The sequence below is a fragment of the Thalassophryne amazonica genome, chromosome 7 (genome assembly GCF_902500255.1).
Source record: "Thalassophryne amazonica chromosome 7, fThaAma1.1, whole genome shotgun sequence".
Lineage (NCBI taxonomy): Eukaryota > Metazoa > Chordata > Actinopteri > Batrachoidiformes > Batrachoididae > Thalassophryne > Thalassophryne amazonica.
In genome coordinates, this window is record NC_047109.1 from 44,587,589 (window position 1) to 44,731,767 (window position 144,179).

Genomic DNA, 144,179 nt, shown 5'->3' on the forward strand with positions numbered 1-144,179 from the left:
AGCTGAGCTGCTGATTTATCGCAACTGGAACAGATCAGATCTGTGTAACTTTCAACACTAATATTTCAGAATGTCTGGGTGTCAGAGTAAGTTTAATACTTTCCGTACATAATTTAAGGTAAATTAATTTTACTGGCTTGATATCCAGGTCTGAATGGTATTTTAACATGTATTTTGTGAGCTTTTTTTCCATGTGTGTTCATTCGCGTATCCACATTGAAATTGCATATGACACATTTAACATCCAGGCACTTTGTCAATATTTTGACCAGTTAGGAGGTGTCATGTTGCTGTTCATGACGGGACATTCACGTTTAGTGGGCAGCATTGGGAGTGTGGACTCTAGTACTTACAGTAGTGTTCAGAATAATAGTAGTGCCATGTGACTAAAAGATTAATCCAGGTTTTGAGTATATTTCTTCTTGTTACATGGGAAACAAGGTACCAGTAGATTCAGTACATTCTCACAAATCCAACAAGACCAAGCATTCATGATATGCACACTCTTAAGGCTATGAAATTGGGCTATTAGAAAAAAAAGTAGAAAAGGGGGTATTCACAATAATAGTAGCATCTGCTATTGACGCTACAAACTCAAAACTATTATGTTCAAACTGCTTTTTTTTTTTTTAGCAATCCTATGAATCACTAAACTAGTATTTAGTTGTATAACCACAGTTTTTCATGATTTCTTCACATGTGCGAGGCATTAATTTTGTTGGTTTGGAACCAAGATTTTGCTCGTTTACTAGTGTGCTTAGGTCGTTTTGTTGAAACACCCATTTCAAGGGCATGTCCTCTTCAGCATAAGGCAACATGACCTCTTCAAGTATTTTGACATATCCAAACTGATCCATGATACCTGGTATGTGATCTATAGGCCCAACACCATAGTAGGAGAAACATGCCCATATCAAGATGCTTGCACCACCATGCTTCACTGTCTTCACTGTGAACCGTGACTTGAATTCAGAGTTTGGGGGTCGTCTCACAAACTGTCTGCAACCCTTGGACCCAAAAAGAACAATTTTACTTTCATCAGTCCACAAAATATTCCTCCATTTCTCTTTAGGCCAGTTGATGTGTTCTTTGGCAAATTGTAACCTCTTCTGCACGTCTTTTATTTAACAGAGGGACTTTGCGGGAGTTTCTTGCACATAAATTAGCTTCACACAGGTGTCTTCTAACTGTCACATCACTTACAGGTAACTCCAGACTGTCTTTGATCATCCTGGAGCTGATCAATAGGTGAGCCTTTGCCATTCTGGTTATTCTTCTATCCATTTTGATGGTAGTTTTCCATTTTCTTCCACGCATCTCTGTTTTTTTGTAAATTTTAAAGCACTGGAGATCATTGTAGATGAACAGACTATAATTTTTTGCACCTGCTTATAAGTTTTCCCCTCTCCAATCAACTTTTTAATCAAACTACGCTGTTCTTTTGAACAATGTCTTGAACGTCCCATTTTCCTCAGGCTTTCAAAGAGAAAAGCATGTTCAACAGGTGCTGGCTTCATCCTTAAATAGGGGACACCTGATTCACATCTGGTTGTTCCACAAAAGTGACGAACTCACTGACTGAATGCCACACTACTATTATTGTGAACACCCCCTTTTCTACTTTTTTTTTTACTAATAGCCCAATTTCATAGCCTTAAGAGTGTGCATATCATGAATGCTTGGTCTTGCTGGATTTGTGGGAATCTACTGAGTCTACTGGTACCTTGTTTCTCATGTAACAATAAGAAATATACTCAAAACCTGGATTAATCTTTTTAGTCACATAGCACTAATATTATTCTGAACACTACTGTATATAGCGCTCTGTGGGGTCCACTGTCCAACGCAATGGAGAGTGTGATAAAGAGGTGAAGAATAGAGTACAGGGTGGAATGGGTGGAGAAAGGTGTCAGGAGCCATTTGTTACAAAAGAATATCTGCAAGAGTGAAGTGGAAAGTTTACAAGACAGTATTGAGACCAGTTATGGTGTACGGCTTAGAGACGGTGGCACTAACAAAAAGGTAGGAGGCAGAGCTGGAGGTGGCGGAGCTGAAGATGTTGTGATTCAGTTTGGGAGTGACGAGAATGGACTGGAATAGGAATGAACATAGAGAGACAGCTCAGGTGGGACAGTTTGGAGACAAAGTCAGAGAGGTGAGCCTGAGATGGTTTGGATGTATGCAGAGGAGGGACCCAGGATATATAGGGAGAAAGATACTGAGGATGGAGCCATCAGCAACAAGAAGAGGAAGGCCAAAGAGGAGGTTTATGGATGTTCTGAGGGAGGACATGCAGGTGGTTGGTGTGACAGAGGAAGTTAAAAAGGACAGGGTGAGATGAACGCCAAAGGTCAGCTCTCCCCAGTTTGTCCGTGATCGAAGTTACACGCATGCATGCAGAGCCTTTGTCTTTTTTGCATTCTGTCACAAGCAGGTGAGACGGTGGCAGAGATGGTGGCGGAAGACCTCAAAAGCAGTCCAATTTTCACTCATGGTAATGGCAACATGACACTTAACTCAGTCATGTAATGGTAACATGACATGTAACTAAAATGACTAAACCAATTGAACTACAAAAACATAAATCAATAACACTAGCAACATTGTTAAACTAAAAGCTAATGTTAGCTTATATAACCAGCTGTAGTATTGTTTATCATAGCTAACAATATAGTTGGTTCTTTTCTGTTTGGAAAGCTAAAGTTAATACATACGTGTGCTTACATTGTTTTTACATGTATATATTTATATGTAGCCATTATTGTAGGGTTAAACTATGCTATTGTACTTTATACGCTAGTTACCGGCTTTGTTTATCCCTTTTGGCTAGCAATTTGGCTTATTAACTGCTAATTTAACTCATCTTAACTCATCTAGCTATAATTTGCTTATTTTTGTTATTTACATTTTTATTTTATATGATGTAGATTTTTAATGATTCTTCAGTTTATGGGTTCTGTATATAGATATCAACATTTTGTATGTAAGTTAAGGGTTTCCATTAGATAGCATATAGAATATGTATTTTGTCTTTCTATAGTATACTAGCAGGGTGAACTTTAGATAGATACAGTGGGGAAAATAAGTATTTGACCCACTGTCAGTTTTGCAGGTTTTCACACCTACAAGGAATGGAGAGGTCTGTAATTTTTATTGTAGGTACACTTCAACTGTGAGAGACAGAATCTAAAACAAATCCAGAAAATCACATTGTATGATTTTTAAATAATTAATTTGCATTTTATTGCATAAAATAAGTATTTGATTCCCTACCAACCAGCAAGAATTCTGGCTCTCAAAGACCTGTTAATTTTTCTTTAAGAAGCCCTCTTATTCTGTACTCTTTACCTGTATTAATTGCACCTGTTTGAACTTGTTACCTGTATAAAAGACACCTGTTCACACACTCCAACCTGTCCACCATAGCCAAGACCAAAGAGCTGTCTAAAGACACCAGGGACAAAACTGTCGACCTGCACAAGGCTGGGATGGACTACAGGACAACAGGCAAGCAGCTTTTAAGAAGATAACAACTGTTATGATTATTTATTAGAAAGTGGAAGAAACACAAGATGACTGTCAATCTCCCTCGGTCTGGGATTCCATGCAAGATCTCACTTTGTGGGGTAAGGATGATTCTGAGAAAGCCCAGAACTACACAGGAGGACCTGGTCAATGACCTGAAGAGAGCTGGGACCACAGTCACAAAGATTACATTAGTAACACATGATGCTGTCATGGTTTAAAATCCTGCAGGGCAGCAAGGTCCACCTGCTCCAGACAGCCCGTTTGAAGTTCACCAGTGACCATCTTGACGATCCAGAGAAGGCATGGGAGAAGGTCATGTGGTCAGATGAGACCAAAATAGAGCTTTTTGGAATCAACTCCACTTACCATGTTTAGAGGATGAGAACAACCCCAAGAAAACCATCCCAACCATGAAGCATGGGGGTGGAAACATTGTACTCTGGGGGTGCTCTTCTGCAAAGGGAACAGGACAACTGCACCGTATTGAAGGGAGGATGAATGGGGTCATGTATTGTGAGATTTTGGCAAACAACCTCCTTCCCTCAGAAGGGAGAGCATTGAAGATGGGTCATGGCTGGGTCTTCCAGCATGACAATGACACCAAACACACAGCCTGGGCAACTAAGGAGGGGCTCCGTAAGAAGCAGTTCAATGTCCTGGAGTGGCCTGGCCAGTCTCCAGACCTGAACTCAATAGAAAATCTTTGGAGGGAGCGGAAACTCCAAACCTGAAACTTCTAGAGAAGATCTGTATGGAGGAGTGGACCAAAATCCCTGTTGCAGTGTGTGAAAACTTGGTCAAGAACTACAGGAAACGTCTGACCTCTGTAATGGCAGACAGATGTTTCTGTACCAATTGTTACGGTCTGTTTTTCTAGGGGGTCAAATACTTATTTTATGCAATAAAATGCATATTAGTTATTTAAAAATCACACTGTGATTTTCTGGATTTTTTATTTTTTTTTTAGATTCTGTCTCTCACAGTTGAAGTGTACCTACGATAAAAATTACAGACCTCTCCATTCTTTGTAGGTGGGAAAACCTGCAAAACTGACAGGGGGTCAAATACTTATTTTCCCCACTGTACCTAAAACATATTACATCATATCTTCTTTTTCTATAATAAAATAACCATATTTATAGCTTAGCCCACTAGCTATAATTTAATTTTACTACTAGTCTACAGACTAGGTATATGTATACTACAATCTTCTGTATTAATATTTAGGTTTTAATAGCTTACTCCTATAATATGTAGTAACTATTTTTCTTGTATGTTTGTTTATTGCCCTTATTGTGTAAATATCACATATACATAATGTCCATATTCTTGAGCCGCTTAGGTGGGTAGGGAGAGTTCCCATGGAGTAAAAAAGCTTTTCAACCTATCATCCCTGGTTCTCAAGACCAGGCACCGTGGCTCTACTCTACTATTCTTTTTTAGATAACTCAATATACCTTAGCATACACTAGCAGCGTTCTACCTTAGAATTGGAATGTATTATAGAAGACATACCTTAATGAATTTTCATGAACCACAATAACATTTAAAACCCCAAAATCCCATGTTGCATTGCAGCACCATATCCATATCCACTGTTGTTAGCTAATATCGCTAATTTCTCCAAAAATATTAGTCCTATCAACTTTCTGTTTTTGCAGCATTCATCCTTGACTCAAAATGCATAAGCATACAAAAGGGCAAAGGTCAGCTCTTCCCAGTTTCTCCATGATCGAAGCCATACACACATACATACACAGGCCACTTGGCTATAATAATATAGATTGCGTGATTGTCTAAATATTTATGAACCTGACGGTGTATGGAGTGACATATACACCTGCAAACGCAAAACTACATATACCTTAACTAAAACAAAAACCATTCACACATTCCATTCAGATCAGATCAACCTTGTTATTATTGTAGCCAAATTTAATGTGCACACCAGCCATTTTTTAATCAAAAACCCAGATTTGTTGTTTTTATGTCTTATTGTAAATCTTATTTGGAGATCTTAAAACATTGCATGAACAAAAAAGCTGTAAAAACCAAAACATTAAGAGAATTTCACTTCTGTTTTTATGTATCCCTTTTATGTAAACTCTTTAATGCCTTCGTTATGTATGCACACTTTGAGCCATTGTTCCATTTAATCTACATTGTTCATGTTCGAGTAAGTAAATAAATAAATAAACTTCCGGTGCACTTCCTGTGGCTCGTGATTATTGTAAAATTCACATTATAGATGTGTCATTATTGATCTTGTGACTGTAACGGGTGTGCAGTCACAAGATGACAATTCATAAAACCAAACAGCTTGCTATATGTATATCAAAAAGGTCCTGAAGCGATAAACGTACATCTTGGCAGCTAAACAGCACAGCCTGCAGGCTGTAAGAGGGTACTACAGCACAGACCAGATTCGCAGTAACAGGGTTTTCTTCTTTTTGAGGGGAGCTTGGTTATTTTAGTTAGTACCATCCTGTAATTCCTTATGGGCACTGTCAGTCCCACATATTAGCTGTTTTGTGATTGTCCTTCTGCGTCTTGTTGCTTGAGGAAAAGTACCTGGCATTAAACATGTGCAACATCAGCATACGGCACCACATCGAATGCATTGTAGCGGCAATTAGTCAGGACAAACGCACTGTAAAGTAAATCTTCAGCGTAGACTGGACTCCCTTATGCCTGATTTAAAGCTACATTGTGTATGATTTAGGAGTGTTTATTTGCAGAAATGCAGTGTAGCAATAATAACCTTTTGTTCATTACGTGCAACAACAATCTGGGCCCACATCCGCGAAGCAACTCAAAGTCCTCTCAAAGAGCTCCTAACTCAGCCTAAAATTTCCTGGCAAGGACTCTTAACCTAAGCGTGAACCAGCAGGTGTCAGAGCAACTCTGAGCAAGGAGGGGACAGAAACTCCTATCTTTGTGAGGAGGCGGGGTTGACCCCGCTGCTAGATACGACAAAGTCAGGTAAGAGCTGTGATTGGTTGTCATGGAAAGGGGAGGAGAAATTAAAAAAACAAATGTGCTCCGCCCTCCTAGACGTGAGTAGACAGTGAAATCAACTGATCATATAAACTGAACTGCATTAAGATGTGTAATTGTGAGGATAACAATGTCATGATGATGAAACACAGCAAAATTGAATGAATTGTTACACAGCTTGAAACACTACCTCATTCACATGCAGAATGTGTATATATTACTAATAATAATAATAATAAAATAATATTAGTATGTATGTGATAAGAGCCTAAACAATTTATAAATACATTAAGACAATAAATTAACATAAAATAATTACATCGATCAAGCGGGTAGTGTGTTACTCACTGTCATCCTACATATGGAGAATGTCTCTGCTTCTTCTGTCTTTTCTGCCATCTTCTTTGCTTCAGACACTTTTAGGCTTCTTAAAAGTCCTCATTCCTCCTTTCCACCAGTTTGGCACCTTAGGAGCTCTCTTAAGGCCTAAGGTGCTTTGCAGACAACTTTCATCTTACCAATGGAAAATTCTCAGAAATGTCTAAGAATTCGAGGAATTTTAAGCTTTTTCTTAGAATAATGTCCCTGGGAGCTATTTTTAGCCTTAGACTGCTTTGTGGATACAGGCCCTGATGTTTTCCTGAGCTTAGAATGAACCCTTCTTTTGGCTGCTACCTGTGCACAGGAGCAGGCCCCCTCATGGAGGCCACCATATTGATACAGTAATTCAAAATAGATGTAATTACTCCATCTTTTGCTTTTTGCAGCAGACCAGATCACTGAAGAAAAAAGAATCAGTGGTTGCTCCACTATACACAGTCCACTGGTTGCTAGTGCAGGTTTGTGAATCTTAATTTTTTCTGAGATGGGCCATATGTATTGCTTATCACAAGAGAAAGCAAGAAAGCATAAATCCTCATTGCCCCCCCACCCCCCAAAAAACGTGAAGAAAAGCAACTAGGTGGCATAATGCGGTCTCTAGTCACCACTAGCTGAGATTAAATCTTGTAGCTTTAAAATTCATCCAGAAAGTATTCACAGCGCTACACCTTTTTCCACATGTTACAGCATTATTCCAAAATGGATGAAACTAATTTTTTCCTCAAAATTCTACACACAACACTCCATAATGATAATGTGAAAAAGGCTTTTTTTTTTTTTTTTTTGCAAATTGTATTAAAAATACTAATAAAAAACCCTCCAAGAATTAAAATGTGCATAAGTATTCACAGCCTTTGGTAGGTGCGCCAAGTTTGTGGCATCATATTCAGGAAGACTTGAGGCTATAATTGTTGTCAAAAATACATCAACAAAGTATTGAGCAAAGAGTCTGAATACTTATTTATGTCATTTCTTAGGTTATTTTTAATAAATTTGCAAAAATTTCAAAACCTACAAAATAAAGTCATCATTATGGGGTGTTGTGAGTAGAATTTTGAAGTTAAAAAAAATGTGGAGAAAGTGAAGCGTTGTGAACTTTCTGGATGCACTGTGTGTGTGTGTGTGTGCGTGCGTGCAAGAATTATCCAAATCTTTAGTAATTTGTAACAAAATTATACATAAATGTGTATTTGTAATTTATTATATTTTTGTATTATATCTACAAAAGCTTTCAATTTATACTCCTATTAAACTTTCCTCTATAATTCACCATCTGTCAAGGGATGAAAAAAAGACTTTTTGAACCCTGAAACAAGATTGAATATTATGATGGAGAACCTGAGAGTAAAAGACCTGATTTTGGATTAGAGTATACATTTAACACAGTACATTATATTCACCGTTTTATATCAGAATACTACATGAAGAGAATGCATCAACTGAAAATCAACCACATATGTCTATTTTCAAGTACCAAGTTTTTAATGAGTTCATGACATATCCGAACTGTTTCAGTTGAGTGCTGTGTGTGCACCGATCTTCAGTCCAACCAATATTCAGCGCTGACCTCTCACCAATTTGGTCAATTAAACCTGTAGTAGCCTCATTTTTTTGTTCAAGAATGTTGTAGATATTAATATGCGCTCCAAAATGGTTGAGCTGAACATTAAAGGATTTAATCATTTTAATTCATTTCATTAAGTCTTGCAGCATTGGGTTGGTCTGAATTACTGAACACACCTCTCTGTGGCACATGATGTAACTGTTAAAATTAATTTAAAATTAAACATCATTAATTCAAAGACCCAACAATCTAAAAATTCTGACAATCTTAGATAATCACATTGCAGAGCTTATACCAAATTGTACGAGTGTTTCAAATACTATTGTGATATTGTGATTCCTTGAAAACATCCATGGAAGGAATTCTGACATAAAGCGGGAGCGTGGAATTTAGTGTCATCTCTCTACAAACCCCTCCCAACTGTAAACGGCTGAATGAATACACAAAGTCAGTCTGATACATTAAAATTAGTATTTATTTGAATGTTTTAAAGGGGTCCCAACAAACATTTTCAGTAACTTAATAAAGGTTGCATATGGTGCTGTTTCACAGCTGCTGCAAAGCAGTGCACAGCACCATACAAACGCCATCGCTGTCATGTCCTCGTCATTTTCACACTCATTTATCTGTGTACTTGTTCCATTTTACATGAAAATTCAGTTGGTATATCTTATATATTACATTCCAATTCTAAGGTGGAATTATGCTAGTATACTAAGGTATATATAAATACCTTAAAAAGGAAGAGTAAAATAGAAGAGTAGAAAAGAGTCGAGTAGAGCCACTTAGGTGCCTGGTCTTGAGAACCAGGGATGGTAGGTTACATGCATAGTAGTGTTCATCCTCATCATACTCAAAATGAAAACAGAACTGGAAAAAAAAAATATGAAAAATAACAGCAAATATCACTGCATGCTCTGACAATTCTGAATTTTGCTGTCAGTGGTTAGTATTCACACTTCAGACGGTCACCCCACTAAGTCTGGTCTGCTTGACATTTCTTCCTATAATCACAGAAAGGTTTTCCTTTCCACTGTTGTCATTGTGCTTGCTCACAGGCTGAGAAAGGCTTAAACTTTACTCTTGTGCAGTATCTTGGGGTGACTTATGTTATGATTTGAAGCTGCGTTGTGTATATCTCTGAAATTTAGGGGTGGAGAATGGGGTGACCGCATGAAGGCACAGGAGCCATGGGCTGCGAATACCTGATGGGACACGGAGACCAGCTGGATGGAGACGGAAGAGGTACAACCCCTGGCAAAAATTATGGAATCACCGGCCTCGGAGGATGTTCATTCAGTTGTTTAATTTTGTAGAAAAAAAGCAGATCACAGACATGACACAAAACTAAAGTAATTTCAAATGGCAACTTTCTGGCTTTAAGAAACACTATAAGAAATCAAGAAAAAAAGATTGTGGTAGTCAGTAACGGTTACTTTTTTAGACCAAGCAGAGGAAAAAAATATGGACTCACTCAATTCTGAGGAATAAATTATGGAATAACCCTGTAAATTTTCATCCCCAAAATTAACACCTGCATGCCTTTTCATGGTCATACCTTTAGGAAATCTGAATAAACAGTCCACCACTTGCCCACCTGCAAAATGTTATCACTCACAACTGCTGTTCTTGAAATTACTTTCACACTTTAGACATACAAACATCCATGCTCTGTCTTTTATTTGAGAACCATTTCTTCTTCTTTATGAGTTGGTCTTGAGGTTTCCAGCCCTGGCCTTAGTTCTGAAATGTCAAAGTCTTGGTCTGGATTTGAGAGTTTGAGCCTCGACTACAACACAGTCATTTTTTTTTGTTAATCGAATGGTTACCTGCGGAGTCAGTTGACCACATTTCACCTGGCTGTGGCTGATAAGATGGTTACTTTGGAGAGGTGGAGAAAGGACCGGTTGTCTTCCTGAGTGGTTGCCATCTAGGAGCCACACAAGATTGTGTGGTGGATGTGATGATGTGCAGCACCTGATCTGACCTTTCTTGTGAGCACATTATTTTAAGGATGCACAAGTTTTATTTTAAAAGAAGACATCCTTATTATCTGACTTGTCAAACCCCTGAGTAATCGTAAAATAAAAACTAGTTTTATGGAGCCAACCACACAAAAACTAGCAGACCTGTAGCTTGTATCTGTAACAAAATATACATTCGTTTTTCAACAAGGTTGCTAAATATGTTTCCATAAAAATGTTCACCAGTGCCTGGCTGCAGGACCAGCCTGTCCATAAACGCCTGATGTCCAACATGTTTGCATGTCCATACATTAGAGTGGAGTGTCCTCATTGTCTTCAGTGTGGGTGCTGAGCTGGGCCTTCCTGTGAGCGCGGATGGCTGCCCAGATTCGACACAACATTCCACCTCTGCGAAATAGCCACAGACAAAAAATTTTAACATAGTCCAGGGCTGTGGTCACATTTTGGCCATGAAAGTTACACATGAATTGCTTTCAAGGGACAAATTTGAATCCCAACCCAGGCACAAGCTGTGCTGATACTGCTGCCCTGCGAGACAGTGCTGGTAGACTGGACACACACACACACACACACACACACACACACACACACACACACACACACACACACACACCAAGAAAGTATGTATTTACAGCACTTAAATTTTTCCATATTTTGTTACAGCTTTATTCCAAAACAGGTGAAATTATTTTTTTTCACCTCAAAATTCTACTCACAGCACCCCATAATGACGTGAAAAGTTTTTTTTTGTTAGATTTTTACAAATTTATTAAGAATAAAAAAAAACAAAGAAATTCAGCCACACTTGGTGGATAAAGTCAGTGGAACTCCCTCTCGCAACATAGCTAAGATGAAGCAACATTGGTCATGTCAAGGTCATAGGTCTAAGGTTAAGGTCAAATCAGGGGTCATTATCTTAATCACATTATGACCAAATCTCAGTAAGTACTATAGAGATACTGAAAGACAATTTTCTGCATAGATATCTGCTGACAAATGTATCAGACCTCTGACATGATTGAAGTCATGTCAGAGTTATGTGATACAATCAAGTGAAATCAAAATATTAGTTATATGGCTGTGATTCTGGGTGAGACTTTTCTTGCAGCATCATCTAGAAACGGAGACAAAAGGCTGCACAGGCAGGCAGCTGTTTCTGCTCACAGTAAGCTTTCCATTGAGCATATTGTACTTTTATGATTTTACAAAATCCTGGAAAATTGAGATTTGGAGTTCATTTTTTATAAGCATGGTAGGGCAGCCCTATGATGGTCTTGTGCCCTGTCCAGGGTGTACCCTGACTCATGCCGAATGACCGCTGGGATAAGCTCCAGCCTCCCAGTGACCCTCAATTGGAACAAGCGGGTAGAGAAAATGGATGGATGGTGGGGCAGCAGTTAGAACTCTTGTCTCACAGCTCAAACACATCCATACCCATTGTCCTTGTTGATCTGTATTTGCACCAGGAAAATAATGTGGTGTAACACTTGTGCCAAAACTAGATATGGATCTCGACTTGAGCACAAGGTAGCAGCCAAACGAAGGCAAGCTAGTTGAGTTTTAAGCATCGACTGGATGGAAAACATGGCAAACCATGCTTAGAGGCACTGTACACAATGGGAGCAGCCAGCATTTAAATTAGCCTTGCTACCTAATACACTCATCTGCAACCGCTTACTCCAATTAAAGGTCACAGGGTGCTACCTAATGCTGCATTTACACATAGGCAGGACGTGCTACAAATGTCATATTTGCATCATTCTTGGCACATTCCTGACAAATATGACTTAACGCATCTGAATAGGTTTCTTAATAGTGTGTGTTGGTGTGTGATATTCGTGATTTTTGTGGAGCATGTTTTTGGCTGTCAAAAAAAATCTTCCACGAATGTCACGTGCGGCCCTCATTTTGCCTCATGTCATTGAGGTCGCAGCTGAACGTCTTGATCCATCTTGATTAGTGGTGATCCTTAATAGAGTGTGACAGTGTTTTTCTCAGATATGCGCACAATTAAATCCTGCTGCACCACATTCAGTTGCAGTATGCTGAAGAAGGACAGTGATGCCAAGTTGGCTAAAAGTCTCGTTCCAATGCACATCAGCGTGCTCTTGCAGGTGTTCCACCTGCTGCTGTACTTGATGTTTGAGAAAATGAGCGCAATGACAACCACACATCTGACTCTCTCTGTCTCCTCCTCTTCTCTGTGCCACTCTATGGCACAGAGCCCAATTAAGCATGCGATCACAAAGTTCTTTTGCTGTGGATTTTGAGGAGCAAACTGGAGCGATCTGAATTGTTCAGCAGCTGATGGATGAATATGGGTGTGTGTGTGTGTGTGTGTGTGTGTGTGTGTGGAGACAATTCGCCTCATTCACAACGTGACAGAACGTAACAATGCGTTGTTATGCGCAATACTGCGGAACATTATTCTTGACAGTGCGTAATGGTTCCTGATAATTTGCCACCAACACATGCCACGCGTTATGATTAATGGGTCATGGTCACGTGGGCAACAAGGTCAATGTCAAGGTCAAAGTAAAGGTCAAAAGGTCATCATATTTCAACTTTCTCCTACATCAAATCCAAGGCCAGAATTGGATGCCTTGGACAATTTCCAGTCTAGCGACACCATTTTTTTGTTGATAGCCCCACTGGTTGGTGAAATATGGGGGCTCAAATATCAGGCGCTACCCCGATTTTGGGTGAGTTTTGCCAAATTGGGTGGGTCATAACTTGAGAACCGTTGGTCCGATTGGGCTAATATTTGGAAATTCGTCTTTGCCAGCCTAATCTACCCTAGAAACCAAATTTTAGCCAAATCCGAGATGGTAGGGTGAAACATCTTATTTATTTTGGGTGATTTGACATGGAACAACCCGGTAACAGGTTGCAGCAGTTCCTGAGGACACCTGACGCCTCTGCCTCAAATCATCACATATGTGATCAGCGGCCAAGAATGTATACTTCGTGGCATTCGTGACTTTTTGTCGTTATGTGTAAACGTGGCATAATACAATTTTATTAAATTCTGACCTGCAAACATAAATATTTCTAAAAGCAGAGTGAGTTTGCAGTTTCCTGTAAAATGAAACTAGATGCTTAGGCAGGATTGGTATGCTGATACTGTATGTGTTCATCTGCTAAAAAGCTATACCCATAATAGAAAACCTACTCAATAATTTACCATAACTTTGCAATTGCAATGCAGTTATGGCATTTAATATTTTACAAAAGGTAAAAAACTGGATCCAAACTGACTCAGACCACCACACTATAACTAGGACATGAGCGCTAACACAAACAATAATGGATAAGCTAATAAACTGCATCTTTCTCCACTCAGAGCTCTGAGGATAAGGTAGGTCACCCCGCGTGGATAGACTGTATGACATGATGCATGGTGGCAGCTCACCTTAGTCCACAGTACATCAAGTCATCCCTGCAAGCCATGTGGAGGAGACAGTTCAAGGTGAACCGATGACAGAGTAGCTAGAAAATAGGACACGACAGACATGAATCAATAATGAATAGATGAATGCTGCCAACCAATCTCTGGGGTGAAAACAAAAACCTCTCTTTACCTTATCAACAGTGTCTTGATCTACAGGTACGGCTTTGAGCCAGCCCACCAACGTCTTTGCCTCAGGATCAGAGCTCCTCTGCGAATTCATGTCACCATCTACAATATATAGAGATGACAAAGGGTTTCAGCACGTTATATATACTGCAGGCCTATATCATTGGATTAATGTCACAACAACTTAACAGTTATCGTGTTTCCACAGCCAGAATTGATCACTCAAGTATCTACACAAGACGTTGGCAACTGAGACAAAACGGACTGCTAGAACTCTGAACCCAAGAGAAACGTGCAGAATTTAAATTCTAAAAATAGAGACCCATTCCAAAAGTAACATGAGGTGTTACTTTCTGAAATAGACCAAAACAGAGTTAAAACGCGGTGGATCAGAACAGAATAAGAATGATGGAGAGCACGCACACAGTGATGCTTCATGTGCCACTTATTAATTAGTGGCAGGTGTTCAAAAGCAGCAACAGACTGTGTGATGCAACGACGGATCCTTGGCTTGACGTTTGTGATATTGTTAAACATATAAAATATTTGCCCAAAATGGGCAAACTGAAATATAACTATATTTGCAAGAACATATTCCACCAGTGAACCACATCTGATATCCATTTATTACCATTTCATTATGAGGTTGTGATTAGAAAATGCTCCAAAGACTATGCAGGGATGTGAGTGGCTCTTGGAAAAAAAAGAAAATCTTTAATGGTGTTGGGACTGCAGCACCTACTAGGGGGGTTGTGAGGCCTCCCCCAGAAAATTTGAAATATTTCATTCAATTTGATGTAATGTGGTGCTATTAATAATCTAAATGAGAGACAGTTCTCAGTTTCATTTTATTCATAAAAAGCATATTTTCCCATATTAGCGATGACAGAACTATAATATACAGTCCAATGCAAATATGTGGTTTTATCAAATAGTAATAACAGTATTCTCCTCTGTGTCACAGACTGTTACTGTTCTCTCTCTACATTTATCTAAACATTTGACTTCAGCAATTTGTGCTTTTATAACAACTGACAGTGTCTGAACATGAACAAAAATAAAATGTGACACATGTAAAGCTGCACCTCCTGTTCCTTTTAGTTCTCGGGAACACTGATTTTGGTTTAAATTGGATTTTGATTCACTTATATAAATAATTTTCCAGCTAGTGCTGATGTCAGCACTTCTGCGATACCAACGATTCATATATCGTGCAAAAAGACAAATGTTTTTCACATCAATATTTGACTTCTGCGAGTGTATTAAATGTTTATCATATTTTTCGCCACGCAAATATTTCACGCCCATGTAACAGAAGAAACCATAAAATGGAGATTTAGCAGGCTAGAGTTTGCATGGAGACAGTTTGAAGAAAATTCACTCCTAAGACAGATTATGATTTGTGCAAAATAACTAACCTTTTTGATTAATTTTGATTTGTGCAACTGACAAAGAATTCCATCAAAGATAAGATTTACCAGGGAGTGTTAGTGTTTCTGTAAAAATAATGATTAAAATTTTTTTGTCCTTTTGCTCGAACCAGGCCCATTTTAATTTTTTCCTGATGAACTTTAAATCATCTCCCTGTAGAAGGACATTTCCATCCAATTGTTTTGTAGTTTCAACGCAACACAGAGTTTATGGTAACATCATTTGCTGCTCCGTGGATGAGCGGTGGCACGTTACATTTATCCTTCAGGCTCGGCTCAGGACGTGAAACCCTGAGACTTAATATCCACTGTGATGAAGATCATGAAATCAAACCATAGACGAAATCCAATGCAGGCCAGGAAAAAAAAACAACAACAACAACCCAGAAACATTCTCCATGGATGTAAATACCCAGTTTTCTGAGAATTCCAGGAAAACTCCCATCACTGTTACAGAGAGGGTGCTGGACCCTGCTACAGGGGCCATTCCTGTTCTAAGTGGTGAAGACAGCCGTACGAATAACCTTCAGAATCCAGTCTAAAAAGGTTACCTGCAGCCACTTCTACATTCCACATGGCATCAATCTGGTTCTGTTTCCTCTGGAGACACTTTCTCAGCAACTCCTGGTACTCGCTTTCCTTCTGACTCAGCTGAATCAGCAACCTGGAACAACGCAAAATGTCTTCATCAGTAAAAGGGATGACAAGGCCAAATGGGCACAGTAACATGCCAACATTTTGGGCACCCTTTGGCATTTGCAAATTTTAAATATTTAGGACATCCATTTAAAAAAGAACAACAATTCTGGGTTCTCTATATTCAGCTTTCTAAAACTGTCCTTCATTCTTCAGAGTGAAGACAAAACTCTAAATATGATAAAAATGAAATGCTAAAGCCAAATATCTCGTTTCAATTTTGGAAACAGTTTTTTTAACAAATCAGAGGATAGAAACATGAACATTTCCAAATCACTGAATGTTTTTGGCTTCATTTATACCAATAATCACACAATATTGTCTGTCTGGAGTAGGTCATTCTCAAAACGTGGCCATGAAAGATGGAGAATAGTGAGGGAAGCCACCAAGACTCTACTCAGACAACTGCATTACAGATCTCTCTAGGTATGATTGGAGAAACTCTGCATAGTGCAACTTTTTTCTGCTGTGTAATCTCTTACAGTAAAAGGATTCTGAGACAGGTATAATGATAAATAATTGTCTAGTTATTCAGTTAAGTGGAAAGTTTCATGCTGGTTCTTACGGTGTTTTTTTTTTTTAAATGTTTCTCAAAGCTTGTTAAAGTTCTGTGTATAATGAGTGTGACATCAAAATTAAGACAAAACATGCAGCACAATTAAGTGATTATTACAAATGGTTTGCTTTGAACATATTTGTGGGTGCTATTGTAAACACTATTACCACGCGTTGCATTTATTGTTTGTTGTCTGTCCACATCAATTTCTGTTTCAGAAATGCTTATTTTCCTGCTCTTCCTCTCAGTTGCCATAATAAATACATGTTTTGGGCTTCGTACATATGTTTGAATATTCAAGATTGTTGCATTGACCATTTGTGCTTGAATGTGGGCATGTGGAGTGCAGGATATGAGGAGGATCCAACTGCTCATAATTCAAAGTAGTATTTGACATATGAAAAATTATTTTTCAGCCATTTTTGCCTTTTGTTCGCACATATACTTTCAGTATAAACTCTAAGCAATGTTTTAATCAATGAAACCCCAGGTTGAAAGTGAACCTGGGACTCTCTCACTGTGAGACTAAACTACCATGCTGGTACAAATGAGCTATCATTTTACTCATTATTCTTATTTCCTAAAAAGCTTTGAAAACAACCCATATTTTACCAAACACAGACTCCCAACATTTATGCCAGACATTTCTTGATGAAGCGATCTACCTGGTACAAGCCTTAGGGCTGCTTCCACACTTTGCATGTGGAAGCAGCCTGAGTGGTCTCACGATTTTTTTCTTACAAACAAACAAACAAACAGCAGGATGTCACTGAAAACATGTCACGTCAGACAAGTAATCTGCACCCTGATTACTGTTATGATGACAACCTGTAGCACTAACTAAAAATGTGGAAGCCAAAAGGAGCTACATAGTAAATTCATCCTTTTTCTACATTTCTGTACATTCAGTTTGGATTACGTGGGTGTGTACGGGGTTTTTTTTCCCCATTGCTGTGCGCCTGACAGCACATTCATGAAAACACCTCGTGTGGAACATTTTAATATATAAATAGGTACATTAAGTTCATTGCAGACTCACCACAGTTTTGTCCTTTTTTCCATGAATTTTATAATCCAGAGTTTGACTCACAGAGTTCAGGTTATAGGAGGACAAAGTGAGAACAGGACAACAGTCAAGTGAATTTTTTTCAGTCCCTGCAATGTTTTTTTTAAAGACCCAGTTTTATTTTTAACGGCTCAGTTGTTTTCCAGTCATAAAAATTCCAATAGAAGGTGTCCAGTGATGTAATTTTTCTACAGACTTAGCCGCCGTCCGTCAATGAGAGAAAAGCACACGCACACACGCATAAAATAAATACAAACTGGTGAGAAAAATGAACCATTTAATATTTAGCTTGTCTCTCTCATCCTCTCTCTCAGTGCACAGGCAGAGTGAGGAAATATGACGGCTAACCGCTCAAAATCCAGCATATATGTTTAAAAAAAAACAAAAAAAAAAACACGCAGCAGATCTCTGTGGAAATGTGCCGCCATGTGAGACAACAACACACACGAGGGTCACTGAAGAGATGACACAGAAAGGTGTTTTCACATCACCTCTGCTGATCGGGTGCATTTTAAAGCCTCATGTTAGACTCACAACTGCTGCCGCCCTGTGGAAAGGTGTCCTGACTGACTCCATTACATGTCCTAATTGCAGGGGAACGTGTTCAATTCTAAACATCCCTTTTCTAAAGCCTTGAATATGAAGACAACAGTGGACATGACAATAGTGCGAAGTAGTAACTTCATTAAAACATGTTTTGAGACAAATGTACTCTTTAATTTTTGTTTCTCAATAGTAAAACTGCCGTTACCTTCTGGTCTCCAGTCGTAGCTCTCTGAGCTGCTCACTGAGGGGACAGTTTGCAATGAGACTGATGTCTGCAGGGGAACTGGGTCTGGCTGAAGACGGGATTTCATTTACTGTTACTGTCTGAGTTTCATTTAGTCCCACCATCTGCTCAGCTGCAGAAGCGACAGGAGTGTCTGGGTCAGCAGACTGATCCTCTGGACCGCTGTCATCAAACGAGGACTGAAGCTGCAGTTTAAGTTCTGGAAATCAGACACAGGTGGAGGGAGAAGAATGAAAGACAAACAATCAACACTAAACAGCACAAACCACATCCTGCGGATGAAACGTGAGGTACCTGGGAGCAGCACGGTGATGGCGTCCTGTACCGCCCGTCTGAGCAGGTTATCCAGAGCAAACATCCAATGAGGCTTCACCTGCCGCTGCCGCAGCACCTTCTTTACCTTCATAACAACAAAATATGCTATAAATGATGAAAGAGCCGTCTAACAGGAGGATCATTCATAAAAAAAATAAATAAATCATACTGATGGCAGAGTTATCAACATTTATTTAAAAACTAAATAAATTAAAAGACTTACTGCATCTTGGAAGCTGAACAGCACAGCCTGCAGGTAGCTCGGAGGTACTGCAGCTGCCAGCAGCTTGGCTCTGAGCTTCAGCAGGCTGACGGTCAGCTGCTTCTTGTCAGGGGTGCGGATGTTCTCTCGAAGGCAGGTAACCAGCTCAGTGATGTGATCGGCAGTGAGCGACATTTCACCGCCAAGCTTTTAAAGAGAAACGAGTACTGGTAAAAATAAAGATGTTTTTTAAACTGTACTCTATGAGGAAGCGGTAGCGCTCGACTGTGTACAGGTCCATATGGAATATCGGTATTTATTTTCTGCATGATATGAATTTTTCATGCCAATAGGACAAACGTTACGCGGTCTGGCACTGTTTGAGGTGGGAAACTCACTGCTACACCACTAAAAGGCAAAGGCACGCTTGGACGAGTTCTTCAGCAGCAGTCATGGTGGACAGGTTGGATAAAGACATTTTAGGAAATGGAGGAGACCATGATGCCGAAGAAATTGTGCCAACCAGAGGAGCCATTTCTTCTGTTTGGAGGTTCATCAGTTTTAATAAAGTTTGACATGGACCAAATGACTGCTCATTTTGAAATGAGCTAAAGTTGTTGCCTGAGGATTTGGTCTACCACCTAAACCGAAAAGAATGTAATACTAAGAATAAAACATTAAAAGGAATAACACACAGGGGTGGTGGCCAAGTGGTTAATGCACTTGGTTTCAGTGCAGAAGGTTCCCGGTTCAAATCCCACCCCTGCCACATTTCTCCATGTAATGTGGAATTGCGTCAGGAAGGGCATTCGGCGTAAAACTTGTGCCGATTCAACATGCAGATCCACCTTGGATTTGCTGTGGCGACCCCGAGTGCAAACAAGGGAGCAGCCGAACGGTCTCACTATTAAAAGGAATAACACACAACACCAAGTAACACTGGTGAAATGGTAAAACCCTTTTTGGAGTGTTTCCACATGCAAAGCTAACAGGTGAACAAAATTACTACCGCTACGTACAGTCAAGAAAAAAAAAAGACCACTTCAGTGCAACAATCAAAACACTGCATCTCAGGTATGTGTTCCAGGGTCAAAAATACTGTCGCTAAACAGCAACCCCCACATTTTACCAGCAGCACTGAGGCGAGCAAGAAGCAAACCAGTGTGATGACAATAAAACCCGTCACCCCACAAACATTTAGTCAAAATCCATCCACAACTTTCTGAGTTAGTGTGGACAAAGACAGACGGGTTCAGAAAACATCCACCCTGGTCAGTTAGAGCTAAAAATTGCAGAATGCAGCAACGTACAGATTCACAGGTGGAAAGTGCAAAAGACTAGGGAAAGAAAATATTGAGGAGAAAAAACCTGTTGTACCGTTTTGGGCATGTGCAGTAGAACCTGACCGATATGTATTTTTTGGGGGTATAGTCAACATTTTTTTGTCCCCTCTCTATTCAGCCAAATTTCCAGCCCCATTCTTTACCATGCTTGACATCCATGATTTAGTTCTACATGTGCCTATGAGAAATCCACGCAACTTCATCTGATTTTCCAAGAGTGTGACCATGAAGGCTTAAAGAGAAATTGATGGCGGGTTACAGATTTCACTGGTCCAGCTGTTGTAAGAACGTAAGATTTTGACACAGCTAGCAGTGCTAAGTGTTAGCAACATCTATGATTACCGGCTTATGTCATGTGGAACTTTGAAATATCAAAGTATCCAAAGTCCTGTGAAGCCAGAAGCAGTGCTGGACATCAGTTCAGGAGAAGTGAAATCAGCAGGATGCGGTTCTCTTGCACGGTATGCATTTATTATTTGCTACTTAGTATTTTCCAGTCTGGTTTACACTTATTTGATGCATTTTTAAAGCAAGCTGCAGCAGTTAAGGTGTAACCGAAGTGCAGCCGACTGTAAATCTCTTTTAAAAAAAGGTAAATAATAATAGTGCGCCCCCTACGTTGGCTTGGAGGTGATTATTTGAGTGAGCAGGCAGCTGACGTCACACTGCTTTTCTTTACTCAAACTGTCCTTCCAAGCATCCCTCCTGCAGATCAGTGGAAGCCCCCATATGATCTATAATAACGCCGCTATCAAATGTAGGTCATAGCGTCTGACTGCTTCAATGTGTTCCCTTCAGGGGTCGAAAGTCTAAATTGTTTCCAGACAGTGCAAATTTTTTAATCATATTTCAATATCACATTATGAATCCCTAATTTAAATTATAAGGAATAAAATTATAGTGGTGCTGAAGAAAATTCTTTTTCATTATGACAAATCTTAAAAAAAAAAACTCAAAGGCTGAACAGCTTTTAGATAAACATCCAACTTTAACAAGATTCTATTTGTCATTAAATCTGTGTACCTGAGGCACAGACTCCTGCACAGTAGAGACCACACTACTTATGTAGTCTACGAGTACTTGGTACAGTGTGGCTCTTCTCTCACTGTCCTTCCTCAGCAGGAACAGGCCGAGGTTCTCCTCTGTGGCAGCTGGACTGGTCATGTCCCCTGAAGAATCATCTGGAATCCTGGACACCAAAAACAATGAGCTATAAGTTATTATTTATGTATTTAATTATGTGTTCACCACCTACAAAAGGCTAGGTTAACTACATAAAAAAGAAAAAAAGGGTGAGCCTGTGATTGTCAATTTTGGATTCATATTTTTCTCCTGTGTCCACAGGCTCAGGTTTCATGATTTCTATATGATGCCTTCAAGCTGTTCACCAGCTCCTTATTTGTGATCCTGAGACTGTGCAGGACCTTGGAGACACTTTTTAAAAAAAAATCCTCGGAGTTAATTTGGGCTTCTTTCCTGAATTATACAAAATGTGCGGTCAAAAATGGTTGTATTTTTGTTTGTTTATTTTACTGTGAATCGTTTTGAGAGGACTCTGAAGGACGAACCTTAAAACTGTTTTTTACATTATAATATCCATCTGCAATTTACTGTAAAAATAAAATATCAATATTAAATCAATAAATAAAGTGATTATAAATTTAACTCACGGCAGGAAGCTGATGCTGTTGGATGGGCTCTCTGAGATATCATTGTCTGTGTTCGTGGCCAGAAGCCTCCTGAGGTCCAGGGAAGCGGATAAGTCAATCATGTCTGTGTACATATCAGTGTCCTCCACGAGGATGGAGATGGGGGCAGACAGGCTGCGTTGATAGTCACCTGCAGAAGGTCTGTGGTTAGCTGTGCCACAGATCAACATGTACAGAGGACTTGCACAGAGTGTTACAGGTTAAAGGAGGTGGACTACATTACATCATGTTGAGGCTCAAATCACGCAAACTGAATGTCTCATTCCTTTAAAAACAAACAAACAAAGCCAAAGGATAAAGAATATTCAGCACCTTCAGGTATCAGGCAAGATTACAGTTCCAGGTACGGCTGAGACATGACGGTGTTAATGGCCATGTTAGTGCATTAATTTTTGCTTAAATACACACATAGACAAAACTGTTGGTACCCCTATATTTTATGCACATATTTTAAATATATGGTCAGAAATAAATGCAAACAAAGCAATTTTGTTTCAAAGTATTTTTAAAAATATCCAAACTAATTTGGCAACAGGGACAAAACAGTTTGCCAATCTGACACACCCCAACTCACTTCACTGACAAATTGTGTCTGTACCATTGCACCGAGGAAAAACTTTACACACCGAAGAGAAATGTTGGTTTCTCAGAAAGCAAACCATTGCAAATGTGGTACATGCTGGTTGTAGTGTCTGAAAATCCAGACATTGTTCAGAAGAACAGCACACTTGCACAAAGAAGTACAGAAAATGACAGACTGCTCAGCTAAAATGATGTCAAAGACAACCAAAACCAGAAAGACGTGGAAGAAAAACAGAAAACCGCCATTCAAATGGGGAGGAGATGGTCTAGTGATTAAGAGTTGGGCTTGAGACCAGAGGATCCTCGGTTCAAATCCCAGCCAGACCGGAAAATCACTAAGGGCCCTTGGGCAAGGGCCTTAATCCCCTAGATGCTCCCGGTGTGCAACGAGCGTCTTGTATGGCAGCAGCCTGACATCGGGGTGAATGTGAGGTATTTTTGTAAAGCGCCTTGAGCGTCGGTTGCAGGTGGAAAAGCGCTATATAAATGCAGTCCATTTACCATGTCTATCACACTATCAGTCCTTGTCTATGTACATCTTGTTCCAGTAGGAGTGTCACAATACATGTATTTGTATACAACTGTACAGTATGCATTTGATGGTTCGGTGCACAGAACTGCATTAAGAATGCATGGTATAACTGCACAGTAAAATTCTAGACACATGCTTATTTGTTTCCATAAGTCACTGACATTTAATTTCATTACACAGACTGTCACTCTGGTTTCATGATCTGTGCAGGAGGTGGGGCCACACCCCTCAGTCTGCTGTCTGTTTCTGAGATGAAAAGAGGAAAAAGCGAACCAGCCAGTTGCAGTGTTGTATAGTAACGAAGTAAAAATACTTCACTACTGTACTTAAGTACATTTTGTGAGACTTTGTACTTTACTTGAGTTTTTTAAATTCAGCTTACTTTCACTTCACTACATTTCCGACCTTAATTGCATACTTCTACTCCGACACATTTTCTATGTGCCATGCCGTTACTCGTTACAAAAAAAACACACACAAACAAACACACACACAAACAAACAAACACAAACACACACGAAAAAAGTCGTGTTTTCACCCAGAGACACCACTGATTACTAGAGACTGCAACAAAGTCAGGCTGATTTGTCATGAGGCATGTCCGGTAGGCTTTTTTTTTTTTTTTTTTTTTTGCAGTTGCGCACTTGGGGGGGTGTTTGTCAGGAAAATGATCATTTCTCTGCATTGATTACAGACCTGCAGCGGGTCTGTAATCAACTTTTCTGCAGCGCGGCTTTGCTTTGAACCTTGAACCAATCGAAGCAGTGATTCGTAAATCGAAGCACTGCTTCGATCTACGCTTTGAGGGTTCATTGTCGCTTTATCCTAATTTTTTCCCGCTAAAACCCTGAAGAGCATATGTCTGTGAGTAGTATTTAATATTTTTATGTTAAACCGATCTGTTATGGTCTTCTGAAACAGTTGATAGATGTATTTTATAACTTAAAAATGGGACCAATACTAAAGCGTTAACATGTCTATGGTGTTTTCAATGTTAAAGTTAGCATTAAGCTGTTTGCATCAGCACGTTTGTGTTGATTTGTTTTCTGTATAGTTAATGGCTCTGCGTTCGTTGTCATAAAAGAGTCAAATTGTAATTTTTTTAATTTATTTTTATTCATATATTATAGCAACAACAATAATAGTCTACATAATACACAATAATAGTCAATAATAATAGACTAATAATGTTACAATACAATTTTAGAGAAAGAGACAAAAAGAACCTAATGAAACAAAACACAGAAAAGATAAAACCATATAACAATATACATATAGAAATAAATAACTGTTTCCTGTGAACACCTAGTGAGTAGCCTACTCTCGTTTAGGTTTTGAAACCTTGTTTCTGAAGTGTTTTTGTGTCATGTGCATAATTTTCAGTATTTTGACTAATACTACCAGTCATTTACAAGCCTAGATAAACTTTAATATAAAAAAAAAACCAGTCCGTTTTTGATTATTAACATTTACTTGTACTTTTACTTTCAATACTTGAGTACATTTAGTTGTATATTACTCGTCATACTTAAGTACAATAAATACTAGATACTTTAAGACTTTTACTTGAGTAGCATTTCAATCGGCTTGAACTTCTACCAAAGTAATTTTTTAATGGGTATCTGTACTTTTACTTAAGTGTGATTTATCAGTACTTTATACAACACTGGCCAATTGAAGAGAGCAAGCGGATTATTTCAATTAGAAACTGTGGAAGCAGAAATGGAATTGGGTAGTTTACCTTTTTCTTCTGAAATATGAACCTAAAAGTGCAAGTCTACTGATCCTGCATTTGCACTGAATGGCTCTCCCTGGATAAGATCAGTGCACATTTGAGTTTACATAGAAAATGCCACCAACTTACACTAAGTGGATGTTTTATATGAATTAGTGTGAAATTTCATGGATAAGATAGCCACCAAATAATGACACTGCGTACAATGATTTAAAATCTGCACAGAGAGGGTTTTATGAGATGCCATAATTGGCGAAAAAAAAACAACAAAAAAAACAAACAAAAAAAAACTAAAAATGGACAAAATATTGAAGGGAGTGTGGGTCACACAACATATAAACAAATAAAAAATATAACACATAACATGCTGCACAGTAAATTAATCCCAATGTGAATGACAAGAGATGTAATCCAATTCATAAATGTTTAAAGGACATGTCAAACATTTTTTTCACGTCCCAGATAGCAAGATAACATAAAAGTACTCATGATTGTCTCTCCACATAGATGTGCTAATAATTAGTAATCGCTGATGTATTTTATTCCTCTCACTCTGAGCGCTGGCAGGTGCATTTCCAGAAAACGTCTCACTCGTCAATTCTCAGCATGTGACGCACATTTTAGAATGAGCAGAAACATCACAATGACTGATAGAGGGTAAACAAACCTGCTCTGTCTGAAAATGAAGCTTCTGAGGTGCTGTTCGAAAGTGATGGCTCGGATTTACAGGCACGAGATGACACACTTCACCTCAAAACTCTTAGTTTTGAGGTGAAGTTTAGAGTGTTGGATTTTGGAACCTAAAGTGTGATGACGTGCTGTTTGTGTGGATGTGGTTTACTGAAGCTGTGTACGTGGATGCGAGGAGATCTGACACAGTTTTTAACAGACTGCCTTGGCACAGAGATGGATTTGTTACACTGGAAAAAGTCAGAATACATTTCCAGGAGTTAATGGACTCCATGTGCCCCAATCATGACAGAAATAAAGGCAGCCAATGACTGAGCATGCGTGTGGGGGTGCTGATTGTGTGGAGTTTACATTTGGAAAGAAATCTACCTCTGGGTGAGTGCTGCATGTTCAGGATTTTACCCCTTTTGTGTTTTCATTTTTTTTTTTCTTTTACTTTGAATGTGAATTTGGGGCTGGAATGTGTGTGTGTGTGTGTAGCTGATGAGAGGCTCCTGCTGCTGTGAACATGAATGTTTTTTCCCTGACAGCAGATTTTTTTTATTTTACTAATAACAACCCTCATAATTAATCATGCTCAAAGCTGATCCTCCAGCAGAGATTATTACTGACAGGCTGCATTTATGGCTGATGGCTGCAGGTGCACTGAATCTTCTCAGGCCTGCTGCTTTTACTGTTACTGCATCAAAATAAACAGTTTTCACTTAAAAAGGAGTCATCATAACACGGCATCACACTTAAGTGAACTTTGGAATTAATCTGTGTCTCAGTTCTGAAAGAAAAAGAAAACTCTGATAAAATACAGCTGGGAAGATAGACTATGCAATAAAGTAACGGTTGATGCATATAAATGAAAAAAAGGAGCCCTTACAACTGAAATATCCACCTCCGAAAGTCAGAATTCATCCATCATCGACGATTTCATAAATGCCGCCATTGACACAATTTGAACCAATCAGTAAAAATCCCCCGGATCGCTTGTGAAATGCTGTGACATAGCATAGGCACAGAAAAGCTACACATGGCGAACACACGCTAATGTAAATAGCTAATTTCTGGACTCTAAGCCGTAACTTTTTTCACACGCTTTGAGTACTGCGGCTTAAACAAAGATATGGCTAATTTATAGATTTTTACAGGCTTTCTCATAAGTGGAAATACGTCAATTGATGCTGTCCATTAATTGGCTGAAAGCTGCGGTCATCATGCAGCGTAAATTCACACATACAATAAATATAAAGTCTTACCTGTTAGTTTTAGTGGATTCATCAACACATCTTGCAGAAAATGACGTCTGAAAACAATTAAATCCTTGTCGTGGATGAAGAAAAGTCCCTCTGGCACTTTGCACGACAGTTGCGCCTCCCATTAGATCAGCCAGCAGAGCCTCCACCCCCTGCCCCCCCTTCTAGCCATACAAAAACGCTCTTAACTTTAACATGTGAACAGTGATCACACATGCCTACAACTTTTCATATGGGCTCTCAATATCATAATCTACCAACCCAATCATAAATTATTAGTGGGTTTTCTTTTCCTTTAACATTAGTAGCTACAATCCATCGAAGCGCACGCTGGGATGCTTCTAGTAGCTACGTCACTTATCGGAAACACCCGAGTACTCACGAGTACTTTGTTTTCGGAAGTCTCCGTAACTGTTTGCACTTTCAAACCAATCACGAAAGTGCACAACATAATCCTGGTGGGTCATCAGATGGTCACTAACAGCCTAAAACTAAATTGTTATGATTTCGGTGCAACATGTCCTATAATGAAAAAGAAAGTTTACATTTACACTTTGTCTCACGGTGCTGAAATGGCTGACGGCAGCTCTCTGCTGATTCTAGCTCTTGTCCCAAACTCATACCTAACCCTAACTTGTACTGAACCGTGACATCTAAACAAAAATATGTACCGAATCATGACTTCTGTGTACTGTGACACCCCTAATATATATACACAAAGACACAGTAATTGTAACTCATGTTTCACACACTTAAAGCTCTTCCGACTTGTATATATGTATGTGTGAACCACCTACAGTGTTCATTGTGCAATAACAACAATAGACAGTCATATTTGGAATTATGCAACATAGCAGTTCCTACCAAAAAAGAACAACATGAGCGAAGTGGAAACAAGACTTGTAAACATAAGAGGAAAGGATGCAAATGAATTTCCAGTGAAGCCTCACCAGGAGATTCTTTAGATTCTGAATCCTCTACTGCCTTCATCCGCTTTCTGGTGGACGACAGGAGGAAAGGGTCCCTCAGCAGCTCTGAGGCGGTGGCTCTGTTGTCTGGATCTGGCTCAAAACAGCGCATGATGAAGCCCTTTGCCTCGTCAGACATGCACACCGGGACGTTCGGGTGGATCTTGAACATGCCCACCTTAATGAGATCATTTAAACGTATTATAATGTATGCATGTATGTATGTAATGATTGTATTGTTACTCTGTGCTTGAGGTTGGTCTGCTCGAGAATGATTTACAAAACTCTTCTTCTGCATTCCAAAGGCGAAGTGAAGAATAAATCTTGTCATTGTACTATGATTCCATAAGGGTGCAATGCTCGCAATAGTCAATGTAATATTTTCCATAGTTTGAGCATACATAAACTTCACAGTTTAGTGTCAATGTCAGTTGTTTGACTATAGTCCAAGTCTGGGTGTCCATGACAACTGCCACAGAAAATTTCAGGCCGCTAAGTCCATTATTTGCTGAGATATTCTACCTTGAACATGGAAATGACGGCCATAATTTTTGCCTAAAAAACAGCAGACCCCATGCACACTAAATTGGCCATATCTCAGAAACTACTTGGCCTACAGACCTCAAACTTCAGATTCGTTGTTCTGAATAGTCTGGGAGTATTTGATTAAAATTTGAAGAACATCTGAGACAAAGTGCGTGAGGCCCTTGTTGAATTGTCATGGAATGACCCTAAATAATTTATAGCTGCATTGTTACTTAAATAATGTCCAGTTGAGGTTCAGATACATTAAGCTTTGAAATTGTTGATGTAATCTGATCTTCTTCTGACATTACAATTTAGGAATAGAGACGCTTTTTTCACATTTTTGATTTATATCAATCATCTCACACTTTAGTCTTTAAAATTAGACTTTTTTTGGGACTCCTAGCCTAAATTTCCATGTTAGGTCCCATAGAAGCCTCATACCAAAAATGGTGCTTTTGTCCACCACGTAAATTATTTTGCTAAGCCACCCCACTAACTAGACTGGCAGCCTGAACACATCAGTATTCATGGGTAACCTAAGATATGTATCTCCTGACTTGGCCGGTGACACCTGCAGGCCCAGATCATCTTTTCCAGAGCACTGGAAGATGACAGCATGGAAGCTAATCAGAGCACTAAACAAGATGTAGCTTCCAAGTCAGACAACAATGATAATGCAATTTCTGAAGTACCTTCAAGTGGTGACTCAGAACGTAAATGTTAACATCCATTGCTGTTGAGAATTTTATTCTTTGTTTTCATAGATTGAAGAGTATTAATTTTGTGTATTAACGTGTTGAAATTAGTTACAAGTATTACTGACATTTACAGTTAAATTAAATGTTGTGGGTGTAGGTATCATGCTGCGTGTTGCGTGTGTGTGTGTGTGTGTGTGTGGGGGGGGGGGGTCCTATCTGTGTTGTACTTAATCAATTCAAATTTGTTTTAGTGGTGCCGGCAAAGTATGACATTCTACAAATCATGAATGTTTATGAGTTCAATGGTATGAACATTTCATGAGATGAAAGATGGAATGTTTCAGCTTTCACCAAATTAAATATTCATTCTACTGAAAGAATGTAAAAATTTTACCTTGAACATGGCTGCCTGAGGACTTCCCAGTTCATGGAAGGGTGTTTTGCCTGTTGCCATTTCTATTATGGTGCAGCCAAAGGACCAGATATCAGCTGGCTTCCCATAGCCCCGAGGCCCTTGGTCTATAATTTCTGGAGCCATGTACTGCAGCGTTCCTTTAAAAAGATCATACCAGTGCATTTGAAATGGTCACAACAAAAGCTAAATGGGAATGTTAACCGTAAATATTTTAAAATATTCTGCATCTTACCAGCAAATGTCTCGGTACAAGGGTTGATCCCTGCTAATCTTTTGGAGGTGCCAAAGTCAGATATCTTCAGAACTCCACTGTAGGTATTGATGAGCACATTGTCACCCTGCAGCAACACATTTGACTCATGTTAAGATAAAGTTGAAATCACTGTCAAACACTGAAAATAGCAAACTTACCTTAATGTCTCTATGGACAATCTGATGGTCATGAAGGTATTTGAGCCCCTCAAGAATCTGCTTGGTGTAGAAGATGATAGTGGCTTCATTGTCTTTCAGAGGACCCCACTTAGAGCGCAGCAGAGATGACAAACTTCCTACAATGAACAGGAAAATGTACCTCAGATGATGATACTTTTTTATCAACAATAAAGATGAGGAAAATATCACACACATTACACAAGAGAAAAGCGAGAAACTGGAATCTTATTATTAGTATTGCACTGGGAAAAAAATATTTTTCATTAAATCAATATTTTTTATCTAAAGTAAATTACAAGAAACATCTTTACCAAAAACAAAGGCTAAAAACTGCTCACTCAGCAAAAAGTGTTCTTTTTGTCAACTGTGTCATTAACCAAAGAGCATCTTTTCCCCTCAGTGAGCAGGATGTCACTGCAAACACCCACTTCCTCAGAACTGCCTTCCAGTAATGTTACACAATCACACAAACATAAATCTAAAAACATGAAGCAGATGCTGATCTCACTGATCGCTCAAAATGAAAAAAAAAACACACTCAACAGTTTGGGAAATATTCCTGCACTGCTACAAAATAAATTACAATTCTTCACAAATATGTTTTTAATTAAAAACTGTGAAAAAGAATTTATCTTGTGACCTAAATCAACAAGATTGCTGTGTAACAACAATGCTGCTGTGTGATGATAACAATGATCAGGCATTGACATTAAGCTTTTTAGTGTACTTGTCCATAGGACAAGTAACCCTGGCAGTTTACTTGTCCTATAGGAAAAGCTGGTTGGAGAACCCGTGAGTGAGATTCAAATGAAATATTTATCACATATACTTTGCTCTGACTTGTCACTTAATAAAAACCTGTCATACTTCTTTTGTTTGTAAGTACTTTAACTTTAATATTCCAATATAAGAATTGCAGTTGAAATAGAAAAGTCATTACATTTCAACATTTTCTGGAACTAAGAATCAGATTAAATATTTATCACATCAACTTTGCTGTGACATATCACTTCATGAAAAAGTTAATACTGTCACTCTCCTGTGTGGGTGGTAAAATTTTGCAATTTTATTTCAGAAGATGTAGCAACAGAAACAGTTCATCTGTGGTAATACAGGGAGGCACTTATAGCCTTAATCCAAATTAAAAAAAAAACATCACTAAAAGACACAAAACATAAATAATGCATGGCCTGTGGTCTTATAGATTTTCAAAATGTGGTGGTAATGGACACGTAATGATCCTGACATTTACTTTTGTCTTCCAATTCTGTAAATGCAGACTGTATGAAACCAACATACGAGTTTTCTTGGGAAATGTCAGAGGATGAATACATGAACATTTCCAACTCACTGAATATTTCTTAGACTTTATTTACATCAATCAATCAGAAATACAAACAGTGTGGCACTTTTGGTAAATCTGTGTCAGGTAGGCAGTTCTCAAAAACTAAATGTCCATGCTGGAAGAAGACAAGTGAGGGAAGCCACTTATCTGAGTTGAGCTGTGTGGCTCCTCTCAGCCTGCGTCTGTGCTGGAAGCCATGTAGTAAACAGGAGCTTCCAGCAGGGGGCAGGATGCACAAAGACAGAAGTACTGACTCATTGTTTGGGTCTGTTTTCGCTTTTGATGCTTCCAAAAGCGATTGTGGTGTTGAAACTCAAAATCAGCTTGTTAGTAGTTGCAAGTGTACCGGAGACAATATTTGAATTTATCTGTATCGGTTATCTGTAACTTCCGATACATTTTTGGGTGGTTTATCATTTTAGCTTTATCGAAGATAACTTTTCAGTTATGTGATTATCTGTTATCGATATTAATTTTTTGGTTATCTGTGCCCACCGTTTGTAGTTATTTACAAACATAAAAATCTTCCTGGATTCTATATCTCACGGCCCACCTGTCCACCATCTTGCATAACACATGAGATGCAATTTTTTGAGTTATCTGAAGGAAGGATAAACAATAAATTGACATCAGGGACAATATTCACAACCATCATCATTCCATCATTTGGGCAATATTTCAGGAACAATTACAATCACAGCAAAATCTGGTGCAATTCCACTGCCATAGAACTGGCCAATAGGAGCCCTCATAACTTACAGAAATCTATCGCTTCTCAAGGCGGTTAACCTTTACTATGAAAAGGACTTATTGTAGAAAAGTGCAAAAAAAAAGTCTCAGGGTGATCTTTGATCCCACACTGTCCTCAACTTACACAGTAAAAGACAGTTACAAAGAAAGTTTTCTTTTATTTGCATAATATCGGAAAGATGTGCCCTATTCTGGGTATACTGGATGCGGAAACACAGATTCATACCTTTCTTTCATCTAGAACTGATCATCTTATTTTCTGGTCTGCCACACATCAACCTTGAAGGTCTTCAAAAGGTTCAAAATGCTGCAGCCAGAGTTCTAATCTGGAGAACAACAACTGAACACATTGCCCTGGTTTTGGCCTCCCTTCATTGGCTTCCTTTTCACATGAAGTCAGATTTTAAGTTTCCATCATCAACATTCAAAATCCAACATGAACGAGCATCGTCTTATGTGACAGAACTAATTCAACCTTATGTACCAGCCCGTGCTCTGTGTTGTCAGGAGGCAGGATTACTGTGTGTTCCAAAGAAGTCAGCAGGTCACAGGGCTTTATCGTATTGTGTGCGTTTTCTGTGGAATAGTCTCCCACTGACATTAAACAGTACGATTCTGTGACATTATTTAAACCCAGGCTAAAGACATCTTTTCTCTCTCTTTTATACCATGGACAGTGAGAATTCCATGTCTAACTGGCGTGCATAATTTTCGTGTATACGCACATGTATTTCAGCGAGTTAAGTCACTGTAATATCACTCCGCTCTGGTCGTCACCACAGCAATGCGCAAATCAGTTGGCGCAGATCAGCTGTGTTTTGACAGGTGAATGACAGAGATGCGATAAAACATGGATTTCCAAGTGAATTTTAATATTTTGGGGGAAAATAAAATGTTTGAGGAATGGGAAGAGGAGGAGAGCAAACGAGAACAGCAAAAGCAACGGCATAAAGATTTAACATCGGACGAACTGGACAAGATTGAAGACGGGAAAGAAGAGAACGGTTGCCAAGGATGAAAATATGTTGAGACTGGCATAAAATAGTCCCAAATACTTAGGCATTTTTATCAAGTTCTGTTAACTGTAATAAATATTTGTGTGTTAGCTCACTGTGTGGGACCATGGTATAAGTGGATTAAACAACTCGAAGTCGTGCATTATATAGTTTGAATGCACTCCGCGTCGTGCATTCAAACTGTATAATGCACGACTTCGAGTTGTTTAATCCTTACATAATTAACATAGACTTGGTTGTGTTGAATTATTGCTAAATGCACTTACTTCAATCATTTCCATTAGTGGTGGAGAAAGACTCATCACAACCAAACTCTATGGGAATGTTGAGGAATTCTATTGTTGGAGAACATATGAGCATTTTGTCTTTTAATTCTCTGTTGTGACAGGTTTTTACTTTATGTTTGTTTTACAAAAATGACAAACATATTTTTACCAATTATAGACCAATTTCTTTACTTCCACAGTTTTCAAAAATCTTAGAAAAATTGTTTGACTCTCGTTTGGAAAAATTCATAGAAAAATATCAGTTAATAAATGAAGGTCAATATGGCTTTAGAAAGAAAAGAACTACCTCAATGGCTATTACTGAGACAATAGAAGAAATCACTAATGCACTGGACAGAAAAAGATATGCTGCTGGAATATTCATTGATCTTAAAAAAGCCTTTGATACAATTAACCATTCAACCTTAATCAATAAATTAGAGAATTATGGTATCAGAGGAGTCGCAGGAAACTGGATAAAAAGTTATCTTACAGATAGGGTCCAATATGTGAAAATGGGAAACTACAAATCCGAGTATCTTGGTGTTGCTTGTGGTGTCCCCCAGGGGGCAGTGTTGGGTCCCAAATTGTTTAATATGTACATTAATGACATTTTTAATGCATCCAGATCACTGAAGCTAATATTATTTGCTGATGATACAAATATATTCTATAGTAGTGACAATTCTAATGAACTTATAAATACTGTAAATGACGAAATAAGTAAAATAAAAAAATGGATGGACAGTAACAAATTATCACTAAATTTAAATAAAACAAAAGCAATGATATTTGGTAATTATAAGATTAAATCTAATTTACAAATATGCATAGACAGTGTCCAAATCGAAAATTTAGCTGAAAACAAATTTTTAGGAGTAATAATAGACAGTAAATTAACATGGAAAGCCCACATCAGACACATAAAAACGAAAATTTCAAAAAGCCTCTCTATTATGAATATGGTAAAGCAATTTCTCAGTCATAACACACTCCGTACATTATTTTGCTCCTTAGTTCTCCCATACTTAACATATTGTGTTGAAGTGTGGGGTAACAATTATCAATGTTCAATACAACCATTATTTATATTACAAAAACGAGCAATAAGGATCATACATAAAACTGGATTTTTAGAACATAGCAATAATCTTTTTATGCAATCAAAATTACTTAAATTTCATGACCTTGTAAAATATTATACATTACAGATTCTATTCAAGGTATTTAATAAGTCACTGCCAAGTAACATCCAAAAGTTCTTTTCAGTCAAAGAGTGTACTCACAATCTTAGAGGTTTTGCTAAATTCACACTATTTAAAGTTAGAACCACCTGGAAAATTTTTTGTGTGTCTGTATGTGGAGCAAAGTTATGGAATGGTTTGGATTTCAAACTCAAGCAATGCCAAAATATTCATGAATTCAAGTCACATTATAAACAGAGGGTCTGGGATCGGTACAGAATGATTGAGACTCAACAATAAAAGCCATTTTACATTCATGGCTCATGGCTCTGTATCACAATTGTTGGTTTGGGCATTATATGTTTGTTCCCTTCATATGTTTGGTTCTTTACCGTAATTGGTATTGTTGATCTCTTACCATTGTTGGTATGTGCATTGTTGCTTGTTTATCATATTGGTATTGTTTTCTTGTCGCTGCTGGTATCTATTGTGGGAAATTACAAGTATTTAAACGTATTATTTTCTTAATTTTTTAATTTATTAAAATCTAATTGACGGGAAGCAGCTATGTACTTTATGTTAAATTTGAATAAAGGGGTGTGATTAAATAAGTTTTCTTCTTCCCACTCCTTTTTGAGCGGAAATAATGACCTGAGTTAATAGTAAATTTAATTTATTGTTTAATTTAATGTTAAATTGTTTTTCTGTTTTCTGTTTTTCTGCATTTCTTATCCCCTGCTCAAATAAAATAGATGATGATGATGATAAGCTGCTGATGAAGATGCACACCATCATCGAAAAAGGGAGCCCTGGATTATGGCATTCCTACACTGTGCATTCTTTGCTCACATTGGAGCTTCACAGATCCCACGTCCATCCATGTAATCATCCGAGATCCCTCTAGAATTGAGCCACGTGAAGTCTCCAGGCTAACTGTAGAAATCCAGAGTGTGCCAAGAAAGTAAGGAAACAGCATGCAGACCAAAAAAGGGAAATGTTTCCTATAATGACTGATCTGGCATCAACAGAGAACGGGATAGTGACATCAGCAACACAATGCATTGTGCGCATTTTCTTCACACAAGCTATACATTAGCTCTGGCAGTGCGAGAGGTAACAGTCGCCATATTGTTACAAAGATATGTTTTTTGAAATGCCACAACCGTTCACACTATCGTAATGGAAAAGGCAGTAGCTTTTTCAGCTTTGCTGCTGGGACTCGGCACCAAACAGCTCAAGTCGCGGAGCTAACAAAGAAGAGTAAAACATAGAAATTATATCAAAAGAAATATTAAAATAAGTCGCTTTGTTGCGGTTAAAGTAGTTACAACAATGACATGTTTGCGTGTGAAGGTGAAAGACACAGAGCGAGTGGTGACCTACATTTATGTTAAGATTGGTTTTCTGGTTGCTGCATTTCACAATCTGCAGACCCTGCACCCAACCACTGGTGAACTGAATGTGGGCATACAGTGACTATTACGCCAAAACTGCTCACATGTATAGGAGCCGACACCACAAAAGATGTCGAAAACGTCAGCGGGGAACATTAGAATTGGCAGCTCACAAAATCAGCAGACCACTCTATTCATACAGAAAGTAAGACCCTTTGGCTGCTCCTTTGTTTTCACTCAGCGTCGCAACAGCAGATCCAAGGTGGATTTGCACGTTGATTTGGCACAATTTTTATGCCAGATGCCCCTTCTGACACAACTCCACATTACATGGAGAAACGTGGCAGTAGTGGGGTTTGAACTCGAAATGTTTCTTTGCAAACCTGTTGAGATTCTTTCTGTACTGTAACTTGCTGTGGATTATCTTGCCCAACATTTTATTTTGTTTTTGAATTTTTCATCCTCAGCCGCATCCACGGATGTTCCTACTGTATAGTTTTTCACATTTTTAATTACTATTTAGTGCTAACCACATAGAAATACAGTATACAGTACACACAAACATAGAACAAATGAACTAATAACATGTACATAAAATGCAAACACACACCTAGTCACCATTTTTTTTTTCTAAGGGTGAACAATGAGCATTCCCAGAATGCAATACACCATGACGTCATCAGCTGTTCTCTATGCATGTACTGGCTCATCAACTGCAGCCCATTTACTGAGACTCAGCTCTTCACCATTTGGATGTGTTTTGAGCCACAGGTTATCAGGACCACTGGACTCAAAATCTATATGGTTGCTCATCTGCAACACTTCTGTCTCTGCATGTTTGTTCATTGTATGTGGTGCTTTTATTCAAGCATTTAAGGAAAAAAAAAAAATCCAATCAGCTCCCCCTTGACAATGACGGACACTGTGTGCTATTTCACTGCAATTCACATTCCACTTCAGAAGTCAATACCTTACAGTATGATACATCAATTAATCACAAAAGTCCACATATTTTTCTTTGAAGATGCAAGATCAGAATTATCTAGCTTCATGCACATAAAAAGATTATGTAGGACTTACAAAGTCAATATCATTTGATGCTTCAATTAAACACAAAAGTCCTATTATTTCCTCTTGACAGCATTGGACCAGCAATGTTTTTCTTCAAGCACATCTACCACAGTATGAGGTTTCCCTGACATCCACCAAAACAACCAACTGAGAACACTGTGCCATTTTGGGGCCAACTGTGCTGAACTACTGAGCTAACTTTGATCAGTTAACCATATACAGCAACACATCACGACACAGGTACTATCAAAATGAACTGAAGTGAATTTGAATTTATTAGGCACACGTATGCTAAACAAAAAGCACTCGAACACAAACAAGCAAAACTCATAGACAAAGTAGTTAAAAGAAAGAAAAGAAAAAAGAAAACAATGTACATAGTGCCCAAAAGGCATAGGCAGAAACAACGCTTATCAATGCCTACACCCCTCTGTACAGTCTAATTAAATCAGGCTATGTGCCTTATCATGAACGATCATTTCCAAACAAAATCTGAAATGAAGTCACATATTTCCCCAAACAGCACCTATTACGTGTTAGTTACCACCATACATTTTCAGTAGTAAGGATTCAAGTGTAGCAGATTCTTCATACAACACACAAACTCAACCTGTTTCATTAGATACCTATCCAGAGAACACCATTTCTTTATATAAATCTTTGAACCGGATAATATTTGGACATCTTTTGAGTTCCTCAGGTAGATTATTTCATTTTTTGGGGCCACAATTGGAGACACAGAAGCATTTCCTGGTCGGCCAAGCACCCACAATTTTAAAATGATACACACCTTTAAATGATATATTTGTTCTCTTTGCATAAAAAAATCTTGAATTCTAAATGGCAATTGCTTATTTTTCACTTTGTACATCAATTAAACAATCTTCAACGTTACATCATAGAGTTTTAATATTTTTGATTTAATGGCAAATGGACTGCATTTGCTTTTCCATCTGCATCAGACACTCAAAGCGCTTTACACGATATGAGGGTATTCACTAAACACCGAAAGCAATAAGGGATTAAAGACCTTGCCCAAGGGCCCTTAGTGATTTTCCAGTCAGGCTTGGATTTGAACCCAGGATCTTCTGGTCTCAAGCCCAACGCCTTAACCACTAGACCATCACCTGATTTGGGAATTACTCAGAGACACAAATCTTCGAAGCCCTAACTAATTTTGAAACTAATGCACACAATTGTTTCTTTTTAGGTTTCGCCTAAATCAGCCACTTAGGAGCAGTGGTGGGCACAGATAACCAAAAAATTAACTTCGATAACAGATAATAAGATAACTGAAAAGTTATCTTTGATAAAGATAAACCACCCAAAAATGTATCGGAAGTTACAGATAATCGATAAATTACGGTGTTGTCTATGGGACATTTGCAGTTACTAAAGAGCTGAAATTGATTTTTAACACGATCGCTTTTGAAAGCATCAAAAGCGGTAAAAGACCTAAAGAATAAGCAATGAATGTTTGACCATGCTGCCCCCTGCAGGAAGCAGCACAGACAAATCCTGAGAGCACCCACGAAATCAACTCTTTACTAATCATAATCATTTTTCTTTCAACATTCTGCCCCTGCTGGAAGCTCTTGTTTACAACAGCGCTCCCACCACAGAGACACACCAAGACCAGCCATAAAGCCAGCTCCCTATCAATTTCAACACTCCGGTCAGGCGGAGGTCTTGAAAAATAAAGTCATACTAACTTATTGTTTTTTGAAAATATTGATAGAATAACTCCATTAATGTAAATTCTGTCATTTGTACAAAGTTAAAATATAACATATCTTTTAATGTTGAATAAGGCACTAATTCTGAGGTTTTGTAAAACACAGACCGCAAAGCATTCTGGGTAAAAGTGCTAAACAGTGATTGGTTCAGTAATCCATTATGTAAACCAACACGTTAATGTGACGTGTGTCGTGTGTTGGTTTAAAGATAAATATGCTTTTGTAAAATATTCCATTTTTATTTGTAAAACCAGGCATTTTTACGGAGCCCTGGAAGTGTCATCGCAATTGCATGTTTTAAAACTTTTATGATGTTGTAAAACGTGCACTCAGTATTAGTAAGTAAGTATACTCAACAAAAATATAAACGCAACACTTTTGGTTTTGCTCCCATTTTGTATGAGATGAACTCAAAGATCTAAAACTTTTTCCACATACACAATATCACCATTTCTCTCAAATATTGTTCACAAACCAGTCTAAATCTGTGATAGTGAGCACTTCTCCTTTGCTGAGATAATCCATCCCACCTCACAGGTGTGCCATACCAAGATGCTGATTAGGCACCATGATTAGTGCACAGGTGTGCCTTAGACTGCCCACAATAAAAGGCCACTCTGAAAGGTGCAGTTTTATCACACAGCACAATGCCACAGATGTCGCAAGATTTGAGGGAGCGTGCAATTGGCATGCTGACAGCAGGAATGTCAACCAGAGCTGTTGCTCGTGTATTGAATGTTCATTTCTCTACCATAAGCCGTCTCCAAAGTCGTTTCAGAGAATTTGGCAGTACATCCAACCAGCCTCACAACCGCAGACCACGTGTAACCACACCAGCCCAGGACCTCCACATCCAGCATGTTCACCTCCAACATCGTCTGAGACCAGCCACTCCGACAGCTGCTGGAACAATCGCTTTGCATAACCAAAGAATTTTTGCACAAACTGTCAGAAACCGTCTCAGGGAAGCTCATCTGCATGCTCGTCGTCCTCATCGGGGTCTCGACCTGACTCCAGTTCGTCGTCATAACCGACTTGAGTGGGCAAATGCTCACATTCACTGGCGTTCGGCACGTTGGAGAGGTGTTCTCTTCACGGATGATGCGAAGGAGATGTGTTGCACTGCATGAGGCAAATGGTGGTCACACCAGATACTGACTGGTATCCCCCCCAATAAAACAAAACTGCACCTTTCAGAGTGGCCTTTTATTGTGGACAGTCTAAGGCACACCTGTGCACTAATCATGGTGTCTAATCAGCATCCTGATATGGCACACCTGTGAGGTGGGATGGATTATCTCAGCAAAGGAGAAGTGCTCACTATCACAGATTTAGACTGGTTTGTGAACAATATTTGAGGGAAATGGTGATATTGTGTATGTGGAAAAAGTTTTAGATCTTTGAGTTCATCTCATACAAAATGGGAGCAAAACCAAAAGTGTTGCGTTTATATTTTTGTTGAGTGCCTTTCACAGACATAAGGCCATGTACACACGTTGTCTGGTATTTGTAAAACCGAATATCTTACCCTTTCAGTTTGGGGAAAAAAACTTCATCCACACTACGTCGTTTAAAAAATAAAAATCCATCCACATCGAACCATATAAATGTGTTGTAATTAGTCTGCCAAACCTTTGGGTGGCGGTACTGAATAAATTCTATCCAATCAGGAGCCTTATTCTCTTGTCGTCACTTCCACGAAAACTAAAAACATGGCGCCAACCTCGTTCGTGTGGACTGATAAGGAGTCGGAATTACTTCTAACCGTAGTTTTAGAATACAAAGTTAAATATATGCACACAAAAAGCGCCTGGACAATGGACAATACCAACACTTTGAGAGCAGCCAGGTACCCAGACATTTAATACTGCCATGAACACTCCTGGCCAGTAGATGGCAGTAGCGGCCTTGAAAAAATGTCAAACAAAATTCCAGATAATCCGTGTCTGCTACATTTAAGATGCGTGGAATTTAACAAACGCAAATACACTAACGTCTATAAACCCAGAGAATATATTCATGAGAGTTTTAGGCACTAGAGTTTAATGCTGTTATCTGTGGACCCTGAACAGAGTGTCTGAAATCCATTTGTCATGCCGTGAATGTCTGAGATTACCTTATGCTACCCATAATGCATTGCTGCCTGGCACAGCATGTGCTCACAAAACCTTAAAAATTAGCACATTACTTTAAAACGAAAACATATCTGATATTTTCACTTTATAAACTTCAGACATGACAATAATTTTAAATAACTTGTCTAAAATGAGTGGTTAAAATTTGAACCATAAGTTAAACATGTATGCCTCTGGATGACTTGGTGACATTGTGATTATATTAGTATGGTGTTAAAGGAAATTACTGTTTTTTTTGATCACCAGTTCTCCTTTGCTTACAGACGATAAAGTGGTTTCTGTTTGCAGAGGGTAGAACAACATGCCTATTAGGAAACTTTTAACAGGTAGGTCTCAACAGCTTTAACAGTTTTAAAAATGTTTTTCACTGTTCAGCTTAGTTTAGTACGTAATCGGTCTAAAAGTTATCGGACGGTAATTCATCGGAAGATAATTAGTCCGATGATGGTTTTTAAATTTATCTAAAAAGATAATCCGATAATGAAAACATTATCTTCGATAATTATCTGTTATCGGATTATCGGAAGTGTGCCCAACACTGCTTAAGAGCAACATTTAGCCTTATATTTTTTAGTGAATGCTGGCCCTACAGGTTCACGGCAGTATCTTCTTCTAGACACTAAGTCAATGGATGAAACCGTTTGAGTTTACCTGTTGTAAGCCAACAGCTAAGCCTTAAAGTGAAATTTCATTAAGCATGCATTCATCGAGAATAGAAGAACAGTATAGAAAGAAAAAGAAAACCCCCACTTTGGACACCCTAAGGACATTTTAGATACAAACTTTGTACTATTTTTTGTGCAATTTTTACTTTGGAGTTCATCTATCCAACTATGCACATGTAACATTTTGCATGAAATTATGAACAGTCTGTCAAAGGTATTGACAAAATTGTGATCACCATCAACTGCCATCAATTACATGCTGTCTTTAATAGATTCATACCTCCAGGTACTTCCTCCATAAAGATCTTGATGAAACCATCCTGACTGACAGAGCCCAGGTACTGGACAATATTCTTGTGTTTTAATCGCCTGTGCAGGGCGATCTCCTCATGGAGAGGCTGGGAGTAACTGGAAAATACAAAGAAACAAATATTAGAGGTGTTCCCATTATTATTTTCAAGCAGTCAACAAAACAACATCTTATACTGAAAAATATTGAACAAGATTACTGTAGGAATTAAAGCCCCCCCCAAAAAATTGAAAATTCAATTAAATTCTGTTCAACAACTACCTTTTTTATAGAAAACCTTTTGCGATTGTGTCCTAGAGTTTAAGGTAAAACAAGGTGGAGACAGCTACGAAAACAGCAAATTGATTACATTTCACTCACTAACCACTGCTGTGCTTTTGTAATGCAGCATCATGTTACAGAAAGGCCTTAACCTACACATTATCCAAATACTTCACGACAAACACATATTAAATGGACAGCTTTTCTAGAGCTTTTACTTCATTCAGTACCAATTTAAATCTCAGGCTTGTAGCCAGGATCTGAAATGGTGGTGTTGGTGGGGTGGTAAATTTAAATTATTTTTTATATGGCTCATCAAATTAAAATTAGTCCAGAACTATAGTAAAACTTGGGCCTAGACAAATACTTATTTTACACATTTTACTTGTTAAATAAGCATTATTATTATTATTATTGTTATTTTTTTAAGTAATAGTAGTATGAAAAATGTCTTCAAGAGTGGACCTTTAATCAAGGGGTGAGGTGGGAAGTACACAACGCAACCCCCCCAACACCCTCTTTCAATCTGGATTTGCACCTGGTTTGCAGTCTCTGAGCAGGAACAATCAAGAAGTGTATTTATGTGGAAGGTGTGACCTGATTGAGAGATAAGAAGGTTTTAACACTGCATTCATGTCATGCTGTCCTCAGAAAGAGATTTTAGGCATATTTTGGGGTGGAGAAATCTCTGTTTCTTGTTAATGCATCGCAGGTCTGCAGCTGTGTTTTCAGTTGAACCACAGTGAGGACACTCACAGAGATACTCAGAGCAGACTTTGAAAGAAAAATTTAAAAATATGTTTCTAAAACTCTGCTCTTTGCTCACTGTAGTCATTGCAGTGCTGTGAGACATTCCAACCAACCAACTTCATTTATTAAGCACTTTAAAACAACCACAGTGGGTCAAATTGCTGTACAGAAGAATAAATAAAAAAACATCATAAAAGACAGAAAAATTCACATAAAACAAAATACAACTACAATAATTAAAAGTCATAGAAGATGCGTAAAATTAATCATACAATGAAAAACAGTTAGATAAAATCAAATAAATGAATGGAGTCAACATCTTAAGGGTTTCAAAGGCCCCCCGCAGACAGAGGAACACACACACAGGGACTCACTGCCAGGAGAAAAAACAAAAAAGAAAAAGACATTCTAAAAATTAATTTTGAACATTTTCAACATGGTGAATTTTCTATATTGCATCCAGCCTTGATATTGAGTCAGGACGGCTTCAGCACAAACGCTTAATTTGGCAGCCCAGTTGACGGAAATCTGTCGTAGTGACGGAGAAATTTATTCCCCATTACTGCAGAGTGAAAGGGTGTTGTTCTACCCAAAACAAGAATTAAAATTCATTCCAATGCTTATGCACATCATCTGCACTGTCGCCCAAGTGAAGTTCAGTTACCAGGCCATAACTGTTTCTTTGTAATATATATATATGTTGCTTTCGGCAATAAATAAACTACAGCAGTCAGAGTGATCTAGTTTCTTTTATAGCCTTGAACCACTCGGGTTAAAATCCTCTCTCTCTGCTCCGCGCTCACTGTCTCACATGCACTGATGGTTCTCAGCAGAATGTAACGTCTCATGCCTCCGTTCAGGAATCTCCCTCCCCCCCTCGCCGTCTACAGCCAGTTGATTCCCCCCACCCGCACACACACACACACACACACACACACCCTTCGGTAAACTGCGCATTTTAGACGGCTTTGAACAAGACGGGCACTGTTTTAATCGGCCGTCTTTTTTAAAATTTGAACATCCAAATGATGGCAGGACAGCTCGCTGCCTAAAACTATGAACTGACAGAAAAACAAAGACTTAAATTAAAAAAAAATGACTCATCGACTACTAAATTGGTTGTCGACTGTTTCAATAACCGACATAGTCGTGATTAGTCAACTAGTCGTGGCAGCCCTAATGCCCTATAGTTACCCCAGAGGGACCCAGAGTATATAGGGAAAAGGATGCTGAGGATGGAGCCTCCAGGCAGGAGTAGAAGAGGGAGGCCAAAGAGGAGGTTTATGGATGTGCTGAGGGAGGACATGCAGGTGGTTGGTGTGACAGAGGAAAGTTAAGAGGACAGGGTGAGATGAAAACTATTGATCTGCCGTGGTGACCCCTAACAGGAGCAGCCAAATGAAGAAGAATGCGTTAGATTATCCGTTAACACATTACTAAGTAATGCCTTGCCAGCATCTCTGTCCAGTATTCTTTAGGGGTTACATACTTGACATAAATTGTAAAGACCATTTACCGATATCAAAGAGAAACAGAATACAGTATAGCTGTTATTGAATTCCATCATACTATGCAAAGTGTTGGGAAGGTGTAGTGACACGGACCCACAACAGGGGGCGTTAATGAATGGACAATGGATGAGCCAAAAAGTAACAATTTAATGTTGTGAATTGCACAACGGAATACAGACAAAAACAATAGAGGAGTACAGTCAATCGTATACAAGGTGACGTGTGGGCAGGCTCGAGGATAGAAGACATCTGTCCAAAGAAGAGCCGGATCCCACACGGCTGCCACCGCCAGCGGATATGAAGAACACCGGAGCTACCAAGTCCCGAGTCCCAGGTGGCCATCGTCTCCAGCTGTCAGACCAGGTACTGCTGGCAGAAACAGAAATAGTTAATGGTGGGTGTGTGAAAACACACCCAGTAATCGTCCCTTGAGTAGTTCCTCCAGGAGGGAGAACCTCCACCTCCAGAAACAATTTCACCCGTGCAGCTCCTGTTGGTCTCTTTCCTGAATGGAGTGAGAGGCGAAGAACGTCGCCCTCTCACTGTCCGCCAATCCAGCCTCCAACAGAGCCCGCAGAAACACGGCTGCACACAGAACAATATTTTTAGTCTCAATATAAATCGCAGAGAAGGTTACCTCGATTGGTAGCTGATTTCTCGGCGAGGAGGTGGAGTTGCAGTCCGGCCTTTATAGTGACGGTGATGAGTGACAGCTGGTGCTGATGAGTGACAGCTGTCACTCCCAGCGGCTCTGATGCCCTCTCATGCTTGGAGCCTGCACTTGGTGGTGGTGGGCCAGCAGTACTTCCTCTTCAGCAGCCCACACAACAGGACCCCCCCCTCAACGGGCGCCTCCTGGCGCCCGACCAGGCTTGTCTGGGTGCCGGATGTAGAAGTCGGCCAGGAGGGCCAGGTCCAGGATGAAGCTCCTCTTCACCCAGGAGCGTTCTTCGGGTCCGTACCCCTCCCAGTCCACTAAGTACTGGAACCCCCGGCCCTTCCGACGGACGTCCAGGAGCCGGCGTACAGTCCAAGCCGGCTCCCCGTCAATGATCCGGGCAGGTGGCGGCGTTGGTCCAGGGGTACAGAGTGGAGAGGTATGGCAGGTTTTGAGGCGTGACACATGAAAAACCAGATGGATCCGCAGTGAAGCCGGTAGCTTTAGCTTCACTGCGGCTGGGCTGAGGACTTTGGTGATGGTGAAGGGTCCAATGAATCTGTCCTTCAGTTTCTGGGATTCCACTTGCAGGGGGATGTCCTTTGTAGATAGCCAAACCACCTGCCCGGGCTGATACATAGGGGCCGGTGCACGCCGGCGGTCTGCATGGGCCTTAGCCCTCGTCCGGGCTTTGAGCAGGGCAGAGCGGGCGGTACGCCACACCCAACGGCACCTCCTCAGATGGGCCTGGACCGAGGGCACCCCGACCTCTCCTTCCACTAGCGGAAACAATGTGGGCTGGTACCCCAAACATACCTCAAACGGGGAGAGGCCGGTGGCAGATGAAACTAGGCTATTATGAGCGTACCCAATCCAGGCCAGATGGTTGCTCCAGGCCATCGGTTGTGCGGAGGTCACGCAGCAGAGGGCCTGCTCCAGTTCCTGGTTTGTCCGCTCTGCCTGCCTGTTCGTCTGGGGGTGGTACCCAGACGAGAGACTTACGGTGGCCCCCAGTTCCCTGCAGAAACTCCTCCAGACCTGGGAGGAGAACTGAGGACCACGATCTGAGACAATGTCCGATGGAATCCCATGCAGACGCACAACGTGGTGGACCAGGAGGTCTGCTGTCTCCTGGGCCGTCGGGAACTTCGGGAGGGCCATGAAGTGGGCCGCCTTGGAGAACCGGTCCACTATCGTGAGGATGGCAGTCATGCCCTGGGACGGCGGGAGGTCCGTGATGAAGTCCAGGCCGATGTGAGATCAGGAGCGATGAGGCACTGGCAGAGGCTGGAGGAGGCCCTGGGTCTTGTGGTGGTTGGCTTTGCCCCTGGCGCAGGTGGTGCAGGCCTGGATGTACTCCCGGACGTCGACTTCCTCTTCAGGAGGTATTTTTTGACCACTGCCATGGTTCTTCGCACCCCCGGGTGGCAGGAGAGCTTGGAACCGTGACAGAAGTCAAGGACTGCAGCCCTGGCCTCTGGTGGGACGTACATCTTGTCCTTCGTTCCAGTCCCCGGGTCCGGGTTCCATGTCAGGGCCTCCCGGATGGTCTTCTCCACGTCCCAGGTGAAGGTGGCCACGACAGTGGACTCGGGGATGATGGTTTCTGTAGGGTCTGACAGCTCAGTCCTGACTTCCTCCTCGTGCACCCGGGACAGGGCGTCAGACCATTGGTTCTTTGTCCCGGGGTGGTATGTGATCTGAAAGTCAAAACGCCCGAAGAACAGTGACCAGCGGGCTTGCCTGGGGTTCAGACGCTTGGCGATCCGGATGTACTCCAGGTTCCGATGGTCTGTGAAAACCGTGAATGGTACCGAAGCTCCCTCCAACAGGTGTCTTCACTCCTCCAGAGCCTCCTTCCCCGCAAGAAGTTCCCGATTGCCGACGTCATAGTTCCTTTCAGCCGGGGTCAACCTGCGGGAAAAGTAGGCACATGGGTGGGGAACCTTGTCGGACTCCCCGCTCTGGGATAGCACGGCTCCTATCCCTGAGTCAGAGGCGTCCACTTCAACTATAAACTGGAGTTTTGGATCGGGCTGCACCAGGACTGGCGCAGTCGAGAACCGGCGGTTCAACTCCTTAAACCCGGCTTTGCACCGATTCAACCAGGTGAAGGGGACTTTTGTGGAGGTCAGGGCTGTCAGGGGGCTAACTACCTGACTGTAGCCTTTGATGAACCTCCAGTAAAAATGAGCAAAACCGAGGAACTGCTGTAGTTTCCTACGGTTTGTTGGTTGGGGCCAATCTCTCACCGCTGCAACCTTGGCCGGATCAGGGGCGACGGAGTTGGAGGAGATAATAAACCCCAGGAAGGACAAAGAAGTACGGTGGAACTCGCACTTCTCGCCCTTCACAAACAGCCGGTTCTCCAACAACCGCTGCAGGACCTGACGTACATGCTGAACATGAGTCTCAGGATCCGGGGAAAAGATGAGTATATCGTCCAGATATACAAAGACAAACCGATGCAGGAAGTCCCGCAAGACGTCATTAACCAACGCTTGGAACGTCGCGGGCGCATTGGTGAGGCCGAAAAGCATGACCAGGTACTCAAAGTGACCTAACGGGGTGTTAAATGCCGTCTTCCACTCGTCTCCCTCCCGGATCCGAACCAGGTGATAAGCATTCCTAAGATCCAGTTTAGTGAAAATTTGGGCTCCAGGAACACGGCTGCACACAGAACAATATTTTTAGTGTCAATATAAATCGCAGAGAAGGTTACCTCGATTGGTAGCTGATTTCTCGGCGAGGAGGTGGAGTTGCAGTCCGGCCTTTATAGTGATGGTGATGAGTGACAGCTGGTGCTGATAAGTGACAGCTGTCACTCCCAGCGGCTCTGACGCCCTCTCGTGCTTGGAGCCCGCACTCCAAGCAGGGCGCCATCTGGTGGTGGTGGGCCAGCAGTACCTCCTCTTCAGCGGCCCACACAACACAAAGGGGTTGGTTTTAATGAGGTTTATTAGTTCATAATTGATTAGTTAGAAGAAAATTCACATTTTGGTTGGAATGGGATCGAGTAGATGCCTTATTTTACTTTTCATTGACCCAATGATGAAGGGGAAAACGATTAAAACTACATTTTAATCAAAATTCTACAGGGCCTAAAATGTATATACAAAACTGTATACAGCTCATGTACACCTGGGTATGTTTATCAAAAGATCTGACACAGGAGGGCCCAAATCCCCCTGTTCCAGTCTTACCGCTACTTCAAAAATGAAAAAGTCAAACTTCTTGCAAATCTATGATAAATATAAATATCAAATCTTTTATCAAAAGTCTGGTTTTGTTGCTGTTTTAGGGAACTAGTAGTGGTTTCACATCAGGCTAAGTAGTGTTGACTTTTGCTGAGGGCACTTTGGACACTTCTGTGTCAGTATTTCATACTGGGGGGATAAAAACTATCACTGGCCATCTGCTTATGGACCAGACTGTATGTCCAACATGGTGTGCAATGACTACAAAATGTGGTGGGTTTTTTTTCCCTATAGGTATAGTTTCATCAAAATCTCATCCTGGCCCATTCATGGTGTAACAATTAAATTGTCTGAAAACAGACAAATAAGCAAGTGGAAAATTGTAGGAAGTGTGATGATATCTCATTTAAAACAAACATGATTTGGGCCATTATCACATAATGTCAGCATCAGGCTAAGCTCTTTATGAAGATGAACATGGAGTGAAAAGTTAAAATACTCAAGCAGCTCTAAAAAAAATTCTTAAAGCTCTCCGGGGAACCATCATACTCTAACAAGCACAAATGATTCCCTAATAAGGTCTTAACACAGAAAACATCCATGGCTGCAGCCTCGTGTATGCCTGTGAAACATGTCTGAGGAGTGTTTCTCATACGTGCTGTCCTTCTCAGGGATCTCCTTGATGGCGATTCGCACTTGGTTGCTAAGGTCCCTCCCAGCGTACACAGTGCCATACGTCCCTCTTCCCAGAACCACCTTGTCTCCTTTCTCATTGGTCTCATAGATGTACTGGGGAATGAAATGAAGATGACTTGCATGAGTGTACAATGACAAAAGTAATGGTGCAGGAAGGAAATTCCAAAAGTAATAAACAGCACAAGTAGTGGAGTGTGAAGAAGAAAAAGCAAAAAAAAAAAAAAAAAAATGACAAGCAGACAGACTAAATTGACAGAATATGCAGCAGACTAGATGTGCAGTAATGAACATGAGCTCAAAGTGCAAACTGTCAGTAGCCTGCCACAGCCACATTCATTCTTTTGCAAAGCAAATTTATTTGCTAAGAGAATGGATCTGGTTTACCAGGCTAGACTGTCAGCTTTCATATGACAGACTATATACCAGAATTGAGTGGTGGATGAAGGAACTGCAGCACACTGTGTTAGTCTGGCCCCACCCAAAAAAAAAGGTACTAAAATTGGACAGCTGACTATTCAGCTATGTCATGGTTTGATGTATCATCTATATTACAACAGCCAAGTGTGTGTGTGTGTGTGCGTGCACGCGCGTGTGTATGGCTTTGATCATGGAGAAACTGAGGAGAGCTGACATTTGCCATTGGATATTTTGGGTCAAGGATGAACGCTGTGAAAATGGAAAGTTGATAGGACTAATATTTTTGAAGAAATTACAGATATCAGCTAACAACAGTGAACAATGACAGTTGTACTGCAATGCAACATGGGAGTTCAGGGTTTAGGGGTGGTTGCTGTTATTGCAGTTCATGTTAGTGTTATTGATTTGTGTTTTGGCAGTTCAATTGGTTTAGCCACTTTAGTTAAGTGTCATGATGCCGTTACCATGAGTGGGAAGTGCAGTGCATTTGATGTCTTTTGCCAGTCTGTGTATGTAGGTGTGTAAAAGCAAAATCACCTGCTTTGGTCAGAATGCAGAAAAGACAAAAAAGCTCTGGCTCGAGTTTCTTTCTTCCGCGCAGCTGGCCCCAGTATATCATTATTATTAACATTAACCCTCTGGGGTCCGGGGCATTTTTTGGACAGTTCACTCGCCTGGCATAAATGTTTTATTATTGTTGTTAACAGCTCTCCCTGCATCCCACAATCAAGTTTTATGTCTCTTTTTTCAGGACAACCTGTGCTTTCAAAATATGTTTTTGTTGTGTTTTATAAGTGTAATAAAGGTTTACAATCAAAAATAGGCAAGGAAAAAATAAGGCGAAAAATAATTTTCCACACACATTTATTCAAAACACACAGCAAACTATAATAAACAACTGTTTTGACACTTTATAAAGGTAATTTGAGGTCTTGTGTGAAAGTCTGTACAGCAAAAAGGTTCAAACAATAAACACGAACATTTTGAACAATATATACAAAATGGTCTATGCATTTTTGTCCACTGATATGGTAAACAGTGCTTTATGTAGAGAAAGCAACAGAGTTATTCAGTAACATTCACATGCAAATGAGTGGAGCAATCCTGATAGTTACACACTCTTTGTTTGAGCACGTCAGATTGTCATCAGAGGCTCTCCATCTGCTCCTGCTTTCACTGATCGCTGTGCGAGTATGTACTAATAGTATGTACTCATTGGAGCTATTCAAACGGGCCAACTAGTAACATTTCACTCCTAAAACCAATCTTTAGTGTGTCACGTGAGGTGAATCTGCCCTACAATTGGATTTTGGAAAACCATGTGACGGTGAACCAATTCCGAATGGACACTCACATTGCACACGTCATCACACAGCTTCTATGAGGAGTACAAAGATGGCCGATGGCTGGCTCAAAAGTCAGCGAAGTTAACTTTTCAGCAAAAAAAAAAAAAAAAAAAAAAGTAAGTTTTTATCTCATATCATTCAAAAGTTATTTATAATTTAGTAAAGCTTGGTCTTAGCCATCATATACAATGGCGTCGACCCCAGAGGTTTAAAAAATTACATAATTAACAGGAAATCAAAAGGGTTGAGTTCTTCCTCTAAAAACTGTTGAGGTCTAAGGTTCTAGAAACCTTCTGGACTCACACTCCATTCCAACTCAACTCCATTCCAACTTTGCATAATTTATGATGCAAAATGTCAGCTATCTATTTTTATAAACACTACCCAATCTAGAGCCCGTAGATCCCCATGGGGCATGTTCTAGTTTTCAATATTTCATTGACAGGTCAACAGATAAAATCTAGATGGTACAGAACTGGATTAAACTGGTGCTATTAACTAATTTTCAATTTCAATTTATTTTCAATTTATTTTCATTTATATAGCACCAAATCACAACAGAGTTGCCTCAAAGCGCTTCACACAGGTAAGGTCTAACCTTACCAACCCCCAGAGCAACAGTGGTAAGGAAAAACTCCCTCTGAGGAAGAAACCTCAAGCAGACCAGACTCAAAGGGGTGACCCTCTGCTTGGGCCATGCTACAAACATAAATTACAGAACAATTCATAGAACAATTCACGGACGAATATACGAGGTCTGTTAGAAAAGCATCGGACCCTTCCATCTCCCTCCCCTACTTTTATTGCACTCTCTTAAAAAAGAGGGAATTAACTGGCAAGGTCAGCTAAAAAATTATAATTTGAAAAAAAAAGTCATAAAAGACAGACAAATAACTGTGATGGATCAATATTTTTTCCTCTTAACAACTGAGATGGATCAATATTTTTTTTTCCTTTCACCACAGTGGACCAGACTGAGAACACCCTCCAGGGGGTGGATGTACCTGTGCCAAAAATAAACAATGAAGAGAAGATTTCAGCATATATACAAAGTGCTTAACACAAGGCACAGCCTGTTAATCAGCATCAAAACAAGAATGTCATATTATAAAAAATAATCATAATAAATCCATCAAAAGCCTGCACAGTTCTAAAACAAAAAAGAAATACATCAAAGAGCTGATTCATACTCTACATACCATGATATAAATGTACATGAAAATACACTATGGCTGTCAAAATAAAGTGATAATTTGGATTAATTAATTACAGCACCTGTAAAGCCGGTATTTATTTTAATCTAGATTAATCACACTTTTCAAGGATCTGCTTTACGTTGTTCTCTGATGTGAACAATAAAAGAGCCTCACTAAGGTTTCCTTCTGCTCAATGATACATGCAGATAAAATAACTGGTAAATACTTTTAATACCAAAGAAATGTGCTTTAGTAACTGTCATTGTTATATCTCAAATGTGGGATATTTTGTGTGTGAATGCTGGTTCACGCACAAAACTCTAGTTAAGCTTTAACGATAATTAATAGGGCAGCGCAGTCTTGTTTGAATCCCCACGTGATATTGCAGGACTTGACCACATCTGGGGACAGCTTGCACCTACATGGCAGAGAATCCCCGGGCAGATTATGGGAGTTTCAGCAAAACCATTCAGCTTGGTTCGGTAAATTTAAAGGCATACTCGACATCACCTAGCGGTCGTGCCGGTTTAAGAAGTGCCGGTTTAAAATGGTTTCCACAGAAACCCCCCATCCTCTGAATGGTTTGTGCTGACACTCCGCCTGGGGATTAGTCTCTCCCCACAAAGACCGTCACTTCCAATGGAAAAATGGTGCATTGTTTTGTTTTCAGCTGCAATCACCAAAGCAGGTCGCAGTTTTTTTGGTTCCCAGTGGAGAAGGGAAGACGAGGCAAATAGGAGAGGTCATGTCGATAGGTGTTAGCCTCCACAGCTCACGAGAGTAGCTGTGTTATCTCGCCTTCACAACCGCTTCAACATGTTTGAGCTCCGGGTCATAAAGAAACTGCAACACATGTCCACTTTCCACCGCATTGTCAGTTTTTCTTTGCATTTTCACTTTGTGTGTAATTTGCCCAAAAACTCAGAAAGTGCCAGACGAAGGCTGTCCCCAGATGTAGAAATATTGCATCATATTTACCCTTTTAGTGCCCGCCCTCAAATGAGATTGTGCTGCCCAATAGACAGCCATACGGAGCCCTTACAGATTTAAAATAGTTTTTAAAAAGTGCTTAATTCATGATGTTTTTCGTCCAGATTTTAATGTTCAATGGCAGATTTAAAAAGGAAATGGTATTGAATTCAGTAAGATTATTCTTAAAGGGGTGCTAGTGTGCCAAATCACTTTATATCTATCTATCTTTTACATTTTCATGTGCTTGATATTTAAAACTGTATGGACTTTTGGTTTGTTTGTTTTTTTTTACATTTAAGTCATAAGAATTTTTTTGGCACCACTATAATTTTATTACTTAGCATTTAAATCAGATTCATAATATTATATTACTAATATGATCAAAATTAGCACAGTCTGCAAACAATTTAGATTTACAGTGTCCTCCAAAAGTATTGGAACACTGAGAGCAACATCAGAAAGGAGCGTGAGAAAACCAAGAACTACCCTGGGCTGAAGAAGCAACTGGAGCAGATGTGGAAGATAAAGTCCAAAGTGGTACCAGTGGTAATAGGGTGTGAGAGGGGGATATATTATATACATACATACACATATATGCATGCTTGGTAATCACCCATCTAGGCTTCTAGGTTGTTGAGATATACAAAAAAGGGGTGTTTTTGGATCACATTTTCCTTGACCTTTGCTCAAACTACTCTAAAATCTAATCACCTCCAGATATCTATCAAAGTTTGAAGGAAATTCAGCCATTTTTATGGTATCTTGGCCGCAATACCCTGGTGTTGCTGCTTTGCCAATGGGCAGGGTAACAACATCAAAAAGACAAAAGTGAAGATAGGTCAAATCAGTCACCTGAGATTAACCCAACTGAGCAAGTACCTGAGTTGTGAAATTCAAAACTCAATAAAAATACCTAAAGAACAAGCAGCAGCGACACTCAGAGGTTATCAAGGAAGGAACACACTGACAGCAAAAGATTTTCAGTCAAGCTTTGGAAATTTTTGAGCATATATTTGCCAATGAAAAGGCGAGACTACACATACAAAGTGCTCACTTAATCTGCAGTAAAAACCCGAAGATTAAAGCTGAATGTCTGTGGTGCATTTTGTTCATCTGCACAGAAGAACAGCAGAAAATTCAAAACCAGGCATGCATATCTACTCATGTCATAAGTAGATGCCAGCATGTGATCACGGACACCAACTAATTATTTTGTGAAGGGTCTGAAACACTTACATTTAAACATAACCATGTGGTGTGACAATTTAAACTGGGAGAGCAGGAACAAGCTGCAAAAAAACTGTGAATAAGCCTTGCAAAATCTTAGAAAAATGACAAAAACATCAGTAAAATGTATGATGACCCTTAAGAGGTAAAGGTGACAGAACTATTAATGACCCAACGCATCCGCTGCTTGAACTTAGGCCCTGAGGGAGGCATATAGATTACCAAAGGCAAACAGAAATAAAGTCAGGATCCGGTAGACCCAGGACCCAGGAGTGTTCTTGTGACTTTCTCGTCACTCAGTGTGATATGTGTTCAGTGTAGGTTTATGTATTGTGAGTTGCACTGTTGTTCATAGGAATGTGAGTAGGATGAATGAGCTAGCATTTGTATTTTTACAGTGGTGTGCCGTGATGTATGGAAGTAAATCTGTGCCATCAGAGTTTGAATTTGAATTCTTATGGTTGAATTTTTTTTTTAGCATCAAAATCAGAGTTCTTAGGTTGAATATGCTTAGCATCAATATTCAGCCTCAAAAACCTCAACCTAAAAAACAAAACAAAAAAATCAACCCCAAAAAATTCAACCTCAAAAAATTTCAACCTTAAAGAAAATTCAACCTCAAAAAATAGAAAAGCAGGGAGAAGCAATCAATCCCTGTCTCAATCATCCAACGTCTATGGAAGTAAATCTGTGATGCTGGATGATTGAGACAGGGATCAGTTGCTTCTCCCTGCTTTTCTATTTTTTGAGATTGAATTTTTTTATTTTTTTTTTTTTTTGGTTGAAATTTTTTAGGTTGAATTTCTTTTTAGGTTGAAGTTTTTGAGGCTGAATATTACTTCCATAGTGATGGTGCATAGCATTTTCATATGTTTTCATGGTGAAACCAAAAGAAAATTTCCATATAGTGAACAATAAAGTTTTCTAATTTTATATTTTAATTAGATTTTTTATTTTTTTTAATTAACTCCATTTTCAGAAGTCAGTCTGGGGCACCAAAAGTGAATACTTTCTCTATATATACACTTTATGCAAAGTCATAGTATGGGAATTTTTTTAAAGACATTTTTATGGTCACATGGTGGGTTTTGTTTTTATTGCTTTCATAAACAAGACCTAGTATAGTGTGTCACAGGAACAGCGACTGACCTCTAATACTCCCCCGGTTCCATGTCCAGGGTCTTGAACAGGATCTTCAGATTGCTGAAGCAGAGAGTTTACCAGCTCACAGAAACTAGCGAGAGAGCAGCGTGACAAGATACAAGTGTGAATCAGGATCTGTTCAAAACTGAAGCATTGGGATAAATATTCATTACACTAAAAAGAACACAAACATCGAGCATAGTCAGAGACCTCTGATCAAACAAATGCATGTGTTTGTGTGTGACAACTTCCTTCAGTCACCTCAAGCTTACAGAAGTGGACTTGTGATCAGAAACTCACAGGTTCAATTGCCCAATCAGACGGGAAGGTTGAGCATGTTCTAAGATGTTAAGTTTCACCTTGTGTGGAGTTGAGCACATGCATGGCAGCACTGGGTCACTGGTAAGTGAGTGCATGTGCAAATGGGCAAACATGAGGTATCATTGTGAAGCCCTTTCAGGGTCTGCATCAGATGGAAAACTGCAACATCTGCATTTATGCTGCAGGTTCAATGGATTCCTAGGATTAAGATAGTGAATATGGTGCTTTATGTTTAAGTCATATCATATCAAGTGATACCTTCAGCTGTGAGAACTATTTCTGGTATTTCAAACCTATAGGTCATGCTCAGTGGAAAGTGATGGCATGGTGCTTCCATACTGTACCATTGGGCCGACTACTTTGGGCAATGGTAGTTTCTGATTGACCTGCCAGGTTTCTGGAAAAAAGTTAAGAGTATTTGTGTGTAAACCTGGCAGGGTTGCCACTTTCCCCTCTTTTGCTTTTAAGCCACTGGCATTTAGACGATTACCTTTCTGTCTTGTCAGATGGCAGGTATCCTGAGAACCATGAGCATAAAGTATCCTTATATACCTATGTTTATCTCTGACCCCAATAGATTTATTCATCAAGTGCTAGTTCTGCTGAAAGAGTTCTAAAAAAATATGTGGTTGCGAATTAAATTTTCATAAGACTGAGTTCATGTCCATCAATGCCACAGCCTATCCTCTATCAAATTTACTATTTAAGATTTCTCAACATTTTAGATATGTGGGCATCTGTGTTTCTAGGAACCCTTCAGATCTATTTAAATGTAATTTCCTTCCCTTGGTTGCCCAGTTGACATAAGACCTACAGTGGTGGTCTCTTCTACCACTATCTTTTGCTGTTTTGTAAACTGTACAAAAATAAATGTTCTCCCCAAATTATTTTGTCTTTTCCCGTGCCTACCAGTTTATATTGCAAAAACTAAAAGGATAAGATAACTCAATCTCCCAGTTCACATGGAACAAGAAAAACCCTAGAATTCATAAGAATGTTTACAAAAGTCTGGGCGGTTTTGTTTTGCCTAACATTTTATTTTATCAATGGGCTGCAAATGTTGTTGTCCATTTGGCTCCTCCTGTTTTTGTTTGGGGTCGCCACAGCGGATATAACCACAGCCGCACTGGTATTTGGTACAAGTTTTACACCGGATGTCCTTCCTGATGCAACTCCAGTGTTACCTGGAGAAACACACACAGCCGCTGGTGCTCCAAAGAGGTCTCCCATCCAAGTACTAACCAGGTCCCGCACTGCTTAGCTTCTGAGATCTGACAGGATCAGGCTGACACAGAGCAGACCAACTGCATTAACGGGCTGCAAATATTCAGTTTATTGCACTGCTGCTACCCCATGGCTGCAGACTGCGAGGACCTCATGTAAATCCTCCTCCCCATTATCCCTCTTATGCCACACCTGCCGTGTCCACCTTTAACCTACTCCAGTAATATCATTAATATGATTATCACTATGGCTTCCAGGAAACACCCCTTTCATTACCCATATACTCCAACACCCTTTTCCCTCTATCTGTTAATGATAATGCTTTTGCAATTTGGAAAAACCATGGGACTGTATCTGTGAAGCATCTCTACTTTGAGGGAACATTTGCATCTTTTGACAAGTTAACGTGGAATAAATTTACAGAGGTCCCAATTTTTCAGATATTTACAAATCTGAACCTTTGTTAGCAATTACTTCCCTGAGGTCCCAGCTATCCACCCCACCACTCCACCCTGGTTTACATATTCTCAATATTACTCCCCATCTTCAGAGGAACCATCTCAGAGCTATACAGCATGATTATCATGTACCAGTCCCCAACCTCTGACCATCTATTCACTGCCTGGTCCGAGGAGCTCTGGTATGGAAATGGGGCCAGTGATCTGTGGGTCAGTCTTGGGGCAGGTCAACAGCTCATCTATATGTGGACACGGGGTCTTGCAGTGTAGGGTGGTTCATAAAGTAACTGGTCTAAGAGCAAATTTGCTCAAATTTATCCCAGCACCTGTCCAGCCTGTGACAAATGTCACTTCGGCCCAACTAATCTCACCCACATGGTTTGGTCCTGTCCTCTCCTGTCTTGGAAGTCTTAGTCTCACTCTCAGCCATCACATCCACAGACATCTGGCCCTCACCCTTAGTTGCACTATTTGGTGTCCTTTCCACTGGTCGGTCACTTCCATCCACTTTTGCTTCTTGCATTTCTTACACTGTTAGCAAGGGATGCAAAGCTTTGAACCGGTTTTCTGAGCAAAAATGATAACCACAACTTTTGGTATTTTGCTTGGAATGAAAGACCTTTTATTTAAAATAATAATAACCTGTTAATACTATTATTTATTTAATTATTGAAAAGGTTTCCATTTACAATGACCAGGTGAGATGTCAGACTTCATTAATGCTCTACATTAGGGATAAGACCGATCCGATCCCCGATCGGTATCGGGTTCCGATACCAACGTAATTCACGTATCGGAAAACACCAATCCAACCCGCAACATTTTCCGATACTGGAGAAGAGCCACTGTGAATCCTCTCAGCTGTTGTTGTTTGCTCTCTGCTCGTTTGCTGCCGAGCGGGAGAAGGGGAGGTTTTTTTTTTTTAAGCTGGGCTCTCTTCCGCAGTATTCTAGCTGTGGTTAGCGGCAAATTTCTGCCCAGCTCTCTGGTTCAAATTATCTGTTCGTCGAGCATGGATTTTCTGAAAAATGAACTGAACTGTTGCTGAAAATGTGTGCTAAAAAGTTAGCTCCTTCACTGTCCCGAGGCTGTCAAACGCTATGAAAAGCCAGCTCAGCATACAGCCAAGGAGGACAGTGAACAGAGATTCTGTCCACTGAAAGGGGAAAAAAGACTCCATTAAAATCCTGCATGAGCGTCGATGATGCTACTTTTTTCTTTTTTTATTTAACATATGAAATGCTTCGTGTTCTCCCCCTCTAGCTGCCACCTTATCGTGGTGGGGGAGTTTGCGTACCGGGATGATCCTAGGAGCTATGTTGTCGGGGGCTTTGTGCTCCCTGTAGGGTCTCCCAAGGCAAACAGGTCCTAGGTGACTGGTCAGACTAAGGGCAGTTCAGAACCTCCATGACCAGTAAAAGATCAAGGACCGTGACGTCGCCCAGTATGGCAGAGCCGGGGTCCCACTCTGGAGCCGGGCCTGGGGTTGGGGCTTAGCCCATCGGGCCTGGCCGGGCTCAGCCCGAAAGAGTGACGTGGGCCCGCCCTCCTGTGGGTTCACCACCTGCAGAGGGGGCCATGGGGGTCGGGTGCAGAGAGGATTGGGTGGCGGTCGAGGGCGGGTGGCCCGGGGGCCCGGTCCATGCTCACAGTCCCTGGCTGTTGGGACGTGGAATGTCACCTCACTAGGGGGGAAGGAGCCTGAGCTCCTGGAGAGGGGCTGGACGCTTCATTTTTCTGGCGTCGCCCACGGGGAGAGGCGGAGAGCTGGGGTCACATTGCTTATTGCTCCCCAGCTCAGTCGCCAAGTGTTGGAGTTCACTCCGGTGAACAAGAGGGTCGCGTCCCTACGCCTTCGGGTCGGGGACAGGTCTCTCACCGCTGTCTCGGCCTACGGGCCGAGCAGCAGTGCAGAGTACATGACCTTCCTGGAGTCCCTGGGAGGGGTACTAGATAGCGTTCCGACTGGGGACTCCATTGTTCTCCTGGGGGATTTCAACGCCCACGTGGGCGGCGACAGTGAGACCTGGAGGGGGGTGATCGGGAAGCACGGCCTCCCCGATCTGAACCCGAGTGGTGTTCAGTTGTTGGACTTCTGTGCTAGTCACAGTTTGTCCATCACGACACCATGTTCGAGCATGGTGCCGGTGATGCACCATGTCAGTTTGCAAACCACCAATAAACTCAACAGAAGAAAGAAGAAGAAGGAAAAGGAAGAAGAAGAAGAAAGACTCTGAGGTTCATTTCCGCCTGTGGTTTATTTTGGATGTATGGCTCAACGGACTTCTTCAAAAACCCTGCCTTTATTCTGTAATTATTATGCTGTTTTTTGTCTTGGTGGATCAAATGGGATTGATTTCGTTGCGAGCACAACGCTGAAGATGTGTCAGATGACACTGGTAGGAATATATTTCAACTTTTAAAATAACTTATTTTTCTTGCTGGTGACGGGACAAAGTGCTGGTGTTCTCTGGTTCAGGCTGAGAAATGCACTGAGGGACTTCTTTTAAAAACAACTGGTTTGGATCAAACCAGTTGCGAAAAAATTCTGGTTCAAAGGCCTGTTTTGGTGCACTGGAATAGTCCTCACCCTCCATCTCATACCCAGTGAATAAAAGATGCACTATCTTTTATGAAACTGGAGAAAATCAAACATTCCCTTCACAGGTTAAACAAAATTTGTATTTATTTTAGTTGTTTTTTTGAGAGCCAGATCGACTCACCATGCTCCAGCACTGTTTAAGGACAGTGGCTCTGCTGGTAGAGTACATTGTAATTAGTTGCCTCAAACTGTTTGATCTGGATTATCAGGTTTTACAAGGCAGGCTCATGTTCCTACAGTGATGTCAGTCTGTAAATCCTTCAGTCTGTTGATCTGTATTCAGTCTGTCAAACGTTGGCTAAGGCCTGGTTCACACCACAGGATTTTAAAATTATCTTTAGGTTTCCAAAACCTGAGAGACCACACACATGAAGATAAAAAAAAATAAATAAATCATAGATCTAACAGATTTGGTGGTACAGTGTGTGGTGTTTAGCCACACGGTAAGGACAACAACACCACACACAAAGATTTCACACATGAACATTCCCAGCTCAGGCAGGAAATCTCGCAAAATCTCTCAAGATTAAACGTGACTTCAGAGTAAACAAACAGAGATACTTTGTGGACTATTTAAAACAGAGGGAAAAAAAACAATACAAAAAGAAAAAGAAAAGGCATTTCTTTAAAGGAGTGGAGACAGTGCGACCACCGGACTTTCTGGTAAGTCAGAACAGCTGTTTTGATTCTATTTTCCGCTCCATAAGTACGTCACATTCAGCAGGCTGCGTGCTCTTTTTGGTTTTGTGTGTGGTTTGGACACCACATACACTGCAATATCGGGCCAAAGAAATCCAACATGTTGAATATCCCCGATTTGCGATTGGAGCGCTCCTGACACCCTTCCCAGCAGATCAGAGCGCTGTTAACACACCACACACAGCAGGAATATCTGATAATATTATCTTTAGCATCATCACGAATGTCGGGACGTCCTTAAGATTGTCGGAAGGGGAAGATCGGGTCCGACATCGGCCTAATTATCTTACCGTGTGAACCAGGCCTAAGGCAGTCGATGTCACTCACCCTTTGCAGTGCAGATCAGAGGGGAAGCAGAGCTGGAAGTCATCAGAGTTGTAGTGGACATACAGGAAGCAGATCCGCTCATCAATCTTCGAAGCACTTTGGAGGTTAATGAGCAAAGAAAAACAAAGACTTTAATAATTCATTCACCAAATCCTCCACGGAAGCACGCACAGCTGTCTGCAAACGTCACATGAACTAAAAGACAGACTGCAACTATCCCAACAAGCCCTTATGTGCTCCCAACAACCAACAGAGGTTATTTGCATGTCAAACAGTCTCAGCATTAGGTCAACAAAATGTGGAAAAATGATGTGTTAAATAAATATTGGTGTTTGGGGGGGAGACAATAATGTAAGTGGGTAGAGTGCACTGTTATTCTGATAACTGGCCAGAGAGAGAGAGAGAGAGAGAGAGAGAGAGAGAGAGAGAGAGAGAGAGAGAGAGAGAAAAAAAAAAGAGCTTGCAAACAACAAAACCTGAATTTATATTGACAGGACAAACATCTGACACCTAAGGTTTCCCAGACAACGGTTGTGTTTTGCCCCCTCCCCAACCTCTGATTCAGACCTGAACACCCAGAACTGCTAGCAGATATTTGAGAAACACTGCAAACACGGGCTTTACCTCACTCCCCGGATTGCAGAGGCTGGGAAAGTCCACTGGTGTAAGCCTTTCTGTAAGGGGAAAAAAATAAACTACTGATGACTGCATTCCAAGTCAGAGAACTGTGCACACAGCAGAGAAACACCCTCTGAGGAGATCACTGTAACATGCTGAAGGAACACACCCAGACACTTTCTGGATTAAACATTCACTGGACCATAAATTACAGACAGGAAGGTTGGTGGCCATTCCGACACGCTGGGATCAGAGTGCAGCTCTGGGGCAGACATACCTTTAAATGCATGAGATGTTTCAACTGGACAGTACAGCTTTCATCCTCTTCATTCACAGACACGATAGCTGGCTGGAAGACTTTGGTCGGTTCGAGTATGAGCACCTGAAAAGCAGCAAATTAACATGAATGGCAGCAGAATTAAAGCATTTTGTGTGTGCTCACCAAAGTCTAACTGCACAGTGATCTGGTGAGCCATTTCAGGGTTTCATTGGCAATTCAACAGAAAAAAAATGAGTTCAAGCCAAATGTGGCTGTTGACATTTAGTTAAATCAATGAGGACTTTGTACATGGGAAGCATTCACAGAGCAGTCAAGTCCACTTCTGTACAGTGGTGGACTGAAGTGAAAAGTCCTACAGGGAATTATACACCCATCTAAAGTGTGGGTTGCTCCTCCAATGTAGAAATATGGCAAACAGTGAATTACAGTATCAAGAACACTAACAGGCAGACTTAAATGCATATATTCTGTGAAGCCATAAATAGATGCCAATGGCAGTGATGAGTAAGTAAGTCAGGAGATGTAGTGCAAACACAGAAAAAGTAGTAATAGGGTATCATCAGTGGCTCAAAAGTGGCAAAAAAAAAAGTGGCTGGGATATGTGTCTGCAATGATTCATGCCTTCATGGAACTGCAATACTAAGTGTAGATGTCCTGCAGGCTTGGCAGAGAAGATTTAGAGATGTCGTTGGCACCCCAAACCTCGCTCTACACTGCTTTGTGTTGCTGGGAGCTGCAGCTTCCAAACTAGGTAGTAAAGCAACCCATGAGCACAGACTGAGTGGTACTGCAGACAGCCCTCAGTATGCCATTGGACAGCTTCAACTTTCTTAGTTTCCTGCGGTGATACAGGTGTCTCGCTTTCTGCATCTGAGCGGAGATGTGTTTAGTCCATGTCAGGTCCTCAGAGACCTGACATGTTAGGTGCAACTGCTTATGCTCTCACCTGCAGTGCCCTGGATCTCAGGCAGACAACCAATGTATTCCCACATCTCTAAAATAGCCATTATCTGCCACAGCCAAGTAAAGCGTGGGCATTCCTCTTGGCCTTCACCAGCTGCTGGGGTCCTCAACACCGAGGCATCCATGTGCCGGTGTCCCGACGAGATGACCTACCTATTGAGAGGACATCCACCGCCCAACTGCGCATGCGCAGTTCTCTCTACCCGCACTTTAACACCTCACCCCATCGAGTTTACCTACATTTCTTTACAGTGCAACTGCACATGCGCATCTCCCCGTCGCGATGAGCTACCCGTCATCTAACGACAATATTCTATTTCAAGACAGCATGTGTACATGCAATCTTTGTGTTTTTAAAATTGAAGAGACATTACTGTATTTTTATGCAAAGACAAAACTTACGTGGGTTTTCTACTTTTCTTTGGTGGGTGAGTTCAACCTGATGAATAAGGTGCGCATGCGCATGCAGGAACACAGTCACCGGTCAAGATAAGCTCCACTACTGAAGAAAACCCACTTAAATTTTGTCTTTACATAAAAATACAGTAATAAGTGTTTGTTCGATTTTAAAAAAGGATACACTTGCATGTACACGCTGTCTTTAAAGAAGAATATTATCATTAGATGATGGGGAGCTCATCACAATGGAGGAGCTCAACTCGGCACACGTAGCTGTCGATTTGCGCTATGGGGATTTCAATTCAACAGGGCACTTTATCTCGACAGAACATCAGGTCGTGCACAGAAAAACCAACACGTCATGTGACCAAAATGTCAAAGCTGATTCTTGCTCACAATGCAAGCAATACTTCTCATCTTAGTCTCCCTAAGCGACTGCTTGTTTGAGACAAGAGTCCTCTGAAGAGATATAGTACCAAATATTACATTTGACCCAACAGGAAAATTTACAAATTCTCTGCAAATTAATAAATCACCTCTGCTCCCAACATGTGAGGTTTGAAGTCACACATTGCATGAAAACAGCTTGTTTACTGGTTTATTTTATTTCTAAAGCCAATGTCTGGTAGCCACAAAGACCACCACTACTTGAAAGATGTTTGCTGTGCAGTTTTATAATTGTTTTGTTCAACAGTAACAGGGCGATATCTTACTGGGCAGCGGTCTGTGGAGACAGTGGGTTTACAGGCCTGCAAAAGCAGCTCCATCCAGAAGTCCACGATCTCTTGTTTAACAGATTTCACCTCAGGTGGTTTGGCAAACTGATTATATAGGATGTACGTCTCCATAATGGATGCCACATACCTTAAAAGAAAAACATGATACACATGACCACACTACTCACTAAAATAACAACCACAGAATTTAAAATTTATTAATGAATCAGTCTGAGCCCTACTAATCAAAAGGGGTTACTCAAACCTCACCAAATTGGGGCGTTGAGTCTGTAGAGTTTCTCTGAAGCCTCAATGACTTTGCGATATTCCTTAACCAGGATGTTTGCGCCAAGGTAGAAACCCACATCCCAGTACTGCTTCATCTTCTCCAAGCTACCTTTTCTTCCCAAAAGGGTACTTATGGTCACACCTACAAACCAACAAAACATCAACTAGAAAGGTACTTCTACACTGAGATTAGCAATACAAGCACGGGAATCACAATTTCCAAGCACACTTCAAACCTCGGGTTGAAAAGCATTTATGCCAGTGTTTCAAAACATCAATCACATGATGTACAATCAGTTAAGATCAACTGAAACTAGAGGGGGACTCGAAGATGTGTATCCACTACCAAGGTAGAGCTTTAAGCCCCCCCCCACTCACACACACGCATATTCCAGGATGAAAGGGTTGAATAAAATTTCTGAATTTGCAGCTGAATTTACTTGTTCTTCTGGGCACCACATCCCACTCCTCCATAAATTTCTTCTATCTTTTTAAACCACAAATTTTATGAAAGGTTCTGTCCATGACAGTACAACATCACGAGTCTCACTGTACTTTTGATTTTGTACTACATGGCATTTATATCTAAAACTAGAACATCAAAAACACACACAAACAACAAAAAATAAAGTAAAAGGAAAACGATTAAATAAAAAATAAAATAATCAAAGCTTCTCCACATCCCTTATAAAATTAATAAAGGCTCTCCAGATCTTCTCAAGCAATTGCTGCTTGGATTTGTGTTATTCTTTCAAGTGGAAAGCTGGATAAACTCTGAAACACTTTACTGTACTGTTTTGTCTGTGCATTAACCTCTAGAAAACAATTTTTTTTTTAAGAATTTCAACACCCTCAGGAACAATGAATGTTTCAAATGTTTTCAAATTTTGTTCTCAGTTTTCAAGTTGCTGCAGTACTGCTTCCAGGTCAGTTTTGCCATGCAAATTTATCAGTACATCAAGCAAAACTCAAGAAAATACCTATTTTGCGCATTTCAATGGATGTGTCAAACTCTTGGCCTGTTGCCATCAGGAGGACAACACTATTGATGCCCGAGTGAAGTGTCGGCTCCGCCTCAAAAGCTTTTCTATACCTGAAAAATACACACATACCATAAGTAGAAGGACATCAAAAGACAGAACAAATTAAAATCAATAACCCACGCTGCTGCCTTGGGCAAACATTAATAAGTTTACCATTAATAAGTGATGCTTTTCTGCAGAAAGCTTTTACACAGTACAGTTCAGTGACTTTGACCGTTCACTTTTTGACCCCAAAACCAATAGGCTTCTTGGGGTCACTATACCTAAAACACATGCCACGTTTGGTGGCATTCAGGCAGTTAATAAAAGAAGCTATTGTGCTCACATGATTTTTACAAAGTACACACCAGTGACCTTGACCTTTTGACCCCCAAATCAATAAGCTTCTTGGGGTCACTATGTGTAATGCATATACCAACTTTGCTGCCAATTGGGCCAGTACTACTGAAGTAATCTCGCTCACATGATTTTTACAAAGTAAGCTCCCTGTGACCTTAACCTTTAACCTGTTGACAACAAAACCAAGATGTCTGTGGGGGTCACTATGCGTAACATATATAACCAACTTTTCTGACAATCGGGCCAGCACAACTGAAGTAATCTCGCTCACAAGATTTCTTTTTTTTACAAAGTACTCGCCATTGACTGACCTTTTACCCACCAAAAATGGGGTTGTTATACCACATTTGGTGACAATTGGGCCGGTATAACTGAAGAAATCTTGATCACAAGTGAAATGTCACATGACTGACTTAACGACTCCTGCGCATAGTGACGTTTATATAACGGCTGAGTGGATCCTTGTCATTTGATTGGTGTGTTCTATGTCACATGACATGGATTATTCACAGTTTGCCGTTGTGTTTCATTAACCGTGCAATAGTTCTTTTTTAGCGTGCAATTTTGGTGCTATGTGAAATGTGCTACTGCATGCCCCGACCACCGTGAGTGCTCATACTACTGGGGGCGGCGTTTAGTTAAACATAGCGGAGTTTGTTTTGCTGGCAGACGGCGATCTGAAGGAGCTAATTGAAGCTGCTAATTCTTCTAACACAAAAAACATCCACTACACTGTAAGCCATATGGAGGCATGAAGAGCTGTTAGGATGAAAAGCTGGGGAAAGTTCTGATGTGATTTTTCTCTGGATTGAGGAACTACACAAAGACTTTTTTTTTGGAAGTAAACGAAGTCAGTGCCCAGCATCATGGACTACACTGTCACAATTTTGGAGTCTAATATAAAGTTCGTGTTGGACTGTTACACACCAGTGGAAAACCAAAACGCAAGTCTCTTTTCTGTTGTTTATAAATTAATAACATATAAATTGCCAAGAATCTATTTTCACTGTTATACAAAACAAATAATGAATGTTTTGTCATTCTTTCAATGGAACAAATATTTAATTCGGTGAAAGATGGAAAGTACATTCCATCTTTCACCTCATGAAATATTCGTACCACTGAACTCATAAACATTCATTATTTGTATACTGGCCCACTGACTGCGGCGTGGGAAGGAGAGAGACAGAAGAAAAAAAAAATCCAAAATCCCAACCAGTAAAAGCATTGATACCAGTAGCAGGCCTGGTCTAGACTGCTGTGATCAGTAAATCCAGAGCTCATGAAAATGTCTTTGTAGATTCGCCCACATAAGCAGTAGATGTCTGATGCGACCTTGTCCTCCGACTCCACAACAGGCAGAATCAGCTCCAGAGCCTTAGCCCGATCTCCGGGGTGGTTCCGCCTGGAATGAGAAAACTGTATGACATCAGCACCTACAAATGCAGTTTTAAACATGTTTTTAAGTCTAAAGGAGTCATATTCTCTAAAATCAGAGTCTGCCTTTTGAAATTGTTAGAGTTAGGGTTTCATACTTAATATCCTGAAAGTCCCACAGTTTTCTTTGTATAGATCTTCTCCTGCTGTATGCAAAAATCATGCATGAAACAGCCTGTCTGGACTCTGACTTGCTTTGTAAGACATGCCCCCTAAGCCCATTTGTGCTCTGTGCTACACAACACTTTGTCTGTGGTAAAGAAACAGAAACCACCATCTCCAAAGCAGGAGGAGGAATGACAGCGCATTTAAAGAAACAGAGACAGAAACAGATCCTTTTCTTAGGGACTCGGTATATGATATGAACACTTGTCCGACTGTCCACACAAACAGAAAAGTTGCTCAGACAAGAAGTGTTCTCAATTATGTTATTTAAAATGGACAAGTACAAATTCTTAATTTTCTCTGCATTGTTATCATGGAACTCAACACGACACACACAGGGCCAATGGACTACTTGTATGTACATCTCCAGACAACACAACTTCATGTTCGGCTTTCTTTGGGAATTTTCCAGATGGTCTTCCAGCAGACAAAGCAAACCATAACCCATCACATCATTTACAAAACTGCTGAATGTGCTCGTAATATACATTCTTTTCAATTTCAATTCATTTTCATTTATATAGTGCCAAATCACAACAGAGTTGCCTCAAGGCGCTTCACACAAGTAAGGTCTAACCTTACTAACTCACAGAGCAGCAGTGGTAAGGAAAACCTCCCTCTGAGGAGAAACCTCAAGCAGGCCAGACTCAAAGGTGTGACCCTCTGCTTCGGCCATGCTACAGACACAAATTACAGACCAATTCACAAAACGAATACACAGGAAATGCTGTTGGTGTACAGGACAGGAGGGTTTTCAGCACAAATACCACACCCATCTCTGGATGGAGCTGCACCTTAAACAGAGAGAAAAAACAGAATCAGACATCAGACAGATAAGAAATACAGTATAATTTGTCAGCATTAAACAACAAGAAAAACAGGAAACACTAAGGTGATCACCGGCCACTAGCCCTAAGCTTCACTACAAGACCCAGAATTTAGGTAAAGCTGAGGCTGTGGCATGCTCCGTTTCCTAATAAAATGAATTAAAAGAGTAAAAAACGCAGAACTATACTATGCCAGTATGCTAGGGACACAAAGTAGCTCTGCACCCTGAGAACGCAAAGCCCGGGCCGGTAAGTAAGGTTTAACTAGGTCAGCTAGGTAGGGAGGTGCCAGTCCATGAACAATTTTATAGACTAATAGCAGAACCTTAAAAGCTCATCTCACTGGGACAGGAAGCCAGTGAAGGGATGCCAAAATGGTTGTAATGTGGTCGAACTTTCTGCTTTGTGTCAAAAGTCTGGCTGCAGCATTTTGAACCAACTGGAGAGCCCTAATGCTGGACTGCGGTGTGATGTATGACACACGAGCATAGGTTAAGCGTTAACTGGTCAAATTATTGCCGATGTCTCAATGGACCAAGAACCATCATTTTAGTCTTATCAGAGTTTAAAAGTAGGAAGTTTCTAGACATCCAACTTGTCACTGATGCAAGGCAATCTTCTAAGGATTTTATGTGAATGAGATTACCAGCAGTTATCGGCATGTATAACTATCATTAGCATAGCAGTGAAAGGTAATCCCAAAACACCGCAATATGTGCCCAAGGGGTGCTATATAAAGGGAGTAAAGCAGGGGCCTAAGATGGACCGCTGTGGAACCCCAAATTTCATGTCAGTAAGGTTAGAGGTAGTGTTACTGTACAAAATACAGTGAAAACGACTGGTCAAGTATGACGTCAACCATGCAAGGGCACTCCCAGTAATCCCAAAGTGATTTTCCTGTCTATCAAGTAGAATATGATGATACATGGTATCAAATGCAGCACTGAGATCTAACAGGACCAGAACCGCAGTGGAGTCCGAATCCATTGCAAGCAGAAGATCATTCACCACTTTAGTGAGAGCCGTCTCTGCGGAATGATATTTTCTAAAAGCAGACTGCAGTGGCTGAAAGAGATTACTCTCAATAAGATAGTCCACGAGCTGCCGTGAAACCACTTTTTCCAGAATTTTTGAGCAAAATGATAGATTTGATATCGGCCGATAGTTTTTCAATACACTAGGGTCAAGATTAGGTTTCTTAAGTAATGGTTTAATTACTGAAGATTTTAAACATTTTGGAACGGATCCAGAAGTTAAAGATAGATTAATCATTTCCAGCACAGTCGGCCCAAGAGTGGGCCACAGGTCCTTAAACAGTTTTGTTGGTATAGGATCAAATAAACAGGTTATGCTTTTTGTTGACGTTACGAGTTTCATCAGCATACCTAGAGACATACACTCAAATTCTGTAAATCTAGGTAATACCTCAGTAATGGCGCCCACCTCAGTAGCAGGGTGTAGTGGCTGGGTTGAGGCATGCTGGGATATGTTTAACTTAATGTCTTCCATTTTCTTCTCAAAGTAATCCAGGAAATCTTGTGCTGTAAAAGGAGAATGAACTACAGGTGGTTGTCCACGAATACGTGTTGCCACCGTGTCAAACAAGAACTTTGAGTTATGCTTGTTTTTGTTGATCAAATCAGAGTAATAGGTCCGCTTTGTAGCCAGTAATGCATGCTTATAGTCTAAGATGGCATCACACCACACAAGGTGGTATACTTCTAGTTTTGAACTACACCATTTCTCTTCTAGACCTCTAGTCTTGTGCTTGAGGTCACACAGGTAATCACTGACCCAAGGTGACTGTGTTTTGGGGGAGCGTGGTTTTAACACAGGTGGTGCAATCATGTCGAGTGCAGTTTTGAGCACTGAGTTTAAACTACCCACAAGACTGTCTACTGATTGGGTATTTGCCAAATATGAAGCTAAGACATCAGGCAGTCTAGCTTCGAGTTCAGTCTTAGTTGATGAGTTGATGCATCGCTGTAGTGATATATAAGGTTGTTGTTCCACGAAACACGGCAGTGAAACTGTAAACTTAATGAGTGATCAGAGACCACTGATGTAAGAGGCATGATGTTAATATTTGTGACAGCAATACCACGTGCGAGAACCAAATCCAGGGTATTTCCACTAATGTACGTCGAGTCCCAAATGCACTGCCAAAATCCTAATGCATCCACAATTTCCAGAAATGATTTATAGTACTATACTAGCATAGTATAGTTCTGCGCTTTTTACTCTTCTAATGATTTATAGAAGGCTTATTTATATGAACGTTAAAGTCACCAATCATCAGAATGTTATCTGCACTAATTGACAAGTTAGAGATGAACGCACCAAATTCATCTAAGAATTCAGAATATGGGCCAGGAGGCCTATATACAGTGACAAAGTAATACGGCTGAGTTTTATTCTTCTGACCTAGGATCCTGAGCAGAGCGGAGTGGAGAGTCAGATGCTCAAACAAGTTAAATTTGTGACCCCCAACAGCTAATAAGCTAAACCTAGATTTATAAATAAGAGCAACACCCCTGCCTTGTTTCACATCACGAGGGACGTGACTAAATGTATATGCTGGTGGGAAGGCCTCATTTAAGGGGAGGACAGCTGTAGGTTTAAGCCAGGTTTCACATAACCCAATCATATCTAAGTGATGATCAATAATTAGATCATTATTGAACAATGATTTTGAGGATAGTGATCTTATGTTAATGAGACCCAGACTAAGGGCCTCAGTGGGGTTGACAGTTGAACTGTTTGGGTTTAAGGGTGGTTCCAGAGTAGCATATATAAGATGCCTTGAAGTAGGTTTAGGTTTGAGACATTCCACATGCGTTGTAGGTAGCAGACAAGAAATCTTTGATACTGCTGGAACAATCATTGGGTCATCCTCAATTTCAACATCATCCAATGTAGTAATGGGTATTATGTTTGCAAAGCATATCCCTCTATGATTTTTATGGATACATGTTGAATTTCCCTCCCTGGCAGATAAACTGCACTATCACCATAGTGGATTTTCTGCACTAATTTCTCTGCTAAGCTAATGGATTCCACATCCACATTTGTCATAAGCCTTGCAGGGTCTCTAATCACCTGCTCCGTGGCCTGCTGTAAATTTCTAATGTTACCCTCACTGTAGAGCTCTACCTACGAGGTCTGATAAAGACCTTGTAGAAACATATGAATCAAATCCATATAGTTTTTGAAAAAAGTAAAAAGGTACGATACTTTTCTAACAGACCTCGTATGATTGCAGACAAGATGGCGGCGCTTTCCCCAGTAGGGTGGAGGCCGTCCGGCATCAGCAAGCTAAGGCGGCCCCAGAACGAAGGCCAGTTATCAATAAAGCTATAGCCTTGCCATCTACAAAATTGTGCCAGCCACCTATTTAACGATGTCAGCCTGCTAAATGCCTCATCAGTACCCCGGGAGGGGAGGGGACCAGAGACTATTAATCGATGCCGACACATCTTTCTGGCAAGGTTACAAGTCCTCTCTATGTCCATTTTTGTGACCTCTGGGTGCTTTATCCTGACATCACTGGTGCCGACGTGAATAACTATGTGACTATATCTCATGTCATGTTCCTTAGTCTGTCTTCCCTTCTGCAGTGTCAGCACCCTAAGATGGGATGCAATGTCGGGAGCTCTGGCCCCAGGAATACATTTAACATCAGCCGGCGTCTGTAACCTTACTTTGCCGGTGATAGAATCCCCTATCACTAAAGTCTGGCATACTTCAGAGGATGATTTTCTGCTAATGTTTCTTATTAATAAACATGTAACAAAGATCATGGAGTAATGACAGTGAACTGAAGCCTCGACATCAAGGTTTCAACACTTCAATGATCCTCTCAGTCCAGCTTCATCAAATTTATTTTTTCATATCAACAGAGTTTGATTCTATAAGACCAAAAGGATTCAAACCAGCGCTCATTCAACACCGTTTTACTTTTAACTCTCCACTGTAGGACCAGTTCCTTTTCTATAGGACAAGTAAAAATGTTGTCTGACTTGTCCATAGGACTGGGGGGGAAGGGGTGCATAAATAATTTTCCTTAATATGTGTCCAACAAGATCCTTCAGAGACAAAACATTGATTTTAAAGTGGACAATCTGACATTAATAGTGAGCAAAATACTGCCATAGGTCTTAATAAGCAAACAACAACATGAATGCAGTACTTGCACAGTCTGGGTACCTGTTTAGAGCAAATATATACTGAAACTTGACATTCTGATGTCTTGCTATTAGGCACATTGGCAGGTTGTTCAGAGCCTCCACCAGTTTGATCATGCCATTGTAGTCCTGGGAAAGAAATGGGTGTACAATTACAATGCATTATTAACCATATCTGATGAAATTTAAAACTTTAACTTACATAATTCAACAACAACACTGACTTAAAACTGCCAAGTACAGGACACTGCTACCTAAAAGCTGGGATGAACCAAATCAGAAGCCATAAGCTTGAATTAGTAACTTCTTCAGGCTTCTCCCTTTCTTCTGGGGGTGACCACAGCAAACTCGATCTGCATGTTGATTTTGCACAAGTTTAATGGCAGGTACCCTTCCTGATGCAATGCTAAATTATATGGCAAATGGGCATGGGTGGTCTTGAGCTGTGACCCTTCTGTTTTGGAAGCAAGTGCACTGACCATCATGCTGCCCAGAAGCTATAAACTTGAATTAATACAGTGGTTCCCAAACATCTTTTGCAGGACGTCCATTTTCTAGATAAGAACATTTCTGAGCCTCCCCCCACCCTTTACACTGGAATGATTAAAAGTGACATGCATCATGCATCTTAATTTTATTAGTTTCCCACAACCTTGTCCATGTTTTGATAGCAGTGCTCAAGCATTAACATCACCAGTTTCAGGAGATAAAGCTGATGATTTCCAGCCCAAAAACCACCAAAAATGCAGTGTGTTGGTGGGTGAATGTGCATGAATATACACACAATGCATCAGGAAAGTATTTCCAGTGCTTCACTTTTTCAACATTTTGTTTTGCCTTATTCCAAAATATAAGAGTTTTTTTCCCCTCAAAATTCTACTCACAACACCCCATAAGAGTACAATCAGAATGTACTATGAGTGCAGGTCATAACAGAAAGAGCATGGAAAAAAGGGAAAACATGATGGAGAAGTGTTGCATGTGTGACTGCACAGGGAACTGGCTGTCCACTTTGTGATCTCATGCTAAATTACGTGGTTATATTTAGCCAAATGGTGCAAATATACCTCAATAAATCAAAGCAAACTTTGTATGTGACTCAGCATTCAAGTGCAAATTACTGAATAAGCACTTCACTGCTGAAGGCAAAACAGCCCAACAACAAACCAGAACTGAACGCAGCTGCAGTGGGAGCGTGACAGAGCACCGCGGTGGAGGAAACCCAGCCGAGACCAAGACTTCAGGAAGTCAGTGACTGCAAAGCATTTCCTACCACATACTGAAAATATCCCATTTAAATAGAATGTTATGATTCTGAGTAATTCTGGACTTGTATTCCCAAAAGCATTTTAAAGTCAAGAACATGATCTGAGCCGATGGAGCTGCAGCGATACAACGTTCCACTTCAGCTGAAGACACTTTTGGAAAACACTGCTCAGTGTTCACCTGTTTTAGATGCAAATACACTCAAAGCAAACTGTAGTTTGGCACACTGGTGATTTACTCCTTGTCTGCAACAAGTCGTGTGTGTGTGAGGTTGTGTAAGCACGTGCGCTGCAGTTAGACTCCACTGTGCACATGAGTGAATATTCCATTAACAGACTTTCAGAGGGAAAGCATTTGTTAACTTGTTGATTTGGTCATTTTTCCTCACATTTTGTGCTTCCACCATGAGTGAGTTGTCTACATACTTGCATGGTTTCTTTTTTATTTGCTTTAATCATGTTTAATGTGACTGCTTACAGTTCTGTAGTCTTCATACAGTAAACACCCAGCTCTGAACAACAAGGATCAAACCCTGGTAGCTGTGTTGTAGGTGTTCACAAACAATACACACTGTACAACCCCTGGCAATAATTATGGAATCACCGGCCTCGGAGGATGTTCATTCAGTTGTTTAATTTTGTAGAAAAAAAGCAGATCACAGACATGACACAAAACTAAAGTGATTTCAAATAGCAACTTTCTGGCTTTAAGAAACACTATAAGAAATCAAGAAAAAAAAGTTGTGGCAGTCATTAACGGTTACTTTTTTAGACCAAGCAGATGGAAAAAAAATATGGACTCACTCAATTCTGAGGAATAAATTATGGAATCACCCTGTAAATTTTCATCCCCAAAACTAACACCTGCATCAAATCAGATCTGCTCGTTAGTCTGCATCTAAAAAGGAGTGATCACACCTTGGAGAGCTGTTGCACCAAGTGGACTGACATGAATTATGGCTCCAACACGAGAGATGTCAATTGAAACAAAGGAGAGGATTATCAAACTCTTAAAAGAGGGAAAATCATCAAGCAATGTTGCAAAAGATGTTGGTTGTTCACAGTCAGCTGTGTCTAAACTCTGGACCAAATACAAACAACATGGGAAGGTTGTTAAAGGCAAACATACTGGTAGACCAAGGAAGACATCAAAGCTTCAAGACAGAAAACTTAAAGCAATGTCTCAAAAATCGAAAATGCACAACAAAACAAATGAGGAACGAATGAGAGGAAACTGGAGTCAACGTTTGTGACCGAACTGTAAGAAACTGCCTAAAGGAAATGGGATTTACATACAGAAAAGCTAAACGAAAGCCATCATTAACACCTGAACAGGAAAAACAAGGTTACAATGGGCTAAGGAAAAGCAATCGTGGACTGTGGATGACTGGATGAAAGTCATATTCAGTGATGAATCTCGAATCTGCATTGGGCAAGGTGATGATGCTGGAACTTTTGTTTGGTGCCGTTCCAATGAGATTTATAAAGATGACTGCCTGAAGAGAACACGTAAATTTCCACAGTCACTGATGATATGGGGCTGCATGTCAGGTAAAGGCACTGGGGAGATGGCTGTCATTACATCATCAATAAATGCACAAGTTTACATTGATATTTTGGACACTTTTCTTATCCCATCAATTGAAAGGATGTTTGGGGATGATGAAATCATTTTTCAAGATGATAATGCATCTTGGCATAGAGCAAAAACTGTGAAAACATTCCTTGCAAAAAAGACACATAGGGTCAATGTCATGGACTGCAAATAGTCCGGATCTTAATTCAATTGAAAATCTCTGGTGGAAGTTGAAGAAAATGGTCCATGACAAGGCTCCAACCTGCAAAGCTGATCTGGCAACAGCAATCAGAGAAAGTTGGAGCCAGACTGACGAAGAGTACTGTTTGTCACTCATTAAGTCCATGCCTCAGAGACTGCAAGCTGTTATAAAAGCCAGAGGTGGTGCAACAAAATACTAGTGATGTGTTGGAGCGTTCTTTTGTTTTTCATGATTCCATAATTTTTTCCTCAGAATTGAGTGATTCCATATTTTTTCCCTCTGCTTGGTCTAAAAAAGTAACCGTTACTGACTGACAATTTTTTTTTTCCTGATTTATTATAGTGTTTCTTGAAGCCAGAAAGTTGCCATTTGAAATGACTTTAGTTTTGTGTCAAAAGCATCACCCTGCCAAAATTAGACTGTGCGTATTCTCTATGCAGCAATAAGCCACTTTAGGGACAGGCATTAAACACACCATGGCGGTACTGGTGGATTCACAAACACTGTCCAGGACGGATGGAATTTAGGGATTAGTGGCTATAGTGCTTCATGACCATTGCACACGTGTCACTCCCTGATCTCTCTGCCTGCTTTCTGTCCTTACTTCAATATGTCTGCCAAATAAAGCCTAAAAAAGTCCAAGTATTCTTTCAGCATCCATGCTGTGGTCATCAACTAAAATAATGTCAATGCCCACTAATTTATGGACCTTTGTCTATTTTGACCAAAAATTGTTGCTTGGCTTGTGTAGAAATCCCACAAGTATAAATACCAAGATGCTTGCACACTTATAAACAAACCTGAATGTCCCGGTAAGACAACAACAGGTTCATGACGATATCAGGGGTGAGCAGCTCCACACTGTCCAGGCGTGTCTGGATGCGACTCAGCTCGGTGCTCCGGGCCTCGCCTCTGAACCGCTCCCGTGCCATACGGATCTCATGCATGATTGACTCCCGGAAGTACTCGCTGACAGTATAAAGAATACAGGCATCACTGCATACCCAACTTCATGGGCTTAAAGTCAGAACACAAAATGAAATACGGTAACGTAGTTCCAGTACGAGTAAATTAATTTGGAAATCAAAGATGTTAAGGACATGGCTCATGTCTGACCTGGACTGAATATGGACATTGTTCAGAAGATGCACCAGTCTCTCCACCAGCAGGGTGAGCAAGGGCTCCAGCTGGAAATTAGGCTGGATCAACTCATTGATGCCGGTCATCATTACAGTGTCGCAGGCAAACACTTTACCCTGAGGTGACACCACATACGGGATGAACGTGTAGCTCCCACACTGCTCCTGCAGGAGGACAAATCATTCACTGCAACAGTCACAATGGAACAGCCATAATTTTTGTGTGGTGTCACCCACATGTCAGGAAATATCTCAGTTTAATGGAGTCATGTCATGAAAATATTTTTATATCCACTTTTTATATTTAAATATGACTGGATCTCAATTTAAACACCTTCAAAGTCCCACAGTGTTTTGTGAATGCAGAAACTACTCAGCTAATATTTAGGCCTGAAATGGCTCACGTTAAACTAGTTGGTATTTGAATTCCCGCTTGGCGACTGAGCTGGCTGAAGTTCTGTGTGACACGTTCAGTCTGTGGGATGACGCCAGCTGTGTTTGACACCAACTGTTATGGCGCAGTCACACTCTGACGATTAATCCGGTGCTTGCCCATGGAGAATGAAAAGTTTTGTCGTTGACCAGTGCCGAGACTGCAGACTCCGCAGGAGTTACGTCAACATCATTCGGTCAGTGCTGATGTTTGTCATGATCCCGGAAGAATTTTCAACATGCTTAAAATATTCGACATTCATGCTAAATCATCAGCAAGAGTTGAACTCCGCTCCCGGTACATCTCCTCTGTTAGTACGCCATGGCTGATCTGTTGCCCTCTGCTGGCCAAGTGGATGCACCACCTCCTCTGGATCCTTTGGGCATGAACAAATATGCAGAAATGTGTTGAATATGTCTCAACAACGCACCAGTATCAAGTGTCGCATTTGCATGGTTATATCAAGTTTATACGGGCAACGTCACATGACATCTCAAATGCTAAATGCTGATGAGCTCCATCAATCTACGCTACTGCTCCGAGGAGAGTGCTACAAATGCACCCGCCCTCCAACGGCAGAAGTACTACATCCTGTGTGAGTCAGTACGCAGTCGCCAAACGTCTAGCTCCACCACTACAATGACACCCTCTGCTGGGCTACATTGACCTGTGGTGGAGACAGGAAATTTGGACCCCTGGAGCACACCTTTGTTTGAATTTGAGACATTTATGTGAATCTTCTATATCAGCCAGAGTCAGCCAAATCCCATCATTGTGTGAATGGGCCCTTAGACACCGCAGACAATTCTGCAGAATTTATAGGCTTCTGTGCCTGTGAATGGAGAACTGCGGATTGTATCCTTTTTTGTATCATCACTCATGGCTTCATTGCAGGGGCGGTGGGTTAGTGCACTTGTTTTCAATGCGGAAGGTTCCCGGTCCAAACCCCACCCCTGCCACATTTCTCCATGTAATGTGGAGTTGTGTCAGGAAGGTCATCCGGCCTAAAACTTGTGTCAATTCAGCATGCAGATCCACCTCGGCTTTGCTGCGGTGATCCCGAATGCAAACAAGGGAGCAGCCAAAGGGACCTACCTTACTCATGACTTCATTAGTGGAGTGGAGTAGAGAAGGATTTTCATACAACAAAACAGGTCAAATCTGGGTTTGCAACCTCCCATGTGTCTTCTGGAAAATTGTAGCTGAAATTTCAAAACTGAAGAAAATCCTCTTCGATACCACTGTATAATTGCTGATGCAAAACTTGCACCGTTCATATTTTCTCCAATTGCAGCCACACAGATTTAATTTCTTCAGGCTTGTCTGGGTGTCTTGCTGGCTTTCCTCACTAGTCTCCTTACATGTTGCCTCCTCCAGACAAATTTACCAGACAGTACCAAACTGTTTGCATTCCTCATGGCCCCTTCACACATAGTGTGAAGTTTTGACGGCGTTTGGACGAAAACAGCAAAACAGCACAAAACAGTTCGAAATTAGCACACGAAACATAGCGCATGTGGAATAACTAAAATCCAGCCGGTACCTGTGGGACTCCACGCCGCTTATGTGGAATAACCAAAAAAAAAAAAAAAAAACGAAGAAGAAAAAAAAAAAAAAAAAAAAAAAACACACCACCCAGGACACAAACTCATGCCTTTCAAAAGCTCTGATTACCAGAGACTTTACCACTGAGCTACGGAGCTGTTCTTTGAAAGCTGCCTCATATCAGGAAGGACATGGAAGTATTACAAAATAAATAAATAAATAAATCTCACACCATATAAAAACACCGCATTTATCAAGCGAGCAATACAAATATGATCCGTCTGTTCCTCTGGTGATGACCCGTGGTCACAGGTATACAGTCATGAAATGACATGAATGAGAAGCAGTGTGCTCTGATCATGCCCACATCTACTGATCAGGTGTGTCCAGTTGGCCGCACGCCTGTTCTGCCCAACACACGTGTCTTGTGGACAACGCGCTGCTGCAGAGACACCACGTCATGTGGAACAGAGCTCACGTGGGTGATGTGACAGTCAGATCACCCGCTGCATGTTCTGATCTGACAGTCCGTTTCAACCTGGGGTGCTGTCAGTGTTCCTGGTCCTAGGGGAAACTACGTACAGGGTTACAGCTCAACTGCAAATTAATAAAGAGAATGGGTGATTCCCCAGATTGTGACAGAAACAAATTAATCTGCCAAAGCATGAAATTCCCAATAATATGACTGTAGGAGCCAAAGGAATATGTATTATCCCAACACAGAGACATTGTGCTAAATGATTCATCCAGTAGGAAACAAACCAGATCATTACAAGCTGTAACTTGCAAATTACCTGAAGAACGGCTCAAAATGTATCAGTGTCAGAGATGGAAATCCTTGAAGTCAATGTTTAAATACCTACCGGTGAAATAAAGCCACTGAATTTAATATTACAAGCACAAACAAGTGCTCAAAAATATCAAATGATGCAGCAGTAGTATAAGTTTTTTTCTTTTTTAAATACAGGTTCAGCAGAAAAAACACTTTCTCCAAAAAAGCTTAAAGGAAATTAAGATAACCATTTCTGTGAAAAAAAAATGCAGTCAAAATATTGCAAAAAGCTGCTTTTTCAGATCCAAAGCTATATTAAGCACATTCTGTTGCACTCAGAATTTATGCAGGGCCAAATAACGTTTAGATGTTCTTATACTATGGAAAAGGCCCAGCATGTACACAATAAAACACAGTCACTGAAAGCACAAGTAAAAGAGTCCATCCCGTCCAGAATGTGAACAAGATGGCTCAAAAATACTACAGGCTTTCTCCTCTTGTAACTCACCATATTTAAAGGACACAGAATGAGGACAAACTGATCAAACTTTGGTGAATTTTCTTAGGACTCTGGCTCATACAGATACATCGGGGCATGATACAGGGCGTGATACATAAACAGACATGTAATAAGATATTTATCACATATTACAACCGAAATCTGCCCTATACTCATAAACCAGCCCTCATGAGATACAAGAAAAAAATAGGGCTGATAAATCAAACACTTTTCCTATCAATTTTACTGCCCTGGCAACTGTGGCAATAAAATCAGGGCCATACAAATCTTAAAACAGGGTGATATAAAAAAAATACACTGACAATACCAGGATTTGTATCGCCCTGCTTTTCATCCAATTAGGAGCCCCAATTTCTCAACCCCACCAATGACACACCCCCATTTTATGCTACCCTGGTGACAAGTGCAGGATCCTGATAGAGGATACAGGTCATTTCATTTAACCAAAATGTCTGATCAAGGTGAGAGAGTTTTAGCCTCCCCAGCAGGGAGAATTCTACAACTTGAATCTCATACTGAAGTTGTGAGACGTCAAGAAGATGGTGAAAAGGACACTCATTACTTTAGAGAGACATAAGAACATTCCATAATTTACATATCTACATGATTAATGTGTATGATTATTCTAACTATTTTGATGATTATATAGATCAGACTTACTGTCTTATGCTATTTATTATTAGCACAAGTGTTGAATGAACATTGTTGGTGTAGTGAGTAAATTAGTTGTTATTAAATGGAGGCGATGATAATTATATGGTTCTTGTTCTTTATTATGTGATAAATATCTTATTACTTATTATCAGCCCATTCAAAGGCTGATACAGATACATCAGGGCATGATACAGGGTGTGATACGTAAACAGACATGTGATAATGTATACGTACCCCCATCTTTTTTTTATATTTTTCCTCTCTACATCACAATGGAGGTGAAATGCTTGTAATATAGACAGATACCTTTAGTCGATGGGTTTAACAAAAATCTTGCATTGAACATTTCAGAATTACAGCCATTTAGAGCATTTTGCATAGTATCTCCAATCCCAGTCACAAAAGCCTTTAACTCCTTCAGAGTACTCTGGTGTCTTGGTGGCTTCCCTCACTAGTTTTCTTCTTGCACATGCACTCAGTTTTTGAGAATAGTCTTGCCCAGACAGATTTATCATATAGTACCATGTTGTTTGTATTTCTTAATAATGCAAATTACATCCAAGACATGTTCACTGGATTGGAAATGTTCATTTGTCCATCACCTGACTCATTTAAAGACAGCTGGCTGTAAAAGTGTTTTTTTTTTTGTTTTGTTTTTTTACAATAAGTTTGTACTGAAAATGGAGGGACTGTTTTTGACACTTCTTGGCCACTTCAATGAAAATGTTTTCCTGATTAAATAAAAAGGTCAAGAAAATAAATAAGATCATCATTCCTAAATGGTTAAAGTTTTCTTTTTACTTGAATTAAAGCTGAAAGTTCACACTACAAGAACATCTTCACTGTTTCATGGCCAACACCAGCACCGCCTCTGTGCCAAGTATGTGGCGTATCTAGTGTGCCACTCCTCCTGAAATCACTCCCCCAATCTTAATTCTCTTTTGTACCCCTTGCCCGTCCCCTTGGCTCTACCCCTACCCCTATGCCTACCCCTTTAAAACAAGGGGTAAGGCGAAGGGGTATGCCTCTAGCCCTATGAATTGAGGCACCCCTCCGCCTTAGGGGGAAAAAAAAAAAACTACCCGTCTCAAACTGTCGTCTTCACTGTTTGTTAACATGGCAACTGAAATGCAACTTGTTGCAGTAGCCTGTTTCCTCTTTTTATTTTCTCGCCTTTCTGCGTAAAGGCAAAGAAATAGAAGCCGCAGATTTCTTCGACGCATCGCAATCATGTCATGTTAATTAATTTATTTGTGATTCATAATAATAATAATAATAATTAATAGTATTAATAATTAATTAATTAGTAATTAATTAATGTTAATACTAAGTAATCAATAATAGTAATCATTTATGTTTGATTAATCATTAATTGATTAGTAATTAATTAATTAGTAATTAAAATAAACACTTGAAATATATCAGTCTGTGTGGAATGAATGTATACATTATACAAGTTTCACTTTTTGAATGGAATTACTGAAATAAATCAACACCAGCACCTGTATGTATGTTTATGAGCTGCATCTAGTTCTGTTAACGTTATATTTCTTTTTCAAATTCTCCCATTTTTTTGTATCCAGCCCTATTTCCTTTAGAAATTTCCTTGACAAATAATAGCAGGACATCAGGTTATGTGTTACACATATACATGTGTGTGTATATATTTTCCAACTTACTCCCACTGGTGAAACTTCTCATTTTCTGCCTGAAAGCTTATTAGGAAACGAGTGTGCTCAGGGCTCGCTGTTTGTTTACAAAGTACACACACGTTACAGACCTTGAAATCCAACAGCAGGGATTGATAGTATCTAAAGATTAATGAACATACAAATTAACATGCTTATCCTTTATCATGATTTTCTCCATTGTGAGATATAAAAATGTCTTATCGTAGCGTTTGTGTGTATATGCATTATAACGCCTCAGTGCATGAGCAAAGTTACGATATTCTTCAGAACGACAATATACGCAACATGCATCCAGCAGCATACACATTGCTGTCATAGGCAACTGCCTGTGAAATTTTTTGGCAAGTTATAACTTTCTAAACAGCGTAATTTGTAATGAAAGCCGCTTTTATTTGTGTGGCTCTTTCGCGCCATGTTTGTTTCTGTGGAGACAGCGGTAAGCTCCTCCTACCCCTCCAAACGGAGTGTGCATCCAGATTCACTCCGTTTGGAGTGATTTGAAGCCCTTCGCCTACCCCCTCTCCCAATAAATCTACCTGCACCAAGGGCGGGGACGGTTCGGTGGAGGAAAAGGAAGGTGATAAGGAAGGAAACAATGTGGGGCGGGTTACGGTTAGGGTTTTCATTTGAAAAAGAAGACTTTCAACCACTGAGCAATGGTCCTTTTTTTTTTTTGTACTTAGCCCACGTAAGACACTTCTTGCATCCTCTCTGGTTCAGAAGTCTCGTGACACTGTGAATGCGACACTTGTAGCCCATTTGGGGGGCTCTTGATGCACAGACTCCAGCCCCTGTCCACTCTTTCTGAAGCTCCTGCAAGTTCTTGAATCAGTTTTGCTTGACAATCTTCTCAAACCTGCAGTCATCCCTGTTGCTTATGCTTCTTTTCCAACCACACTTTTACTTCCAGTAAACTTTCTGTGAATATGCTTTGATAAAGCACTCTGTGAAAAGCAAGTCATTTCAGCAATGACCCTCTGTGGGTTCCCTTCCCTGTGGAGGATGTCAGTGACTATCTTCTGGGCAACTGTTAAGTCAGCAGTCTTCTGTGTAATTACGGTTACGGTTATGGTAACCAAAGTGAGAGATTTGTGGTTTTTACACTGCACAAACAGACTTCGAAGAGCTTGAAATTAAATATTACCGTATTTTTCGGACTATAAGTCACATTTTTTTTTTACATGTTTTGGCCGGGCGTGCGACCTATACTCCAGAGCGACTTATAAATGAAAAACATACCGGTAGATTCTCAATTAATTTATCTCAATTAATTTACTGTACTAAAACAATTTTACGTGACAGAGTCGCTCTATGTTTTAAAATGGCCACCGGAAACGGAAATGCAATGCATCATGGGCACTGTAGTATTGCGGCCGCCCTATAGGTCACGCTGGTCGCGTTAAACAATCAGAACAGAACATTGGACGTGTATTCCTAACCTCACCCAGACAATGATTGTGAAACAGCGTGTGAAACAGCGTGTGAAACAGCGTGTGAAGCAGACGAACACGGTGCTTGCTGTTATTCCGGGAGGGCTAACAAAACAGCTTCAACCCTTGGATATCAGTGTGAGCAGAGTGTTTAAGTTGATGCTGAGAGCTGCGTGGGAGCAATGGGTGAGCACTTGGAAGCACGGTCTACACTTGGAAGGAGCTGACGTCGACACCACAGGGAGGTCATGAACTCCGCAGGTAGGTGCTGCACGAACATGGGCAGCTGACACCTGGTGTGTACTATGGTACACAGCGGGTGATATGTTAGAAAAGAACCGTTCAGCGATGGTGCGGGTTATGGTTCGGCTCGCAATGTGGTCCGGAAAATACAAACATATCCGTAGGTAAAATGCAGCTCACGAGGGGGCATGCAAGGCTTGTGTGACTGTTCCTGCGACTTCTGACTACCATAGAAAAATACATTTTTCAACATTACTTATAACTTAACAAGACAACGGAGAAGGCCCAAAAAAATGCCACCAAAAAGAAAATCATACTCTGCAGATTACAAGTTGCGACTGGTGAAATATGCATCTGAAAACGGTAGCCGTCACAATATTATCATCTGAACTTTTCATGTTAACATATCTGTATGTCCATGCGACTTATAGTCCAGTTTGACTTATTTATGGTTTATTTTTCTTTACAATGGATAAAGTGGCTGGTGCGACTTATACTCCGGTGTGACTTATAGTCCAGAAAATACGGTATAAGAGTTCGAGATATGAATTTTCCTTTTTTTTTTAGCTGTAGGCCATAGTTAAAACAAACAAACAAAAAAATGCTTGAAACATTTGTAATGAGTGCACGTTATATATTTTCACTTTCTGAAAAATGAAAACAATTTCTGGATTTTTTCACAATATTATGTATATATTTTAATGTACCTGCTGTGTAGTTCAGGAAATGTAAATTCATATACAGTAGTGTTCAGAATAATAGTAATGCTATGTGACTAAAAAGATTAATCCAGGTTTTGAGTATATTTCTTATTGTTACATGGGAAACAAGGTACCAGTAGATTCAGTAGATTCTCACAAATCCAACAAGACCAAGCATTCATGATATGCACACTCTTAAGGCTATGAAATTGGGCTATTAGTAAAAAAAAAGTAGAAAAGGGGGTGTTCACAATAATAGTAGTGTGGCATTCAGTCAGTAAGTTCATCAATTTTGTGGAACAAACAGGTGTGAATCAGGTGTCCCCTATTTAAGGATTAAGCCAGCACCTGTTGAACATGCTTTTCTATTTGAAAGCCTGAGGAAAATGGGACGTTCAAGACATTGTTCAGAAGAACAGCGTAGTTTGATTAAAAAGTTGATTGGAGAGGGGAAAACTAATAACGCAGGTACAAAAATTATAGGCTGTTCATTTACAATGATCTCCAATGCTTTAAAATAGACAAAAAAAAAACAAAAAAACAGAGAAGCGTGGAAGAAAACGGAAAACAACCATCAAAATGGATAGAAGAATAACCAGAATGGCAAAGGCTCGCCCACTGATCAGCTCCAGGATGATCAAAGACAGTCTGGAGTTACTTGTAAGTGCTGTGACATTTAGAAGACGCCTGAGTGAAGCTAATTTATGTGCAAGAATCCCCCGCAAAGTCCCTCTGTTAAATAAAAGACATGTGCAGAAGAGGTTACAATTTGCCAAAGAACACATCAACTGGTCTAAAGAGAAATGGAGGAATATTTTGTGGACTGATGAGAGTAAAACTGTTCTTTTTGGGCCCAAGGGCTGCAGACAGTTTGTGAGATGACCCCCAAACTCTGAATTCAAGCCACAGTTCACAGTGAAGACAGTGAAGCATGGTGGTGCAAGAATCTTGATATGGGCATGTTTCTCCTACTATGGTGTTGAGCCTATATCACATACCAGGTATCATGGATCAGTTTGGATATGTCAAAATACTTGAAGAGGTCATGTTGCCTTATGCTGAAGAGGACATGTCTTTGAAATTGGTGTTTCAACAAGACAATGACCCCAAGCACACTAGTAAACGAGCAAAATCTTGGTTCCAAACCAACAAAATTAATGCCTCGCAGATGTGAAGATATCATGAAAAACTGTGGTTATACAACTAAATACTAGTTTAGTGATTCACAGGATTGCTAAAAAAGCAGTTTGAACATAATAGTTTTGAGTTTGTAGCGTCAACAGCAGATGCTACTATTATTGTGAACACCCCCTTTTCTACTTTTTTTACTAATAGCCCAATTTCATAGCCTTAAGAGTGTGCATATCATGAATGCTTGGTCTTGTTGGATTTGTGAAAATCTACTGAATCTACTGGTACCTTGTTTCCCATGTAACAATAAGAAATATACTCAAAACCTGGATTAATCTTTTTCATTTTCATTGTAGATGAACAGCCTATAATTTTTTGCACCTGCGTATAAGTTTTCCCCTCTCCAATCAACTTTTTAATCAAACTACACTGTTCTTCTGAACAATGTCTTGAACGTCCCATTTTCCTCAGGCTTTCAAAGAGAAAAGCATGTTCAACAGGTGCTGGCTTCATCCTTAAATAGGGGACACCTGATTCACACCTGTTTGTTCCACAAAACTGATGAACTCACTGACTGAATGCCACACTACTATTATTGTGAACACCCCCTTTTCTACTTTTTTTTTTTACTAATAGCCCAATTTCATAGCCTTAAGAGTGTGCATATCATGAATGCTTGGTCTTGTTGGATTTGTGAGAATCTACTGGTACCTTGTTTCCCATGTAACAATAAGAAATATACTCAAAACCTGGATTAATCTTTTTAGTCACACATCACTACTATTATTCTGAACACTACTGTACAATTATGAATGTCATATTTCTCAGTGCAGGGTCTGTGAATGATCTAATGTGAACCTTGTGAAACTGCTGTTTCACTAGATTTTGCAGTACTTCAGGCTGGCATACTTCAGCAGGATGAATTAAAAAAATGTTACAAGTGAGCAAACTCCATGAGAATTAGACCAGATTAAAAGGTTGTAAATAAGATCTTTATGTACAACCCCAAATCAGAAAAAGCTGAGACATGGAAAATGGCAGAGGTCCCACAGTGATTCTGAATTTTACTTTGACTCCCTATTCATTGGAGAGAGTATGACCCAAACATGCCATGTTTTGTGTGGGCAACTACATTTGTTAATATACATCCATTCTTGTATTTAAAGCCTGCAAGTCACTGACTTCATTTACACCAATCATTAAGAAATACAAATGATGCTGTGTGGTAAATCTGTGCTAAAAAGACAGTTCTCAAAAACTGCCAAAAGGAGAAGTGTGAAGGAAGCCATCAAGACACTTGTGACAGCTCTGAAAGGATTACAGGCTTCTGTGGATGAGTGGAGAAACTTGGAATGGTGCAATGTGCGTCTGTTGCATCCACATTCACAGCTTCATGTTGGAGTACAGAAGGATTGGAAAAACCCGGTGTTGCAGACCGAACAGAAAAAAAATCGGTCCCCCCTGCCTTCACTGCACATGCATCATTTTGGAGCATCAGCAGCGATTCACTGATTATTGCCTCCTTTCTGCTTGGAAAAAAAAAAAGGCTGCAAAAAATACAGACTCAAACAGGAAAAAAAACATGGCTGGAAAAAGTGCACAGAAATGTCTACAAGTGCAGTGCCTGGTCTACTGGGGCACATTGTCTGTAGCCCATGGTGGACTGTTTGACATCAAACAGCATGCTTCTGGTGGTGGACACATTAGAGACATGAGGGACAACAAAACCAGGGGAACCCTTGACCGGTTTGTTGTCAACCAGGCAACACCAGAGGTAGATAGGTTATGTAAAAAAATAAGAATGATTTCTTTAACACTCTGGTTAAGGTTAATATGGGAAGGTATAATGAATTTAAGCATTTTATTGTCAAAGAAATTGCAATTTTTGTGTGTAATAAACAGGGACAATTGATAGACGAGTACATAAAATAGACAAATAATACATAAAAATAATAGAATCTTGCTCAGAGTTTTACTCTGTATTACTGAAAAACACCTTTAGGCTCCAATTACAGATAAGAACGACAAGTCAGAAATGTGACAAATGTACATTCATGTCCGAGTACCACGAATTTGGATTGAATTTGATGATTTGGGGCAGAGGCGTCACGCACCGCCGCAGACTGTAGCACCCAGTTATCACGCATTACGATAAATGGCACGAACCCCTGGCGAGTCATCAGGAATCGTAATGCACAGTCAAGTATATTGTCCCGCGTTGTTGCGCACCATTGTGAACTGTCACGTCCTGCCTTGAAACTGTCAAGAATATTTGGAATCGCACAAATTTGATATAAATATACAGATGGCTCCACACACACCCCACAGTCATTCTACCATCAGCTGCTGGACAGTTCCCATCGCTCCAGATCGATCCACAACATCCAGATGGATCCACAGCAAAAGAAGAACTCTGTGATTGTGTGCTATTTATAGATGCAAGCAAAAATATGTAATTACAACAATATTCAAAACGAAGGAAAACCCAATTCCTTTCAACAAAACTTTTTATTTTAACTCTACCAAAACGTAACAATTCACACACAGATAACCTGGAAACATTTTTCAGACTGACACCTCATTACCACTTACTCCCTTATTACGTTGTCATGCCAAAATTCTACAACTGCTCACACAGTCAAATCGGCACCACAGTTCTGTCACACACGTCAGTACTCACTGAGCACCACCCCTGTCATCCTGCCTGTGGCTCCACGGACTCGCCACATGGCCCTACCTCTGAAAGACTCAGTAGCTGGAGGAGGCCCACATTTGAATGAGATGTCTTGCAGGTCCGATGCAGTGGACTGGGTCCTGACGGCACCGTAGCCGGGGAAGTGCTGCTGCACCCATTCCCTGTCCTACGTGTGCCACAGGTCTGGGGCGCCTGACATCGGAGCCCCATCAATTTGCACATCCGGGTACGCATGGAGTCGTGCCACACCTTCAGCTCCTGAGTGGACACTCCCATCATGCTGCTCCCACAGGACGTCTTTTTTCTGGATGTCTTTGAAGTCAGGCAGACGTTTTGAATACATGCAGGGGTTGGCCTTCAGAAATTCAACCACCTTTGCTTTCTGCTCCTCGGTGAGAGCTGTTACAACACGAGGAGTGGGCTTCTTCCTCCGCCAGACTGGAGGAGCAGAGATATCTGGCTGCACGTGGCTCTCCTCTGGGTCCTCTGGAGCCAACTCACTCTACCAAACATCAGAAACAACAGCAGGAGGAGAAACAACTGCAGGAGTGCCCTAAGGAGCATCAGTTTCAGCAGGAGTACGTCATAGTCTGGAACACGACTTGGTGCCACTTTGCTTCTTTAGCATACTGCTGGAACCAAAAGGAATTGAGGAAATGTGGTGCAGCAGGGTTTAAATATCAATCATGAGAGCACACGTGTGAGAAAACAGCGATACGTGACGCCGCCTGAAAGCACGTGACAATCGTGTCAGTTACTGACAGCTTTCGTGTCCATTCGGAACGACACGTGACAGTATGGGCATCAAGAAATACACTACGAATGCTGTCACGGATCAACACTAATAACCACGTATCGACGCGCTCAGGTGCGACTTCCAGGACTCTGGATTATTTTTGACATTCGTGAAAGATTTTTTGGCAGCCAAAAACATGCGCCACGAACATCAGGTACGTCATGGACCGACACCTGTTGTGAGGAACTCTATTCAGATGCGTTACATCACATTATGAATGTGCCACGAATGACGGGAATATGATATTTGCAACGCATCCTGCCTACGTGCAAACACAGCCTTATTGCAGCAACAGCTCAAAATACAAATGGAAAAAAAAAAGCAGTGGCCACATTAAGCTTTTGAATTCATGAGTTAAATTTGTTTTGTTTTTACAACAACTGTACAGTCGTGGCATTTGAGCCACAAGTGTTTATATTTACAAGTTTTCCACAGAATCTTTTTGCACTCTTCTACTAAAATGTGCATTATTACAGGAATGTTCTGATTTCTATTGTTTTCTATTATTTTATACTGCTTTAAATTAAACAGGACAGTTGTGTTCAAGAAATATATTTATTTTTATTACGTTTTAAAGTTAAGCCAGACAGAGTTTTGGTAAAGAAAGATTTTAATTTTATTCTGTTAAGTTAAGCAGGACAGGTTTCTGTTTAAGAAAGAGATGCATTTATGCATTTTATTCTGTTAATTTTGTTATTTTGCACTAAAAAAAAAACAACCCTAAATTGTTTAGAATTTGTTTACCATGTATTTCTATCACTCAAAAACATGCATCTAGTTTAAAAATCAGTTCACACACACACAAAAAAGGCAATAAATAAATAATCAAATTCACCGGGCTGGGAGGGGTGAAGACAATCAGGTCAGCCAGCCCTGCCCATGAAGTGTTACTTATTTTATTTGATTTTTTTTTTTTTTTAAGAGTTGGCAACCCTACTCAGCCTGAATAGTCACTCTTTTTTGAGAATTGCCTAGAAGTATATTCAGTGACGCAGTGGCGGCACCAGGAAATTTTTGTTGGTGGAGCTGAGGTAAAAGTTGGAAGGGCTCTACAAAATGTCGTCGAAATGAACAATACATAGTAAATTGCTTTATAAATACCAAGGTATATGTTTTAGTCACCTGTGCTCCTCTAAAATGTGGTATCAATACACACAGACACATCACTTAGAAAGATTGCATTCATCACTTTGCTCAGTTACGCAATATTGAGACATTCTCAGTGCAAAACTGCAGTTGAGATCCACAAATATGTCAGTCGCTATTCACATTATTGGCAGAATTATTGGGGGGCTGAGGGGGGAGCTTGGCTCATTACTGGGAGGGCTTAAGGCCCCCTTGGCGCCACCACTGCAGTGACTTGGAAAAATGTTCACGTATCCCCCGATACACCTCAAGAAAAGTGGTTATTATTGAATATATGTATATCAGATATATTTATAATAAAATACTGTGGGGACTGTGTGTTTTTGTGGTTGTAGTGGTTTGATGACGTGCAGCTGTTTTTACCTTGACGGCCTGCACGTCACCGTCCTGTTTGTAACAGTACAGGATCATGTTGTTGGTCATGCTGAAGCTCTCTCTCACTCCCAGGTGATAGAAGACGGACGGCTGACAGAAAGTGTCGCTCATCTCCACCACTGCCACATCTGCAACACACACACACACACACACACACACACAGCGGCTGACTTTGCCTGTCTCTCACACACACACACACACACACACAGCGGCTGACTTTGCCTGTCTCTCACACACACACACACACACACACACAGCGGCTGACTTTGCCTGTCTCTCACACACACACACACACACACACACAGCGGCTGACTTTGCCTGTCTCTCACACACACACACACACACACACACAGCGGCTGACTTTGCCTGTCTCTCACACACACACACACACACACACACAGCGGCTGACTTTGCCTGTCTCTCACACACACACACACACACACAGCGGCTGACTTTGCCTGTCTCTCACACACACACACACACACACAGCGGCTGACTTTGCCTGTCTCTCACACACACACACACACACAGCGGCTGACTTTGCCTGTCTCTCACACACACACACACACACACAGCGGCTGACTTTGCCTGTCTCTCACACACACACACACAGCGGCTGACTTTGCCTGTCTCTCACACACACACACACACAGCGGCTGACTTTGCCTGTCTCTCACACACACACACAGCGGCTGACTTTGCCTGTCTCTCACACACACACACAGCGGCTGACTTTGCCTGTCTCTCACACACACACACACACACACACAGCGGCTGACTTTGCCTGTCTCTCACACACACACACACACACACAGCGGCTGACTTTGCCTGTCTCTCACACACACACACACACACACACACACACACACAGCGGCTGACTTTGCCTGTCTCTCACACACACACACACACACACACACACACACAGCGGCTGACTTTGCCTGTCTCTCACACACACACACACACACACACACACACACACACAGCGGCTGACTTTGCCTGTCTCTCACACACACACACACACACACACACACACACACAGCGGCTGACTTTGCCTGTCTCTCACACACACACACACACACACACACACAGCGGCTGACTTTGCCTGTCTCTCACACACACACACACACACACACACACACAGCGGCTGACTTTGCCTGTCTCTCACACACACACACACACACACACACACACACACACAGCGGCTGACTTTGCCTGTCTCTCACACACACACACACACACACACACACAGCGGCTGACTTTGCCTGTCTCTCACACACACACACACACACACACACACACACACAGCGGCTGACTTTGCCTGTCTCTCACACACACACACACACACACAGCGGCTGACTTTGCCTGTCTCTCACACACACACACACACACACACACACACACACACAGCGGCTGACTTTGCCTGTCTCTCACACACACACACACACACACACACACACACACACACACAGCGGCTGACTTTGCCTGTCTCTCACACACACACACACACACACACACACACACACAGCGGCTGACTTTGCCTGTCTCTCACACACACACACACAGCGGCTGACTTTGCCTGTCTCTCACACACACACACACACACACACACACACACAGCGGCTGACTTTGCCTGTCTCTCACACACACACACACACACACACACACACACAGCGGCTGACTTTGCCTGTCTCTCACACACACACACACACACACACACACACACAGCGGCTGACTTTGCCTGTCTCTCACACACACACACACACACACACACACACACAGCGGCTGACTTTGCCTGTCTCTCACACACACACACACACACACACACACACACACACACACACACACACAGCGGCTCACTTTGCCTGTCCCTCTCACACACACACACACACACACAGCGGCTGACTTTGCCTGTCTCTCTCACACACACACACACACACACACACAGCGGCTCACTTTGCCTGTCCCTCTCACACACACACACACACACACACACACAGCGGCTCACTTTGCCTGTCCCTCTCACACACACACACACACACACACACACACACAGCGGCTCACTTTGCCTGTCCCTCTCACACACACACACACACACACACACACACACAGCGGCTCACTTTGCCTGTCTCTCTCACACACACACACACACACACACAGCGGCTCACTTTGCCTGTCTCCCTCACACACACACACACACACACAGCGGCTCACTTTGCCTGTCTCCCTCACACACACACACACACACACAGCGGCTCACTTTGCCTGTCTCCCTCACACACACACACACACACACAGCGGCTCACTTTGCCTGTCTCCCTCACACACACACACACACACACACACACAGCGGCTCACTTTGCCTGTCTCCCTCACACACACACACACACACACACACACACACACACACACACACAGCGGCTCACTTTGCCTGTCTCCCTCACACACACACACACACACACACACACACACACACACACACACACACACACACAGCGGCTCACTTTGCCTGTCTCCCTCACACACACACACACACACACACACACACACACACACACACACAGCGGCTCACTTTGCCTGTCTCACACACACACACACACACACACACACACACACACACACACAGCGGCTCACTTTGCCTGTCTCACACACACACACACACACACACACACACACACACACACACACACACACACAGCGGCTCACTTTGCCTGTCTCACACACACACACACACACACACACACACACACACACACACACACACACACACACACACACACACGCGCAGCTCCTCCGTCAGCCTGCCTGCGTGCCCGCACTTGCCTGCGTTGTAGAAACTATCCAGCACGTCCGCGGTTCCCACGGAGATCCTCTCGAAATGGATAGTGTTGAGCTGCGCGTGCGCGTCCGCGCAGGCTTCCTTCAGGCACTTCAGGGACAAGTTCTCCTCCGTCTGGGGCACCGACGCGTCCTCGTTAACGATGTAAACCACGGACACGTCTCTGCTCCGACTCCGCGGGGACAGAGTGGGTTTGGGGGCGCTGAGCTCGGCGGCCAAATGGTCCTGCCACATACTCCCGGCCGACACGCGCACAGACTCTCTCCTCCTTGACTCGTGCAGGCTCATTCGCCTGCGCTCCGTCGTGTACATATTCTGCGCTTTATTCCGCTTCACTGCCTCATGTCGACGTTTTTAAAGCGCGCCACAGCGTCGTTTGTCCGCGCCTGTGAAATTCCACAGGTGAGTCTCTCCGCCTCCGCTCCGGGCAGCAGAGTCGAACCAAGAAGCTCCACTGGACACGCCCTTCGCCCGCGGCTCCGCCCACTGCAGCACGGGGGCGTGGCTTACGTTCACCAGACGAGCGCTATGACGCGGGAGAGTGCAGGGCTGCAGCCATGCAGACCAAGATCCAAGACAATGATGTTCTTGGATGTATGGCACAACAATGGGCCTCAGGATCTCGTCACGGTATCTCTGTGCATTCAAAATGCCATCAATAAAATGCACCTGTGTTCTTCGTCCATAACAGACGCCTGCCCATACCATAACCCCACTGCCACCATGGGCCACTCGATCCACAACATTGACATCAGAAAACCGCTCACCCACACGACGCCACACACGCTGTCTGCCATCTGCCCTGGACAGTGTGACCCGGGATTCATCTGTGAAGAGAACGCCTCTCCAACGTGCCAAACGCCAGCGAATGTGAGCATTTGCCCACTCAAGTTGGTTACGACGACGAACTGGAGTCAGGTCGAGACCCCGATGAGGACGACGAGCAGCTTTACTGCCAGTTTTCTTCAGACAAGTCGGGGGATGGATACATGAACATTTCCAAGTCGCTGAATATGTCTTGGACTCTATTTACTGCAGTTATAAAGAAATACAAACAGTATGGCACTCTAGGTAAATCTGTGTGGAGTTCTCAAAAACTGAGCTGACTGTGCAAGAAGGAGAAGAGTGAGGAAAGCCACCGAGACACCCAGACAACCCAGAAGAAGTTACAGGCTTCTGTGGCTGTGATTGAAGAAATTGTGCAAAGTGTAAGTTTTGCATTTTGTATCACCAGTTATACAGCTTCATGATGAAGTGGTACAGAGGAGGATTTTCTTTAAAAAAAAAAAAAAAAAACAGTCCTGAAAGTTCAGCTACAATTTACCAGAAGGTACATCTGAGATGCAAGCCTAGATTTGATGTATAAGTGATCAAAGTGTAAGCCAGAAGATGATAAATGCTGTGCTAATCTTGGTCTTCAGTGTACAGATCTACAGTATACCAATGCAAAAACTGTGACAACGTGGATCCTATACTAGTTGATGCAGATGAAGATGCAAATAATCCAATTGAATATTCTGATGATGAGGAGGAAGATTTTGATAAAGAGAGCAGTAAATAATGGCTTGGTTTGCATGTTCAGTTGATCAGTCTAAGAAGAGCTACAAGTACATTGTATTATAGTCTATTGTTAAGAATTTGTGTTCTTCCGGATATCAGTTGTGTTGCAAAACATGCATGTTCATGGCACTGAATACTTTATCCGTAATTGTCATGCATGCATAGCCCTGCATACAAAGTAAATGAACATAAAGCATGCATTGCCATGAATGGTCAGATGATAAAACTAAGCTTATTAAATGAATTTTTTATTTTTTTTTAATGGATGAAATTTTAATGTTTGTGGGCAATATTCTGTTCCAATAGATATTTTCTACAGTAATATGATAAATGAAAAGCAAAACAATTTAATATCAGTTAGAACTTATTTGCAACACACTGCTCTTTCCCCTTTAAAGGAATTCTTGTAGAAATGGTATTTTTACTTATTAGTGGGTTATTTCATTAATGGGACAGAAGATTTTGGAGAACAATGGTGTTTTTTTCTTAAGTATCAACCATATAATCCAGGGGTGGGCAACTTGTTCCAGAAAGGGCCAAGAGGGTGCAGGTTTTCTTTGCAGCCACTGACTCCACCAGGTGATTTCACTGATTAACTGATTCCACCTGCTCAAAGTGATATTAATCAGTGAAATCACCTGGTGGTGTCAGTGGCTGCAAAGAAAACCTGCACCCTCTTGGCCCCTTCTGGAACAAGTTGCCCACCCCTGATATAATCAATTAATAATGTTAGTGTGGAAAACCAATCAGGGGACTACAAAACTTTTTAAATGAGGCCATAACACTCCCGTGGCCCGCTGTGTAATATTGAAATTGTGTCTGTGTGTCACTGGGGGGCCGGGGGGCAGTTATTTATTTTTCTCTGGGGGGGCTCACTCCCTCACACTTTGAAAACCCCTGGCGTATGGCAAGCTAAAAGTGGACACTCTCGTTTTGGCTGAACAAATATCCAGTTTCTGGATATTCTGTGTTAGCACACACCCGCGGCCGACGTGCTTGATGAATTCCTGCGCAAAAAGTAGTTCCCAAATAATTGTGATATATTCCTGTGAGATAATGAGTATATCTCATCTAAATTGATTCTAAAATTTAGCAGTAGTAAAATTATAAAGATAATTGAAGCTTTAAGAGTGGCGGCAATAAATATTTAAGAAACGTAAAGTTTATGAACAACTTCAAGATATCTGTCAATTGGTTGCCAAATTTTACACCAAGTGCCCTCTGGTGGCCATTTTTGGCAGACGAAAACATTGCCGAGGCCAATACAAATACGTGTAATTGGGTCACTTTTCAAAGGGGTCAGACTAGTCAATAAAGTCAATTTAATGTATGGTTCATTTCAGGTCAGCTTGGTGTATAAATCTCATTGTTCCAGGCAGTGAGAGCTGTCAGTTGGCTGTTAGAAGCAAGCTAGAGACATAACAAAACCAACTAATTTCAGCACACAATCAATGCAGCCTGAGCTTGTTTTCATCGGGCGGCCAGTCGTGGAGGTACGAATTCTCGCCTTAGGATTGGCCACTTCACCAGAAGTGATGTGACTCCACGGCAACCCATATGTAAACATTGATTGATATTTCACTGAAATTACGTAAATACGGGTTTTCAATATGTGACGCGCTGACGAAACCACGTGCGTTCTAGATGAGTGTACCCATGTGGGTCTCATTTGGTTCTACATGGGCCTACGTAAACCCATACTGGGCCCCAGATACGTCATTTAAACACTGACTGATATTTTAATGAAATTGCATAAATATGGGTTTTTAATGTGACTACATAATTGTTATATGGTCCACAAATCCATTAATGTAAACACATAAGTGGGTTCTCGGTGGGTATATCCATTTGAGTCCCATGTGGATTTTAATTGGGACATATGGGCCCCAGAATGCCCAGATAAAACCTGTTTGGGCCCCATATGTGTTACTATCTGATGTTCCCTCACAATGCAAGTGGTATTTCTCATCTTATTCTCCTGATATAAACCTTCATTGGACAAAAAGCCCATTTCAGAAAAACACACATGTCCTCTGAAGAGACCAAGTACCAAAGATGCCTAGATGTCAAATTAAATTACCGCTTACTGTCTGAGTTTCACAACTGTACAGTAAGACAGGAAGCACCAAGCAGCTAAAGACATGGACCTTCACTCTCCTGCAAAGATAACAGCATCGCGAAGCACCTCTGTCCAGTGACATCCAGGTGCTGCGTGAAAAACACATGCAGCTTCTAGTCAAACATTATGGTGGGACGGCTGTGTGTTGATGTTCATATGCAGTGCAGGTAACATCCAGGTTTACAGTATGGATTCACTCACCAATTGTGAAGTACCACAGTGTGATGGCCATTTGGGCTCCTGCAGAAATGCCTACGTGGAAATTTGAGGGCAGTGACCTGATGATGGGACTGAACTTAGCCAGAGACAGTTTCTGTGTGGTCAGACTGGGTTGATGGACAGTGTGGTGCACGCACCAGTGCAGATCGTGGCTCTGCCATCATTCACCCTCTGGTGTGATCGGCGGCGGTCGGTTCCATTTGGATGACATAGGATTGCTGCCAACAGCTGGGGGTGATCAGTCCTGATTGCTTCATATTTGGACGGGTGTCGCCATCCAGGGCCAAGAGTCGGCAGTGGGACATCTGCTGACAAATGGAATGAAGCTGGCCACACAACATGAAATATGTTGGTTGCAATGAAACAGAAGTCAAAGTAAATGTCAGGATCACTGCTTTTTTTTCCATATCATCCCAACTTTTTCTGTTTGGGGTTTTATGAGCCAATGTTATTTTTTTGGATTGTTTTATATTTAGAAAGTGAAATGTTGCCTGTATATAATATATGGCGATGTGATCTGAACATTTCATCTCAACATCATCTTATTTTTGTCTTTCTCTCTGTCTGTCTGTGATACCACACTGAGACACACTGAGGAACGCTTCTCCTACACAGACCACCTCGTCAGCTCCATCTTGCTGCAGGGTCAACGGGTTTGTTGAGGACAACCTGGTGTTCCATGAGGATGCACTGAGCAGCATCTGGAAAGTGAAGCTGAAGCTCAGAGTTTAGTTTCATTCACAGCAAGGAAGACTTCAGATCCTGTGTTGGTGCTGTGGATCTGTTTCAGCTGTTCATGGACAAGAGACTGACACTCCTAAAGCTCTTCATCTCCACACTCATGAGGCCATGTGTGTGGTGATGAAGACCTTTAGGAGTGCCACTAAAAGCTGCTGACTGAGACGACTGACTTCAGTCAGAAAGTCAGTGAAAAGTTTTCCCAGACAAAAAGAAAGGAGAGCAAAGGTCCTGGATTTGTAGTGCAACCTTCCAGCAGCCAGTGAACAAATGTCCCAGTTGTTGTGTTTATTTAAGATTTGTGTTGCCAGATGTTTCAGCAATATTAAAGTGTTCACGTTGATTTTACATTTCTGTATGTGTGTGTGTGTGTGGCGGCTTCTGTCCTTTGAAGTTCTTCAGATAGTTTGATTTGGTGCTCAAGCTGGAGAAAAAAGTGTCTGTACTATTTTGTGCTCTTGGCTGAAAGTAACGAATGTCTGTATTGTAATATGGATTATTGATGACAGAAGCATCATGGATCATCTCTTTTGAATGTGTATTTTAATGCGTTTTCTATCTCAGGTATAGATTTTCTTCTTATTTGACTCAAAAGATGAGTTGGTGTGGCTCAGTGGGAGGGGCTTAGGTCCTCCAAAGGTTCCTGTCAAAGCTGAGTCGAGGTTCCTGCTGTGAAGGCTTCATGCTGTGAGACTGAGAGGCTGAAAATGTAAAGTCACACTGTTTTTCTGTTTGTTTTTTTACACTAATGGATCTGAACTGGCTGGTCATCTTTGCACAGTTTTAATCCACACACAGTCCAGTGTTTTTTCAGCTTTTTTACTCTGACTCAAGGACACAGTGTGACACTGACCCTCACATGACCAGACAATAACTCCACATGTTCCATCACAGTCAGTCTTGTTCCTTGATGATCTTGACCGCTTGGATCATTTCAGCTGTTTATCTTGTCTGTTCAAGAGTTTTAAGTTGACAGGAGGCAGACGATCTAGATCAGGGAGATAAGGCCATGAACCAGTCTCATAGCCCAGTGCCGCTTTGATCTGTGACAGAAGATCTCAATCCTTGAGACTGGGTGACCAGAAGATCGAAGCCTAACGTGGAAACTTTGATCCAGAGCCCGAAGTGTGCTTAATGGCTCCTACTCTATTATTGGCTTCACTAACCTGTGTCTGGATCTGTTATGCTAAACCTAAACACATGCTATTGATTTATTTGTTTTCTGAAGCTTTAATCAAGTTTAATCAACACTCTGATCCAGCAGGTGGCGGTATACATCTTCAATCCATGAATCCAAAGATACAGTGATCTCTCTGGGGAAAAAGGAAAGAACAAAATGACCAAGCAAACCACTGACTCACAATGAACAAGACCATGCTGAGTGATTGTTTTTCACGTTTCTGTAAAAGTAAGAAAAAGTCATATAGTGGGGTGGCATAGCAAAACAATTGTTCAATTGTTCAGACAAATAGTGTGGTATAGTTTTCAACATGATCGGAGCATTTTTTAATTTTACCCCTGTGTAATTTTATTGACCCCTGCAGCTCATTAGAGGTCAGCTCCAGGATGGCTCCATATCTGAAAATAAACATTATTTAATTTAATTTATGCGTGCCAAATTCCATGCTTTTATCACAAAATTAACATTTTTATGGAAATTTTAGCTAAGCTGCACCACTAATATTTTATTGAACTAATTCATTTTATCACAACAGAGAACTTCAACTTAATATAACCTTTGCGTTAAAATCCAACTTTTCACATGTGTCTTTGTTAATTATGATGTGAATTAACAAAAGCATACAAGTCAGTGGTTTCCAGAACCCAACACCCAGTCTGTGTAAACATTGAACAGATGTACACAGTGCAAAGAATTCTTATTTCAATGTCTTCTTCACAGACAAGATGAAGAACAAGCAGCACAGCATCACAATAAGGTCAATGTAATTCTGTCTGCTGGCATCAAAGTGACCACAAAGGTGAAAATGTGGAGTGCAGAGGGATTGTACAGACTGCAATGGGTTTGTTGTGTGTTGGGGGGTTAAAAAGCAATATTGCATATAAGTGTGAAATACATTGTACACTGTATTGGCTTTACTTCATTATCAAATATTTAATTTCTCAAAGTGATTCACAGACATGAACATTCTGCAACTGTTTGTCATGAAAAATCAATGACAGTTATTTCAGCACTTTTAATAATGTAAAATAAATTTTGAGCAGTAATTTAATGTCTTATCAGTAATGGAGATTTCAGATTATACTGGATATAGCTGAGGTCTGTTTGACTTTGTTTTATACGAGGTCTGTCAATAAAGTATAGGTCCTTTTTATTTTTTCAAAAACTATATGGATTTCATTCATATGTTTTTACGTCAGACATGCTTGAACCCTCGTGCGCATGCGTGAGTTTTTCCACGCCTGTCGGTGACGTCATTCGCCTGTGAGCACTCCTTGTGGGAGGAGTCGTCCAGCCCCTCGTCAGAATTCCTTTGTCTGAGAAGTTGCTGAGAGACTGGCGCTTTGTTTAATCAAAATTTTTTCTAAACCTGTGAGACACATCGAAGTGGACACAGTTCGAAAAATTAAGCTGGTTTTCGATGAAAATTTTAACGGCTGATGAGAGATTTTGAGGTGATACTGTCGCTTTAAGGACTTCCCACGGTGCGGGACGTCGTGCGCCGTCATCAGCCTGTTTCAAGCTGAAAACCTCCACATTTCAGGCTCTATTGATCCAGGACGTCGTGAGAGAACAGAGAAGTTTCAGAAGAAGTCGGTTTCAACATTTTATCCGGATGTTCCACTGTTAAAGGAGATTTTTTTAATGAAAGACGTGCGGACGGGTCCGCGCGTCGGGACGCAGCCGGCGTGGTGCGGCGGCACAGGAAAAACACCTCCGTGTTGATAACCATTTGTAAAATCCAGGCGGCTTTTGATGGCCTTCAGTGGAGTGAGTATATGAGAAATTGTTTAACAGCTGGGCATGTTCCAACTTGTCCTTAAGGCTTCCAACAGAGGTGTTTTTCCTGTGGCGGAGCGTCGCAGCGGCTGCGAGCCGACGCTGCAATCCGTCCGCACGTCTTTCCTTTAACAGTGGAATATCCGGATAAAATGCTGAAACCGACTTCTGAAACTTCTCTGTTCTCTCACGACGTCCTGGATCAATAGAGCCTGAAATGTGGAGGTTTTCAGCTTGAAACAGGCTGACGACGGCGCCTGAGAGCGCTGTGCGACGTCTCGCACCGTGGGAAGTCCTTAAAGCGACAGTATCACCTCAAAATCTCTCATCAGCCGTTAAAATTTTCACCGAAAACCAGCTTAATTTTTCGAACCGTGACCACTTCGATGTGTCTCACAGGTTTAGAAAAAATTTTGATCAAACAAAGCGCCAGTCTCTCAGCAACTTCTCACACAAAGGAATTCCGACGAGGGGCTGGACGATTCCTCCCACAAGGAGTGCTCACAGGCGAATGACGTCACCGACAGACGTGGAAAAACTCACACATGCGCACGAGGGTTCAAGCATGTCTGACGTAAAAACATATGAATGAAATCCATATAGTTTTTGAAAAAAATAAAAAGGACCTATACTTTATTGACAGACCTCGTATATATATGGGTCATTCCAGAATTGGAGGACATTTTGCGTCCCACCCATCAGTTTTTTTATAATCCACATACAACATACTAAAACATGTACTTTCTTATAAATTTACTTGTCCTGAGGCCAAATCTAAAAAGACTAAGAGAAAAGACTGCTTAAAAACAGCTTTAAAAATACCAAATAAGTCTGGAGTACCCTCTAAAATGACATTTCTCTCTGGTCCCACCTCCCAATGACCAAAATGAATCTCAAATAAAACAGTTAAAATTAAATTTAAATTTCATTTTTTGGGATATTATTTGTTTCATTGCTGTCTCTTGTAACTGTGGGAGCATTTGTTTTAACAAATATAATATTTCAAATAATTATTATTCATGGAAAGTGTGTCCCACAACATGCATGCAACCCTTTTACCATAACCTTTTTAGCATGGTAGAAGAAGAAAAAAGCAGTGAATCACATGGCACGCTGGACTTGATATCATCCAACATTTTTCCAAAAGAATGGGTAGAGCAAAGGTATGTTCTGTCTTCTGTTTTTCATATTTTTACAACATAGTAAGCTTTGTTTGAATGTCTCACTTTACCTCGTGCAACCCTGTTATGCATATGAAGTAAGACAATTATTTTTTTCTTTTTTCTTTAATTATTTACATAAGTAAGTTTGACCTCTTGGTCAGCAGTAACAGCTAGCTAAACAGCTAGCTTCCACTCCTGAGAGAAAGCTAACATTAGTACTGATTTGCAACCCTGTTGCTGTGATTAGAGTAACAGGGTTGCACTTCCTCCAGCTTTCTCACACTTTAGAAACTAGTATTTGTAATTCAGTCCAACATTATAGAGATATGTGATATGATATATCAAGACATTATCTGAGATATGATTTAGTTACTCTACATATTGTAAACATACTTCTGAATTTTACGAGGTCTGATAGAAAACTATCCGACCTTTTTATTTTTTGCAAAAACCATATGGATTTGAATCACGTGTGATTGCATCAGCCAACCTTGAACCTTCGTGCGTATGTGTGAGTTTTTTCACGCCTGTCGGTTGCGTCATTCGCCTGTGGGCAGGCTTTGTGTGAGCAGTGGTCCACCCCTCTCGTCGGATTTTTATTGCGAGTAAAATGTCTGAATGATTTGGAGCTTTGCTGCATCAAATTTTTCCAGAAACTGTGAGAGACAGCCAGGTGGACACCATTCGGAAAATTCAGATGGCTTTCAGGGACGATTTTTTGGGGATCACACAGATTAAGGAGTGTTGCAGCCGGTTTAAAGACCGCCCACAGTGGCTGAGAGTGCGCCGCGCTCCGAGCGGCGATCGACAGGCTGAAACGACCAGATCATTTCCAAAGTGAAGGCTGTGTTGATCCGGGACATCGTCTGACTACCACAGAAATGGCAGAAGACGTGGACATCAGCACTTTTTCGGCACATTCCACTGTTACAGGAATTTTTGTCATGGAAAGAGGAGAGGAGGAATGCGCCACAGAGCCGCGAATGGCGCGGGACAAAAGCACCTCCGTGTTGGTCTCACAGGACGGCTTTCAGATGGCTTTCGGTGGCTTTTCAGTCATGTGACTATCCGAGAAATTGTGGATGAGCTGGATATGCCAGAACATTACGGCGTTGCTTTGCGCCATGCAGCTCTGTCCTGACGCGTGAATTCCTCCGCACGTCTGTCTCAATGTGCTGAAAATGTGCTGATGTCCACGTCTTCTGCAATTTCTGTGGAAGTCAGACGATGTCCCGGATCAACGTTCGGCGTTCAGTTTGGAAATGAACGGCACATTCCACTGTTACAGGAGTTTTTGTCATGGAAAGAGGAGCGGAGGAATTCGCACGTCGGGACGGAGCTGCATGGCTTTGGAAATGATCTGGTCGTTTCAGCCTGTCGATCGCTGCTCGGAGCGCGGCGCACTCTCAGCAGCTGTGGGCGGTCTTTAAACCGGCTGGAGCACTCCTTAATCTGTGTAATCCCCATAAAATTGTCCCTGAAAGCCATCTGAATTTTCCGAATGGTGTCCACCTGGAGGTCTCTCACAGTTTCTGGAAAAATTTGATGCAGCAAAGCTCCAAATTGTTCAGACATTTTACTTGCAATAAAAATCCGACGAGAGGGGTGGACCACTGCTCACACAAAGCCTGCTCACAGGCGAATGACGCAACCGACAGGCGTGAAAAAACTCACGCATGCGCACGAAGGTTCAAGCTTGGCTGATGCAATCACACGTGATTCAAATCCATATGGTTTTTGCAAAAAATAAAAAGGTTGGATAGTTTTCTAACAGACCTCGTATATACTGAATTGTGTCCTTTCATTTCTACATGTGCATATTTCTGCAGCTGCATGTGTTCTGCAAATGGGAATCTGGAATGTACTTGCCAGAAAACCAAAAGCTTCTGCTTTAATTCCACAGATGACCACATAGAAGACCTAACAAACAGCATACCAGAAGAGCAGTGGCATACACCCAGAGGTTGTGGGTAAATGGTGTGCCCTGCTGTATGAGGGCCACATCTACCCAGGGATCATCCAAGGCGTGAATGAGACCCACTGCCAGGTGAAATGTATGCACAATGTGGGGAAAAACCACTTTTTCTGGCCGTTGAGGGAGGATGTCCATTGGTATCTCTTTGAGGATATGCTGACCATCATTCCACCGCCACAAAATGTTACCTCATGCCACCTCACCATCGCAGAAGACCAATGGAACACTCTGGTCAGCCATGAAGAATAAAGTGGAATATTAGAAGTCAGTGTTCTAAAGCAGATGAAGAAGTTTTCAGCTCAGAGTTGGAGTGAAATGTTTTCAGCTCAATCTTGGAGTGAAATGTTTTTAACTCAGTGAGTGAATACATTGATAGGCTAGGGCAGACCAGCCATCAAAAGGTTTAAAAGCAATATTCTGAATTAAAGGGCAAGTTTCAACAGTTTGTTCAATTATTATTCCCTCTATTTTTTGGGTGTTATTTGAGGAAAAGTGTGACAGAAGTTCTTAAAAGTTATTCAAATATCACTTTGGTGTTTTGGGCATTTATTTATCACTTTTATATGATGATCTATTATCAAAAATAATGTAGCTAGTCATCCATCTTACTTTATGCAACCCTGTTACCCCAATTTCAACCCTGTTACCATATCATTTTACTTGAAAATAATCTTAAATTACTTTTCAGCTCAAAATGGGTTGGTCCATTTTCCTTTAAAGAGTTTATTCAATCATATGCAAAATGTTTTACAGTAAATATTGTACAATAAACACTATAATTGGTAAAGTGAAACATGCCATTATTGAGAACTTGGTGAGGCAAATTTTGTAAGTTGTTAAAATAATTTAAATCAAGTCATATGATGACATCAAATGATTATTCAGAGAGAACATTACTTTATTTACTTAATGGAAAACAAATTATCAGAAATCGATAATCTACCTTTATCAGGTTGCTCTGTATTGGTAACAGGGTTGCACCAAGTATTGGAAACATAAATATATCATGTGATAAAAAATGTACCATTGATCTGTAATCTGAGCTAATCATGCTTTTGATAGTTTAATGCCTATTATTGATGAATATGTAGCAGAAAATCAGAAGAGTGAAGCTTTATTTTTCAAGAATTCTGAAGCCCAAATGTCCTCCAATTCTGGAATGACCCATATATATATATATATACACAGGTGTGCCATATCAAGATGCTGATTAGACACCATGATTAGTGCACAGGTGTGCCTTAGACTGTCCACAATAAAAGGCCACTCTGAAAGGTGCAGTTTTGTTTTATTGGGGGGGGATACCAGTCAGTATCTGGTGTGACCACCATTTGCCTCATGCAGTGCAACACATCTCCTTTGCATAGAGTTGATCAGGTTGTCAATTGTGGCCTGTGGAATGTTGGTCCACTCCTCTTCAATGGCTGTGCGAAGTTGCTGGATATTGGCAGGAACTGGTACACACTGTCGTATACGCTGGTCCAGAGCATCCCAAACATGCTCAATGGGTGACATGTCCGGTGAGTATGCCGGCCATGCAAGAACTGGGACATTTTCAGCTTCCAAGAATTGTGTACAGATCCTTGCAACATGGGGCCGTGCATTATCCTGCTGCAACATGAGGTGATGTTCTTGGATGTATGGCACAACAATGGGCCTCAGGATCTCGTCACGGTATCTCTGTGCATTCAAAATGCCATCAATAAAATGCACCTGTGTTCTTCATCCATAACAGACGCCTGCCCATACCATAACCCCACCACCACCATGGGCCACTCGATCCACAACATTGACATCAGAAAACCGCTCACCCACACGACGCCACACACGCTGTCTGCCATCTACCCTAGACAGTGTGAACTGGGATTCATCCGTGAAGAGAACACCTCTCCAACGTGCCAAACGGCAGCAAATGTGAGTATTTGCCCACTCAAGTCGGTTACGACAACAAACTGGAGTCAGGTCGAGACCCCGATGAGGACGACGAGCATGCAGATGAGCTTCCTTGAGACGGTTTCTGACAGTTTGTGCAGAAATTCTTTGGTTATGCAAACCGATTGTTTCAGCAGCTGTCCGAGTGGCTGGTCTCAGACGATCTTGGAGGTGAACATGCTGGATGTGGAGGTCCTGGGCTGGTGTGGTTACACGTGGTCTGCGGTTGTGATGCTGGTTGGATGTACTGCCAAATTCTCTGAAACGCCTTTGGAGACGGCTTATGGTAGAGAAATGAACATTCAATACACGAGCAACAGCTCTGGTTGACATTCCTGCTGTCAGCATGCCAACGCACGGTCCCTCAAATCTTGCGACATCTGTGGCATTGTGCTGTGTGATAAAACTGCACCTTTCAGAGTGGCCTTTTATTGTGGGCAGTCTCAGGCAAACCTGAGGTGGGATGGATTATCTCAGCAAAGGAGAAGTGCTCACTGTCACAGATTTAGACTGGTTTGTGAACAATATTTGAGGGAAATGGTGATATTGTGTATGTGGAAAAAGTTTTAGATCTTTGAGTTCATTTCATAGAAAATGGGAGCAAAACCAAAAGTGTTGCATTTATATTTTTTGTTGAGTGTATATATATATATATATATATATATATATATATATATATATATATATATATATATATATATATATATATATATATATATATATATTTATATATATCTCAATCAATCAATCAATTTTATTTATATAGCGCCAAATCACAACAAACAGTTGCCCCAAGGCGCTTTATATTGTAAGGCAAGGCCATACAATAATTACGTAAAAACCCCAACGGTCAAAACGACCCCCTGTGAGCAAGCACTTGGCGACAGTGGGAAGGAAAAACTCCCTTTTAACAGGAAGAAACCTCCAGCAGAACCAGGCTCAGGGAGGGGCAGTCTTCTGCTGGGACTGGTTGGGGCTGAGGGACAGAACCAGGAAAAAGACATGCTGTGGAGGGGAGCAGAGATCAATCACTAATGATTAAATGCAGAGTGGTGCATACAGAGCAAAAAGAGAAAGAAACACTCAGTGCATCATGGGAACCCCCCAGCAGTCTAAGTCTATAGCAGCATAACTAAAGGATGGTTCAGGGTCACCTGATCCAGCCCTAACTATAAGCTTTAGCAAAAAGGAAAGTTTTAAGCCTAATCTTAAAAGTAGAGAGGGTGTCTGTCTCCCTGATCCAAATTGGGAGCTGGTTCCACAGGAGAGGAGCCTGAAAGCTGAAGGCTCTGCCTCCCATTCTACTCTTAAAAACCCTAGGAACTACAAGTAAGCCTGCAGTCTGAGAGCGAAGCACTCTATTGGGGTGATATGGTACTATGAGGTCCCTAAGATAAGATGGGACCTGATTATTCAAAACCTTATAAGTAAGAAGAAGAATTTTAAATTCTATTCTAGAATTAACAGGAAGCCAATGAAGAGAGGCCAATATGGGTGAGATATGCTCTCTCCTTCTAGTCCCCGTTAGTACTCTAGCTGCAGCATTTTGAATTAACTGAAGGCTTTTCAGGGAACTTTTAGGACAACCTGATAATAATGAATTACAATAGTCCAGCCTAGAGGAAATAAATGCATGAATTAGTTTTTCAGCATCACTCTGAGACAAGACCTTTCTAATTTTAGAGATATTGCGTAAATGCAAAAACGCAGTCCTACATATTTGTTTAATATGCGCTTTGAATGACATATCCTGATCAAAAATGACTCCAAGATATCTCACAGTATTACTAGAGGTCAGGGTAATGCCATCCAGAGTAAGGATCTGGTTAGACACCATGTTTCTAAGATTTGTGGGGCCAAGTACAATAACTTCAGTTTTATCTGAGTTTAAAAGCAGGAAATTAGAGGTCATCCATGTCTTTATGTCTGTAAGACAATCCTGCAGTTTAGCTAATTGGTGTATGTCCTCTGGCTTCATGGACAGATAAAGCTGGGTATCATCTGCGTAACAATGAAAATTTAAGCAATGCCGTCTAATAATACTGCCTAAGGGAAGCATGTATAAAGTGAATAAAATTGGTCCTAGCACAGAACCTTGTGGAACTCCATAATTAACCTTAGTCTGTGAAGAAGATTCCCCATTTACATGAACAAATTGTAATCTATTAGATAAATATGATTCAAACCACCGCAGTGCAGTGCCTTTAATACCTATGGCATGCTCTAATCTCTGTAATAAAATTTTATGGTCAACAGTATCAAAAGCAGCACTGAGGTCTAACAGAACAAGCACAGAGATGAGTCCATTGTCTGATGCCATAAGAAGATCATTTGTAACCTTCACTAATGCTGTTTCTGTACTATGATGAATTCTAAAACCTGACTGAAACTCTTCAAATAGACCATTCCTCTGCAGATGATCAGTTAGCTGTTTTACAACTACCCTTTCAAGAATTTTTGAGAGAAAAGGAAGGTTGGAGATTGGCCTATAATTAGCTAATATAGCTGGGTCAAGTGATGGCTTTTTAAGTAATGGTTTAATTACTGCCACCTTAAAAGCCTGTGGTACATAGCCAACTAATAAAGACAGATTGATCATATTTAAGATCGAAGCATTAAATAATGGTAGGGCTTCCTTGAGCAGCCTGGTAGGAATGGGGTCTAATAGACATGTTGATGGTTTGGATGAAGTAACTAATGAAAATAACTCAGACAGAACAATCTGAGAGAAAGAGTCTAACCAAATGCCGGCATCACTGAAAGCAGCCAAAGATAACGATACGTCTTTGGGATGGTTATGAGTCATTTTTTCTCTAATAGTTAAAATTTTATTAGCAAAGAAAGTCATGAAGTCATTACTAGTTAAAGTTAAAGGAATACTCGGCTCAATAGAGCTCTGACTCTTTGTCAGCCTGGCTACAGTGCTGAAAAGAAACCTGGGGTTGTTCTTATTTTCTTCAATTAGTGATGAGTAGTAAGATGTCCTAGCTTTACGGAGGGCTTTTTTTATAGAGCAACAGACTCTTTTTCCAGGCTAAGTGAAGATCTTCTAAATTAGTGAGACGCCATTTCCTCTCCAACTTACGGGTTATCTGCTTTAAGCTGCAAGTTTGTGAGTTATACCACGGAGTCAGGCACTTCTGATTTAAAGCTCTCTTTTTCAGAGGAGCTACAGCATCCAAAGTTGTCTTCAATGAGGATGTAAAACTATTGACGAGATACTTTATCTCACTTACAGAGTTTAGGTAGCTACTCTGCACTGTGTTGGTATATGGCATTAGAGAACATAAAGAAGGAATCATATCCTTAAACCTAGTTACAGCGCTTTCTGAAAGACTTCTAGTGTAATGAAACTTATTCCCCACTGCTGGGTAGTCCATCAGAGTAAATGTAAATGTTATTAAGAAATGATCAGACAGAAGAGAGTTTTCAGGGAATACTGTTAAGTCTTCAATTTCCATACCATAAGTCAGAACAAGATCTAAGATATGATTAAAGTGGTGGGTGGACTCATTTACATTTTGAGCAAAGCCAATTGAGTCTAATAATAGATTAAATGCAGTGTTGAGGCTGTCATTCTCAGCATCTGTGTGGATGTTAAAATCGCCCACTATAATTATCTTATCTGAGCTAAGCACTAAGTCAGACAAAAGGTCTGAAAATTCACAGAGAAACTCACAGTAACGACCAGGAGGACAATAGATAACAACAAATAAAAGTGGTTTTTGGGACTTCCAATTTGGATGGACAAGACTAAGAGTCAAGCTTTCAAATGAATTAAAGCTCTGTCTGGGTTTTTGATTAATTAATAAGCTGGAATGGAAGATTGCTGCTAATCCTCCGCCTCGGCCCGTGCTACGAGCATTCTGGCAGTTAGTGTGACTCGGGGGTGTTGACTCATTTAAACTAACATATTCATCCTGCTGTAACCAGGTTTCTGTAAGGCAGAATAAATCAATATGTTGATCCATTATTATATCATTTACTAACAGGGACTTAGAGAGAGAGAGACCTAATGTTTAATAGACCACATTTAACTGTTTTAGTCTGTGGTGCAGTTGAAGGCGCTATGTTATTTTTTCTTTTTGAATTTTTATGCTTAAATAGATTTTTGCTGGTTATTGGTGGTCTGGGAGCAGGCACCGTCTCTACAGGGATGGGGTAATGAGGGGATGGCAGGGGGAGAGAAGCTGCAGAGAGGTGTGTAAGACTACAACTCTGCTTCCTGGTCCCAACCCTGGATAGTCACGGTTTGGAGGATTTAAGAAAATTGGCCAGATTTGTAGAAATGATAGCTGCTCCATCCAAAGTGGGATGGATGCCGTCTCTCCTAACAAGACCAGGTTTTCCCCAGAAGCTTTTCCAATTATCTATGAAGCCCACCTCATTTTTTGGACACCACTCAGACAGCCAGCAATTCAAGGAGAACATGCGGCTAAACATGTCACTCCCGGTCCAATTGGGGAGTGGCCCAGAGAAAACTACAGAGTCCGACATTGTTTTTGCAAAGTTACACACCGATTCAATGTTAATTTTAGTGACCTCCGATTGGCGTAACCGGGTGTCATTACTGCCGACGTGAATTACAATCTTACCAAATTTTCGCTCAGCCTTAGCCAGCAGTTTCAAATTTCCTTCAATGTCGCCTGCTCTGGCCCCTGGAAGACAATTGACTATGGTTGCTGGTGTCGCTAACTTCACATTTCTCAAAACAGAGTCGCCAATAACCAGAGTTTGATCCTTGGCGGGTGTGTCGCCGAGTGGGGAAAAACGGTTAGAAATGTGAACGGGTTGGCGGTGTACACGGGGCTTCTGTTTAGGGCTACGCTTCCTCCTCACAGTCACCCAGTCGGCCTGCTTTCCTGGCTGCTCGGGATCTGCCAGAGGGAAACTAACGGTGGCTAAGCTACCTTGGTCCGCACCGACTACAGGGGCCTGGCTAGCTGTAGAATTTTCCACGGTGCGGAGCCGAGTCTCCAATTCGCCCAGCCTGGCCTCCAAAGCTACGAATAAGCTACACTTATTACAAGTACCATTACTGCTAAAGGACGCCGAGGAATAACTAAACATTTCACACCCAGAGCAGAAAAGTGCGGGAGAGACAGGAGAAGCCGCCATGCTAAACCGGCTAAGAGCTAGTAGCTGCGCTAAGCTAGCGGATTCCTAAAAAAACACAAAGTGAATAATGTGTAAATAATTTAGAGGTGATTCAGCAGAGGGAGTGCTTTAGTTAAGGCACGTGAAGATTACACTGTGAAGCAAATCATTATCTAGGTAACTAGAGCAACCTAACTGCGCACATTAAACAGCTAACAGATACAGGAAAACACTGCTGTGCTCCGGAACAGGAAGTGATACAATACCGCAGTGAGAGCCAACCACCAGTAGAGTGGCCTTTTATTGTGGGCAGTCTCAGGCACACCTGTGCACTAATCATGGTGTGTAATCAGCATCTTGATATGGCACACCTGTGAGGTGGGATGGATTATCTCAGCAAGGGAGAAGTGCTCACTATCACAGATTTAGACTGGTTTGTGAACAATATTTGAGGGAAATCGTGATATTGTGTATGTGGAAAAAGTTTTAGATCTTTGAGTTCATATCATACAAAATGGGAGCAAAACCAAAAGTGTTGCGTTTATATTTTTGTTGAGTGTATATATATATATATTTGTGTATGTGTTTCAACTGAACAGTATGGCGTTACAGCACAACCCACTTACCTTACCAATATGGCTGCAATCTCGTGCTGGCTCTCCTGCCCCTCGGGTCCCTATCTTAAAAAAAAAACAAACGTTAGGCGCTCTTATGTCATCACGTCGTATCATAGCAACAGTGCCACACGTGTTTGTATCAAGGAGCTGCAGGAGACGTTAGTTGACGGAAAGCTGGTCTTAAATTCAGTCTGAAATTGTTTTTCTCTGAGAAACAGACAGCTTTATTTCTGGTAAGAAGCATTTTTATATTTTATTTATTTATTTTTAGCTAACTGCCTTTAAGCTAACACCACTTGTCAGTTAATCTTTAAAGTTCAGAAAACACAAAATATCTTGACTTCACTTTGTCGAAATCATGGCTTTGCTGAACTAATAAATGTTTTTAAAGCAGTTTATTGTAGACCTGCATGCTAAAGTTTGTGACAAACTGTTTAACAACAGTTAGCAGAAGTGTTTGTTTTAATATAGCTATTTTCATATATTGGAACACATCAGTGTGTTTTGTTTTTTTTTTTTAGCTTGTTGACTGTTTTTAAGGAATAAGAATCTTTTTTTTTTTTTTATCCTGGCTTGATCTTTAATCAGTCTTTAGTCCTGAAGATGGGATTTTATGCCCAAAATATTCAATTTCTCCACATGAAAAAAAAAGTTTTTATTTGGACGATGTTGCCAGGCAGCTGTTGTAAAAAACACTTTTGATCCAGAGGTTCTGAAATTCATTCTGTGATTCAAGAGATTCCCAGAAATCAATCTGTTTATTTTATGATGTAAACCAAATCTCTGTATGTTTGATTCTGTAAAATAAAGTAATCTGGCAAAGATTTTAATCATACTGTGACAGATGTTCAGATAGATTCTACCACTGGAGAAATTCACTCAGTCATAAATGGGACAAATTCTGGGAGCTCTGGAAACCAGTAAGCACAAACAAAATTGTTATGGATAATTTGTATATTTATATGAAAAGACACTTTACTTCCTCAAAGGCCCAGGTGTTTTCATCACAGACAAAACACCACTTTAATTAAAGTGATAAACATTTTTTAAAAATACTCTTTGTAGTGCCACAATAAGTCACACTCAGTGTGTTCCCAAAGCAGCATTCTTGCAAAGTTCAGAGATTGCAACACTATTTTTATACATTAAATCATTTCTGTAATTGCTTTTAATATAATATAATAAATGAAGAAATAATAACATTTTTTATTCACAGTTTTTTAAATTTCTGATATTTGCACACTGTTTGCACCTTGCAATTTGAGGAGTGACATTTACAAAAAAAAAAAAAAAAAATCACACATGCAATTAATTTAGATTAAATAATCACAATGTTTGTAATTTGTTACAATCATTTTAAAATTATATAAATATAATAAATACCTGTGTAACTAATGATGTTGCTGTTAAGTCAGTGTTTGTATTTCACAGAATTAACTTTAATGTTGATGATAGCTGGGGGAGCTTTTTATGTTATAATTACAATAATGTTCATGTTTTACTTCGAACTGATCCACTGACTAATATCAACCCTAAATGTATTGAAACACTTTCTATCTTTGTCTTTTTCAGCCTCCACAAACGACTGATCATCACAAGTTCCACGATGAGTTTCAGAAACTCTGCCAAAGACCACGCCTCCTCAGGCAGGAAGCGCCGCAACATGTAACTAATATTTTTCATTTATTTGCTGTTGTTTCCTTTTTAATTATTCAACTTTGTTGGATCTTGATAAAAGTAACCAGCCTGTATTTAAGCTAACTGGGTTTGTTGGCCATTGTATTGACTGGATGATGCGTTTTAACCATTAGCTGACTCAGTAACCAAATAAAACAACAAATATGTGAAGGGAATAAAGTTGTACAACATCAGCTTTAGCAAGAACTGACTGCAGTGCCCCAACCGAAGAGCTAAAGTCAACCGATGTGCTCGTTTCTTGTGCAGTCTCATCGTATTCCTGGAACATATTTATGGTCAGAATGCCCTCAATCACTGGCAGGTCTTTTTTCTTCAAAGTTCAACTGCAGACACAGTGATAACCATGTCCACACAAAAGGAGGTGGGGAGAACTTGTGACTGGAGACTGAAGCAAATTCATGTCAGTTCTTATAAATTTGTTAAGAATATCCCCATCAGATTCTAAATATGAGGATATTGATCAGTTTGTTGAACTCTGAGCAGAGACTTTAGTGTTTCTCAGTGACCATTCTGTGAGTGTTTTAATATTTGGATTTTCTGTGTTTGTTTCTTTTATTGATGTTCAGTGTCGACTCTTTAAAATGTGGAAAGTTTTCTTGATTTTTGTGTTTCAGTGATAAATAACCATGAAGCCTCCCGGTCATAAATTATTTCTTTGTTTTTGTCTGTTTCAGTGCAAACAGTGAAGCTGAGAAAATCCTGGAACCGCTCGGACCCTTTGAACCAGTACGGAACCAAACCCAGTCCCACCGCACCTTTTATCCTGCACCACTGCTTATTTGTTAGAATTAGAAGTTGAATATTTGTTTGTTATGAAGTGAACATTCATGTGTTCTCTTTCAGAAACTGACTGACGACATGACGGAGGAGGAAAAACTCGAAGCTGTGTCTTATTCCTGCTACGGTTCCGCACAGTGAGTTACTTCTGTCAAGATTTCATGTCTCGTCCTTCATCCACAGCTGTGTGTCAGAACTCTGTCCCTGCTTTTTCACTTTCACACATCCTGTATATTCATCCTTTCATCTCAGCACCACCCTGGTGGACTAAACTTTGTCACCTTTCATGTTAATTTCGTCACCTGTTTTTAATTTAGTCTTTGAGTCTCGTGTCATATGTTCTTAGTTTTAGTCATATTTAGTGATTCACATATGTTTTTATTCTGTTCGAAAACTGAATGTAATTTAGTCTCATTTCAATCGAGTCATTTTAGTTTTTTTGATAAAAACACATGAGATTATTTCTGATTTCCATTTCAGTCAACAGTGTTTCACACATCTGAAATACTGAATGTTATCATGACCTGACAAAACACACTTGTTGAATTATTGAAGGTTTGTGGTGTTTTTCCCTCATTTTAAATCCATAAGGCTTCCTGTCAGATACAATTAGAGCAGCGATCATCCTTGACCCAAAATCCATCAGTATACCAAACGGCAAATGTCAGCTCTCCGCGGTTTCGCTGTGATCGAAGCCGTACACACGCACGCACACAGACGCCACTTGGCTCTTATAATATAGATATGATGCACACTTCATATTCCATCATTATTATTTTATATCTAATGCAATTTGTTATATATCAACATATATATTGTTATATGTCATTTGGGAGGTGATGATCTCGCAGTTAAGCGTTGGGCTTCAGACCAGAGGATGCTTGGTTCAAAACCCAGCCAGACTGGAAAATCACTAAGGGCCCTTGGGTAAGGTTCTTAATCGCTCGTTGCCCCCACTGTGTCGTGACTGCCTTGCATGACAGCAACCTGACATCTGTGTGTGTTTGTGTGAATGAGTGAATGCAAGGCATCATTGTAAAGCGCTTTGCTGCATAAATGCAGTCCATTTACCATATTTGTCATAATGTTAAAAAAAAAAATTCATATTGGATGGATGTAGCGTTTGCTGCTGTGTTCAAACATCTACCCACAGTCACTTTAATCTGAGCCTCAGAGAGCTGATCAGACACTTTAACACTGTGAGACAGAGTGTAAATGTAAACTGACACACAGTAACATTGATCTGAGCCTCAGAGAGCTGATCGGACACTTTAACACCATGAGACAGTGTAAATGTAAACTAATCCACAGTAACTTTAAGATAAGCCTCAGAGAGCTAATCGGACACTTTAACACCATCAGACAGAGTGTAAATGTAAACTAACATACAGTAACTTTAATCTGTGCCTCAGAGAGATGATCTGTCACTTTAACACTGAGACAGAGTTTAAATGTAAACTGACACACAGTAACTTTAATCTGAATCTCAGAGAGCTGATCAGCCACTTTAACACTGAGACAGAGTGTAAATGTAAACTGACACACAGTAACTTTAATCTGTGCCTCAGAGAGCTGATCAGACACTTCGACCACCTCTCACACAAACTCCTCCTCTCAGATATCTATCCATTGTCGTGCCTCACAAACCAGTGCTCTCTGAACGGGCTTATACAACCCCTGGCAAAAAATTATGGAATCACCGGCCTCGGAGGATGTTCATTCAGTTGTTTAATTTTGTAGAAAAAAAGCAGATCACAGACATGACACAAAACTAAAGTCATTTCAAATGGCAACTTTCTGGCTTTAAGAAACACTGTAAGAAATCAGGAAAAATAATTGTGGCAGTCAGTAATGGTTACTTTTTTAGACCAAGCAGAGGGAAAAAAAATATGGACTCACTCAATTCTGAGGAATAAATTATGGAATCACCCTGTAAATTTTCATCACCAAAACTAACACCTGCATCAAATCAGATCTGCTCGTTAGTCTGCATCTAAAAAGGAGTGATCACACCTTGGAGAGCTGTTGCACCAAGTGGACTGACATGAATCATGGCTCCAACATGAGAGATGTCAATTGAAACAAAGGAGAGGATTATCAAACTCTTAAAAGAGGGTAAATCATCACGCAATGTTGCAAAAGATGTTGGTTGTTCATAGTCAGCTGTGTCTAAACTCTGGACCAAATACAAACAACATGGGAAGGTTGTTAAAGCCAAACATACTGGTAGACCAAGGAAGACATCAAAGCGTCAAGACAGAAAACTTAAAGCAATATGTCTCAAAAATCGAAAATGCACAACAAAACAAATGAGGAACGAATGGGAGGAAACTGGAGTCAACGTCTGTGACCGAACTGTAAGAAACTGCCTAAAGGAAATGGGATTTACATACAGAAAAGCTAAACGAAAGCCATCATTAACACCTAAACAGAAAAAAACAAGGTCACAATGGGCTAAGGAAAAGAAATCGTGGACTGTGGATGACTGGATGAAAGTCATATTCAGTGATGAATCTCGAACCTGCATTGGGCAAGGTGATGATGCTGGAACTTTTGTTTGGTGCTGTTCCAATGAGATTTATAAAGATGACTGCCTGAAGAGAACATGTAAATTTCCACAGTCATTGATGATATGGGGCTGCATGTCAGGTAAAGGCACTGGGGAGATGGCTGTCATTACATCATCAGTAAATGCACAAGTTTACGTTGATATTTTGGACACTTTTCTTATCCCATCAATTGAAAGGATGTTTGGGGATGATGAACTCATTTTTCAAGAGGATAATGCATTTTGCCATAGAGCAAAAACTGTGAAAACATTCCTTGCAAAAAGACACATAGGGTCAATGTCATGGACTGCAAATAGTCCAGATCTTAATCCAATTGAAAATCTTTGGTGGAAGTTGAAGAAAATGGTCCATGACAAGGCTCCAACCTGCAACGCTGATCTGGCAACAGCAATCAGAGAAAGTTGGAGCCAGATTGATGAAGAGTACTGTTTGTCACTCATTAAGTCCATGCCTCAGAGACTGCAAGCTGTTATAAAAGCCAGAGGTGGTGCAACAAAATACTAGTGATGTGTTGGAGCGTTCTTTTGTTTTTCATGATTCCATAATTTTTTCCTCAGAATTGAGTGATTCCATATTTTTTTTTCCCTCTGCTTGGTCTAAAAAAGTAACCATTACTGACTGACACAATTTTTTTTTCCTGATTTCTTATAGTGTTTCTTGAAGCCAGAAAGTTGCCATTTGAAATGACTAGTTTTGTGTCATGTCTGTGATCTGCTTTTTTTCTACAAAATTAAACAACTGAATGAGCATCCTCCGAGGCCGGTGATTCCATAATTTTTGCCAGGGGTTGTATATGTTCCCTCACATCATTGGCCACAAGTGTGATCAATTTTGAGTTGTTTTCAGTTGTTGTGTTGTGACACCAGTGCTTTAAGTGTATTTGATTTTTGCCACCTGTGCTTACCATTATGCAACACAGGTGCATCACAATGAAAATGTGTTGGCAAGTTGTCTAAGCAGGTGAAAAGTGCTTATGGTTTTGCTGAAAGCATGACTGATTGTCAGTGGGTTCAGGCACCTGAGCATTTGGTTCAGATAATCAGGTTTAGTGTTTTAGCAATTGAGAAAAACTGTAAGTTTGTCTTTTTCATGAAAAAAATGGTCGACAAAGATTTTGTCTCGTCTGACAAAATTAACACAATTTTGCTCTTTTCTTCACCTCCGTAGTTACCAGTTGGTCGATCATCATCTTCCACACACCTACGTGTGTTTTCGTTGTGGGCACGGCGGTCACCACATCAGGGACTGTCCCACCCATCAGGTAAGAACAGAGTTAGTGCCCCTCACACAAATTCATCCTCAACTCCACCAAATGTGCAAGTTGTTTATCAGAGATAAATCAGAAATTTCCAACAATATTCCACAGTAATTCTCATCCTGTGGTCATTCTGATAAGTGGCTCCAAAGTGCTGCTGTGGAGCGACTCATCCAATAAACACACCGTAGATCGATGTTTCACACGTTCATGCTGAGCATTGAAGCCACGCCCTCTTTGTGTTCTCTTGGAGCAGGATGACAGTTTTCAGCCACTGAAGAGGATGAAGAGGAGCTCAGGCATCCCTCGTTCCTTCATGATGGAGGTGGATGATCCCAGCGTGGAAGGAGCCATGGTGACCACCACTGGGGAACTCGTGGTTTCCACCATACATGCGTGAGTGACAACAAAAGAGTCACGATGTGTGTTTGTGTGTGCAAATCACTGTTTCTTCTGTTTGATGGAAAACTTCTTGGAGCTGAAAGAATTTGTCAAACAACATCAAAACAATCACTGACTGTTTTGTTAATTGATGAATTATTTATTCAGAAATAATTCAAAACGGTTAAATGTTCCTTCATGTGAACGTTTGTTCATTTGTGTTTGATTCGAACTGGTTGGAGCAGATTGAATCAGTTCACACTGAGGACAGACAGATTTAAACTCTAAAGCAGCAGCAGAATGTCTTCAAGGGGCTTTAATGTGCTCCTTTATCTGCTTTCTGGAGACGAGAGACAACCTTTGGCCCAAACGTTTTTCAGCAGTCAGTAGTTCTGCTCTGATTCTGCACAAACAAACAGAAATCGTCGAGGTCATCACATCAAATGTCACATGTTCGTTCATCGTCACCTTCAGTAAAACCATCATCTGATGCTGTGAAAGTGGCTCTGATGACGAGTGAGTGAGTTTGTGTGTGTGTGTGTGTGTGTGTGTGTGTGTGTGTGTGTGTGTGTGTGTGTGTGTGTGTGTGTGTGTGTGTGTCTGCAGTGAGGCGTACCACTGTAAGAAGAAGGAGAGGCCCCCGTTCCTTCCACAGGATCCGCCCACCCCCAAAAAGGAGGAGCCAATACCTGAGGTCGTCTGTTGTCCCGTCTGTCACGAGCTGCTCCGAGAGGCTGTGATCACTCCGTGCTGTGGAAACAGCTTCTGTGACCCATGTGAGTGTGTGCAGCACAACACACACACACATTCACAGTGAACCACAAACAAGCACCTCAATCTCTGTCTCATAAAAGTTGGTTTCCTTCACTCTCTTTGCTGTTATTCGAGTGAACAACACAGTTTTCTTTGTTGAACTTACTCTCATAATATACAGTAGTGTTCAGAATAATAGTAGTGCTATGTGACTAAAAAGATTAATCCAGGTTTTGAGTATATTTCTTATTGTTACATGGGAAACAAGGTACCAGTAGATTCAGTAGAGTCTCACAATCCAACAAGACCAAGCATTCATGATATGCACACTCTTAAGGCTATGAAATTGGGCTATTAGTAAAAAAGTAGAAAAGGGGGTGTTCACAATAATAGTAGTGTGGCATTCAGTCAGTGAGTTCATCAATTTTGTGGAACAAACAGGTGTGAATCAGGTGTCCCCTATTTAAGGATGAAGCCAGCACCTGTTGAACATGCTTTTCTTTTTGAAAGCCTGAGGAAAATGGGACGTTCAAGACATTGTTCAGAAGAACAGTGTAGTTTGATTAAAAAGTTGTTTGGAGAGGGGAAAACTTATACGCAGGTGCAAAAAATTATAGGCTGTTCATCTACAATGATCTCCAATGCTTTAAAATGGACAAAAAAAAAAAACAACAAAACAGATATGCGTGGAAGAAAACAGAAAACAACCATCAAAATGGATAGAAGAATAACCAGAATGGCAAAGGCTCACCCAGTGATCCGCTCCAGGATGATCAAAGACAGTCTGGAGTTACCTGTAAGTTCTATGACAGTTAGAAGACGCCTGTGTGAAGCTAATTTAATTGCAAGAATCCCCCGCAAAGTCCCTCTGTTAAATAAAAAACATGTGCAGAAGAGGTTACAATTTGCCAAAGAACACATCAACTGGCCTAAAGAGAAATGGAGGAATATTTTGTGGACTGATGAGAGTAAAATTGTTCTTTTTGGCTCCAAGGGCTGCAGACAGTTTGTGAGACGACCCCCAAACTCTGAATTCAAGCCACAGTTCACAGTGAAGACAGTGAAGCATGATGGTGCAAGCATCATGATATGGGCATGTTTCTCCTACTATGGTGTTGGGCCTATATATCGCATACCAGGTATCATGGATCACTTTGGATATGTCAAAATACTTGAAGAGGTCATGTTGCCTTATGCTGAAGAGGACATGCCCTTGAAATTGGTGTTTTAACAATACAATGACCCCAAGCACACTAGTAAACGAGCAAAATCTTGGTTCCAAACCAACAAAATTAATGCCTCGCAGATGTGAAGAAATCATGAAAAACTGTGGTTATACAACTAAATACTAGTTTAGTGATTCACAGGATTACTAAAAAAGCAGTTTGAACATAGTAGTTTTGAGTTTGTAGCGTCAACAGCAGATGCTACTATTATTGTGAACACCCCCTTTTCTACTTTTTTTTTACTAATAGCCCAGTTTAATAGCCTTAAGAGTGTGCATATCATGAATGCTTGGTCTTGTTGGATTTGTGAAAATCTACTGGTACCTTGTTTCCCATGTAACAATAAGAAATATACTCAAAACCTGGATTAATCTTTTTAGTCACATAGCACTATTATTCTGAACACTACTGTACCACGTTCACATTGTCTTTTTTTTTTTTTTTTTAATGAACCTCCGTCTCTGTGTGATCTCCTTTTTTTTATCCCTTTATTTGTGTTTTGGTCGTGAGGTTTTGTGTCTTGATTCCAACACTGGAGCTCAAACACACACAACGACTTGACTGACCGCATGTGTGCTGAATGTGAACTCTGTTAGGTTAATGTTTGAAGATTACTTCATCTGCAAATGATGAAAGCATGTTAAATGTCATTTATTGAGTGCTATTTATTTTCACATATGGAATTATTAAAGCTTCATAAAAGTATCTGTAGGATAAGGCTTGTAGCACTTAACTGGTTAGAGGTTTTGGATTTTGCATTATAAAGTTTAATTCCTGAGAGAATTTCACATAAAACCCCTTTCACATTGGCGTATTCGTAGAGCTGCTCACTGTGGTGTTTCGTCTACGCCCAGTTGAGCAGCTCTCTGCCCACTTTGAGCAGCTCTACATTGTTTTTGCTCCCTACGCAGCAGTATGTTGAGGGCTGTGCACATAGGATGAAAGAAATGAAACATGTTTAATTTTCTTTGGTGTAGAGCGCTGGACACAGTTTTAAGCAGGTCTGCACAGCATTACTGCATGCAAGTCTGTGCACCATGGCGCTCCTGTACACAATGAAAAACTGAGTGCGTACATCCAGAGGAATCAGCTGAGAACATGATCACACAACCCACAGCGCCTGTGTGTGTTCAGAACAGGGAAACGAACCTCAACTCAGACATCCAGAAACAGCAGGTCTCTCTCCCTCTGTCGCTCTCTCTTTCTCTCTGTGTCTGATCAAACAATACACGCTGTGACTTTAAAATAAAAGCCTCGTCGCTGCATGTCGGTGTGATCATCAAACGCCCTGATCGATCAGGTCTGATCAAACCTGAATACGCACTGTGACTCTTTAAAATAAAAGCCTCATCACTGCATGTTGGTGCGATCATCAGATGTCCTGATCGATCAGGTCTGATCAAATCAGCGGACCTGATCGGAGCAGCCGGAGCTTTAAAAGTTTAGAGTCACAGCGTTTCATTCACAGCAGCCTTTAACCACAGCCAGACTCAGCAACATCTGTACACAATAAAAATGATCAACCAAGACAAAAAATAATAAATAATAACTAATAATAATGTTAAATGACTGTTTCTGACGTGCAGCAGAGAACAGCAGCTTTGACTACATACGTGTCAATAATGAAACTGTAAAACCCTCATGATACAGTCCACCGTTTTACAAGTGCAACAATGTGTTCTGCACAGCCGGCAGGAGTGAACTGGTTTTAAAAAGCGGCAAGGGCTACACGCAACTGTGTGCACATTAAAAGGCGAACACACACAGCTGCAAGCAGATTTACGAACATGGAAAAAGGCTGAGTACGCGTGCATTTCGGGTGTATTTAAATGAAACACAACGCCGCAATATGCAGCTCTACGAATACGCCAGTGTGAAAGGGGCTTAAGAATGATCTGTTTACAAGCTATTTTCAGAGTTAATAATTTTGTGATTTTGTCGTAATATTGTGACTCACAACTCGAACCTTGTCATATGATGTCATCGTCATTTTCTGCTGAGTCATTAATGTCACCAAACCAAAAACAGTTTGCATGCAAGTAACGGAGCAGTAAAAGCTGCTGACATCATGTGTGGTGTGAAAATCAGCACTTTGATGTGTTTCACTGTCATCAGTCTTCAGCTAGAACTTTTTCTTTTTTCTCCTTCGCAGGTATCAGTGACGTTCTTTTGGATTCGGAGCAGCAGGAGTGTCCAGTCTGTCACACGTCGGTCTCTCCTGTTGCCGTGGTGCCCAACGTGTGCGTGCGAAAGGTGAGTGTTCGATGTATCCACAGGCGCTTTCTGGCTGCGTTTACACGATGCTACATTAGACTTTGGATTTCCCACAGTCACATCTGTTCTGTGTGCACACGTGACAGCATGTGTTACAAGTATTAGTGTGACTTGATCTCATTTGGGTTGTTTTATTCCACATAATGTGAAAACAAAAAGAAGTGAACATTCTCAAGAATTAAAAATGCTGTTTAGTAAAAATGTCCTTTGAATTTGTGTGAATTGTCTGAAAATACATACATGTGTTTGAGTCAAACATCAACAGCTGATGTTTGCAGTTTGACAAACATTAATGATCTTAATTTATCTTGAATAAATGATAATGAGATGCAGGACTTTGCTGAATCGAGCTGCTCAGTCACACTGACAGAGATTCCAGTTTGTCAGCATGCACACCGAGTCCCTTCATGCAGCCTGAGTAGATCAGATGTGGTGTGGTGGAACCAGCGCCTGTCAGCTTCATGTGTCTGATCAGTGTTTCAGCTTTGTTATAGAAATGCACTGACACATTTCTCTTTGTGTCCTTCTGTCTCCTCACAGCTCATGGACAGTTACATCAACGGCACGGGATATTTCAAATGCCACACCTCCCTGCTAACATGAATAATTGTGTAATTTTGAACTATCAAAAAATATTTTTGAATTGTTTTTATATAAATACTATATGAATAAAATGTACATAAAAGCACTTTTATAACTTTGTGTTTCACTGTTGTTTTCAAATCAATTTTAAGAAATAACTAAAATGTGTTTGTTTTTTCATCTGATTCAAATACATTCTGCTGCTAAGTGTTTTTTTTTTAACACAATGCTACAGTGACCTTTGACCAGAGTTTAAAGAACATAGATTTAGGCTTCAACAGATGCTGACCAGGAAACTGTCACAAACACAGTATGTGGAGAGTATGTATGTTCAGCTTTGTGCCAGTTGCCATCCTGACACCCAAAGACGTGTACAATTTAACAGAATTCCGAGGTACATCTGGAATGACATCAGTTTTAAAAAAAGGATTCTTAAAGAATGACCTTGAAACTCTGTGAAAACTCGTCTCTACAACATGTAAATTAAATAAAAATATCAAAGCTAAAATGATGGATTGTATAAGTAATCACACCCTTTATTGTAAAAAGAAAAATCTTCACTTTGGCAGCCAGTTTTCTTCAGACAAGTGGGGATGGATACAAGAACCTTTCCAAGTCACTGAATGTGTCCTGAACTTGATTTCCATCAGTCATTCAGAAATACAAACAGCGTTTTACTGGTAATTCTGTGATAAGTAGGTAGTTCACAAAAACTGTCTGGAGATGAGTGAGGAAAGACACCCAGACAACTCTGAAGAAGTTCTGGGCTTCTGTTGGTGCAACTGGAAAAATTGTGCACAGTGCAAGTTTGCATTTTGCATCAGCTCCATGGTGGAGAGGAGCAGAGAAGGATTTTCATCCAGCAAAACAGATCAAATCTGGCTCAAAGTTCCCATGTGCCTTCTGCCAAAGTGTAGCTGAACTTTCACGTCTTCTATTTTTTTTTTCTCAAAATCCTCAAAACTGCTTCATCATGACATATAGCTGGTGGTGCAAAATGCAAGTTGAGTTGGTGTTGTGATGCAGAAAAACATCATCCAGAGTAAGTCTCCCTCAGTCACATAACAGTCGTCTGGTTTGCACACGGAATGATGTCAGCTGGTGGCATCAGGGTTTGTCACCAGACACCAAACATTCAGTCACAACACACTGATCCTCTGGACCAGATGGATCTCTTCAGGAGGGACGGGCTGATGTTCTGATTTAGTCACTGCATACTGGGTCAACAGAACCGTGGACCAGGTGATGTTGGAGTTCTGCACCTCCACAGACTGTACTGTAGCTCGCACTGATCCAGATGATAAAGTTCTTCTCTTCATTATTGTGTCAATATCAGCAGGTGTTCAAATAAAATCAATTTCATTTATATAGCGCCAAATCACAACAAACAGTTGCCCCAAGGCGCTTCATATTGCAAGGCAAAGCCATACAATAATTACAGAAAAACCCCAACTGTCAAAACGACCCCCTGTGAGCAAGCACTTGGCGACAGTGAGAAGGAAAAACTCCCTTTTAACAGGAAGAAACCTCCAGCAGAACCAGGCTCAGGGAGGGGCAGTCTTCTGCTGGGACTGGTTGGGGCTGAGGGAGAGAACCAGGAAAAAGACATGCTGTGGAGGGGAGCAGAGATCAATCACTAATAATTAAATGCAGAGTGGTGCATACAGAGCAAAAAGAGAAAGAAACACTCAGTGCATCATGGAAACCCCCCAGCAGTCTAAGTCTATAGCAGCATAACTAAGGGATGGTTCAGGGTCACCTGATCCAGCCCTAACTATAAGCTTTAGCAAAAAGGAAAGTTTTAAGCCTAATCTTAAAAGTAGAGAGGGTGTCTGTCTCCCTGATCCAAATTGGGAGCTGGTTCCAGAGGAGAGGAGCCTGAAAGCTGAAGGCTCTGCCTCCCATTCTACTCTTACAAACCCTAGGAACTACAAGTAAGCCTGCAGTCTGAGAGCGAAGCGCTCTATTGGGGTGATATGGTACTATGAGGTCCCTAAGATAAGATGGGACCTGATTATTGAAAACCTTATAAGTAAGAAGAAGAATTTTAAATTCTATTCTAGAATTAACAGGAAGTCAATGAAGAGAGGACAATATGGGTGAGATATGCTCTTTCCTTCTAGTCCCTGTCAGTACTCTAGCTGCAGCATTTTGAATTAACTGAAGGCTTTTCAGGGAACCTTTATGACCTTTATGAACCTTTATAACTTCAGTTTTATCTGAGTTTAAAAGCAGGAAATTAGAGGTCATCCATGTCTTTATGTCTGTAAGACAATCCTGCAGTTTAGCTAATTGGTGTGTGTCCTCTGGCTTCATGGATAGATAAAGCTGAGTATCATCTGCGTAACAATGAAAATTTAAGCAATGCTGTCTAATAATACTGCCTAAGGGAAGCATGTATAAAGTGAATAAAATTGGTCCTTGCACAGAACCTTGTGGAACTCCATAATTAACCTTAGTCTGTGAAGAAGATTCCCCATTTACATGAACAAATTGTAATCTATTAGATAAATATGATTCAAACCACTGCAGCGCAGTGTCTTTAATACCTATGGCATGCTCTCTGTAATAAAATTTTATGGTCAACAGTATCAAAAGCAGCACTGAGGTCTAACAGAAGAAGCACAGAGATGAGTCCACTGTCTGAGGCCATAAGAAGATCATTTGTAACCTTCACTAATGCTGTTTCTGTACTATGATGAATTCTAAACCCTGACTGAAACTCTTCAAATAGACCATTCCTCTGCAGATGATCAGTTAGCTGTTTTACAACTACCCTTTCAAGAATTTTTGAGAGAAAAGGAAGGTTGGAGATTGGTCTATAATGAGCTAAGATAGCTGGGTCAAGTGATGGCTTTTTAAGTAATGGTTTAATTACTGCCACCTTAAAAGCCTGTGGTACATAGCCAACTAATAAAGACAGATTGATCATATTTAAGATCGAAGCATTAATTAATGGTAGGGCTTCCTTGAGCAGCCTGGTAGGAATGGGGTCTAATAGACATGTTGATGGTTTGGAGGAAATAACTAATGAAAATAACTCAGACAGAACAATCGGAGAGAAAGAGTCTAACCAAATACCAGCATCACTGAAAGCAGCCAAAGAGAACGATATGTCTTTGGGATGGTTATGAGTAATTTTTTCTCTAATAGTTAAAATTTTATTAGCAAAGAAAGTCATGAAGTCATTACTAGTTAAAGTTAAAGGAATACTCGGCTCAATAGAGCTCTGACTCTTTGTCAGCCTGGCTACAGTGCTGAAAAGAAACCTGGGGTTGTTCTTATTTTCTTCAATTAGTGATGAGTAGTAAGATGTCCTAGCTTTACGGAGGGCTTTTTTATAGAGCAACAGACTCTTTTTCCAGGCTAAGTGAAGATCTTCTAAATTAGTGAGACGCCATTTCCTCTCCAACTTACGGGTTATCTGCTTTAAGCTGCGAGTTTGTGAGTTATACCACGGAGTCAGGCACTTCTGATTCAAGGCTCTCTTTTTCAGAGGAGCTACAGCATCCAAAGTTGTCCTCAATGAGGATATAAAACTACTGATGAGATAATCTATCTCACTCACAGAGTTTAGGTAGCTACTCTGCCCTGTGTTGGTATATGGCACTGGAGAACATAAAGAAGGAATCATATCCTTAAACCTAGTTACAGCGCTTTCTGAAAGACTTCTACTGTAATGAAACTTATTCCCCACTACTGGGTAGTCCATCAGAGTAAATGTAAATGTTATTAAGAAATGATCAGACAGAAGGGGGTTTTCAGGGAATACTGTTAAGTCTTCAATTTCCATACCATAAGTCAGAACAAGATCTAAGGTATGATTAAAGTGGTGGGTGGACTCATTTACATTTTGAGCAAAGCCAATCGAGTCTAACAATAGATTAAATGCAGTGTTGAGGCTGTCATTCTTAGCATCTGTGTTGACGTTAAAATCACCCACTATAATTATCTTATCTGAGCTAAGCACTAAGTCAGACAAAAGGTCCGAAAATTCACAGAGAAACTCACAGTAGCGACCAGGAGGACGATAGATAACAACAAATAAAACTGGTTTTTGGGACTTCCAATTTGGATGGACAAGACTAAGAGACAAGCTTTCAAATGAATTAAAGCTCTGTCTGGGTTTTTGATTAATTAATAAGCTGGAGTGGAAGATTGCTACTAATCCTCCGCCTCGGCCCGTGCTACGAGCATTCTGGCAGTTAGTGTGACTCGGGGGTGTTGACTCATTTAAACTAACATATTCATCCTGCTGTAACCAGGTTTCTGTAAGGCAGAATAAATCAATATGTTGATCCATTATTATATAATTTACTAACAGGGACTTAGAGAGAGATCTAATGTTTAATAGACCACATTTAACTGTTTTAGTCTGTGGTGCAGTTGAAGGTGCTATATTATTTTTTCTTTTTGAATTTTTATGCTTAAATAGATTTTTACTGGTTGTTGGTGGTCTGGGAGCAGGCACCGTCTCTACGGGGATGGGGTAATGAGGGGATGGCAGGGGGAGAGAAGCTGCAGTGAGGTGTGTAAGACTACAACTCTGCTTCCTGGTCCCAACCCTGGATAGTCACGGTTTGGAGGATTTAAGAAAATTGGCCAGATTTGTAGAAATGAGAGCTGCTCCATCCAAAGTGGGATGGATGCCGTCTCTCCTAACAAGACCAGGTTTTCCCCAGAAGCTTTTCCAATTATCTATGAAGCCCACCTCATTTTTTGGACACCACTCAGACAGCCAGCAATTCAAGGAGAACATGCGGCTAAACATGTCACTCCCGGTCCCATTGGGGAGGGGCCCAGAGAAAACTACAGAGTCCAATATTGTTTTTGCAAAGTTGACACACCGATTCAATATTAATTTTAGTGACCTCCGATTGGCGTAATCGGGTGTCATTACTGCCGACGTGAATTACAATCTTACCAAATTTATGCTTAGCCTTAGCCAGCAGTTTCAAATTTCCTTCAATGTCGCCTGCTCTGGCCCCTGGAAGACAATTGACTATGGTTGCTGGTGTCGCTAACTTCACATTTCTCAAAACAGAGTCGCCAATAACCAGAGTTTGATCCTCAGCGGGTGTGTTGCAGAGTGGGGAAAAACGGTTAGAGATGTGAACGGGTTGACGGTGTACACGGGGCTTCTGTTTAGGACTATGCTTCCTCCTCACAGTCACCCAGTCGGCCTGCTTTCCCGGCTACTCGGGATCTGCCGGGAGGGAACTAACGGCGGCTAAGCTACCTTGGTCCGCACTGACTACAGGGGCCTGACTAGCTGTAGGATTTTCCAAGGTGCGGAGCCGAGTCTCCAATTCGCCCAGCCTGGCCTCCAAAGCTACGAATAAGCTACACTTATTACAAGTACCATTACTGCTAAAGGAGGCCGAGGAATAACTAAACATTTCACACCCAGAGCAGAAAAGTGCGGGAGAGACAGAAGAAGCCGCCATGCTAAACCGGCTAAGATCTAGTAGCTGCGCTAAGCTAGCGGATTCCTAAAAACACACAAAGTGAATAATGTGTAAATAATTTAGAAGTGATTCAGCAGAGGGAGTGCTTTAGTTAAGGCACGTGAAGATTACACTGTGAAACAAATCGTTATCTAGTTAACTAGATCAATCTAACTGCGCAGATTAAACAGCTAACAGATACAGCAAAACACCGCTGTGCTCCGGAACAGGAAGTGATACAATACCGCAGTGAGAGCCAACCACCAGTAGAGGTTCAACACCAACAGCTGTAACAGTTCAGGAAAAGACTTCCAGCGTCCATGGTCTCTCTGCCTGGACTCTCCTTAAAAAAATGATGTGAAAATATGCCAGTTTGCTTTAACAGCACACAAGTGAGATGATTATTGTCCATGTTCACGCTGCAAGAAGAGCCCATCAGGTAAATGTCAGGCTAAAACCTGCTGAAATGAGACAACCCAAGACATGAGACACGAGGACTGACCACTCAGGACAGCTGTTATTCTTTTCTCACATGTGAGGAGAGGAACGTACAGCAGGACACGCAGTTCCACTTTCCCTCCCTCTGAAGCCTGCGTCTTCTCCTCCCCGCTTTTATTTACCTCAAACACATAAGAAAGTGAATCTTACAGTGTCTTCATGCAGATAAGACATTATGGGTTTTTGAGGAGAGTCAAAACAAAGCCGGCTGCATCTGTTTTTCACAGGATCGTGTCCTTCCTCTTCAAGGACAGTTAGTTAATTAGACTTACACTGCTGTGCTCAGCTCATTTCTCTAAGCAAAACAGAAGTTCGTTTTGCTGATAAGATTCACGGTCAGACATTCCAAATGGCAGCGTGGTTTGCTAGAAAATAAAATAGCACACACAGTGTATAAGAAGGACATTACAGAAAGACATTATAATTGATAACATATATTTTGTTGGGAAAGTGAAGTACACGGTCCCACGACAGGGGGCGTAAATGAATGGCCAATAAGAAGTCTGAATAAATAATTTATTCTGCAAATGTGCACAACAACCAAATATGCTTTTAGTCTGTCAATCAATCTACACAAAAGGTGACGCGTAGGCAGGCCCGAGAGTAGGAGACGCCTATCCAGAGAAGGTTCCACCGCCAATGGAGACCTGCAGTATGTCGGAGCCGCCAAGTCCTGAGTCCCCAGGTGGCCTCTGCTTCCAGCTGTCAGATCCGGTACTGCTGGCAGGAACAGACACAGGTTAAAGGTGAGTGTGTGTACACCCAGCAAACAGTCAGTAAAGAATCACTGTTCCCTCCTGAGGGACAAATCCACCACTCCCAGGAAAAACAGGAACGCTGAGAACGTGCAGCACCAACAGTATACTTAGCAAGTTAGGAAAGTGAGGAGTGGGAAACGCCAACTCCCTCCAACTTCCACAAACCCAGCTCCAAGCTGCGAGTATACAAAGGTTAAGACTGCAAAACTCAGTAGCAAGAATTGTGCGAACGGCACAGAACGGCTGAGTAAGTTTACCTGCGTGGTAAGCTGATAACTCGGCAGAGTTATGAGGTCTCTCCCAGGCTTTTATGGATGTGATGATGAATGATGATTCCTGGCTCCTGGTGACTCCTGTAGCGACTGCGCTCGCTGGTGCCTGAAACCCGACAACAGGCAGGGCGCCCTCTGGCGTTGGCCAGCAGTACCTCCGCTTCCGGCGGCCCACACAACATATTTACCATTTCTCTAACAATAATCTACATTTTTCACACATCGGCTGCTTAAGAGTGAAGAATTCTTATTTCCCAGAATGAAAGTTGGAGTTCTACCAAGAAGACACAGTGGCTACGTTTACATGCCGTTAATATTTGGGATAAGGTCAATATTCCGGTTTCTGAATCATTAGGAATAACCCGTTTACATGCTTAAGTAGACAGAGTTACTCCTGTATACATGATCATTGGTATCATTTGGAACCGGTGCTTGATTTGGTCTGGCGTTCGTGCAAATCCTGCTTCGTGTAACTTTTCAGCCACCTTCTTGTAAATGTCGCTAACTCTGTACTTTTTACCGTCAATAAAAGACATATTCATCTCTTTCAATTCAATTCAATCAATTTTTTTTATATAGCGCCAAATCACAACAAACAGTTGCCCCAGTTCATGATAATAATGAAGTGCTCGGTTTCCTCCTCGCTCTGTGCTGCTGTGCTGCCGTGTCTGGATTTCCCCGTGCTTGTTGACCTCTGCTTCTGTGGTGTCTGGTAGGTTGCGCGCGCTGCATACAAGTAGTTGCCGTACTCAAAAGACCAAGAGTCCTTGCGGATAGGACATGCGCAGAACACAAAATAATGTTCCATTCTATGGGGATATTCCGATGCGATTTATATGACCTGATATTCGGATTAGAAAAGGAGTAATCCAGGGGTCTTATTCGGGTTTTTAAAACCGGAATATGAGCATATTCTGGTTTTTGCGGGTCTTTACATGGCCGTGCGCAACCGGGTTATTGCTGATATTCCGGTTATGAAAGGGTTATTGGCAGTGATGCCGGTAACGCATTACTCTAATCTAACCACTTTTTTTTTAGTAACGAGTAATCTAACGCGTTAATCTTTCCAAATCAGTAATCAGATTAAAGTTCTCCAAGTCACTGTGCGTTACTAATATTTTTGCATTGTGGGTCGATAGCAGCATTAAACTTGGTCCGTGGGCAGGAGGTCGGGTTCGACTGAACTGCCCACTTTAAGCGAGCTGTGAGCTTTTCAGCCGCGTTTTTTTGCAGCAGCTACGACTCGTGCTTTTTTTTCTCCTTTATTTAGAATTCTGATTTGAGCCGCTCCGTATCTGCTGCTAAAAACAGCTGATCCTCCGCGACGCGTCAACAACTGACACTATTTTCCACTCAAATGCACCTAAACTCTCTTTCTGAGGACCGCATGATGTGAAAACACAATAAAACTTTCTTACCTGTAAATCTGGTCCTGTTTTCTGCATAAATAAATGTTATCCATTCTTTGTGCTCAAACGCCAAAGCAGGGGCGAATCCAGACGGAATGGGGGCGTGGGGGAGGGATGTGCCCCCCCGCCCACAACACCCCTAGATTAAAGGTCCAGTTTTTAAGCCGCTTTTTTACTACAACTACTAATACTACTTAAAATAATAATAATTTCGACAAGTAAAATGTTTAGAGATAATTTAAATGTTAGAATTAATTTTATAGTTACATTTATAAACAATGTAGGTTAGAAACTGCAAGTTTTACTGTTACAGTGCTGTCAATAGTTAAATATGAGGTCAAGAAAGAGGTCTTTATTTTACTTTTTATAAAAAATATTTATTTTCATTTTAGTCAAGAAAGGGTGACTATAAAGTGAGTTTTGGCAAAACAGATATCATTGTCATTTTGAGGTGGCAGAGGGTTGTTGTTGGCAGCTGGGGAAAGTAACTAAAAAAGTAACTAGTAATCTAACTTAGTTACTTTTCCAATTGAGTAATCAGTAAAGTAACTAAGTTACTTTTTCAAGGAGTAATCAGTAATCAGTAATTGGATTACTTTTTCAAAGTAACTGTGGCAACACTGGTTATTGGTTGCATGTAAACGTAGTCACTGACACTTTATTTTTTGAGTGAACTGCTGAAAAAAGTTATGATCTATAGCAGTGAACTGTAAACTTCTGTTAAAAAAAACAAAAAAGCTAACATTGCTTCAAATGTACTATAAAGGCGGCTTGTTGGGTCAATATTTTAGTACAAATTTTCAGTTTCATTTGTTAAAGTACCTTGTGGGTCCAGGACCGTACTGTGTTTGCTGACCTTCATCAACCCTTCAAACTTAGAAATTGGTCAGAAACACAACAGAGTGAAGTGGGTCACAATCTTTAATGAAAATTCATTACAATCTAAAGCTGATTCCTGATTTCAACATCCAGATGTACATACAGTTGTGCTCAAAAGTTTACATAGCCTGGCAGATTTTTTTTTTTTTTTTTTTTTTTTTTACCCTTTTCCGAGAATATGAATGGTAACACAAAATTTTTTTCACTCATTGTTAGTGGTTGGATGAAGCCATTTATTGTCAAACAACTGTGTTTACTCTTTTTAAATCATAATGACAACAGAAACCACCTGAATGTCCCTGATCAGAAGTTTACATACCCCTGTTCCCAAGTGCAATATGGGTATTGAATGCACATTAGCCTACAGTCTGCACTATTCATTGCATTTATTTTTATAAAGGTGAATGCAATGAATAGTACAGACTTATATACACCTACTGGTTCCTTTGTAAATACATGTATATATTCTTATTTGTCTTTTTATATTTACTTGTTTACACCTTTGCACTACGGGAGTTGCCTTTTAATTTTGTTGTACCTTGTGTATAATGACAATAAAAGCATTCTATTCTATTCTATTCTTAATACTGTGTATTGCCCCCATTAACATCAGTGACAGCTTGGAGTCTTTTGTGATTTTTGTGGACGAGGCTCTCTGATGGTAAAGCTGCCACTGAATATGTCTTGGACTTTATTTACATCAATTATGAAGAAATACAAACATTGCGGCACTCTGTGGTAAATCTGCATGGAATAGACAGTTCTCAAAAACTGAGTGACTGTGCAAGAAGGAGAAGAGTGAGGAAAGCCACCAGGACACCCAGACAATAGAGAAGACATTATAGGCTTATGTGGCTGTGACTGGAGAAATTGTGCACAGTGCAATTTTTGCATTTTGTATCCCCAGTTATACAGCTTCATGATGAAGTGGTGTAGAGGAGGATTTTCATAAAAAGAAGACCTGAAAGTTTACCTATGAACTGCCAGAAGGTACATCTGAGATACAAAACTAGATTTGATCTGTTTTGGTGAAAGAAAATCCCTCTTCGCTCAATGAAACCATGAAGCTAAGGTATAGGTGCTCTTGTAATAGGAAATCTGACCACTAGATGTCATCAGAACCACCTTCAGCACTGTAACATTCAGTGTCCCTTTAACCAGATGTGTAACTGAACATCAGCCCTCCAACAAACTGGAAACACACCTGGAGCTGAGTCAGGCCTCCCTGCTTTTATGGAACTTGTTGTCTACTTAACTGGGAACGCTGCCTCTGATGGATGGGGCACAGGTGTCTTTGTCTTCACTCCTGGAGAGACAGAAGCCAAAGGAAAAACACCATTAGTATTTTGAAATGTAACTGAAATTAACATTTTTTGATGACATGAACAGGATGCCTGCAGTTCAACAGATGTACCACAAGGGGGCGTGGACAGCACCACAGACAGAACGACTTCAGACAAAATAAATGGGTCTTGTCAGAATTCACAACGTTTGAAAGTGTTAAAGTTAGCAGATCACAAATTTAAAACATCTTATTCCCATAGAGTCAAATAAAGTAACTCTGCAGATCACTACGAGCATTGTTAAAAAGTCAATAATCAGATACTAAAAAAAACAACAACAAACTGCCAGGCATGGACCGAGACATGGCACAAACAGTATAACACACAAATGTAAACCTCACACTGCGTAGGAGTTAGAAAAAGGCTTTATCTGTCAAATGAGCAAAGGTTTGGTACACAGGTGGTCATTCAGCCAAGCAGACAAAACAGGCGGGAGTAGGCGAGTACACACAGAGTCGGCATTAAAAAAAGCAAAAATAAATGGTAAAAACACAACCAGATTGAAACTTTTTTTAAAGCCATGTCACCGTAAGCAAAAAACGAGCAATGTGGCTATAAATGGCGCATCACCAACTGGCTGTATGGCGTGAAGCGAATCCGCTGCAAAGACACACAGAGCGCCTCAGCAAAAATAAACCATAAAAGGACAAGTACAGACATGCCATGACAAGAATGTGAAGAGAAACAAATTACTCACCTGGATGTACTGCACAAAAATAAAGGTGGAGCTGGCTGCCAGTGGCTGTTATAGATGCTGTCGGTCATCTTCTTCTTCTTTCATATTCAATGGCGGACGGCACCATTTACCGCCACTTACCAGGCTGGTGAGTGATTGCTGCAATTTACAAACTTTTAGCTGTCGTTCACGTGATTGTGAACGTCAAGGTCAACGTTAAGCTTCGGTCTCGTTTCATTCCTTTTGCACTCTTGATTCGCTGGCTTTTCGCTAGTGGGAATCACCAAGCTCATTCGTCATCCTTTGCTCAATGATATGTGACTTTGTGTTTTTTTTTCCCTTCATTCAGAAATCGTCATTGCTAGGGTTGAGCCGGATACTCGTTTCAGATGAGTATCCCGTACGGATAAAGCATTTTTGACGAGTACGAGCATGAACTCATCAAAAGCCATGTTTGTGCTGAAGGAAAATCCTCATTGGGTAACTGACTGTCTTCACGCTCTGTGATTGGCCAGTCGCACACAGCGCCCGCCCCTCCCTACACAGACATGTCTCTCCAGCCTTCTAGCGTCTCTGGCTTCGACATGCGTGTGCGCACAAACGTTGTCAAGACAAACAGAGCTGCAGGTGGTAGAGGTGGGCGATACCGAGAATTTTGGTATTGATCGGATACCAAGTAAATACAGGCCCAGTATCGCCGATATTGATACCGATACCGATACTTTTTCATATTTAGGATTCATAGATGCAAAGGATCCAAAAGACCTAGGATAGAATTTCGCCAAACATTGTACGTGACAACAAAATACTTTATTATCACAATCAACATTTTTGTTTAAAAAAATTCAACACAACTTAAAACAAAATCTCCTGAGGTAGAGGGCTAACAAACCACAATACAAGGGTGTGCTGCTCCGTGTTGTGTGACACAGCGCAGCGCTGCTCTTACAAACAGAGAGTAGACTTTGATTAATTTGCGTGCACAGCAGTCAGTGCGTGCGGGAGAGAAAAAAAGCTTGAGTATCGATCTTTTTACACGAGGATCATTCAATAATAATACCAGCGTTGGTATCGATATTATCGTTATTAGGATCGATCCGCCCACCTCTAGCAGGTGGGTGTGGAGTCAGACAGCACAGACTCACTGCAGATATGATCACACACTAGCACTTCGTTTTGATTTTGTTTTAAAGTGTCAAGGTTGCCGTTCGCTTCCTTTTTCTTTTGTTAGTTTCAGTCTCAATTCTGTCTTTTATGCTGTTATTTCTACCTGGTTCTTTTATGCAAGATTCTGCCCCTTACCAAAAACCAAACCATTGTATTCCTCATTTCGAGTTTATTAAAGGTCACGTTAAAAACCAGGCCTGGGACCCTCACAGACAGTGTCCATCTTGTGAAAAGCCCCTGAAATGAGTCATCCAACACTTTTTATACCTTGTGGGCGTTAACAATAGGTGTGGTTTAGTCTCACATTTCTAATGTTACTGGTTCTCACCAACAGGGGGAGCTGTCCCTGTGTCTGAAACTTGGACACATGATGAAGTAAAACTTAACTTATATTCCTCAGAACTTCCAAACAAATAACACAAATACTTGATAGCTAACATAAAACAAAGAATTAGCACAGATTTTATCTAACAATGCGCTCTGCACTCACAGAGCGGGAAAAGTCCAGGCTCAATCGTCCACTTTTTCTCAGCGATTTGTGACTTTTTTCCTTCGTTCAGCAAACAGCGCGTTTTTCTTCAGCTCGCCTCTCTTTTGGTTTGTATGATATTTAAAGTTACTTGGTGAACTTGTTTTGTAACGCACATGGTACATTTGACAAGACAGAGCTGAAAATGGCTCGTGTTGCATCGGTCACTGCCTCCAGTCCGGTCGTTTTTTTTTATTTTTTTTTATTACTGTATGCTTGCTCTTAGTTTGGCTGGTGATTAGTTCTGAAACAACTAATCGAGTTAATCGATTAAAATCAATTATTAAAATTGTCGTCAACTAATTTAGTCATCGATTAGTTACTAAACTTTTTTTTATCACAAATGTTTCATTTCTTCCATATAATCAGCCAAGCTTTGCTTTGAATCTTGAACCAATGAAGGAGTGCTTCAAGCTGCTGCTTCGTTGGTTTCATTTGTTTTATTTCGCTTTATCTTAATTTTTCCCCACTAAAACCCTAAAGAGCATATGTCTGTGAGGAATATGTACCGTTTTTTATGTTAAACTGACCTGTTATGGTCTTCTGAAACAGTTGATAGATGTATTTTATGCTAACGCTGATGCTAACGCATTAGCATGTTTATGGCGTTTTCAATGTTAAAGTTAGCATTAAGCTGCTAGCATTTCAGCAGGTTTGTGCATTTGTTTTCTGTATAATAATTAATGGCTCAGCGTTTGTTGTCGTAAAAGAGTCAAATGTATTACAAATTATAATATTTTTAAATTTATTTTTATTTATATATTAATAATAATAGCAACAATAATAATAGTAATAATAACTAATAATGCTACAATACAATGTTAGAGAAAGGGACATGAGTCACATGTGTCATTGTGAAATGACCACATAGTTTACAAGTTATACAGAGAATGTTGCACATATGAGTCAGGCTATAGTTTCTGATTTAGGTTTTATGGTTAACTGGTTATGCTAATTTCTCATTTGCAGCAACAAAAATACCTCTTTTTTCACTCTATATTTTATAACATTTATGTTTCAATTTTGTTTTATGGCAACTCAGCACTTTGATAAAGCAATACCATTTGAAATATTTTTTGTTCTTTATTATAAACTGTTTTATTCTTTATTATTTTATATTTCAACAGCCAAGGGACATTTGACGATTTGTTGATTTTCAAGTATTTTAAGTTTTCAAATAATGTTCTGTTGTCAAATAAAGTAATGCAAGGAGAGAAAAATTGTTTCCCTGGCACATTTTTAAAAAAATTCCCCACTAATCCAATTAATCGATTAATCGTGTCAAAGCCCCATCAGATTCATCGATGATCCAAATAATCATTTGTTGCAGCCCTACTGGTGATATAAAGTCAGTTGGAAAACTTTGCTCGTACTGAACGTGGTGCTTTTGAGAAGAATACAGTGAACAAGGCTGACATATTATTTCCCTGTTTGTTAAATAAATAATAAAATAATAAAAAATTCTGGTTAAACCATGCCCTCCAAGTACAGATACGGATACAGCATGGGATACAGATAATTTAGACGGTTGAACAGATACAGATTGTGGTGTATTCAGTCATCGCTATTCGTTGCCGTGTGACCGGGCCTTAATGCGATTTGACGGTAAATGAAAGAATGAACGAATGACGCTGTTACCCCTCATGCCCAGCAGATGTCGCTGTTGAGGCCTGTTACAAATTCTCTGGAAAACGGTTTATGTTGATGAGGCATTTGCAAGAGAAACCTTTTCATCAGAAACCTTAATTTTGCCATCACTGATACAAACGTGAAGCGTGAAAGGGATTCCGACGAAATAACATTGCACTTAGTTTTAATCTCAACTTTAAATAACTACCACCCTGCTCAGCGTGCCGCTCTCGTTGGAGCAACAACACACATAATGTGTCTCTTCCCAGATAGATCTCGTTCAGTGCAGCTTCTTGTTCTGACTTTAACACGAAGTTAACACCCAAGTCTTTCATCGCCAACTGTAAATGGTAATCAAAACATTCCAATCATATATTTCTGAACTCTTCCGCATCAAACTCCATCGTGTCAATGTTTACAATGCTCATATAAGTTTCTTAAATATTTATTACGGCCACTCTTAAATCTTCAGTTATCTTTACAATTTTATTACTGGTAAATTTTAGAATTAATGTAGATTATCATTATCTCACAGGAATATATCACAATTATCTGGGAACTACTTTTTGCGCAGGAATTCATCAAGCACGTCGGCCGCGGGCGCGCACTAACAGAATACCCAGAAACTGGAAAGTTGTTCGGCCATAACGAGAGCGTCCACTTTTAGCTTGTCATAAACTAAACTAGTGGCGCCCGTGAGAGTGTGTGCACACGTCCCTCGCATGAATTTCCTGTGGTACGTCGAGAATTGATTCCGGCACTCACAGCTTGCTCCACACTATGGTTCCGCCTTCCGCTATCAGTTTCCCTTCCATTTATATTCTATTTTCCCTGTAGAATGGAAAAGAAAACATGATTCGAGCACCTGACATTAATTCTGTTGTTAAAATGATCTATTTCATGCGAAACATCCGATTTAACATTACTGCTCTGTCACTGAGGACATGGAGCCAAGCACATTTGTACCTACAAAAGATGGTGGCCAGAAACGCCGTCAAACAGGGCTGCGTCTAATTATCAGGATGAATATACATTCCTGCTACCTATGTGGGAGATTTACGATGTAAGAAACGAGGATTAGAAATGTCTGTAACGAACACAACATAGAGGTGTTCTGGAGACATAAAACAACATTTACTGCTCACTTCTGGAAATGTTAGGATCGTTGCCATGACAACGTAAACAGTGACCACTGCAACGAAACAACTCCAAAGCAGATCGTGCCAATAAACGAGTGTAGCAAAATGATCTCACTGGATAAGAGTCTCTTGAAATATGATAATCCAGTTCTGGTGAAAACCACAGATGTTAAGTCACCAAGGGTGAGTTAAAATCAGCACTATTTGAACTCAATATGGTTGACTTGTCGAAATATGCTAAACTAGAAGTACTTGACAGCAGTTAATCACCAGTTAAATTACCTTACTATTTTTTTTATATATATTTAATTGATAGGTGCTTTGTAAGATCATTTAGTCACCAATACTGCACACAGTTGGGATGTGATGCGTTTCATCAGTGGGCTTGAAACCAGAAGATCCTCGGTTCAAACCCCTCTCAAGCCATAATATCACTAAGGACACCTTGTGCCATGTGTGTAGTGAGTGCCTTCCATAGCAGCACCCTGACATCTGTGGATGAATGTGATGCGTCATTGTAAAGCGCATTGAGCTTCTGATTCAGATGGACAAGTGTTATATAAATGCAGTTCATTTACCTGTAATTAACACAAATGTGAAATCATTGTTTCAATGTTTTCTTGTAATTTTCTACAGTAATCCATCAATGCTTTTGCCACATTAGGAAGCATGACAGTTATATTTGTGTAGGTGGAAGATGTCACTCTGATTCACCTTTAGTGTTGCATGGTTTGATGTGACTTGATTTATTTGGCATTTATGACAAACAGTACAGTATCACTGTCAAAAACAATAAAATGCTGACACATTAGATAATTGCAGAGGATAACAAGAATGGAAAAGACATTGTGGGCCTTCAGATCTGGCCACAAGCAATCATCTTTGTTTGGCTGCTCCTAGGGATCACTACATCTGATCATCTGTGGCCACTTCACACTGCCCTCTGCATCCTCTTCTGTAACACACCAACCACTTGCATGTTCTCCATAAGCCTTCTGTAAACCTCTGGCTCTATACTCCTGTCTGGTGGCTCCATTTTCTGCTTCCTTGGCGCACACCCAAACCATTTCAGTGTCACCTGCCTCACTTTGTCTCCAAACCATTCCACCTGCAAACTGCCTCTGATGTGCTTATTTGCACCTGAAAACAGAAAATGTACCATTGTTAAAACAATACACATAAATATTCTCATCATTCAATATTTATAATGATGTCAAGACTAGCACCGTAGCACTGTTGGCCAGTATATTGCTGTAAAAGACCCATTTGTTACCCTGCACATCACCAAATTGACGAAAGCAGGGTATTGTTCTTACTGGTGCGCGTGGGTGCATACACATACATACATATATATATACACACATATATATATATATACATACATACATACACACACACACACACACACACACACACAAGATTCTTTCAAACCTAGTGGGAATATTACTTGGATCGATATCTAGAGATTAGATTTTGGAGTAGTTTGATCAAAGGTCAAGGAAAATATGGTCAAAAACATTTTTCTCAACAACCAAGAATCCAAGATTGATTATCTAAAGTATATCTTGATCAGCAAAATATTCGTAATTGATTGGTATGAAATATGTCATATGATGAAGTCATATATATACACTCAAAAACAATTGTAAACAGATACACTGTGTATATTTATATCATGGTATGTAGAGTGCATCAGCCCTCTGATGCTTTTCATTTTTGTTATGAGTTGGCCTTTGGCCCATTGGCACAGATATCCTTGTATCACAAATCACTCCTGCTCCTCTTCTCCCTCTGCTCCACCCTCCCGGTACTGTCTTCTTCATCTCTAAGGCACACATTCTATTATTTTGAACAGTAATTAATTGTATTTAGTCATTTAGCTTTAGTACCTCCACTCTTTGCAAATTCCACTGTTCTCCCTCTCATTCACACACATGTACTCCACCTTGGTCCTACTGACTCATTCCCTTTCTCTGCAGAGTGTTTCTCCACCTCTACAGACTTGTCGTCCTGGGCCCTACTCTCACTGTTACAGTGTCATCTACAAACATTACAGCACATGAGGATGCCTCTCCATCACCATTGCAAACAGAGGGCTCAGAACTGATCCTTGACGTAATCTCACCTCCACCTTGAAGTCATACTTCATTGCATCTCACTGCGGTTACACTGTCCTTGTACATATCCTGTACCACCCTCACATACTTCTCTAGATTTTCTCATAATTTTGGCACCATGCCATAAATGTTTTCTAATCCATCAACAGATAGTCCACCTCTTTTTCACTTGTATACGTCATCAGCATTCTCAGAGCAAACATTGCATCTGTAGTGCTCTTTTGCCGCATGACACCTTTTCTTTGCATCCACTACTCTACTACTATTTCTTATAACTTCATGTTGTGACTGATCAGTTTTATGCCTCTGTAGTTATTAAAGCTGTGTGGTTTGTAAGATGACTTTGGAAATTGAAAGAGGAAGACTATCACATGAAATTGAATGCAGTGCAGTTGTTTGATGGGCTGGTTTGAGTCTTTCAAGAACTACTGATATTATGTCTCATCTGGTTTCTGATACATTGATTCTTGCAGCCACAATTGGCTAACTTCACCAAAATGATGACCGATCCAGTTTAATGGTTTTCCCACATGGATTTATTGTTTATTTCTGGAATACACATGCCTCCATAACTTGGATGGCTTCCCCGACTGGAATGCCATGATAACACAGTTACCAATACACCACAATGAGATGCTGGATGAAGTGTTTTTATTGATAGCCAGTGGTGGGCACAGCTAACCAAAAAGTTAGCTTTGATAACAGTTAATCCGCTAACTGAAAAGTTAACTTTTAAAAAATTAAACCGAAAACCCCCTAAAAAAATTTAGCAGATGTTACAAGTAAAAACTAGACCGATCACTTTTAGTATTGACTCCAGTACACTGGCATCTACTGATACTTCTGAATAAATTCAAAGGCAATCATAAACAGTGAGCTAGCACTTCTGTCTAAGATCAGCCTTCTCTCAGCAAAAGAGACCTGGTGACCAGAGAGAGGAAAAATGAGAAAAAAAAGGAATTGCTGTGAGCTGCGATGGCTTCATGTTCATGTCACTGTATCTGGAGGAAAGAGGTTTGCTCTTTAACATCCTGCTTATTTTCCTTTAGAGCACTGTTTGTTCCAGAGTAATATATATATATATATATATATATATACACACACATACACACAAGGTTGGGTAGGATTACTTTGAAAGAATACATGTGGATTACATGTAAGGGCCAGTGCAGGACACTGGCCCTTGAGGACTGGAGATGAATACCCATTTTGGTCATAATGCTCATTTGGAATTGTCATGTAGTTTCTCAGTGTAATTTTGACTGCAGCAACTCTGTGGCACACAAGGGATTATGGGATATCTCAATGGGGCAAATTGTGGTACTTTAAAATGATATACTGTCGTGAAACTGAAAAAATTGCCAATTTTAAGACCCCCTGTAAAGTTAACTCATGTGTTGGTTTTTACAATGCGTGTGATCCACTTATATTGAGACGTTCTGAATATGTTGGTCTATTTACACTCCCATCCAGTAGATGGCCGTGTTCTCTGCATTTTGATGGAGGGGGGAGGAGGAGGAAGTGATGAGCAGATCATTTGAATTTTCCCATAATGCCTTTTGGCATGTGTCTGTTTCACTGAACTCTGAGTTCAGTGGTCTGTTTAATGTCAAACCTTCAGAATTCATATATTACTTTAAAACTAAAACATATAGCTGATATTTTCACTTTGTAAAAATGACAGAGTTGCCGTTAATTTTGCTAAACTTTCCGGAATTAGTTGGCTTTAAATGAACCCATGAGTGAAAGGTGCTTTGCTCTTCATGACTCCTGTGAGTATCAGCAGGTTGAAAAGTTTTTTTTTTCTTTTCTTCTTTCAATAGCACCTGGTTTGCCCATTTTTACTGGGGGAGGACTGAGCTTCTTATAACCATGTAGGACTTTAGGTTTTGCAGATGTTTCTGACTGTTCAGATTTATCTCTATGCCAGCAAAAAAAAACAAACAAAAAAAAAACAAAATGTTAGTAGATTGAAAGTTATCTGAACTAAGCGGGAGCTAATTGGTCCGCTGATGGTTTGGGCTGATAGAAAGGCCCCATTAACTCAAATAGCCACTTGTTACTACTAAGGTAAGTAGAAGATCATCTCTGAATGTACAACATGTCCAGCCTTGAAGCAGATGGACTACAACAGCAAAAAACCAACAGGTTTCGCTCAGGTCAGGAAAGAGTAAAAACTGAGGCCACAGTGCGTACAGGCTCAACAGATCTGGTCAATGAACGACTGGGAGAATGTTCCCTGATCTGATGAGTTTCGAGTTCTGAAGTAACATGTTGGATGTAAAGTCAGAATTTGGCGTAACCAAAGCATGGATCCATCTTGTGTTGTATTCAGGCTAGTAGTGGTGTAAATGGTGTGGCAACAGTGTGATGCTGTCACATCACTATGGTCCAAAGTCTGAGAAATGTTTCCAGCAGAAAGAATTTATGCAGTTTCAACGGTTCCAAAAAGCAAAAGAGGGTCCAACTGTTCTAGCAAGGTATACCTAATGAAGTGGGCAGTGAGTGTTTGTACACTTGCAAACAAAGGTAAACACGATTTCTAGTAAAGCACATTATGAATAACTTATGTAATGTTATGCAGCAAACCCTAATTTTCCACAACAGGCACGTGTTTTGAGAGTGAGAGCAGAGCAACCTGCCACCACAACCATCCCTGTACCACCACCTCCCAAACTGGAATCAGTTCTAACTGAGGTTAACAAGCAGCAAAATGAGGAGATCCTCAATTCCATGCTTCCACCAAGGTATAATTTCTATTTTAACATTGACACTAATGGTGCTTCCATCCATCCATCCAGTCTGTCTAAATGTTCAGCCCAGTGACCAGCTCTCCTTGATAGGTGAATTGCACTGTGAAAACTACATTTTAGGTTGGGAGGTGTGGAAATCGCACAGTGGGAACAGTGTTGCTACACATGACGTGTGATATAATTTCAGATTTTATGTGCAAACATGATATCTTACAGTTTCAGTGATGGCATTATCCTTCCTGTTCTTGTGACCTCTAGACTGTACATATGAGGTCTGTCCAAAAAGTAACGGACCTTTTTATTTTTGCAAAAACCATATGGATTTGAATCACGTGTGATTGCATCAGCCAACCTTGAACCTTCGTGCACATGTGAGTTTTTTCACAACTGTCGGTTGCATCATTCGCCTGTGAGCAGGC

The 144,179-nt window shown here is 40.7% G+C and overlaps 3 protein-coding genes across 4 annotated transcripts in view; 2 read left to right on the plus strand and 1 right to left on the minus strand.

The window, feature by feature from the left end:
- Nucleotides 1-10,151: 10,151 nt before the first annotated feature.
- Nucleotides 10,152-93,561, minus strand: si:ch211-1i11.3 (mitogen-activated protein kinase kinase kinase 5). The gene is made up of 28 exons (XM_034174090.1): nt 93,234-93,561; nt 90,402-90,541; nt 76,259-76,446; nt 75,943-76,111; nt 72,122-72,228; nt 66,721-66,891; nt 65,085-65,197; nt 64,087-64,246; nt 63,814-63,964; nt 61,736-61,840; nt 61,465-61,514; nt 60,841-60,936; nt 55,216-55,300; nt 48,868-49,001; nt 41,806-41,933; nt 29,943-30,079; nt 29,764-29,869; nt 29,511-29,668; nt 27,873-28,068; nt 22,101-22,269; nt 21,454-21,619; nt 19,109-19,294; nt 18,865-18,970; nt 18,532-18,769; nt 16,014-16,126; nt 14,037-14,134; nt 13,868-13,944; nt 10,152-10,842 (listed from the first exon to the last, which is right to left on the minus strand). Exons 1-28 carry the CDS (start codon nt 93,559-93,561, stop codon nt 10,746-10,748), a joined length of 3,972 nt encoding a protein of 1,323 aa, XP_034029981.1. The 3' UTR covers nt 10,152-10,745.
- A 19,673-nt stretch (nt 93,562-113,234) lies between these two features.
- LOC117513435 (E3 ubiquitin-protein ligase RBBP6-like) lies at nt 113,235-123,165 on the plus strand. Its single transcript, XM_034173618.1, has 8 exons — nt 113,235-113,293; nt 114,001-114,052; nt 114,170-114,240; nt 117,841-117,934; nt 118,185-118,324; nt 118,916-119,085; nt 122,441-122,541; nt 123,103-123,165. Exons 1-8 carry the CDS (start codon nt 113,235-113,237, stop codon nt 123,163-123,165), a joined length of 750 nt encoding a protein of 249 aa, XP_034029509.1.
- Nucleotides 123,166-138,808: 15,643 nt separating this feature from the next.
- The window catches only part of dnali1 (dynein, axonemal, light intermediate chain 1), a 38,627-nt gene continuing 33,256 nt past the window's right edge, over nt 138,809-144,179 (plus strand). For both annotated transcript variants that reach the window (XM_034174092.1, XM_034174093.1), the window contains exons 1-2: nt 138,809-139,073; nt 143,615-143,754. In XM_034174092.1, coding sequence (XP_034029983.1) covers nt 138,996-139,073; nt 143,615-143,754 — 218 coding nt within the window. In that variant the 5' untranslated portion in view covers nt 138,809-138,995. The remainder of the gene's footprint in view (nt 139,074-143,614; nt 143,755-144,179) is intronic.

Bases quoted from the DNA above. Each gene is read 5' to 3' on its own strand.
- LOC117513435 (XM_034173618.1), top strand. From the start codon at position 113,235: ATGAGTTTCAGAAACTCTGCCAAAGACCACGCCTCCTCAGGCAGGAAG. The intron at 113,294-114,000 runs GTAACTAATATT...TGTCTGTTTCAG, and splicing joins GGCAGGAAGCGCCGCAACAT to TGCAAACAGTGAAGCTGAGA. The intron at 122,542-123,102 runs GTGAGTGTTCGA...GTCTCCTCACAG, and splicing joins CCAACGTGTGCGTGCGAAAG to CTCATGGACAGTTACATCAA.
- si:ch211-1i11.3 (XM_034174090.1), bottom strand. From the start codon at position 93,561: ATGTACACGACGGAGCGCAGGCGAATGAGCCTGCACGAGTCAAGGAGG. The intron at 29,669-29,763 runs GTAAGATGCAGA...ATCTTTTTAAAG, and splicing joins TTGTACCGAGACATTTGCTG to GAACGCTGCAGTACATGGCT. The intron at 22,270-27,872 runs GTGAGGCTTCAC...GACCTTCTGCAG, and splicing joins AGAATCTAAAGAATCTCCTG to GTGACTATCAACGCAGCCTG.